This window comes from Mya arenaria, chromosome 2 (genome assembly GCF_026914265.1).
Source record: "Mya arenaria isolate MELC-2E11 chromosome 2, ASM2691426v1".
In the NCBI taxonomy this organism is placed as follows: domain Eukaryota; kingdom Metazoa; phylum Mollusca; class Bivalvia; order Myida; family Myidae; genus Mya; species Mya arenaria.
The window spans coordinates 49,748,597-49,892,775 of NC_069123.1; the positions used below are offsets into that span (position 1 = coordinate 49,748,597).

General features: G+C 37.2%; 3 protein-coding genes, 1 long non-coding RNA gene and 1 pseudogene across 8 annotated transcripts; 3 read left to right on the plus strand and 2 right to left on the minus strand.

Annotated features, from left to right (window-relative positions):
* Nucleotides 1-8,389: 8,389 nt before the first annotated feature.
* LOC128211200 (uncharacterized) lies at nt 8,390-47,821 on the minus strand. Of its 5 annotated transcripts, none has more exons than XM_052915700.1 (5): nt 47,156-47,821; nt 20,511-21,096; nt 19,807-19,965; nt 15,775-15,832; nt 8,390-12,698 (listed from the first exon to the last, which is right to left on the minus strand). In XM_052915700.1, exons 2-5 carry the CDS (start codon nt 21,066-21,068, stop codon nt 10,339-10,341), a joined length of 3,135 nt encoding a protein of 1,044 aa, XP_052771660.1. In that variant the 5' UTR covers nt 21,069-21,096; nt 47,156-47,821; the 3' UTR covers nt 8,390-10,338. The 5 variants fall into 5 exon arrangements, with proteins under 5 accessions (XP_052771660.1, XP_052771697.1, XP_052771666.1 ...); XM_052915737.1 differs by lacking the exon at nt 47,156-47,821 and adding an exon at nt 38,306-38,328; XM_052915706.1 differs by lacking the exon at nt 47,156-47,821 and adding an exon at nt 31,207-31,326.
* LOC128211224 (uncharacterized) lies at nt 24,060-32,713 on the plus strand. Its single transcript, XR_008257240.1, has 3 exons — nt 24,060-24,165; nt 31,236-31,333; nt 31,690-32,713. It is a non-coding gene; the product is annotated as an uncharacterized LOC128211224 (long non-coding RNA).
* A 6,800-nt stretch (nt 47,822-54,621) lies between the features above and the next one.
* Nucleotides 54,622-91,192, minus strand: LOC128215517 (transmembrane protein 209-like; annotated as a pseudogene).
* Nucleotides 91,193-91,255: 63 nt separating this feature from the next.
* Nucleotides 91,256-106,608, plus strand: LOC128215526 (tRNA pseudouridine(38/39) synthase-like). The gene is made up of 10 exons (XM_052922214.1): nt 91,256-91,382; nt 94,724-94,866; nt 95,024-95,102; nt 95,508-95,585; nt 99,071-99,131; nt 100,282-100,533; nt 101,988-102,114; nt 103,773-103,830; nt 106,119-106,125; nt 106,495-106,608. The coding sequence occupies exons 6-10, from the start codon at nt 100,285-100,287 to the stop codon at nt 106,606-106,608; spliced, it is 555 nt and encodes a 184-aa protein (XP_052778174.1). The 5' UTR covers nt 91,256-91,382; nt 94,724-94,866; nt 95,024-95,102; nt 95,508-95,585; nt 99,071-99,131; nt 100,282-100,284.
* A 3,867-nt stretch (nt 106,609-110,475) lies between these two features.
* On the plus strand, nt 110,476-113,217 carry LOC128222561 (uncharacterized). Its single transcript, XM_052931640.1, has 3 exons — nt 110,476-110,594; nt 111,150-111,217; nt 111,856-113,217. The coding sequence occupies exons 1-3, from the start codon at nt 110,480-110,482 to the stop codon at nt 111,997-111,999; spliced, it is 327 nt and encodes a 108-aa protein (XP_052787600.1). The 5' UTR covers nt 110,476-110,479; the 3' UTR covers nt 112,000-113,217.
* The last annotated feature ends 30,962 nt before the right edge of the window (nt 113,218-144,179 follow it).

Here is a 144,179-nt window from a genome sequence, read left to right on the forward strand (position 1 = left end):
ACTCTAGAACATGTACATTGTATATCACTGGTTGGTGATTAAGAAGCAGATTCTATAACTCTAGAACATGTACATTGTATATCACTGGTTGGTGATTAAGAAGCAGATTCTATAACTCTAGAACATGTACAGTGTATATCACTGGTTGGTGGTTAAGAAGCAGATTCTATAACTCTAGAACATGTACAGTGTATATCACTGGTTGGTGGTTAAGAAGCAGATTCTGTAACTCTAGAACATGTACAGTGTATATCACTGGTTGGTGATTAAGAAGCAGATTCTATAACTCTAGAACATGTACAGTGTATATCACTGGTTGGTGATTAAGAAGCAGATTCTATAACTCTAGAACATGTACAGTGTATGTCACTGGTTGATGATTAAGAAACAGATTCTATAACTCTAGAACATGTACAGTGTATATCACTGGTTGATGATTAAGAAGCAGATTCTATAACTCTAGAACATGTACAGTGTGTATCACTGGTTGATGATTAAGAAACAGATTCTATAACTCTAGAACATGTACAGTGTGTATCACTAGTTGATCACTGAAAAAAGAATGTATAATTCTGGAACATGCACATTGAAAGGGGTACATTGGAGTCACCCAGTGGTCGGTCGGTGGGTCGGTGGGTCGGTCCGATGCAAACTTATGGATGGAATTCAATTAAACTTCATATAATGATAGAACATACTGAAAGGAAGTGCAGTGTGCAAGAACCATAGCTCTATTTTAGAGCTCTATTATATTACAGAGTTATTACCCTTAGTTACTTTTTCTTGCGTTTTAACTATTGCAATTGAGTAATTTTACTAAGATTTATGAACGAACACTAAAAGGCAATTGGCGGGTGCTCATTCGAACAGATATCTGTCAATTCAAGCCCAAAATAGCTCAATTTCCAATAGCGTTACTAAAACTTTTCGGCTAGCTAGTTTAAATTTCACCATTTGCAGTCCGGGCATGCCAAAATATAAATAATTAACATTGACTTACAATCGAAACATTAAAGGGACTAGACACCGAATGGTCCCAAAATCGGCAAATACAGTATATCCTCAAAACATGTCTAGAATTATCATTACAAACAATTATGAAGCTTATGATACATCATTTAACGTGATAGAAAGCGTGGGTATATGAACATGTTTTGCCAGATGGGTTTATGACCTTCTTGGAAATAAATGTTCTGTTCTGTTCTATGTATCTGTTCGTTGCTGTCTCTACTAAGTTTACCCGTTTAAAAATTGCGCATGATGGTTTCCCAGTTTATAGTGCGTTAATTGAGCATGTGAAAGTCACGTGATAAGTACAGATACATATATCGACGCTAATAGATTTACTCCATAATGTTATTAATCTGTAGGTACAAATACTTGGTTAACTGTTATGACCTTATGTCATCTTAATAATTTAATATGGACAAAGATTATGGATTAGCTGAATTTAAATATGAATATATCACCACACCAATCTGGGCTTAATGTGTTTGTACCTACATGCAAATTAGCGGAAAACCCTTTCTCACTGAATTCCAGATAACACCTATTTAAAAATTATTGGGATTTGCGTGGTAGACAAACTCAGTAAATTTCGATTTGGAAAAATACGCAATAATGTATAATGTTAAATAATGCGTTTTTATCGATATGATACACCAGTTAGTAATATTGCGTTGTACACAACGATATCAATTTTAGTTTTTGACAATTTTCTTTTTTTTTCTTGCAATGGTATCATCTGGTGTCTAGTCCCTTTAACACACGATGCTTCTGTGTCGATGTGTTACACAGACGCCATCAGTATGTAGGTCATGGACAAAGGTCAAGGCCGCGGATAACATACCTATTGCACAATCTATGCAAACCTGTACATATCTCTACCTCGAATCCGTGACACGTTCAAAGCAAATCGTACATGAATCTCTCGTATGGATATATCAATGGTTTCCCCATCTCACACATCCAGCAGATTTAGGGAAAATGCAAAATTTGTTGCAAAGTGCTTAAAAAACCCCGAGCCAAGTTAATTTCTTGGGTTGCGATCTCACTGGGTTTGTCAAAATTCTGCATGTCGGAGTTCTACTGTTTAATATTCTCTATATGCAACCCCTCTCTCTCTCAAACCTACACCTCGGTACGTGCATTTTATTTAACCAGATTAGTTGATAATGAATTGGTTTGTAGTACCGTCTGTTTGTTGTTAAAATCAGTGGTTATTTTTAAACACTTCTTCCCTAGTAGAACGGGCCTACAAATCGTATTTGGTCTAGCTACGCCCCTGGCCACATCTGATCTTAAACCTACCTACGTATCAATGGTCCACATTGCATTATGCAGCTTTAAAAATTCTTTTAATAAAAGATGTCTCAATGCATTTAACAAAAATATAATTGTAGGGTGTTTCAAATACATTACATATAAACGTCAACTACGCCCCGTCAGGACAGCTCTAACTCTTAATTCAAGTATCACAACAAAACTATGGGCCGAATTCATAACAATCACTCTCACTCACACTCAATGAGTTAATCCTCTGTAATCACATAACGGTTGAGATATTTTCGAGTGAAAGGTCTATCCGTATTCACAGGTGTGAGTGAGACTCAAGTGTTTTGCGTGAGTGGGACATTTGTGAGTGCTCGGCTCGGCCACTTGAACAGCACTCGAGGTTTGGTTGTGAATACGAATTGAATGAAAAGTACGTGACAAGTAGAAAAGTTGAAATATATCAGATTTTGTAACAAATAAGAGACATCCTCGCTCCCAGAACATATTTAAGAGACCGGGATAATCCATTGAAGTACGTATGCTTCAAAAACGTTGCCTTCTATAAAAATCAAAATTACATATATTTGTTTTGTTTCGTAATGAACGCCCAGCAAACTTGATGGTTGCGTTTCATCGATGGCTGCAATAACATGCAGCTAAATGAACGTGAAGTTAGCAGCCTGGCGGCGTGAACTTGGCGGACTAACGGCCTAAATTTGTTCTCTATTTCAAAGTTATTGTTCATTCGTTTAATTGGGAAATATGATAAATCAATGTTTTTATTCGTACATAATTATAGCGGTCTTAAATTGTTTTCCACGTCAAAGCATGTTTATATGAGTTTTCCTCTAAAACAATGCTAAAATAATGTTTTTCTATGCAAAATTCATCACGCTGGAGCGATTTCTTTTTTCAAAAAGTCGATCAAGCATTCCAGCGGCCTACTGTGGCGTGAAGTTAGAGGCCTAGTGGCCTATAATTCCCCAAAACTTAATCCACCAATCCCACAAAAGGGGGAAACGCTGATATTCGCTAAAGGATGTAGATTTATGAATATAACATTTAATTCATCATTGTTTTGGAAAATAACTCCTATTAAATGCTTTGAAATAGGCAACAATTTTAGGCCGCTATGCACATGAGGCAGCTAGGCCGCCATGCCGCTAACTATACGCCGCTAGGCCGCTAGACTTGACGTACACGGTTTTACGCAATGCTCAATGACATGTTCATTTCAGATCGTGGTCAGAGAATTGATATGTATTTTCCAGCCGATACTCAGTTGGATCATCATCATCATCATCATCATCATCACCACCAACCACCACCACCACCCCACCACCACCAACAACAACAAAAACATTATTATTATTATTATTATTATTATTATTATTATTATTATTACTTAAGTTGATTTTCACTCCGAGGTGTAATTTCCCCATAAGAGGTAGATTCATTCGTTAATTTTTCCATGTGATATTTTAAATAAAGTGTTTTCAACTTTCATATTTTTTTTCAATCGTCAAAGACCGCTTTATGTAGAATACAAAAACAAGATTATATACTAAAACATATTTAAATCATGTGATACAATGAAAAGCGGATACATATTTAAAACAACAACCAAGACAAAAACACATGCATTTAAAGTTTTAAACGCATTTTACAACAGTTATTTACAAACTTTTATTTTTATTAACCAAATGTTTTAAAATGTTAAGTTTCAGATTCGTATGTTTACTGTAAACATAACCATAGTCAAACAGGTAATCCACTATGATCATGAAAACATACATGTATGTGTACACTGTATTGGTCACTTGGTGAAGTGGAGTGTTAGCGAGGCGCGTGAATACGAACAGATCACTTGAGTGTCACTCCCCCTATTTCACTCAAGTGATCACTTGAGTGTCCCTTACGGGAATGTGGTTGGAGTGTGAGTGAGAGTGGATGTTCTGAATTCGGCCCTAAGACGTGTTAAACTGCCATTGTATTCAAACAATGCCTTTTAGCCCATTGACACGTCAACTTATAGGATTGAGCGATATTTTCTTCTTCTTCTTCTTCTTCTTCTTCTTCTTCTTCCAATAAAGTGCATCACCAAGTATTAGACAACAGCTACCTCCAGCCAGCCAATCATAGGCCTGCAAAAGTGTTTGATAAATCTCACACACAACTGATTTTCTGTCGGATATTTCAACTGGTAAATCTCGTGCAAATCGTGCACCTACTTATGTTACAAGGACGTTCTTAATACTACAGAAATGTTTGTTTCCTGTGCTTTCCTGACATTTTTCTCATATATACAAATGTATTTTATCGGACTGAGAAACAAGCACTACACTTTCTGTTGTCTAAGTCGGATAGATCACGAGTAGCCGTTTGATACACAGTTACCTGGTATTTGGACTGCAGTTTTGGCCAGTCGAGCTATCTGATTGGGGCGATTCGGTCCCTTGGGTGATCTCTTGGTCTGTTATTTATTTGTATCATAGAGTACACGAACAAATTTTTTTTATAATTCTCAGACCAAGAGATCACCCAAGGGACCGGATCGCCCCAATCAGATAGCTCGACTGGCCAAAACTGCAGTCCAAATACCAGGTAACTGTGCTATACATAGGTATCATTGGACTGTACGACCAGCCATGAACGTTAATAGGTAGCATTGCACTGTACGACCAGCCATGTACGTTAATTGGTCAGCCCTGCATGTATATTGTTCAGGCGGGAAGCGTGACATGGATCTTTCAAAGTGACGGCCATCAAACGAACTTACCTTATGCAGGTATGTTTTGTGTGTTTTACATTCATTAGCCCGGCTGATATTAAAATGAAATGTTTTGTGGGATTTCGCCGAAACGTTTATATTGATTTTGCGTTTTACTTGCAATTGCTGTAAGTAAATAAACCGTTCACATCGTCAGATCATTCTAAAAGGCCATGCGGAGTACCAAGTCATTTACAATTATATATAAGATCTCTAACAGTTGATTTTACTTATTATTTGTAAAGCTTATTTCTTAAGTTCACTAATGTTGGTGGGGGGGGGGGGGGGAGGGTGCCCTTGTCACCTGAAGTGACGCTCTACCCGTGAGCTGCCATGGTACGAAATAAAAACAAAAACAAGAGGAAAATAAAGAAGGAAAATATCATTTATTGAAATAGCACTCTTGCTTTAATATAATTGAGAAAAAAAACACGAGAAATTTAAAAAAATAAATATGATTAAAATTTAATGATTAAAATTATAATAATGATGATTAGAAATAGATGCTGAATATGGTTCTTGTGGTGATGATGCAGTTGTTGTTATTTTAAAGGATATTCCCACGATCACAGCTATCGTATGAGGCCATGGTATAGTCGCTGATATCTCTTTCCCGACTACCTGACGTACTCCAACGCACCTGTATTTCTTCGCATCAACTGCCGTCGACAAAACAACCAAACATTAGTTCCATTTCGCTTACTTCTGTGCAAAAGAACGTATTTTAAGCAAAAATATATATTTTGTATTTTTAGTTTTAACGAATGTTGATGGTTTTGCACTATGAGGATGCACTTTTGTTCGAAAGCCTGTCTGGTTAAAACGATTTTTTTTTTCTTTATAAATAAGTACTTTAAATTAAAAAAAAACAAAAACCAAAAAAACACAACAATAACACATTTTAATCTCGTAAAACAGAAGTTTTAATTATCTAAACAATCCGAATTTAAGAAAAACACGAATATCGGCATTTTCTGTTGGTTTAAAAAAATTTACAGTGAGAGTGTAAAAGGTGCCAGCATTTTCCCAAAGATTTCTTTAACCAAACCCGGGTAGCAGAAAATGTTTATCTCATTTTCGTGTGTACTAATATAAATTATATAATATTGCACATTTGTGCAGACATTTTATGATAACGGTAGGTTGCTTCGTTTGTATTGGGATTTATGATAATATCTAGAATGGAAATAGTAAATGTCTTGACAAGTGGATATTCTGATGAAATATGTAAGTACACGCATAGTTTACATGTTTCAGCGTCTATGGTACCGGAAGTGTCCCTCCATGCAATCGGAAGTGACTGAAGTGATGCTCCGCCAGTGAGCAGCTATGGTATAAATTTAACAACACATAGCTGGATTCAATAGCTTGAATATCATTGATGCAACAAAGATGTAAGATACAATTATATTCGAAGTTCATGAGAAATATTATAATTACGATTGAATACGTGATAAAGATGACGATAACGGTGGTACCTTTGCTGCTGCTGCTGCTGCTGCTGTTACTACTAATATTGTTGTTATTACATAGGATAATGATGGTGGTATATTATGTCATCCAGATGTTAGCAGGGACATAATATTAAACATTAATAAAAGCCTTTTATTTGGCAGAAAACATCCCCAAAGACCCGTCTTCCCAACAGTGCGATTATGGAGTTTGCCAGAAAGGGAGTGATATCTCTTTTATGGCACGATGGGCGTATCGTGGCGACGCCTCACCGATGACGACACCTCACCGATGACGACACCTCACCGATAACGCAATGGGAGATACCTCACCGATGACGCAATGGGCGACTTCTCACCGATGACGACACTTCACCGATGACGCTATCGGCGACACCACACCGATGACGCTATGGGTGATACCTCACTGATGACGCAATGGGCGACTTCTCACCGATGACGACACTTCACCGATGACGCTATCGGCGACACCTCACCGATGACGCTATGGGTGATACCTCACCGATGACGCAATGGGTTATACCTAACCGATGAAGCTTTGGAAATCGGTGAATTGCTATAAGTATACATTTATAGTGTTGATGTTTCTTATTTATAAAACGGTCAAATTTAAAGAATAAAATGATATGACTAAACTGTTTTATATTAAATGATAATAATTGACATGGAACAGTGTATAAGGTTCTTGAAGAACGTTGGCTGACTGTGTCTGCAATTTGTGTGGTTTGACGCCAGGGCAATCGTAACAACTCGGCCATCTCCGGCAAGCTACGAGATAGACCTCGTAAATAGTAGTAAGGTGATAGATGTGCCCGCCTTCTGGTAGTGAAATGGTCTGGTAATAGATGTGTCCGACAGTCACCAAAATATATATTCATATAAATGCTATCAGATGCATTTCGGAGCCTGCTAAAATCTACAACCGTAAAGTGTGTATTTGAAGACAAAAACATTTTAACTGACTTTTGCTTGAATAAGAAATACTTTGCCTTGCATGATTATTTTGATATAACGTACTTCATGAGTGTGTTGTATAATTTTTACGTATCTTACTTCAAGATCAAGTCAACATTTATTATCCAGCCTTAAATTTGATATCTTAGTCATATACTATCAGCTTATCATCATCATCATCATCATCATCATCATCATCATCATCATCATCCCACCACCACCATCACCATCACCAACAACAACAATACCACCATCATCATTATCATCGTTGTAGTCGCCGTCGGCACCACCACCAGTATCATCATCATCAACACAACCACCACCAGCACCACCATCGCCGTCGTCATCATCATCATCATCACTATCACATCATCATCATTATCATCAGCGTCACAACCACCACCACCATCATCACTGACGTCTACATCGTTGTCGTCGTCATTATCATCATCATCATCATCATCATCATCACCACCGACATAGTCGCCGTGGTTGTAGTCTTCATTGTCACCACCACCACCACCACCACCACCATCATCATCATACCAACACATTTTCATCCTCAGGCCTAAAAAAATATATTTGGTTCGGGTTACCCGACCCTACCTACGGAAAAGGCGCCGACCCTACCGTTTTTATAGTCAGTTTGAAAAAAAAAATGAAAACCTAAAAAAAAAAAATCTTTTTTTTTTAATTGCTTTTCAATATGTAGTTTAAAACCTTAAATGCTTATACAGAAGATTTAACTTTAACACCATTCTCCAATGATGAAAATAACATTCTTATATTAAGCCTAATAAAAAAACACAAAAAAACCCTACCTATCCTACCTATTTTTGAAAAGGATGTAACCCTAACCAAACAAATTTTTTTTAGGCCTCATCATATTAAATACAAATCAAACAATAATTTCAACGTTTAACCATATCTTCTTCAATAATTCTCCAATTGTGTGACATGTTAAATAATAGGCCATTGTATATTCTATTATTTAGGTAACTAAATGTGTTTATTGTTTGGGTATTTCCTTTGAAGCATTTGTCGATAATGCACCAGTCAATTATAACTACGCCCCTCCCCCAGGTTCGGAGAATAGCAGGGACTTTGACTTTCGTTCCAGCCAAGCCCGGGTAAAATCCCCGTCTTGCGGGGACGAATTGCTGGTAAGATCCCCGTTTAATGCCCTCGCACCCCAGGGACCCTAGGTAAGGCCAATTCCTCGCTATATTTGGCGCGAAGACAAAACCACCGCACTCACACGGCACTGCAGGGCCACCTGGAAAGTAAAAACACGGCCAATTTCCCCGCCTTTCCCCGGTATACCCCCGGACCTGAGGGCCGTGGTTACAATTGACTGGTGCATAAATGATATCATAGTTTTGTAGATAGCATTATAATAATGTGAAATTTATGTAATAGATCATAAAAATTAAAAAAGTCAACGTGTTTTTGATACATTTCTATAATACAGAATATAAAAAACAGCTGAGCTAGAATGCCATTGTGAATAAAGAAATAAGTTAAATATTCCATATCAATTAATAATCTCTTAGCGTAGTAAGTACTTAACATTTATCAAATGATATCACATTAAACTAGGAAATTAGTTGATTTATTGAGGGATTCTTTAAAAAAAATGTCCATCAAGTTGAACCGACTATTGCACGTGTTGATTACGGACTGTTGTGTTATAATTAAACAAGAGCACCGCGAAACGGAGCATTATACGCCCGAAGAAGATTCGGCTTGAGGTCCTTTTAATGTAGTGATGATTTGTATAAAGTTATTTGAAAATCGCTTTATTAGTTACCAAGTTATGGCCCGGACACAGAATTGCTAACGGACGAGTTACAAAGATGTGGCCTGGACACAGAATTGCTAACGCCCCCCCATGGTGATTCTAGTCTTTGAGTTATGGCCTGGACATGGAATTGCTAACGTCCCCCCATGGTGATTCTAGACTTTGAGGTATGGACCTGGAAATTGCATGTGGCACATCCTTTTAATGTAGTGATGATTTGTATAAAGTTATTTGAAAATCACTTTATTAGTAACTAAGATGTGGCCCGGAAACAAAATTGCTAACGCCCCTCCATGGTGATTCTAGTGTTTGAGGTATGGACCTGGAAATTGCGCGCGACACATCCTTTTAATGTAATGATGCTTTGTATAAAGTTATTTGAAAATGACTTTATTAGTGACCAAGTTGTGGCCCGGACACGGATTTGCTAACGCACCCCCATGGTGATTCTAGTCTTTGAGGTATGGACCTGGAAATTGCGCGCGACACATCCTTTTAATGTAATGATGCTTTGTATAAAGTTATTTGAAAATGACTTTATTAGTGACCAAGTTGTGGCCCGGACACGGATTTGCTAACGCACCCCCATGGTGATTCTAGTCTTTGAGGTATGGACCTGGAAATTGCGCGCGACACATCCTTTTAATGTAGTGATGATTTGTATAAAGTTATTTGAAAATCGCTTTATTAGTTACCAAGTTATGGCCCGGACAAGGAATTGCTAACGGACGGACAGACAGACAGACGGACGGACAGACGATGGAGGCCATAACATAATACGACCCTTCGGGCGTATAAAAAGAAAGTTTTCATCCAAGTTCGATATATTTAACAACACCAGCCCCAACGACATTGCTGTGTACAGTTAAATCTATTTTAGGATGCAAGTAAATACACAACATAAATCAAATTAACTTTGAATACACATCGAAAGTGGTGATAATAATTAGTTCCTGGAAAAAGTGACATACATTTCTATAAATAGAATGACACTTCCCCATTGATTGTTTCACTGTTTTTCATCAAATATGAATTCCCATAATCGATGCTAACATTTAACTTATTGTTTACATTCTGGTGAATCTGAAATTAAGCCATCCACTCGTATCGTCAAAGAAGAGAACCTTGAATGACGGCGAACTGTTTATATGTTCTCGGATGTCTTTCATCTCACTGGCAGGTTTCACCCTGCATGCCACCATGTTGCATGTAATGGTGTGTGGTATGTTCTTCATCGTCTCTATCAGACTCCGCACACTGGCAGGTTTCACCCTGCATGCCACCATGTTGCATGTAATGGTGTGTGGTATGTTCTTCATCGTCTCTATCAGACTCCGCACCGCCCCCGCTGTCATTGTCACAAAATGAAGTGTAATATCGGTGATGGAGGCTGGAGGAAGGAGGTGGAGCTCACCTAGATCTGTATTCTCTATGTGAAGGCGTTGTAACTGAGGGAAACTTAGTAGTGTATCCACAAGTAACTGGACATTCTTAACGCTAGATAACTCAACACGTTGTAGTTTACTCCTCCTTTGATCGTGTTTAAATAATCTAAATATGTACATTTCAACATTCGATGATACTCCATATAAGCGACATGTTGTAATATGTGTTGGATCAACCTGCACACGTGTTGTATTGTCTCCCGCTATACACAGATCTTCCAGCCTGTGACACTGGGACAGGTCATACTGCCCATCACGGCAATCCAGTCTCACTGCTTTGAGGGAGTCGGAGGAGGATGTGATCACCTCCTGCAGCTCTTCCCCATTAATTTGATCATTGTATCCATTGATGTATAGTGACTGAATACGTTCCTTGTTTATCATCATCAGCTTTTTTAACACTACGAAATCCTCGTCACTCTCAACCCTGAAGTATGCGAGATAGAGCGGTATGTCACCATAGTTGTTCGCCCTGGCTTCACGGTGCCCGGAGAGAATCAGGTCCTGAAGTAGTCCAGCCTCTCTATTGTCGAGTAATGGTCGGTATGGTGGTCTAGAACTATTGATCCATGAAGACATTTGTACACCGAGCTCGGGCTTCATTCCACATATGAAAATAAATGTCTGAGAAACATCTCCCAAGATATTTTCCTTATTATCTTGTTCGTACTTGCTTGATAGCTGACTGTAGTCGTTTTCATTTAAACATAAATGAAGAGCCGCTAAAAACTCTTGAAGTGTTTTATGAAAGAATGAAAAGTGAGATGATCTCTTGATCAATGAGTTGGATTTCTTCTCCGTGAGTAAGCCTGACTTCAATGCAAATTCAACCTGTTCCTTGCTTAACAAAGCGTTGACTGTTTTGTTGCTGAAAACAACAGACGAATCTCTGCACTCTGAATACAAAGTTGTGTATCCTAACTTTGCCAGCGCAAGGTAAACCATGGGATTTTGCGTGAAGCATTCATGTTCCTTTAATACGGATGGCAGTTCAATTTTCGGAATGTTATGCCCGCTTTGCATATCACTAAGTCTACATGATAGCATGTTTATCACACCAGCATAAATGTCACACTTTGAATCGGTTAACGATTTGCCCTCGAACCACAGGCACACGAGCTGGGTGATACTGATAGGTGCTGACAATAATCCTTTAAGACCCTTCGCTGACACCATTTCCATGAAAGCCCATGTTGTTCGTTTATCCTCATTTCCCCCATTAAGGATGTTGATGATATTTTCCACGAGTTGCTCTGTGTCTGCAGCTCCTTCTATTTCAAGATATTTGTCGATCTTTGAATCCTGCACTCTAAACTGTGACATTCGCCAGGGACGCGTTGTCGTGAGGAGTGTGGCCTTGTTGGCCGAATTTCGGAAAGGGGTGACTTTTTCCTCAGTGTTGCAGGTACAGTTTACGTTTTCCGGATGGGTCCATTCGTCGAGGCCGTCAGCTATGATTAAACATGTTTCACTTTCCAGCACCGTCTGCAATAGCCGGTAACCATCATCGGCATCCTTCTCGTGGTAGATTTTACGTATAAGTTGATCCTTGATCATTTCTGCTAGATCACACGTTTTACCTGAATCTCGTAGGGTGACATGAAACAAAAATGCAAACTCTTTGAAGAATTCTGGGTCGGCAAAGCTTGTTTTAATACCGACGTTTTCCTCCGCTGGTAAATATTGGTGAGTCCAATCCAGGGCACACATTACGGAGAATGTAGATTTGCCATTGCCCGGTTCTCCAACAAGGAAAACATTTCTGAGCAACTGAATTTCTTTTTTGAAAACATCTGAAAATTTTGCAATTTTTTGACCGCTTTCTTTGTTGTCAATTTTGCCGATTTTTCGATGATCTTTCTCCACAATTGTCGGTGCCACGTAGAATTTCCTGAGTTTGGCGTTCTTTTCTCCGAGAATGGGAGATATCGGCATGTCGGCCAACGTGGTTCGGTAATGGTTTGCCAAACGTAGTCGTAATCCTGAAGTAAATGTAAAGATATATCATTAAAAACATAAAAATAAGAACATATACGTTTGCATTATCACAAAACACTTGGTGAGAAAACAGGAATCAGTTTTGTGACAAGACGCTCGGTACAAAAGATAAAAATAAGCAATATCACAAGACCCTTGATGCAGACGATTAGTAATATCAACAGACGCTTGTAAAGAAGATTAGAAGCAGAATTATCAAAAGTCGTCTGTTGCAAAAAATAAGTAGCAGCCTTTAACAAGAGGCCCGGGACCAAAGATAAGAAGCAGCATTATCACAAGATGCTTGTTACAGAAGATAAGTAGCAGCCTTTACCAAGACATTTGGTCCAGAAGATAAGTAACAGCATTATTACAAGAAGCTTGGTACATAAAGATCAGAGGCAGAATTATTACAAGACGCTTGTTACAGAAGATAAGAAGCAGCATTATCACAAGACGCTTGGTACAGACAATAAAAAGCAGCATTGTCACAAGACGCTCAGTTCAGCAGATAAGAAGTAGCATTATCACAAGGCGCTTAGTACAGAAGATAAGTAGCGGCAATATCACAAGACGCTTGTTGCAGAATATACGTAGCAGCATTATCATAAGACGATTAGAAGCAACATTATAAGTATATATCACAAGTTTCCGGTACGGATAGAAAAGTCCGACCCGGGGGCAAGCGCGTAAACTGGTAACGAGGCTTGCCGAGTCACCGGCCACGCAACGTGCCCGAGGGTCGGATTTTCCTATTCGGACCGGAAAAACATGATTGATATATTTTCTTGCACATCTAAAATTATCAAATTGTGGTAAAGTTGATATAAAAAACGCACTTATGTACATTTTACGAACCAGCGCGTGCGACATCGTTTACTGACGTCATAAACCGCAATTATTTTAGTTTAGTTTTAACATATTTAGTTTACAACGATTGTGAAACAAGTTATTACAACATTATATTAATCACTCTCGTTGGCACGATATTACGCGAGAGTGTGGTCTTGTGTTTTGGGGGAAACCGAAGAACCCGGAGGAAACCCACTTGTCCGGCTTGGTGACCACAAACCAAACTCACATGCGCCCAAGCCGGGAATCGAACCCGGGTCGCTTAGGTGAGAAGCGAGTGCGCTAACCGGACAACCAATTATTTTAAATAAATATTGATGTCAAATAGTTACTCTGAAAAACGCGTTTTTTTATGATTATTTATTTCCAATTTTAATCAAAAGTCTTGCATACTTATATATTTGATTGCGCTTTACTGAAATGGTTAAATATACTTTTCATAAACAAAACAATAAAAGAAATAAAAAATGACACGTGGATGCGCGTGACTCATCTAACATAGGGGGTGTAAGACGGGGTTTTCCAGCACTGCTGACATAACCGGAAACACACGTCCGGTATGCAAAAATATCATAAGACGCTTGGTACAGGTGATAAGAAGCAGAAATATCACAAGACGCTTGGTAAGAAGAAAGGCAGCAATAGTGTAATGACTGTATAAGTTAAAAGTTGTATGAGTTCTTATAAGTATCTATCATGTGTTTCCGCCACGGATAGAAAAATCCGACCCGAGGGCACGCGCGTAAGCCGGTAACGAGGCTTTCCGAGTTACCGGTCACGCAGCGTGCACGAGGGTCGGATTTTTCGATCAGGACCGGAAAAACATGATTGATGTTTTTTCTTGCATACTTGAATTAGTGGAAAAATTGACGTAGAAAACGTACTTTAGTACATTTCAGCAAAAAGCGCGTGCGACGTTGTATACTGACTTTATAAAGCGCAGTCATTTTAAATCACTATCGACGTCAAATAGTTCCTTTAAAAATCGCGCTTTTACGATTATTTCTTTTCAATTTTAATTAAAAGTATTGTATACTTATATTTATGATTCCGCTTTATTGAAATTGCATACTATACTTTTCATAAACCATACAATAAAAGAAATAAAAACACACGTCCGGATGAGAAACCCCCCGACTCGATGGCGCCTGCGTTGCAAGGTAACGAGGCTTGCCGAATTACCGGCTGCGCAGCGTGCCCGAGAGTCGGATTTTTCGATCTGGAACCAAGGAACCTACACATGATAGACATTTTTCTAGCATACCTTGAATTACAATATTTTGTGAAAATATACACGGAAAAGCGCATGTTTGTACATTTTACCAAAAAGGGCGTGCCATGATGTTTACTCACGGCATGACGCGCAGTAAGTTTTATTCACGGCATACGTCAAGAAGTTTCTGAGTATCACGTCTTTTAAGGGTTACTTTTTGTTTTGAAGGTATATTAAAGTTAATATTTATCGCACTCATCTATTGATATCTCATAATTATAGTTACATAAAGTGTATAATAAAAGAAATAGAAAGTATTACGTCACAGCGCGTGACTCATCTGGCATGGCAGGGGAGCCAGATGGAATTTACTTGCATACCGGACGTGTGTTTCCGGTCATGTGACCAGTGGTGGAAAAAAACTGTCTTACACACCCCATGTAAGAGGAGTCACGCGCAACAATGCGCCACTTCTTATTTCTTTTCTTGTATGGAATATGAAAAGTAAATTATGCCATTTCAATAAAGCGCAATTAAATATACAAGTATTCAAGCGCTTTGGTGAAATGCACAAAAGTGCGTTTTCTACGTCAATTTTTCCACAAATTGATAATTTAAGATATGCAAAAAAAATATTAATCATGTGCTTCCGGTCCGGATCGAAAATTCCGACCCTCGGGCACGCTGCGTGTCCGATAACTCGGAAAGCCTCGTTACCGGCTTACGCGCGTGCCCTCGGGTCGGATTTTTCTATCCGTACCGGAAACACATGATACTTAAATTCCAGCACGGCTGACGTCACCGGAAATGCCTATCCGGTGTGCTAGAAATGCAGAGTTTCAACACTATCTTATCTTTCTTAACGAAAGTTAGTGGGCGAAAACCATTTTTCTTTCTTAGAAACAGTGACCTACACCCTACTTCTCATAAGCAACCCCAAGCTAGCTCTTTACATAAACCACCCTACACACAGTTCCATATCCATATACGTCAATTTGATCAAAAGCATCGCTTACCTTCCTTCAATATCTCCCCTTCGTTCTCAGCACTGATCTTGAAATCGTCTGTTTGCAGCTGTCAACAAAACAGATCAAGACATCCAATAATTCAAAGGTTATTTTACAAAATAATATAATAATAATAATATAATATAAACTATAAACTTATATTATAAAGACAAAATGTTAACGGAAAACAGTTTTACTACATCAGAAAGTGTATGTACGTTGTCATAAAGGTGACATGTGTAAATAAAACTATTTTTTATCTCGTGATCACGACTTGTGTCATGGGTCTGTCGGGGGTCGTGACCCATCGGTACGCAACCTTGGTTTGGCCTCGCTTCTAATAAGGTCAAATAGGGACTCCCACCTACACTTAAGTCTGTTGGTCTGATTAGATGCAAGGTCAAATAGGGTCCCCGACCATCACTTAATTCCGGTGATCTCCTAGTAATTAGGTACATGGTCAATTAGGGATTCCCACCTATACTAAAGTCATGTGATCTAATTAGATACATGGTCAAATAGGGACCCCACCTAAACTTAAGTCCGGTGATCTAATTACCATTTACGTGCAAGGTCAAATACGGACCCCACCTACATTAAAGTCTGGTGATCTAATCAGGTGCAAGGTCAAATACGGACCCCCGCCTACACTGAAGTCCGGTGATCTAATCAGGTGCAAAGTCAATTACGGATCCCCACCTACACTAAAGTCCGGTGATCTAATCAGGTGCAAAGTCAATTACGGACCCCCACCTACACTAAAGTCCCGTGATCTAATTAGGTGCAAGGTCAAATACGGACCCGCACCTACACTAAAGTCAGTTAATCTAATTAGGTGCACAGTCAAATAGGGACCCCCATCTTCACTGAAGTCAAGTCCGGTGATCTAATTAGGTGCAAGGTCAAGTAGGGGCCCTCACGTACACGAAAGTCCGGTGATCTAATAAGTTGCAAGGCCATATAGGGACGCCCACTTACACTAAAGTCCGGTGATCTAATTAAGTGCAAGGTAAAATAAGGACCCGCACCTACACTAAAGTCCGGTGATCTAATTAGGTGCAATGTCAAATAGGTACGCCCACTTACACTAAAGTCCGTTGATCTAATTAAGTGCAAGGTAAAATAGGGACCCGCGCCTACTTTCAGTGTTTACCTGTCGCAATGTCCTGTGAAGGAAAAAATGTTTTCACTTTGTCTGTAGGTGGATCAAATAGGGCCCTGACCTACACTAAAGTTTGTTGATCTAATTAAGTGGAAGGTCAAATAGGGACCCGCACCTTCACTAAAGTCCGGTGATATCTAATTAGGTGGATCAAATAGGGCTCCGACCTAAACTAAAGTCTGTTGATCTAATTAAGTGGAAGGTCAAATAGGGACCCCACCTTCACTAAAGTCCAGTGATCTAATTAAGTGGAAGGTCAAATAGGGACCCTCCCCCCCCCCCGCCTACTGTAAAGTCCGTTGATATAATTAAGTGCAAGGTCGAATAGAGGCCCCCACTTACACTAAAGTCCGTTGATCTGATTAGGTGCAAGGTCAAGTAGGGTCTAAAGTTCGGTGACGAGGTCAAACCATACTATTCTAAATTGTTTTCAATAAACGCATACCTGATCCGCACAAAAGGTAGTCCACTCGATATAATTCCCAATCGCTCCTCTTACACAAGAGTACAGAAATATCTTTGCACGAGTTTATCGAATCTGATATAAAACAAGAGCGGTCACAGAGACAGCGCGCTCGACTATTCCGCCGCTTTTCAGTGTAAGGATTGAAAAGTTTTGGCGAAACATGCATGGATCACTGTTATATTAGATTTCAATGCAATACATGATGTGCGGAGATATTAACATAAATGTGGTTACATGCAAAATTTTAACCAGAATTTTAAGCATAATAATAAAGGGCCATTATTTGCAAAACACAAGTATCTAACTTGATTATTCAATTAGGTTAGGTGGTTGTCTACCATTGTATAAAGTCTCAATGCAATACATTAAGTAGTTGCTGAGATATTATCCTATGTGTGCTAACATGCAAGACCTTAACCAGAATTTCTAAGAAGCATAATAAAGGGGCAAAAATTATATAATATGAAAGATAGAGTTATCTTACTTGATTAAATAAGAAGGTTAAATGGTTGGGAGCCTGTGTGTAATGTTTCAATGCAATTCTGAATTCATGATGTGTTTGCTGCAGCATTGACTTAAAAGTGGTTACATGCAAAACCTTTACCAGAATTTCTATGTTGAATAAAAAAGGGGCCATTAATTGAATTTAATGCAAACTAAAGTTATCTTACTTGGTTACTAGTATTTAAGTAGATTGGATGGTTGAGTACCATTTTATAAAGTCTCAATGCAATTCATCCAGTAGTTGCTGAGATATTAACCTGGTTAATGTGTGCTTACATGCAAAACCTTAACCAGTATATTTGAGTATAATAATTAAGGGCAATTATTTGCATTAAATGCAAACTAGAGTTATCTAACTTTGTAAATTAAGTAGGTTGGATGGTTGATTACCATTGTATCAAGTCTCAATGCAATACCTCAAGCAGTTGCTGAGATATTAACCGTCTCAATGCAATACCTGAAGTAGTTGCTGAGATATTAACCTATGTGTGCTTGCACGCAAAACCTTAACCAGAATTTCTAAGTCAAATAATAAAGGCCTATTATTGGCATTAAATGCAAAGTAGAGTTATCAAACTTGGTTAATTAAGTAGGTTGGATGGTTGAGTACCATTGTATAAAGTCTCAATGCAATACCTGAAGTAGTTGCTGAGATATTAACCTATGTGTGCTTGCACGCAAAACCTTAACCAAGGGGTGACGCCGACGCTTGGGTGAGTAGTATAGCTCTCCTTATTCTTCGAATAGTCGAGCTAAAAAGGACACTTGCAATCATACCTTTTTCAGCTGTTTCACGGCCTCGCACCCTCGAGTCGGTATGATAGTTTCGTTATGTCCTCTAGGATATAAGTTCATACCTGTTGAAGCACTTCTACAGTTTTTTTTGAGGGTATGCTAGTTTAATTGTGTCCCATAACATAATAAGTCAATTCCGGGTGCACACATGTGCAGAAGTTGGCAGTCAAGTCGTCTGCGAAGTTTCACCATGCATAATAAAATTATTTTTAATACTCATGCCTGAACTACACAAAAAATAGTACACATGTTATAATTTAAAAGTACTCTTCCAGCAAGTTACTATGTATTTCTACACGTGTCGACCGAATTTAATACAAAAAAGTAAACGTTAACTTATACCCTTTCTCATACCTGTTCTGTGGCGTGTTGTGCCTTACATCGGTATGCTGGTTCAGCTGTGTCATCTATCGCATACAGTCAAACCTGTTTAATCTGTTCCACGGCATGTCGTACCTAGGGCCGGTATGCTAGTTCAGTTTTGTCATCTATCTTGTAAAGTCATACCTGTTTAAACTATTCCACGGAGTGTGGTGCTATGGGCCGGTATGCTAGTTCAGTTGTGGTTTTTATCATGTACAAGCATACCTATTTAATCTGTTTCATGGGATATTGTGCCTTGAGTCGGAATACTAGTTCAGTTGTGTCATCTATCATGGAAAGCCATACCTTTTTATTCTGTTCCACGGCATGTCGTACCTAGGGCCGGTATGCTAGTTCAGTTGTGTCATCTATCATGGAAAGCCATACCTTTTTATTCTGTTCCACGGCATGTCATACCTAGGGCCGGTATGCTAGTTCAGTTGTGTCATCTATCATGGAAAGCCATACCTTTTTATTCTGTTCCACCGCGTGTCGTACCTAGGGCCGGTATGCTAGTTCAGTTGTGTCTTCTATCATGGAAAGCCATACCTTTTTATTCTGTTCCACGGCGTGTCGTACCTAGGGCCAGTATGCTAGTTCAGTTGCGTCATCTATCTTGTAAAGCCATACCTGTTTAATCTGTTCCACGGCTTGTCGTGCCTTGGGTCGGTATGCTAGTTCAATTTTGTCATCTCTCTTGTAAAGTCATACCTGTATAATGTGTTTAGTCTGCTATCATGTAAATTTGTACCTTCTTAAGCTGTTCCACAGCGTGTTGTGCCTCCGGTCTGTTTGCTAGTTCAGTCTTATCCTCCAGCAGGGTGCGTAGCTTCAACACAAAGTCCACTAGTTCTGTGTTCTTGACCCTCTGGTCATGGGAATGGCGTACGCGTCGACCAATATCCCGAACCTTAAATGTAATGTTTGAAATAAGTTTTGACTAACATAGCTTCTAGTTGTGGTGAAGATGGCACAATTGAAATGCATACTATCATGCAATATGTAGTAACTATATATTCACTTTAAGACTTCTTGGTTGTTTGGATTAGAGTAACGAATGTACAAAATAATCAGAGCAACTTCAAGTGAATACTGAAACATTCTACATTTATTATGAACATTCTTAAAAGCTGAACTCTCACAGATTGACCGTTTAGGCCACGTTTTTATGTTTTGTCTGGGAATGAGCCAATGTTTGCGTTAATGTCTGGAAACCAGTGATATAATGATAATACAGTGAGATGTTGTATGAAAAAAAGCGTTAGTAAAAAATTAGTTTCTCGGCAGTTCTTAATAAGTTGTCTTATATGACTAAATTAAATGTATTGATGTGCGAAATCAGCTGAATTTGAGATAAAAATATAATAAACGTCAAAACTGTCAATCTGTGAGAGTGCAGCTTTAAAAAGTCAACGGAATCGTATAATATGATCATAGTGTGATTAATATGTTTACCTCTGTTAATAAATTTTGCTGTGTCGCAACGTTAAACGACAGTTTGTTCTGGAAATCCTCGCAATTCATCATGACGCTGATCACTCCGTTAAAGTCACTGTCTTTGATGGAGGACACGGTCTTGTAGCCATCAGGGGGCAGGAAACACTTGCCTATCTCCCAGGGAATGGTGCTCCATTTGTCGGCGTTCGTATTCTTCCATGATGGTCCCGAAAACCTGTGATGTTTGACTATTTCATCACGGACGCCTTCACAAATCCCATTTGGACAAGGAGCATACAGTTTTTGAGGACAGTTATGAAATCTACAGTTTCTAGTACTGGTGCATATCCCACGAGTTGGGCACTTCAACACGTTTTCTGTGAAACAATGTGCACATGCTGCCCTGGATGGAAGACCCTTGGATGTTCTAACAGTGCTATAGATGTCCTGGTGAACGCATGTCAGAACGTCCTCCAGAAAATCTTGTAATCCGTCCTTGGTGATTTTGAGGGCGAGGGCGGCCTTTATCCAGTTCTGGGCGGCCTTCTTCTTTAAAAATTCTCGATAAGAGGCCATTGTTTTGCCATTAGATCTTATTCAATACCTGGTAAAAGAAACAAGTCACTGAGTATTACTTACATTACAAAAGTCCCCTTCGGATTCTTAAACAAATTGAAATTACTAGCATTAAAATAAGAGCTGCACTCTCACAAATTTACTGTTTGCCAACTAATTTATTATTGTCTTGGAATGAGCCATGTTTTTGCATAAATATCTGCAAACTAGTGGTATAAGACTGCTGACAAAAGATCAGATCGCAGATTTTCATATTTCCATCGAAAATTTATCTTTTATGGCTAAAAGAGTTACTAACGGTTTAAGAAAAACACATTTTTTTTTAACTAAACTATGAAAATCTGCGATCTGATTTTTGTCAGCAGTCGTATATCACTGGTTTCGATTCATTTTGATATAAATTGGGTCGTTCCAAGACAAATTTTTTTTAAAGTTGTCAAAACATTCAATCTGTGAGAGTGCATCTTTAAGAAAATGTTGAAATAGCCACCACATTTTTCACGACGTAAATTATTTATTTTTTTATTGGCCTGCATAATATCCCTATTGCCCTCTATCCGCATATTATATTACATGGACCAAGTTTTAATACTTCATCATACAGGGCAAAGATCCAGTTAAGGGATTGGTGTATTCACTGCTATACCAGCCAAATGTATCATGTGCTATACACAGCAGCTTTTATAATTTTTGGATAACATTTTTGCTGTTATTATAGGACCCTTTTAAAGTGTAGTAAACTGATTCTTTATGTTGCTATGGCAACCAATAAAATAAAATGATGTGCATGATATTCGGACGGACATCCCCTACTGTGGAATCGGTAGGGGGTTAAAATTATTACATATTATACAGCATAAAAGTATTTAAGTAATAACCATTGTAATGGTTCACGGTTATTTATTTTTTTACCAAAATAATCAATTTAATGCGATGCAGTCGCATAACTCTTTATTTTGGTAAATACATACTGACATAACCCTTAAAGCTGCACTCTCACAGATTTACCAATTTTACAACATTTTCTTTTGTCTTGGAAACAGCATTTTTGCGTGAATATCTGCAAACCAATGATATAAGATTGCTGACAAAAAATCGGATCGTAGATTTTTATATTTCCGTTCGAAAACTAATGTTTTATGGTTAAAACCATTACTTATGCTTTAAGAAAAATGCATAAAAAATCATTTTTGAACTTAAATATAAAAATCTATGATCCAATTTTTTGTCAGCAGTCTTATATAACTGGTTTTTATGCATTTTCGCAAATATTGGCTTATTCAAATACAACGAATAAAAAAGTTGACAAAACGTTCAATCTGTGAGAGTGCAGCTTTAAATCAGCTTAGTATTTGACATAATATTTTGTCTACTGGTTCAGCCCCCGACTGCTAATTTACTTAAGTGAATGTACTGCAGATTTTTAAAATACTGTCATCCCATTGGGCAAAAATATAATTTTGACCTCTAATCGCAGGTTCGATTAGTATATACAAATTTATTTTAGCTCGATTGTGACGAAAGTTAAGCTTATAGAATCACTCCCGGGTCCGTTTCCTGGGCAGAAACCAGTACTGTATCCATTTTGAGAGGCCATGAGAAAGTACCCCTGGTGGGGATTGAACCCCTTGGGTGAGAGGCGGGCACCTATACCACTAGACAACTCTCACCCCTATCGTGATAAATCCAATCTATGGAACCCATAGCATCATCACTCTGGTGAACGAGAATGATTAAATTGATGCTGATCCGTGGTCTAGTGGTACCGCACTTGACTATCAATCTATGGGTAGGAGGTTCGACTCCCATGCAGGCCTACAGCCTATAATATATAGTAGTATCAGGTATCAGCAGATAAGGTAAATGAAATTATAAAACTATGCTTCATTCACTTTTTTTTCAGTACTTGTGTAGATGCATTGTTATAATACAGTATTATTCATTGTATTTATAGTTATCCTTCTTACCTGATTTATATGTTTGTTGTATAACATTTACGTAAAGTTTTATTCTACAGTGATTTTTATTTAAATTTTCAAAACCACCTGTGGCTTTACAATTGCGAAAATAAGCACGTTAATTCCCAAAATTGGGAAAATACAATGAACATTAAAATGGTCATTAAAATAAACAGTAACAAAGACACCTATTAAAACTCTTTCAACTCTCTTTAATGACTGTTACTATCATCAAAACATGTAAAAACATGATTTTTGTGCCAAATGATCCCTATCAATGTTGGGAAATTTTTCATAAATAATTACAAAGGATATAATTTATATAATACTATAATGAATAACATTGGTATTGCACTGACTCTGTTAACACCTTACATTGTTTAATCCCTTGTTTTAACTCTTTGAAATAGTCAATTGATTGATTAACAAGTTCTTAAAAATTTCAGAGACAATTTAATGGGCTTCCTCTTAAATTGGATACAAAATCTGCTGTCTATTAAAAAATGTTTTTCACACTCATAGAGAGAATGGAATGAATATATCAATATTTTTATTTTTTTCCAATTTCCAAATAGTCAGACTTGTTTGCAATTGATCATAAAACAAATTAATGAATTTTGTAGGATTTCATCAACATGTTTCCTTCGGCATTCATCAAAAAGTAAATACACCATCATTATAATAAATAAATAAATACAGTTGTCTACTTCAGTTTCACTTCTCAGTTATGTCATTTTCCGATATTGGCAATGAAGGTCAATGTCATGTATGTAAACATGTAGTTTAGGCATGACAAAGAACAGCATTGTCTATTAGTTATTTTATTCCCCTCCTGCACCGAATAATTTACTGTCACTTTTGAATTAGTAATCCTTTTGTTGACAATGACACATGTTTTTATTAACACAATGATTCTAACTCTTAATTTGTTACATGCTCTCTGATTGGATGAAAAAATGGAGTTAAACCAATGAAAATCCACCTTTCATCATGACGCGGAAATTACATCATTGTATGTTTCTGTGAATAGACGCTTGCATGTAGGGGAAATAACTGTTTTGTTTATAATTTCATCGTCTTTTATTCTTATTTTCTTTTGAAGTTTAAGAAACCAGATTGGAAATTTTTATTCAGAAATGGTAAAAAAGGGTTCTTTTTGCCATTGGGAACATGACCGAATACCGGCTATAAATATTGCCGTAAAAACACTGACAATTCATAATTGTATTTTTTATTCATTTCTGAGGGGAATTGATTACCAATTATTGGGGAAATATGACTATTTTTTGGGAATATTGCACGATTTTCGGCGAGAGGAAACAGCCGTTATTCGGCGGTAAATTTCACGAAAAAAAATCACTGGTACATTACAATAGTCCCCTTCGGATTCTTATACAATTTGAAATTACTAGCATAAATAAGAGCTGGACTCTCACAAATTTACTGTTTTGGCAACTTATTCATTATTTTCTTTGAATGAGCCAATTCATTGCGTAAATATCTGCAAACAAGCGATATAAGACTGCTGACAGATCAGATCGCAGACATTCATATTTCCGTTGAAAATTGAGGTTTGATGACTAAAAGAGTTACTAACGGTTTAAAAAAACCCGCATAAAACATCATTTTAACTAAACTATGGAAATCTGCGATCTGATTTTGTCAGCAATCTTTTATCACTGGTTTCCATTCATTTTCGTATAAAATGGCTCGTTCCAAGACAAAAAAAGTTGTCAAAACGTTCAATTTGTGAGAGTGCAGCTTTAAAAAAATGTGAAATAACAGCCACATTTCTCTTAAAAAACAATTGTTGTGAGTAATGAAAAGAAATAAGTTATACCATACCACATGATAACACATAGTTGATTTACGATGTCATGAATTAGGATTTTCTCAGTGATAAGCTCATTTTCAATAAGGACTGAGCCCTATTTAAAAAATAAATATTGAATAAGGAATCAGTAACTTAGGGTGAATACTGAATACTTTTGGACCCAGAAGTGTGTCCTTTGATGATTTCAGAATTCAGCAGGTCGACTGCCCAGGTTGATCTATAATCTGACACCAGCAAAGGGGGGAGGGGAGGGGGAGGAGGTGTGTGTGTGTGGGGGGGGGGGGGGGGCAACAGGCACCCGCCCCCTAAAATCATCCCTTTTTGCAAAATAATTTGTTAAAATTTTCATGGGGGAGTAGACCCTCCCCTCCCCCCTGCCAACACTTTGAACAAAGTAATTTAGGTTCCGACGGAGGGGCGAAAGTCAAAACGTTACGCCCCTTAGTTACTTCCCCTTTAACGTCAAATTATGGAGCCACCCCTGTTGACCTCGGGCCCTTCATACCCTTTTTTACACAATGGCCCTCTTTATTACTTACGTTTTTTTTTCTTTTTTTTTTATAATTTTAAGAATTCTTTTTAATTTAAACATGCAATCCAATTAAGACAGTATAGTTTATTGGTCTTAAAGCTGCACTCTCACAGATTGAATGTTTTGACAACTTTTTAATTTTTGTTTTGGAACGAGCCATTTTTTGCAAGAATCCATGCAAACAAGTGATATTTATAAGACTGCTGACAGAAATTAAATCGCAGATTTTTATAAATAAAATGCAGTTCAAAAATTAAGGTTTAATACAGTTTTCTTAAACTGTTAAAACGGTTTAAGCCATCAAACATTAATTTTCGAACGGAAATATGCAAATGTGCAATCTGATCTTTTGTCAGCAATCTTTTATCACTGGTTTTCAGATATTTACGCAAAAATTTGCTCTTTCCAAGACAACAAATAAAAAAGTTGTAAAACCGATAAATCTTTGATAGTGCAGCTTTAAGACAATTTAGTTATACCAACACATCATATACCATTTTTAAGGGAATTGGCTCCTCTCTTCATGGCACCTTTTAAAAAATGGCTTTTTTCTATGCTGATTAATAAATTTGAAAAAAAAATCAACTAGACTCAATCATGAAATCCATTAAGTTTGATATATACATAACCTTATTATTTTTCGAACATCATATAATAATAGAGGCATTAAGGTGTGTTGTTTATACTTAACCAAAATGATATACATCAACATTTATGATACAAACAATGAGTCAGACGCCTGTGCTGCAATCTAGTTGTGCATTTTTATTTCTTTCTGGCTAGATGAGTAAACTCACTCTTAAATTAAGCTTTTAAGAAGTAAACGAAAAAGGCAAAAAAAAAAAAAAAATTGTTGTCATTTCATGTTCCCATCAATTTTAATTGTTCACCTTGAAAATTCCACAACACGTCTATCCGAAGTTTTCTGGTACGAATCACTGATATCTGTCTTTCCATGTCTTGAATGTCACAATTCAATTTAACAAACATGACAACATAGTAATAGAACGACTGATAGTACTTAGATAAACAAATACCTCGTATCCCTTATGTCAACATGTAGGTACAGTTGTTGATTTTTTCAAGTTAATTCAATGTTGCCGCTTCTTTTAAAATGTCAACAGACACAACACTACAGTACCAGGTAAATAAAAAAACGCCACCCTAATACTCCACACTGGTTACCAAACACTAGCAAATTTTCCCAAACTGCTTTTGCTTTTGCCTCCCTTTAGGGTTTTAATTATTTAACTGTCCAATCAGGTCAATGAATTGTGACTATGTAATTAATACATGATTTCACAGTCGCCATATTCGATTTTAAGACTGAAATTGAAGTGCGAACGTTAGAGCGTTATACCGTTAGCACGTAGACCGGGCGTATCAATGTATACTACAGAACGCCCGGGCGTAGCTATGTATACTCCAGAATGCCCGGACATACCTAAGCATACTCAAGATCGCCCGGGCGTACCAATTCATACCCCAGAGTGCCCGGGCGCACCTATGCATACTCCAGATTGCCCGGGCGTAACTATGCAAACTCCAGTTCGCCCGGGCTAAACTATGCATACTCCAGATAGCGCGTGCGTAACAAGGCATACTTCAGGTCGCCCGGGCGTAACTATGCATACTCCAGATCATACAGCGGTCCCTATGAATACTCCAGATTGCCCGGGCGTAACTATGCATAATTCAGATCACCCGGGCTAAACAATGCATACTCCAGATAGCCCGAGGGTATCAATGCATACTCGAGAGTGCCCGGGCGTAACTAAGCATACTCCAGATGGCACGGCTAAACTATGCATACTCCAGATAGCCCGGACGTAACTATGCTTACTCCTGAGTGCCCGGGCGTACCAATGCATACTCAAGAGTGCCAAGGCGAATCTATAGGCATACTTCAGATCGCCCGGGCTAAACTATGCATACTCCAGATAGCCCGGGCGTAACTAGGCATACTCCAGATCGCCCGGGCGTAACTATGCATACTCCAGATCGCCCAGACGTAACTATGCATACTCGAGAGGGCCCGGGCGTAACTAAGCATACTCCAGAGTGCCCGGGCGTAACTTTGCTTACAACAGAGTGCCCGGGCGTACCTGTGCATACTCCAGATTGCCCAGAGTACCCGGGTGTACCTATGCAAACCCCAGAGTTCCCGGACATACCGATGCAAACTCTAGATCGCTCGGGCGTACCTTTTCATACACCAGAGTGCCCGGGCGCACCTATTCATACACCAGAGTGCCGGGGCGTAACTATGCAAACTCCAGATCGCCCGGGCTAAACTATGCATACTCCATATCGCCCGGGCTAAACTATGCATACCCCAGATAGCCCGGGCGTAACTAGGCATACTCCAGATCGCCCGGGCGTAACTATGCACACTCCAGATCGCCCAGACGTAACTATGCATACTCGAGAGGGCCCGGGCGTAACTATGCATACTCCAGAGTGCCCGGGCGTAACTATGCTTACTACAGAGTGCCCGGACGTACCTGTGCATACTCCAGAGTGCCCAGGCGAACTTAGGCATACTCCAGATTGCCCAGAGTGCCCGGGTGTACCTATGCAAACCCCAGAGTTCCCGGACATACCGATGCAAACTCTAGATCGCTCGGGCGTAACTATGCAAACTCCAGATTGCCCGCCTAAACTATGCATACTCCAGATAGCCCGTGCGTAACTAGGCATACTCCAGATCGGCAAGGCGTAACTATGCAAACTCCAGAGTGCCCGGGCGTACCTATATAGAACCCGTGCATAACTATGCATACTCGAGATTGCCCGAGCGTAACTAAGCATACTCCAGATTGCCGAGGCGTACTTATGCATACTCCAGAGTGCCCAGGCGTACTTATGCACACTCCAGAGAGCCCGGACGTACATATGCATACTCTAGAACACACAGGCGTACCTATGTATATTCCAGAGTGCCCGGACATACCTATGCATACTCCAAAATGCCTTGGCATCATTTGCATAATAACGAACGGTCGTGCGTACCTATGTATACTACAGAACGATCGGGCGTACCTTTGCATACTACAGAACGCCCGGGGGTACCATTGCATACTGCAGAACGCCCTAGCGTACTTATGCATACAACCAATCTCATTAAAATCATATCGTGACGTTCACTTCATTTCATTACGTAACGTCATGAAGCGTGTATTGGGGATCTGATTTTAATGAGACTGGCATACAACACAATGCCCGGGTGTACCTATGCATACTACAGAACGGTCGGGCGTACCTGTGCATATACCAGAGTGCCCGGGCGTACCTATATGCATACTACAGAACGTTCGGGTGTACCAATGTATACACCAGAGTGCCCGGGCGTACCTACGTACCCTTGTATACATAAGAACGCCCATGCGTACAGTTGCATGCATAGTTCAGATCGCCCGGGCGTTCCTATGCATACCTCAGATCACCATTGGCCTTTTCTAGAGTGCCCGGGAGTACCTATGCATACTCCAGAGTGCCAGGGTCTACCTTGGCACACTCCAGAACGCCCGGACGTATCTATGCATACACCAGGATGTCCGGGTGTACCTTTGCATACTCCAGAACGACCGGGCCTACCTATGCATACTATAGAGTACCCGGTGTACTTATGCATACTACAGAACGCCTGGGCGTACTAATGCATACACAAGAACGCCCGGGCGTACCCATGCATACTCCAGATCGCCCAGGCGTACCTATGCATACTCAAGATTGCCGGGGCGTACCTATGCATACTCCAGAGTGCCTTGAAGAATACATGTATTATCTAAATCGCGCGGGCTTACCTATGCATACTCAAGATCCCAGGGACGTACCTATGCATACTTCAGATCGCCCGGGCGTACCTATGCATACTCCAGATCGCAGGGGCGTACCTATGCATATTCCAGATTGCCTGGGCATTTCTATGCATACTCCAGATCGCAGGGGCGTACCTATGCATACTCCAGATCGCCTGGGCGTTCCGCTGCATACTCCAGATCGCCCGGGCGTGCCTATGCATACTCCAGATCGCCTGGGCGTTCCTATGCATACTTTAGATCGCCCGGGCGTGTCTATGCATACTTCAGATCGCCTGGGCGTCCCTCTGCATACTCCAGATCGCCCGAGCGTGCCTATGCATACTCCAGATCGCCTGGGCGTCCCTCTGCATACTCCAGATCGCCCGGGCGTGCCTATGCATAAACCAGATCGCCTGGGCGTTCCTGTGCATACACCAGAACGTCCTGGCATACATGTGCATACTTCAGATCGCCCGGGCATTTCTATGCATACTCCAGATCGCAGGGGCGTACCTATGCATACTCCAGATCGCCTGGGCGTTCCGCTGCATACTCTAGATCGCCCGGGCGTGCCTATGCATACTCCAGATCGCCTGGGCGTTCCTATGCATACTTCAGATCGCCCGGGCGTACCTATGCATATTCCAGATTGCCTGGGCATTTCTATGCATACTCCAGATCGCAGGGGCGTACCTATGCATACTCCAGATCGCCTGGGCGTTCCGCTGCATACTCCAGATCGCCCGGGCGTGCCTATGCATACTCCAGATCGCCTGGGCGTTCCTATGCATACTTCAGATCGCCCGGGCGTGTCTATGCATACTTCAGATCGCCTGGGCGTCCCTTTGCATACTCCAGATCGCCCGAGCGTGCCTATGCATACTCCAGATCGCCTGGGCGTCCCTCTGCATACTCCAGATCGCCCGGGCGTGCCTATGCATACTCCAGATCGCCTGGGCGTTCCTGTGCATACACCAGAACGTCCTGGCATACATGTGCATACTTCAGATCGCCCGGGCATACCTGTGCATACTCCAGATCGCCTGGGCGTTCCTATGCATACTCCAGATCGCAGGGGCGTAACTATTCATACTCCAGAGTGCCTGGGCGTAACTATGCATATTACAGAGTTCCTGGGCGTACTAATGCATGCTACAGAAGGCATGGGTGCACCTATGTATACATCAGAACACCCGGGCGTACCAATGAAATCTCCAGAACGCCCGAGAGTGCGTTTGCATACTTCAGAGCGCCCGGGCGTACCTATGCATACACCAGAACGTCCTGGCATGCATATGCATACTCCATAATGCCCGGGCGTACCTATGCAAACTCCAAAGCACCCAGGCGTACCTATACATACACCAGAACTCCCGGGCATACCTATGCATACCCCAAAATACCCAGGCGTACCTATGCAAACTCCAGAACCCTCGGGCGTACCTAACCATACACTAGAACGCCTTGGCGTACCAAAACACACTCCATAACGCCCGGTTTTACATATATATATTGTATATATATATATATATATATATATATATATATATATATATATATATATATATATATATATGCACGCTCCAGAGTACCCGGGCGTACCTTTCGCGATTTTGCGTTGTCTATGTATCAGCTTATGTGATTGTTTTCTAATTCAGTTAGATGGCGCTCACTCCGCCTATTCTTATTCATTAAGAATTTTCTTCATTTCATCTTACTAATACTTAGAGCTTTGTGCTTAATTAACGACTGTTTCATTTCTTTCTCACGATCACGTAGAATAAACGCAAGACTGCGATTTTTCAATTTCGTGAATCGCGTTAGAAAACTGTCAACATAGTCTAAATTACCTAAAAAATCCTGGGTTAGGTTTTGTAAAAATAATTTTCGTTATCTGAAATTTTCTCAAAAGCAGTAACGTTCGCGTACATGTCTGCAAGAAGACTTCAGTTATTTTGTTTTCGAGTTTATCGCTTTCAGTAAAAGACCACAAAAGAAACTATAAACTTACTTTATTATGCAGTTTTCCGCTTATTTCAGCAATCCACACATTTAAGCACCGTTTGTCTAACGTACCAGCCAGCTATGGTAGCCTCCGCAGATAGATCAAAGACACATATACCCGGGCAAGTTAAATAGTAAGCGGTAGATTGCATGGCTCGTTGAACAACCTCGTTTTGAAAGACGATATAAAGGATGTTTACGCCACCTTATATGCAAACAGCCCACGTTCGTCCTTGACACAAATGCAGATCACGTTTTGTTATAATGTTAGTAACATTGCATACTTAAGTTTCTAAATAAACTCTTATACAGCAAAATTACAAAATCGTTGACATCAACTTATTTCAACAGTTTCCATAAGGTAGACGATATTTTTTGTCCGCTTACATCTCAATCGAAAGAAAATGTTGTTGGTAGGATTATCTGAAGCTGTTTTCTTTCTGTCCTAATGGCGATATATATGTTTATATGTTTTATTGTATCTTTTGAGGAAGCACTTCCGGCGGTGGACAGTCGTAAAACAACACCTTAACTACTAAGAAGTGACATCACGCCGATAGCAATAAGGCTACGTCTACTTGATTTGACTTACAGTGTCACTTGACCTCTTTGTAAGGGGTTCCGATAAGTACGCAGAAGCAGACGATAATAATACAAACGTTATACTTGACAATCAGATTAAAAAAATGCATGGGACATGGTAAAACATAGCAATAAAAGCAAGTATAGCATTAAATAAGTTCGTTATTGTTATTTAGTGTATGCAATGTATGATTCAGGTAGAAATACTTTCTAAACTTTAAAATAATTTATTTCTGATTATCATCGGAAGTTTGTTACAGTATTATAACCATCTCTATTTCAAAACTCCAAATTAGGGAAACAAAACATGTATTAATTTCTTTACGAAAGTCAGCAAAAATCGACGTTTGTTTAGATCCATTGTCAAAACTCAATGAATTTCGCTGTTATTCTTCCTTTCTCCATTAAGATTCACCTGTTTTATACAAGTGTAATGAATATAATTATTGATATTACTACCTTAATGCTTCTCTCAATATATTAGTGTCCGTATTAAATGAAATGCAACACTGTTCTAACAAGCGGCAAAGAAGTTCGAAATGACCTTAGTCATTATAAATGAACAGGTTTTTACTTTGATTTGCGTCATTTACAAAGATGATCTTGTTTTATCTATAATACACGAATATACTTTTTGTGACCTTTAGTTTCATGATGTCAGCTTTTTTATCAAATATAATAACACATGTAACTCGAATCAACTCAGTTGTCTTTTTCACTACTATGTCCAAACAAGCTTAAAAGCAAATGTATATGCTTCGGATTTAAAACTTTACGCACAAGAAGGAGACACATTTAAAAATAAATATAAATCGCAAGATATAGTGAATATTATACAGTAATAATCATTATGATATTTCTTGTTTTATGACTAACGGAAAATATACGTATACTATGTACGGTTACATTAAGACATTTGGAGGGTTGAAATAGTCTACCAAAAGGTCCCTTGTTATCAAACAATTGCAAAACAATTCATAATTTGAGCAGCATGAAAGGAAAGTGTCAGTATGTTGGATTTCTTTAATTGTCTTTATAATCTCCCAGTTATGAGAAACATAATTGGTGTGAAATATATAGAAAACAGCGTTATTACACTACTGTCGATATGTGCAGATTGTCGGAGGTCATGGCGGATAGCAACGGCGACTCGTAAGCCCCGCCTAATCTGGACGCTGATTGATCAGTCGGATATCGAACAGTTAGTTTGACTCACAGGCTGCGCCATGTTAATTTGTTGATACAATGAACTTTGATATTTTATGAAGCTCAGAATGTAAACTTCATGAATATGATGTTTCTGATGTCACAGGTTTTATAATTAGCATAGAAAACAAAAACATATCGTCGTAAATCTGTAGGTATCGGGTTTTTTTATCGACAATATTGCCACAAAATCAGATATATTTTGTGGATAAAATCTCAGTTTAAAAATGACAATGGTCGAATTAGTTTTGTCTATCTATATTTCCCCAGAATCGTCACTATTCTATTAACCATGAGTAATTGTTGACTTTTGAAAATTACCCTGATGCAAAACAATTATGATCATTTGATTTGGGCCGTAAAATGCTTTAGCCACATCTCGAACTTAAACGTATTATTGTAGATCCCAGTGTTTTTGGATTGGACGATGATTCAATAAAAACCGTTAATCATGAGCAAGCAAACTTAAATATCAGAAGAGTATCACGAGACAAAGGCGTCCATCTGATTGGCCGAAATATATAAGATATTTGTAAAAAAAAAATGTTATGCATATTGTATGCAGTGCGCATGCCTAGAACATTACAGATAACCACGCCTCTACCAAAACATCTTGGCAGTTGTAATATAATAAAGCATAGTTTATCAAGTATCGAATGGAGTCAGTCCCTGTCTCAAAACATAACACTTAAATGGAATATATTCTCCCGACAAAAACATAGGTCAATTCACATTTCGGGACACCTCGGTTATAGACTATATAACTTTTGTCTTGAGAAATGCCAAAATATCTTAATACTTTCGAATATTTGTGATGTTGACAGACTTTTTTCTGACGGGGGCAAATTACTACACACAACATGTTAATTTAAGCTGCCAATCTCCAAAATGGCAAAATGTTAAAACGCAATTAGGGTTTCTAATGATTATTGATACAAACAGTCTGAAAGATATAATTAGTTTGGTCGCAATCGTTCATTTACATAAAAATCCCTGAGTTAACATACAATGATAAAATATTAAACTCCCCTTTTACCGAAAGTAAAATAAAATATGATAATGAATTCCAATGATGGTAAAGCATCTAGCTTATCAGACGAAATATGTAATGAATACATTCAACACTTACTCTTACCTTTATATACTAAACTTTTCAACCTGATATTTGATTCTGGAGTAGTATTCGAACATTGGACAACTGGCTACTAGATCCCGCAAGCTACCGCCTATTCACTATATTAAGTTATCTTTAGTTATATAACGCAGTCCTAAACGTGCGACTCACAAAGTTTAGTGTTCAGCACCAAGTCATCGATAACAAAGCTGGATTTACTACTACCGATCATGTATTTGCGTTGAATTATTTGATAACCTTATTCGTTGAGTACAGGATTGTTAAAATTCAGTATAAACAAATCAGCCCTCTACATCTAGGTCGAGCCAACGAGAAATTCGAGCCAAGCGAGTTCGAGCCAACAAGGAATTCGAGCCAACGAGGAATTCGAGCCAACGAAGAATTCGAGCCAACAAGGAATTCGAGCCAACGAGGAATTCGAGCCAACGAGAAATTCGAGCCAAGGGGGTTCGACTATATTGACTTCATAATCAAAGAAACAACAGCGAACGTTCAAATACTTACCGAACACATTCTGATTTTCAAAAATACTTTTTTGAAAGTGAGTGTGCATTATGGAAACTTAAAGTTAATACCGCAAAAACCAAAGTTATTGTTTTGGGATTGTGTCATCAAGGTCGAGCATATGCAGTTGGAGCCTTACTTTAAATTGATCCCCTCAAGAAAAAGCCATATCCCTTTGTAGACTAAGAACTATGAACATACAATTTCCATTGAAATAGGTCGCTTGAATAATACTCATTATGAAGAAAGATATTGTACTTTATGTGACTAAAGAGATTTGGAAGATCGTTTCCACTTCCTCCTCGTATGTAGCTACTTTAATGAACAACACTAAAAGTACATTAATGAATAATTTCGTACGCATCCAGATATAGACTTCGACGAATTTCTAATTGGCCACCATATAAACTATGATGCAATGCGACATATTTAATCAAAAATCAAAATTTTGGTCATTTTTGTATTCTTCACACCAATGTATTAATTTACACAAAGAAAACACGTATTCATATACAAAATCATCCATACGGAACGATAGATACGAAAATAGCCTATGCGCCCGAGTTCCTCGTGCACGGCATGGTAGTTGTAGTATATGGTAAGAATGTATTCTTCGTCGATTGTCTTTTATGAAAAAAGTTAAATATGGCGTGAATGAGCATTGCAGAACGCGCTCAATCCGTTGGAATAATTCGTTATAAAAGTTGAAATATGTGTTATTAATTGTTGTTAAGTGCAAAATATTGACAGAAACATGTTTTTTTAAAATTAATTTGTAGGTGATTCTTATTTACGTAAAAACAGTCGTAAACAATTACAAGGATGGTCAACCATTTAATACCTGTGTCATATCGGACTGTCCCATCATACTATAAAATCCATTGTGTCTTATTAACTTTCATCTTTGAATCAACTTTAAGTTGATTTTATTATTGTTCATGTTGCACGGCTTTTCAATAGGCGACATTTCAGTATTGAAACTCTTTGGGCGAAATTCGTACAAACCGGAAGTGTTGCAGATCTCCGACGACGCCCCAAAAGAAGAGTGGCGACTCCCCAACAGGACATTCAAATTGTCAATGATCACCTTCAGGATCGTTTTATCACGGCAGGGGCAATCCATCACAGACAGTGCGCAATCGCCTGATGGCCGTCGCCTTGCGGTGCCGTCGCCCCCCTGCGGGTACTGATTTTTACCGCAAGGCACAGACAGGCAAGCTTATTGTGGGCCAGGTGACATATGCGATTTACAAGGGCGGAATGGGCCAATGTTTTATTTGTTGATGAGAAACGCATCACACTACGTGGGAATGACAGACGTGCTCGCGCATATCGCCGTCGGGATGAGCGGTACAATGAGAACTGTCTGGTAGTATTGGGGTGGGTCCATTATGCTTTAAGCTGGAGTTTCCATGCACACGAAAACTCCGATTGTACCCATTCATGGAAACATGAGCGTGATGAGGTTTCAAAATGACGTCATTCGGCCGGTTCTTCTACCTCATATCTGTTCCAATGTTGGCACAGTATAACGCACCATGTCACGCGGCTAGAAGCACACAAGTAATAGCGAACAACGTACGAACACTCAAATGGCCTGCAAAAAGTCCGGATTTAAATCCGATCGAGCACGTGTGAGACCTTTTGAAGCGCAAGGTGCGTGCCCAGCCGCTGCAACCAGACCCCAGGGTGCTCACTCGTGTTATTTATCAAATTTGGGCAGCCATTGCGCAACAGTATCTTCACATTATATCAATGCTGACAAGGTGCCTTGCTGTAATTGCTGCAGCAGGTGGACATACAAAGTATCAAAAGAAAATCAAATACGACGTGATTTAATATTGCATTTTTGTTTTAAAGCTGCACTCTCACAGATTTACCGCTTTTAAATTTTGTTTTATTTTTGTCTTGGAATGAGCAAATTTATGCGTAAATATCTGCAAACCAATGATGAAAGGTTTAAGAATCAAAGCACTGAAAGTGCTGATGGACGGTGACATTATTCGGTCTGCTGCAAGTATATAACTAAGTCCTTTCTCTTATAAACACAGAAAATCATCGGAACCTAATCTTGAATATAGAAGCATAATTTGAACACTTGTGAGGACAATTAGACAATACTTCAAACCAAATATCTAAGCTTGATATTTATTTTCCAAACATAATTATTCATCTTAATGCTGTAGCTTTGAAAAGTTGATGAAAAGGTCACCTGGCAATATCATCGTTAATGTTTGTTTGCAGAACTACTTCAAAGTCAAAATTTCATTCCAGTTGCATAACAAATACGCCAAAAGGGCACAATCAAGATAACTGAAGCATAACATTAACAGATGTTTTTTTAAAACAGTATACATGGTCCAAAGTTCAATGTTGTAAACAAAATTAAAAACGTAGGCCTTAGCTGAAGCAACTGTGCACAAGATGATCAATTTGCAAGAAAAACAATTGTCGAAAACTGACATAAACTTGGTATTAATGTGTTTACTAACTGAAGTACCACATAGTTTACAATTTATTTTAGCTAAGCAGTGATTTTGTATTTTTCCATTAAAATATTACTGAGTACGAAGGTATATAGCTTAAATATACCACCCGTTTGGAGTAAGCCTTTGTAGCACAGTGGATACAACACTTGACTGCTATTTTTTACATTTTGGTCCTTTCTCTATAATTATGATTCAAAGCTTAACACATTCTATTAAATAATTGTCCTGAGTTGCGTTACAGGAAAAAAAATGGTGCCAATCTGGTGTACAGTAACCCGAGAACAACAATGATGAATTGTTTTCCAAACATAGCAACATTTTATTGCAGAGGCCACAAAAATAAAAAAGTAAGTGAAAATGTCACATTCATGGTTAGCCAAACACAACATTTATAATTATTCTTAAAGCAGTACATTTTATGAAAGAGGGTCAAAAGGTCACAGTAAAGAAGATCTGAGGACAACATTGATAATTGTGTTGCAAAACTTACTGAACTTTCGTTGCAGTACCTTAGAATAGAAAAGATGGTCAAACGGTAATTATCAAGGTTATCCAAGTACAATATTGATATTTGTTTTAAAAGTTATACACATGGTCTAAATTTCTTTGCTGTTGCTTCAAAACTAGAATGTATGTCAAAAATCATATTCTATGTCATCAAAGCACAACATTGCTTTTTGTTTTGAAAACTGTACTAAAAAACTTTCATTGAAGTAGCTTAAAAATAGGAAAGTATGTCGAAAGGACAACGTTATCAAAGCACAATTTTGATTTTTGATTTCGAATCAATGGTCTTAATTTCATGGCTGAAGCTTCAAATTTTAATGTGTGTCAAAAGGCCACAATCTAGCTCATCAAAAGACAACATTAAATATTGTTTTCAAAACTGTCTAAAATGCTATAGCTCTAAAAAATAATTAGGTCAAAAAGGTCCCAGTCAGGGTGATCCGAGATCGACATATATAAATATATGTTTGTTTTCAAAACAGTACAGATGTCAAGTTTTCATTAATGTAGCTTTAAAAAACATATTCAACAACTTCAGAAAATGTGTAAATAACTTAGCCTTTGTCGATCATACTAACATATTTCCTTGACGAGTTGTATAATACAGTCTATTTATATGATGACGAGTCTTAGTATCTTTTTATCAAAATATTCTTTAAGTAAAGACAGCAAAAACAACTTACCTGTTTTACTTCTCTAGTAAACAAGAGCTGTCACAGAGACTGCGCGCTCGACTATTACGCCGCTGTTCAGTGTAAGGATTAAAAAGTTTTGGCGAAACATGGATCACTGTAAAATTAGATTAGATTTCAATACAATACATTATGTATGTGTTGAGATATTAACATAAATGTGGTTACATGGAAAATTTTAAGTCCAATACTTGAAACTTTAACCAGTATTTCTAAGTTGCATAATAAAGGGGCAAAAATGATAAAAAATAAAAATATATAAGAGTTATCTTTCCTGATTATTTAAGAAGGTTGAATAGTTGGGAGCCTGTGTATAAAGTTTCAATGCAATACATGATGTATTTGAATTTATATGTCAAATAATAAAGCAAAACCTTAACCAGAATTTTTAAGTCGAATAATAAAGGGTCATTATTTGCATTAAATGCAAACTAGAGTTATCTAACTTGGTTAATTAGGAAGGTTGGATGGTTGAGTACCATTGTATAAAATCTTAATGCAATACATCAAGCAGTTGCTGAGATATTAACATATGTGTGCTTACATGCAAAACCTTAACCAGAATTTCAAAGTCAAATAATAAAGGCCCATTTTTTGCATTAAATTCAAATAAGTGTTATCTAACTTCATTAATTTAGTAGGTTAGATTGTTGGGAATACATATCTAAAGTTTCAATGCAACACATGATGTATTTGCTGAGATATTGAGAGGTGCTTACATGCAGAACCTTAACCAAGGTGTGACGCCGACGCTTGGGTGAGTAGTATAGCTCTCCATATTCTTCGAATAGTCGAGCTAAAAACAGGATACATGTACCATTAAAGCGATGCTATTCTCTGCACTACAAGCAAGCATTGCAAAAATTTGTATTAGGAAAAATTTCAAACCAAAGAATCATACGATCATTTTTACACTGTTTGTAAGAAGAATACATATAAAGGTGATATCAAGTACAGCAGAAAGGAATAACAACAAAAAACTAAACTCTTTTTAATTGTGACATCATAATGGTCACCGGTAAGATGAAGTCATAGATTACTATGTGTTCATGATGTCATTTCCTATTTAAACCAATATAGTACCCCATTCAGTACCCAACGTGATTGAAAGTTTTTATCAGGAGATAAGATAAATATCACATTTTCTTCTTAAGAATTGATTGGAAATTTAATTTTACATTTTTTCATCACAATGAATACAAAATGACAAATTGTCATTTGAAATTAAAAACATTCTTGTCTATGAATTTGTTTAAAAACATGTGGAAGGATACTATAAGTTCCATGGTCAGTAGGAAGCCCGCGATATGGGATATTCAATGTAAAGGAAACCATATTGCGGTGGAGTGAAGCTCGAACCTAAATATGGATTCTTGCCCACCAGATTTCCAATACTACTAACCCCGTAATGTAAGTATAACGTTGACAACCTGTTACCCTGTTTACATGTTTTATTTATTCATTGAAATATTCATCAAATCCGAATAAAGACGCCATTTTGGTGTAATTTAAATTTGGAAAATGGAAAAATGTGGTGTCACCGCGTGACCTGTCCTTGACCAACAGCGGTGTTTCATAAATATTGGAGTCGTGATATTTTTTTTTACTAATAGAAATAGACCAATGTTATATTGATATCCCCATGTGTATTTAGGAGAGAAAAAATATGTGATGGCTGTATTTAACTGGATATAAAGTGTACAAGTAAGTAAAAAAAAAAACACGAAAAAAAAATCTTGTTGAATAAACATTATTCAGAATGGGTGGAGTGATTGATGATAATGAGCCCTTCTTAATCATTAAGCTAGTTACTTTAGGTCATTTAATTGACTTAGAAAACAACCTCATTGTCTAATTCATTGTCGACGTAAAATCTTATGCAGGGATTGTGCATCAGGTGAGTGACAGTAGGCTGAGGAAAAACCAAACTTGAAGAATGAAATTGTTAATGATTAAGGATAGCACTTCATGTATGCCTATCTGAAATTTCATTTGCTTAATTGTAGGTTTATTCTATTTTTGTTGTTAAAGCTGCACTCACACAGATTGAAAGTATTGACAACTTCTTTATTTTTTGTCTTCGAACGAGCCATTTTTTGCGAAAATCCATGGAAACCAGTAATATAAGACTGCTGACAAAAAATCAGATCATAGATTCTTATACTTAAGTTCAAAAATTGATGTCTTATGCATTTTTTCTTTAACCGTTAGTATCAGTTTAAGCCATCAAGCATCAATTTTTGAACATAAATATGAAAATCTAAGATCTGATATTGTGTCAGATATCTTATTATTGGTTTGCACATATTTACGCAATAATTTGCTCTTTCCAAAACAAAAATAAAAGAAGCTGTTAAAATAGTCAATCTGTGGGAGTGCAGCTTTAAGGGCTCATTATTTCTTAGTCTAAACAAGTTGATGTTCAAATTAAGAGTCTTCTTATCCATAAACATCTATTAAAAGAAGTTTTTAAAAAAGAGGGTGTTTTGAAAATATCAAAATTGAATTAAGGAAAAGAATTTCATATTTGTCAGGTTTGAACTGACATTTCCAAATGCTTTACCCTTTGGAACAGGCCATGCGGTAACTAAGAAATATGTCAAGTCCAAGATATACGCATTAGCACAAAATTAACCAAGCACAATTTTGATCACAATTCACACACTGTGCAAACATGTCAAAACATGGCCATGTTAAAATTGCAAAATTTCCTTCTGATTGAAAAAAAAATCACAGGCTGTCAGACTAAATTACTGACACTCCTTTACTATAAAAGTTCATGCTGTCTTCAGAAATAAATTGAAATACCGAATAAGGGTAATGTAACATTCTGCCAAAGGGGTAAGTGCATTCAAAGTATGTGGATGTCCTGGATTAAATATGCAAATTAACATACCAGGTCTCTGTTTGGAGGGAGAATATATGTATATAAAAGGGTTATGCATGATTTTCTCTGAAGGGATCTGTTGGTCTTAAAATTTCAGTAATATGGCTTGTTTTTATTGATCTTTTTTAGACATACATGTTTGATGCTTGATAGGCATACCAATGAGAATGATTTGTCCAAAATTGCAACAGAACAATTTCAGGGGCGTAGCCAGCTTTACACACTTACGCACATGCGTAACATCAATTTAAAAAATGAAAAAAAAATTGTCAAACATGGCATCAAAGTCGAGGGTTATGTTTTGACATCAGAATAAAACCTTAAAGGGAAGATCAGCTATAGAAAGCATTGTTTCTCTGTGCTAGATAGCTAACACAGCTGCTAATTTTCCGTGGGGAGCAGCCCCCCCCCCCTTAACCTCCTACGGTTACAGGGATTCCCCATCCCATAGCCTCTCACATTTAGTACTGCCTGGCTATGCCCTTGAATTTAATTAATTGCCAAAAAATGTCAAAATCCTGTCTACATTCTAGTATTTTTATTTTTTCATTGAGTAAGACCCTTTTGGGCTATTTTAACACTGTAAATATCCGTAAAGCTATATACATGTATACAATATTGATATCCCCAGCATGCACAATTAAGTTATGCATTATCTTTTACCATTGTTAATTTTAACATACAAAAAAAATACTGTAATTTACACTTACCTGAAAAATGTGTAGTCAATGATAGAGAATAATGAGTGGCAGATTTCAAATCAAGGCATTTAAGGCTCACCAGGGGCTTAGCACCACCCAGATAATACAGAAAGGCTAGCTCCGTGTCCTAATGCCAGGATCATTTATAATAGTAACTTTATCTTGTTGAAAAGTTTAATACTTGACTAGTCCAAATAAACAGCAACTTCAGAGTCTTTGACAAGTTTTGTTTTGGCGAGTCTTCATGTCCACATCCAACTTTTTCTCCTAGCCAAGAATGACATTTCAAGCACTAAGTTTATTTAGTTCAAATAATTGTACATTGAATGATTTTTTACCATTTTTGATATGGCACGTCACGTAGTGAACACATCTATAATTTTCGACTTAATGTATATTGAGCTTCAAGATGACGCGCATCAGCTGGATAGTTCCAAAATGGCAATGCTATGTTGACAGAAGCTGATCGGAATTTAAGTGTTTAATGAAACACTTGTGTAATTATACACACTTGTGTGATTAAACAATGATATTGGCTCAAGATAATTATGTGAAACGTTCGTGTTTCTATTTTGCAATGCAGTGTTTAATATTGAAGTGTTGTTACAGTTGAAGAAAATATTTTACTATGGTATGAATCAGATCAACATGGCATAAAGGGAACCAAATTATGCACTGGTCAGTCAACCCCCCCCCCCCCCCCCCCGATCTTGGGAATAGCGGGGACTTGGGACTTTCAGTACAGCCAACATCGGCTAAATTCCATGCCATGCGGAGACAAACAGTTGGTAAAATCCCCACCAAAGTCCCTGCACCCCGGGGACTCTAGGTAAGGCCAATTACCCGCTACTGTATATTTAATACAAGACAAAACCACCGCATTCACCCGGCAATGCGGGGCCACCTGAAAAGCATAAACACGGCCCATTTCACCGGCTATTCTCCGTATATCCCCGGACCTGGGGTGGCCGTGGTTATAATTGACTGGTGCATTAATATCACAATTTTAAAGAAAATCTGAAATACCCTACTGTACTGTGATATATATGTTTTATGCAGAAAGATGACAACTGTGACGCAGATGCAAGTTGTTTCGAGTTATTATCATTATTTTTCACATCAATATTTGCAACAATTATTAACATCTACTAATGGCACGAAGCAAAACGACGTCATTGTTTTTTTTGGATTATCACTAAGTTTGTATTTCCGTGTTTTACTGCAACTTACTTTTAGTAGTGGGTGACCTTTCACCAGATGTATTTCAGTCATTAATTGTATTGCGTTAAATTCAGCCAATATGACTACAAGGTGATGATGTTATTCAATTAATTATTTTTAATTCTCCTTTTTAGCACTAACAATCCATTGTAAAACTGGATCGAGTGTGATGCCTTAAATCCCATTTGACATCGGAAATTCCACGGACATGTGTTGGTTCGTCCGCCATCTTGGATAAACCGGTGTGGCATGAAATTCTTAACTTAGTTCTACAATTAACATTTACATCATATGATAAAATTTTCTTCTAATAGCATATCAAAAAGGATATATCATTGCAATCACAAAATGAATGAGTAGACACTCTATATTAATGTGTAAAATGTAATAAATAATGTTCGTAACGGATATTCCCAAATTATTTCGTGTTAAAACACTGTTCATATTTCGGCCTTGATATGTTTCTATTAGGAATAAGATATGTCTACTCCTTTAATATAACAGGTACTTACCTTGCAAGTGCAGCTCCGGCATCATATGATAATCCACTATATGCACACGATTTACAAACAAATTTGAAGTTTTTGGCACTCCAAGACGTGAGGTCTTGCTCGGACAATTCAGAGCATTTAGCATGAACCCAATTAGAACAATGTATGCATTGATCACTACTACAGTCAACAGCACATATAGCACAAGGGAACTCATCCATTATTAATGATTTCAGGGTGAAAAGTTCTATTAATTTGGACTTCTTTAATACTTAGAGCAATATTTTACCTTTTTACTCGCGATTGTTATTTATGAATCTTCAAATGAGGCCGTCAATTTCTGTGAAAATCACCCGCAATGATAAATGTACACGTACTGCGGTCCTTTAATGCGTAATTATTATGGTATTTACTCAACACGTGTCACAGAGCCGAAAAGGGTTTACCCAAATTAACACACTTCCAATTATACCAAACTGTCCCCCCAAAAACGTGCCGCTACTTTGTGGGGTGTCATATACCGGGTGATAATTATGTTGTTTTAAACATCGCCTGATTTGGTGTGGTCTGGTTAATATTGTCCATAAGTAAGCTAATTTACCTGAATATGAGAATTTCGCTGTTTAAAAACTTCTTTTTCAATTTTCATATAAAACAATATTATAATTTGAAAGCCCTAAACTATACTGTTGATCTAAGTTGTTTAAAAGAAAATAATTTTAGCGACATTTTCGACCTATTTCAAAGGCAATGTTTCAAATATATTCCAAATACTTTTAAATGCTGTTTATTGATCTACTTTCAAATGCTGTTTATTGATCTAACATTTCCATAAGAATATAAATGCTATTATTTGAATCCAAATTCATAATTATTTCCATAATACAACAACTAATAAGTTAATTTTACCTGCGTTAAATCGTCTTTCGGTTGGCGAAGGGAGACAACTATTTCACTGACATATTGTCTTTATTCAATTGACCAATAAGTAAATATTTTCATTATCTTTTTCATTTTTATGAGTGTGTTTTAGTTATATGAATATTATGAGATCATCATTAATTGGAATAATTGTTTATTTTGGAAGCTTTTATCTGTCTTTCGGTTGGCGAGTTGGCACGCGGAATTCGATCTCGAACACTGAAATTTCAACTGCCTATTACATCATTATATTTTAATATTTTTCTATAAAAATTTGGTTTGGTTATGTATTTGTATAAAATTAATATAAAAAACAATAAAATAAATGCATTAGAAGGCGTCTTTCGGTAACTTTCATGCGTTTTTCGGTAATTTTATCCGTCTTTCGGTAAATAATCGTATTTCGGTAAGTCCATTAACCGACTATATAATAAATACATGAGTTCACAGTCGCCAAATTTGATTCCCTTCTAAGACGAAAATTGAGTTCACGTGCGAACGTTCTACGGGCGGACATGTCTATGCATACACCAGAGTACTCAGGCGTACCTATGCACACACCAGAACACCCGGACATATCTGTGCATGCTCCAAAACGCCCGGACATACCTATGCACACTCCAGAACGCCCGGACGTACCTATGCATACTCCAAAACGCCCGGACATACCTATGCACACTCCAGAACGCCCAGACATACCTATATGCACACTCTAAAACACCCGGACATACCTGTGCATACTCCAAAACGCAAGGGCGTACCTATGCACTCTCCAGAACGCCAAGGCGTATGTATACTCCAGATCGAGTGCCTTGACGTACCTATTCATACTCAAGAACGCCAGGGCTTACCTATGCACACTCCAGAACGCCCGGATGTAACTATGCATACTCCAAAACGCAAGGGCGTACCTATGCTTTCTCCAGGGTACCCGGACATACCTATGTATACTTCCGAGTGCCCGGGCGTACCTATGCATACCCAAGAAGGCCAGGGCGTACCTATGCATACAACAGAGTGCCCGGGCGTACATCTGCATATCCTGAACGACTGTGCCTACCAGTGCATACTCAAAAGCACCTATGCACACTCCAGAACACCCGAGCGTACCTATGCATACTCCAGAACAACCGGGCGTACCTATGCATACTCCAGAACAACCGGGCGTACCTATGCATACACCAGATGCCTTGGTATACCTATGCATACCCCGGAACAACCGGTCGTACCTATGCATACTCCAGAACAACCGGGCGTACCTATGCACACTCTAGAACAACCGGGCGTACCTATGCATACTCGAGAACAGCCGAACGTACTTATGCATACTCTAGAACAGCCGAACGTACCTATGCACACTCGAGAACATCACAGCGTACCTATGCATATTCCGGAACACCCGAGCGTACCTATGCATACTCCAGAACACCCGGGCGTACTTATGCATACCCCAGGGTACCCGGGCGTACCTATCTATACTACATAGTGCCCGGGCGAACCTAGGCATACTCTAGAACACACGGGCGTACCTATGCATACTCCAGAACACCCGGACGTACCTATACAAGCTCCAGAGTGCCCGGATGTACCTATGCACACGCAAGAACGCCCAGGCGTACATACTCTAGAGTGCCCGGATATACCTATGCATACTCCAGAGTACCGGGGTGTACCTATGCACTGGCCAGAACGCCCGGGCGTAATTATGAATACTCCAGAGTACCTGGGTGTACCTATGCACTGGCCAGAACAACCGGGCGTACTTATGCATACTCCAGAACGCCCGGGCGTACCTATTTATACTCCAGAGTGCCCGAGCGTACCTATCCATACTCAAAAACCCGGGCGTACCTATACATACGATAGAGTGCCCGGGCGTACCTATACATACTTTAGAGTGCCCGGGCGTACCTATACATACTTCAGAGTGCCCGGGCTCTGGAGTATGCTTAGGTACGCCTGGGCGATCTGGAGTATGGATTTGTACGCTCGGGTACTCCAAATCGATCAGATCTTCCAAAACGATAAGGTTATAAGTCAGGAGAATTTAACACCATGATTCTGACTAGAACAGTCCCAAGACCTTAGCCTCATTGATCATATTAAGAATACAACCTACATTTTAAGCCAGTGAAATTGCAGATAGACAATCGTTAAGTACTAAACTTAATCATTAAGAATTTCACCTTTCGAGGGTGTTTAAAAGTCCGACAATCCCTGTGTCATACTTTGCGTTGTCAATGTATCAGCCAATGAGGCCGTATTCTAATTCAGTTAGATGACCTAAAGTAATAACTTAATGAATAAGAACGGGTGGAGTGAGCGTACCTTATGCCCTCTAACTATTACTTAGAGCCTTGTGTTTAATTAACGACTGCTTCGTTACTTTCGCAAGATCACGTTGTATAAAAGCAAGGGTGTGATTTTGCAATTCCATAAAGCGCGTTACCACACTGTCAACATAGTTTAAATTACCTAAACACTTTACAAAACCCTGGCCTAGTTCTCGTCAGAATAATGTAAGGGTTATTTAAAATTTTCTAAACAATAGTACCAATTAAGTTTTGTTTTCGAGTTTTGCATTGTCATTAAAAGAACAAAAAAGAAACTATAAACTTACCTAATTATGCAGTTTCCGCTTATTTCAGCAGTCCACAAATTTAAGCACCGTTTGTCTAACTGCCAGCCAGCTATGGTAGCCTCCGAAGATCAGAGACACCCGGGCATGTTAAATAGTAAGCGGTAGATTGCATGGCTCGTTGAACAACCTCGTTTCCAAAGACGATCTTGTGTGCAAACAGGCGACGTTTGTCCTTGACACAGATGAAGATCACGTTCTGTTATAATGTTTGTAACAATGCAGACACAAATTCTTAAATAAACACTAACACAGCTAAATCACAAATGCGTTGATATCAACAGTTTTCTTAAGGTAATCGATATTCTGTGTCCGCTTACATCTCAATCAAAAGTTAAGTTTTTTGGAAGGCTACGGTGGCATAGAGGTGACATCCGTAGCACTCAATTTACTAACTTGTGGCCACAATTTACTATGTTGTGGTCACAATATAAACAAAGTGTTGCGGATGTCATCTCTGTGTCACCATAGAAATGTACTAAATGCGATTTCTACGTCACTTTGTACAAAAAATAGATATAATTTAAGGTAAGCAAGAAAAAAACGTTTCTGAGTCGGCTGGAAAAATCCGAGCCTCGAATACACTGCGTGGCCGGTACGCGTTTGCGGTCAAAATTTTCCATTTAAAGTGGAAATCAAGTTAAGGTAAGTAAGTAAGTGGCTCATGGGAATTTGAGGCAAGGCAGGAATATAACTTTAAAACATATAAATATATCATGATAATAGTCAGATCGCGTGCAAGCTTAAAAAGGTGTGCAAAATATGATATAAACCAAACAAGGCTTGATTTTATCTTCATTTTGCCATTTTGTTAAGCTGATAGCTGTTAAATTTAGACAAACAAAACTCGGTATTTTGTTTAACTATAACATATCCTTATCTATAAAACAGGATTGTCTGAAAGATTGCTCAATTGAATATGTTTTTCGTTGTTTTGCATTTAAACATCCCATTGTGTCGTCTATTCACATAATGATTTAGCAAAGCAACCACATTATCTATAATTAACATTCCATGAAAGCCGTCACAAAGAGGTATAGTCTTATTGTTTAAGTGCATATTAAGGTCTTCCTGAAGTCTCACATGAACATTTAAAGAATCTAAAATATTAGAAAATGCAATGCATATCTAACTTGAATCTAAACCACTTTTTAACTTATTCAGTAAAGCACATGTGTTAAAACAAAATCTGAACTTTTTAATTATTCTAACATCCATTTTTGTCGAGCGGTGCGGTGACCGAGACAGAGTTGTCAAAATAGCGCGGTTCCGTGTATATGCATGTGCCATGCGTCAGTTCGGTAAGCGAGACATAGTTGTCACAATGCCAGTGCCATGTATATGTGTGTGCGGTGAGCGAGACAAAGTTTCATAATGGCGGTTCCGTGTATATGCGTGTTCCATACGTCAGTGCGGTAAGCGATTCATAGTTGTCACAATGGCGGTTCTGTGTATATGCGTGTGCCGTGCATTTGTGTGATAAGCGAGACATAGTTGTCACAATGTCGGTTCCATGTATATGCGTGTGCCGTGTGTCAGTGCGGTGAGAAAGACATAGTTGTCACAATGTCGGTTTCGTGTATATGCGTGTACCGTGCGGCAGTGGGGTGAGCGAGACATAGTTTACACAATGTCGGTTCCGGGTATATGTGTGTTCCGCGCGTCAGTGCGGGAAGCGAGACATGATCGCCACAATGTCGGTTCCGTGTAAATGTGTATTCCGTGCGTCAGTGCGGTTAGCGAGCATGGCTGACACAATGCCGGTTTCATGTTTATGCGTGTGCCGTGCGTCCTGCCGGTTCCGTGTATATGCGTGTGCCGTGCATCAGTGCAGTGAGAGAGACATAGTTGTCACAATGGCGGTTCCATGTATATGCGTGTGCCGTGTGTCTATGCGGTAAGAGAGACATAGTTGTCACAATGTCGGTTTCGTGTATATGCGTGTGCCGTGTGGCAGTGGGGTGAGCGAGACATAGTTGTCACAATGCCGGTTCCGTGTATATGCGTGTGCCATGCGTCAGTGCGGTGAGCGAGACATAGATGTAACAATGTCGGTACCGGGTAAATGTGTGTTCCGTGCATCAGTGCGGTCCACGATACATAGTTGTCACAATGTCGGTTCCATGTATATGTGTGTTCCGTGCATCAGTGCAGAAAACGAGAAGTAGTTGTCACAATGGCGGTTCCGTATATATGTGTGCCGTGAGCGAGACATAGTTGTCACAATGGCGGCTCCGAGTATATGCGTGTGCGGTGAGCGAGACATAATTGTCAATATAGCGGTTCCGTGTTTATGTGTGTGCTGTGAGCGAGACATAATTGTCACAATGGCGGTTCCATGTATATGTGTCAGCCGTGCGCCAGTGCGGTAAGCGAGACATAGTTGTCAAAATGGCGGTTCCGTGTATAAGCGTGTGCGGTAAGATAGACAATAGTTGTCATTATGGCGGTTCCATGTATATGTGTGCGGTTATCGAGACATTGTTGTCACAATGGCGGTTCCGTGTATATGTGTGTGCGGTAAGCGAGACATAGTTGTCACATTGGCGGTTCCGTGTATATGTGTGTGCGGTAAGCGAGACATAGTTGTCACAATGGCGGTTCCATGTATATGTGTGAGCGGTAAGCGAGACATAGTTGTCACAATGGCGGTTCCGTGTATATGTGTGAGCGGTAAGCGAGACATAGTTGTCACATTGGCGGTTCCATATATATGTGTGTGTGCGGTAAGCGAGACATAGTTGTCATAATGACGGCTCCGTGTATATGTGTGTGCTGTAAGCGAGACATAGTTGTAACAATGGCAGTTCCATGTATATGTGTGTACGGTAAGCGAGACATATTTGTCACAATGGCGGTTCCATGTATATGTGTGTGCGGTAAGCGAGACATAGTTGTCACATTGGCGGTTCCATATATATGTGTGTGCGGTAAACGAGACATAGTTGTCACATTGGCGCTTCCATTTATAAGTGTGTGCTGTTAGCGAGACATAGTTGTCATAATGGCGGCTCCGTACATATGTGTGCCGTGAGCGAGACATAGTTGTCACATTGGCGGCTCCGAGTATATGCGTGTGCGGTGAGCGAGACATAGTTGTCAATAAAGCGGTTCCGTGTTTATGTGTGTGCAGTGAGCGAGACATAGTTGTCACAATGGCGGTTACATGTATATGCGTGTGCCGTGCGTCAGTGCGGCGAGAGAGACATAGTTGTCACAATGCCGGTTCCGTGTATATGGGTGTACCGTGCGTCAGTGCGGTGAGCGAGAGGTAGTTGTCACAATGCCGGTTCCGTGTATATGGGTGTACCGTGCGTCAGTGCGGTGAGCGAGACATATATGTTACAATGCCGGTTCCGTGTATATGTGTGTACCGTGCGTCAGTGCGGTGAGCGAGACATAGTTGTTACAATGGCTGTTCCGTGTATACGCGTGTGCCCTGCGTCAGTGCGGTAGCGAGACATAGTTGTCACAATGCCGGTTCCGTGTATATGAGTATACCGTGCGTCAGTGTTGTGGGAGAGACATAGTTGTCACAATGCCGGTTCCGTGTATATGCGTGTAGCGTGCGTCAGTGCGAGACATAGTTGTCACAATGAAACATAACTTGAACAATTTTAGAGGGGTGCGCGTGCCCATGTGAAAAGCCTCTAGTTCACGACCAGGTTATTAACCAAATGCGATAGCTGGATCTATGACTGACGTATCTTCGCGTATATATGCACTTAAGACCAAAGTCTGCACATGATTTTCAAGTCCAAAATACTAAAATCATTAAAATTGAAGTGGTAGGGGTGTACGCTTCTTAATACCATACAAATGTACTTTAAATTTGTCACGATTTGATCAATATTTTAACTGTTCGAAATAAACGTTAAAAGAGTAAACGATACAAGTCAGATAAAAATAAGTTTGATGCTGGATAATTTTATTTACATGCTGATTCAATTTATGTACAGTTTGGTGACTAGAGGTACCTTTTTCGAATATCGCTTTATGATGCAGCTGAATAGATTCAAGACATTCATGTGTTAACATTACTGTGTAAACGTTCCGAGACAAACATTAAAAAAGTTGTTAAAACGTTCAATCTGTGAGAGTGCAGCTTTATCAACTCTCTTGTGTATATACCCATGACCTGAAACATAGTTACTGTGCATTATGACTTGTATACTTAGAGCACATGCAGCATCTTAAAATACATGACTTTGTGTATTGAGATGCAAACGTACAAACTATTTTATAATTTGTCATCAGTGTTGTTATTGCCAACTAAGATCGTAAATCATTTGTGATAACTTGTTTGTTCGATGACTTATTTATTTCTTTATATAATATTGAAATGTAGTCAGGGTCAGTTTTCAACGTTGAAAAATGACACATGGGTCCGTTTTTACGGAGTCAAAATCAATGTTACATTGGAATCCAAGTCAACAAAATATGACAATGACAAAGATTTAACAAAGAGCATGCGCTTATTAACACCCGATCGCTTACAGATAGTATAACGTTTCTTTCCTGTTTTTCAAGTAACAAAACAATAACTATTCACATTGAAATATGAGTGGAATGTTTCACTGCATAGCCGTATACCGCCGGCTTTGCCAAAGGTAAAAAATAGTTTTAGGTACAATTGCATTGAAGTGCGTACATACACACTTTCGAGAAAACCGTGTTCAAAAAGAAAGGTTTTCGAGGGAAATAACTTCTATCTCATTCTTCTCGTGATGATTTATTCTTACAAGCAATGGCGATACATGAAAATCTCCTAGTTGAGGGCAAACTGCCCTGGTTTTCTTGTTTACAAGTTTCCAAAAATATGGCATGTACAATAATATCATATTGTATTGACGCATTTAGAGAAGCGTGAAAAATCCCCGGCCTAATGTACAATTTCCCTGGTTTTCTGAAAAAAAATCCCCTGGGGAGGTCTTCAAAATACGTTTTAAAAACTAAAAATAGTACAACGAAAGATCGTTTTAATAACAAAAACAAGTGTTCATCACAATTATACCGATACAGTACCGTGAAACGTAACCTCAAAAAGTCATGACAACTCAAAAAACCGTACACATGGGTGATATATATTTTTATAGTATTTTCTGTAGACTTTGAAGTTCCTTGACTTATGTAATATCATGTTAATCAGCAGAAATGTGTGCGTAGTTCAGGTTATTTTAATCGATGTATACAGAACTTTCACTACATAGTACATCTTTTGAGTAAACAATTCTGTCCAAAAATGAAGAAGACATGTACATGTAACATAAATATGCATTGACAAAATCTCAAATATCATATACTACCCATTCAGCCATTTATATGCTACCCATTCAGCCATTTTTCTTAAATAAAATTTCTTTATCATTGAAACAAGCATTTTGTGATTATTTCATAAGATATGCTTATAATCGTTGTTTGACCCTTTAACACCTGAAAGTATGTTATATCTGATCGTAATACAATGTGTGGTTTTCCTTATGGGCTCGTCATTGTATATATATATAGTACCCTTTATGTCTTATCTTATATATCAATAGTATGATTGTTCTGCTTTTGAAGAATTTGAGGAAAATAAAATTTGGTCTAATATTTTCTTTATACTTTACCTGGTTTAAATTTTGATCTATTGTTGAATAATTTGCATGGGCAAATACTTCAGTTTAGTTGATTGCGCTTTTGACAGTTAATGGCCATTTATCAGCCAAAAACATAATTTGAGCTCTCTGAAAACAACGTGTGTGTTGAGTTTTAGATTACTGTTTTTCTACTTGGGTACTTTATTTCGAGATTTCTTATTTTCATCGACAGAAAAGACACATACAATCTTTTCCTGAAAAAATGGTCAAAAACATAGAGTACGATTAGCGAGAGAAAAGTTTGTTGGTAACAATAAATATGGATAGCCTCATATAGAAATTAGCCACTCGTCAATACTGAAAATTATCAAATAATATAAATATTAATAGCCCCATAGAAAGAAGTCCCTCGTCCAGAATGAAAATTATCCAAATTATATAAACATGGATAGCCACATATAGAAATTAGTCCCTAGAACCGAATGAAAATTATCCAAATTATATAAACATGGATAGCCACATATAGAAAATAATCCCTAGAACCGAATGAAAATTGTCGAATTATATAAACATGGATAGCCTCATATAAAAAATAGTCCCTAGAACCGAATGAAATTATTCAATTTTATGAATATGGATAGCCTCATATAAATTAGCCCCTCGTCCAGAATGAATGGTTTAAGCCATAAAACATTAATTTTCGAACGGAAATATGAAAATCTATGATCAACTATTTTGTCAAATCTTATATCATTGGTTTGTAGATATTTACGCAAAAAGTTGCTCTTTCCAAGACCAAAAATAAAAAAGTTGTAAAAATGGTATATCTGTGAGAGTGCAGCTTTAAGAGACAACTTAGTAATGGAAATTGTTCATAATTGTTTGTAATGAATCCCGAAACAATGACCAGTCGAAACGGGAGGGCTGCTAATTTAAAACGCTTGAAACAGTAAGCTCATGATTAAAGAACATTGTTCATTGGGTTACTTGTTTTAATTGTGACCCATGGATATAAATGATTTCAAATTGGGGGTCAAATTTCGGCATAGTGATAAACATTAATTAGAGAAAAAAATACTTCCTAAAGTATCATATTGGCATCAAAAACAATAGGGGTCATCTACTTGTCAATATCAACAAACTACCAAGTTTGAGGACACTATGCTTGACCATTCATCAGTTATTGATTGGACATGTTTTTGTCACAGGCAGAAATGGTTATTTGAAAGTAACAAAGGGCCATAACTCTACTATACATAATTATATAGATTTTGACGCGTTTGACATGCATCATTCCCATTCCTGTATATTACCTTATGGAAAGTGATACCCATCAGTATTAAGATATGGCTCATGGTGGAAATTTTCCTTAAAGAAATAGCCATTATCAAGTTCCAAATGGCCATAAATCTGCTATACATTAGTGGAATGTAAAAGCTCTTAACACATAATTTACCTTATCAAATATACATTCATTCAAAGTTTCAACAATTTTTTACTATCAAGTACTAAGATATGGCTCTGGACAAAAACAAGTGTTATAGGCGAACGAACAGGGGGGAGGAGGGACGGACAGACAACACTGAAAGAATATCCATCTGCTTTTGGTGGGGATAGAAGAACTGATAGAAACTTACATTGTATTGTTAAAATAAATTCCAACTTTCCAATTGTATTTGTACTGTTCACTCTTGTATTAAGTTCTAATACTGTTTCATGTTACATTGTATCATACTATGTTTATAAACATTTAATAAAACTGAGGGTTATGGAAGATACTGGTGTCTCTGTTCATACTTTATGCTATTCTATGCCTGTCCATGTCAGTGGAAAACCTACGATGATTTTAGAAAAGAATAAACACCGGAATTGATCTAGAAATATTTACTGAACATCCAAAACGAACATTCACAAACTTTGACACAATGTTATAATTAAGCACTCATGTTACCAAATCTCTTAAAATAATGGCCTAAGGCTCAAATATTCTAGATCTGGGTGCAACAATATCTCATCAATGCAATAAACCTCCATTTAATGAATTGTTGACTGATTTATGTTTTGTCTCTTTGAAACTCAATCTCAATTTTATGGAAATTCACTATAACTGTAGCAACAATGCAGCATGCAGTTGACAAACTGTGGAAAACTGTACACAAATTTTAAAGCTACATTAGCTTTTGATGAATACAACAAGTATGACATAATGTTGTGGTTACTGAGCAAATATCCAAAATTTCCTGTCAGTTTTATACTTGCACGTGTATTTACCTACAAAGTGAAACACTAATCCTGGAAAGACCTAAGTTGTATTATCATTATATGATTATATAGATTCTGAGACAAAAAAAAGAAGAAATAAGGTCGAAACTGTCAATTTGTGAGAGTGCAGCTTTAAAGGTCACATTAATACCCATGGCTATATATAACAGTGTGTGCACAGTGGTCAGTCAAACAAATAGGTGGCTGTTGTGCTATTTATTTCCCACCTGTTAATCAAGGCATCAGACTAAATTTATATGAATAATAAAATTACTTTTTTTTGCATATTGTTGCTTGCTAGGTACAGATCAAACTGAGTCCAGATTTTTCTTAACTAATGTGAATAAGTATGTATAAAAAGTTCTTTCACAGTATGTATCTTTTAAATATTTATTATTCATTATTGTCTTGAAAATGATTACTTGTTTGCATCACGAGATTTTTAAGAATCCTTTCCCCCCTCTAACAAATATTGGACTGATCCATATCATAAATATGTCAACTACATCTTCACTTCACGCAAACATATGTTTAAAGTTCAAAGACAGAATCTTGAAAACTTAAGTCTAAGTAGTTTGGTTTGCGCACAAACTTTTTGCACTTTTGCACAGACCACCTGCAAGACCGACCGACTTGATGACTGTTTATGGTATCATATCGTTTTGAAACTCCAATCACTTCAGTTTATCGTCATTGCTGCTTTTTTCCTCTGTTATTCTAACGAAAGTGTTTTGTGTTCATTAAAAAGTTTTGTTCTTGTTTTTCAATACTGCTCTATTCTGCTGAATCCCTGCAGGGAGTGGGTCTTGTCCATATCCAGGAAATCATCCATGCGTTCTTTACCTTAAAATACAAAAATGATTTAAAACAAGAAAGGCATCACTTATGTCATAATTTCTTGCAATGATTTACCATAACTGTTCTATCCTATTAAAGAGGCTGTACTCCCTATGATGAAATAGCGAAAAAAAAAGAAAATTGTCAAAAACTGACATAAACTTGGTATCGGTGTGTACAATGCATTGAAACCGGTAACTAAAGTACCACATTGTTTACAATTAATTTGTTTTTACAGTTTTTTCCCATTCCCTACGCGTGATTGGCTAGTCGATGTTATACAAGATACAATAATCTTTATTTAAAGTCGGGTATGTGTTAACAAGAAACATTAGCTCAATGAGCTATTTTCCAACATGAATAACAAACATACATAACATATCAAATAACAGTAACAATGAGCTTGTGACCTGGAAATAAAAGTACGTATGTTAAAATGAACACATATTGGAGCATGCATACAAATACAAATAGGAAAATAGGATTAGAGCATCGTGAACAGTGATAACACCAACAAGTTTTCCTGGCTGTGCAGCCAGTCCACACGCGCACGGTTCCACTAGTTGATATACCACTGTAAAATGGTTAGTTGTTTCAACAGTATAGCTTAAGGGGTAATCATATACATTGAAGAAGCAAAATTGTAAGTAGCAAAATATACAAGGGAATAGCAGCTTTGTACATCGACCTGTAGTTTGTAAAACAAAACAAAAAACAACTTATACTTAATCTAACATGATAGGAAAAATACTTTGCAAGTATTGCTTCAAGGAGGTATGATATGTATCATGCATACATGCCATATCCCCCGGAGGGGGGAAAAATCCCCAGGAATTTCTACCCATCCCCCGGTCTCCCGGAGGGAGATGAAAATCCCCCGGAATTAAAAAAAAGTGTGTTTAAAATTACGCAAATTTATCACAGGGTTTAATTATATATGCCTGTTTACAGTTATAATGCCCTCCTGTCCTGAAGCTTAATTGGATTATCAACTGATGGTGTGTTTTAACAACACCTATTGGGTGACACTTAATAAATCAGCAGGGCACATTTCATGCATTGTTTTGATTGAAACTGACAGAATTCATGAATCATGCTATTTTGATATTACACCTATCACTGTAAGAGAATGTTAATTGAAAAAATTGAAAAAGTAAAGTCTTAACACCTAAACAAAATACTTGCCGAAAGAAAAACACAAGTAGTTTTATGTGTTCGACAGATGTTATATAAATTTGAACAACCACAATTAGATATTAGCCCATGTAATTTAATTAAAAAGTTGTTATTTTAGTCAAAGAAGTCCGCTGAAATCTTTTCTGGTATTTGAATCCCATAATCTTGTCCAGTGGGTGTAAGCCAACCCACTGAAAACAAAACTCCTTTTCCGTTAAGACAAAGGATAAAAGATATTCAGTGCAACAATTTATAGTTCTCAATTTCTTCTATTTTTTAAAGCAAAAAGGTATTAATTACACATTGAACATTTACAAGAGGGACCTGTCCAGGTGCGGATCAGCCTTCTTAATTCCAGGTAGTTTTGGGAGACCCTTATTTCCTTTGGGAGGCTGTTCCATACCTGACTGGCCTCAAAGCGGAAAGAGTTTTTTCCATATTTAGTTGTTCTTACTGATGGAACGCCTACACAGTTTTCGTATCTCAGATTAAAATTACATTTCTTAAAAGTAACAAGGTTTTGAACATATTCTGGTGAGATACCATATAGACATTTGTAAGTTTCAATAGCAATGTATCTTACCCTACTCAAATGTAATGTTGGCAATTGAACTCTATGAAGAACATTTTCGTAAGTTGAGGTTTAATCATTAAAATCAATTTTTTAAGCTCTCTGTGTTGAATCTTTTCCTTTTTCTGTTTAGGTTTTGCTACAAAAATGCCAAACGACAGGACAGTAGTTGAAATTGGATCTGATAAAAGATTTAAAGATAATAAGCTTAGTATTGGTTGTCAAAAACTTGCTTAGTTTTTGAAGAATATTCAATTACTTAGCAGCTTTTTTGCACATTTTAGAAATCTGGGCATCAAAATTTAATAAACTATCTACCTCAACACCTAAAAGTTTCACTTGCTCTTCACAAACAATGGTGTGATAAAGTACATTGAATTGTTTTATTTCTTTAACTGACCTTGAGCCAACTGAAATTGCCTGAAATTTGTCAGGGTTAGCCTGCATTTGATTGGAAGTAAACCAGTCTATCAAAATGTTACTTTCTTCTTTACCATGTGATATTACGAAGTTAGGTATATAGCTTAAATATTCCAACCGTTTAGGGTAAGCCTTCGTAGCACAGTGGATACAACACTGGACTGCAATTTTGGCGACCGGTTCGAACTCAGTCTCCAACTCTATTTTTTTTAACATTTTTTTTTTTTGCAATTATGATATCAAAGAGTAAAACATTTCATTAAATAATTTTCCTGAGATTCGTTACAGAAAAAAATAATTTTGGTGCCAATCTGGTGTACAGTCCCTTTAAGATTATATGTGAAAGGCTCATGATCAAGAATCCTTTTATCTACTTACAGGATGATCATACTTCTTTTTCCAAAATCCCAATGATATTTCATCGATATAAAACAAAATTTAAAAACAATAGTGAAAAAGGCATATCGGGAATAGTGATTGTTACGAATAGTATAGCTGTCATTGCAGAATTTAGAATTGCAAGTCATGTGACATTCATGGGAAAATAAGTGATATAGTGTCCCAAAGAGAATGAAAAAAAAACTTTTGGGGAAAACTGCATGATTTTATGGGGAAAACTGCCTGATTTTTAAGATACACAAAAAGAGGGGGAGGCACTTAATAACAACCCATGCTAAAGAAGCAAAACATCCCTGTTTTCACATCTTTGGGTTGCTAATTGTTGTAAAATCTAACTTTAAAAGTGAACATCCGGAATCTTAAGACAATTAATGGAACCAATGAGCGAATATAGGTCAGTAAATAATTTAGCTTTGCATTCAGAGTTGAAGAATAAAAGATTAAAGAACCATCTTACTGCTATATTTTTTTTACCTGTCACAGAACAGTCAGTTAAATTTGAGTCCTCCACCATGTCGAAGCAGCAACACTTGGTTGGCATTCTGTAAAATAGTGATTGTCCCAATACACATAATAATGGTTCCTTAATTTGTAGCTAGTCTCCAAAGGTGTCGCAGTTGTGATTTCATTGAAAGACTCAGTTTTGCTCAAATCAAGTATGAACTTAAAGCTAGTTCATAGATATCCTGAAGCCCAGATTTATTGCTTACCTGAAGTTCGTAGGGCTACAATTGAAAGCTTTATGTAGACTGCAGGGATTGTCCGAAGGAGCCTTTTGTCTGTGAGGGGAATGGTGGCTAAGGTGACTGGTGGTACCACTCTGCATTTCTTATCCACACACAACACAGTGTATCTGAAAATGACAGAGAATGGCCATGCACTTATGTAAGCTATGCTGGAAATACGCCTCTCTACACAGACGGTTTTAAGTGTACCAAATGACATTTCAACACAGAAATTGTGAGGCCTCCAATACAGCAGTACTGACAACAATGCCGAAACATGCATATCTGTCATGGAGCTGTGCTGGTTCTGTGGCATCAAAACCACTGCAACTAGGCAATTCACTAGAAATATCTTTTCAGGAAAAAGAAACAACTATTACTGGGCAGCCTTTGTCACCCAATGAACAGCTAGAGCATCTAGTTACTTGATAGTAGCCTCATAAAGATCTAAAATTAACAAAAAGTGTATCAGAAAGTTGTCAAATACTGAATAAAGTGTAAGCCGACGGAGACACAATTTAATGCCCAACAGTCATTGAGTTATTGTCTCACACTAATTCACTTTAACAAACTCACACTTAATCAATCAATCAATCAATCAATCAATCAATCCAATCAATCAATCAATCAATCAATCAATCAATCAATCAATCAATCAATCAATCAATCAATCAGTCAATTAATCAATCAATCAATCAATGCACAACCCCCTGGAAAGCTATGACACCCTTTGGAAGAGATGAATCTAGCGGTCCGGTAGACGGTTGCTGACTGAACTTTAATGTCCCAAACAGCAAATGCAATTAGAAAAACATGTTTTCAATCCAATATAGAGTTTCCCATTAAAACAAAGCCTTAAGTATTGAGTACAACTTAACATTCAGCCTGTTGGCTGGGGTAACATATCTAAATCCCCAAATGGATGATCAGTGACCAGGGATGATAACAGAGCCAAGTTGCCAATCCTGAAAATATCTGCGTGGGGTTCAGCTTTCTGTATTTCAGGAATTCTAATACCCTTTTTTGCCTTAGAATAGTGTTCAAGGAGTACACCTTTCGGTTTGGTAGATATAATTATGTTCAACAGGAGACATCCACAATCAGAACAATTATCAGGAATCTTAGCAGTGAAGTTTAACACCTTTGTCTTTGAACAAAGTTAAATTTACTCTTTTTTTTACCTGAAGTCACAGGCATTAGACATGTACCTGACATTTTGGTTCAGTTGTCCACTTCCCATAAAACTCAACTGGCTATGATCAAATGCCTGTGTATGAACAGTCTACACAGTGGGATGTTTGATTTATAATAATGAACAACATATCAATTATCATGCTTGCAAATGTTTATTGTAAAAGTGGTATTTATTCCATTTTTATGTATCATTAGACTATTTATTCCATTTTCTGCACATTTGACGAGAATATAATGTTATTAATTATTATATTTTTTATTCCAAGTAATATCCAAACGGGACTTAAATGCTTTGGCAGCGTAGCCGTTGTGGACATGGTGGACATTGACGTATTCTGGTCTCCAAGCCAGATTTTTTCCCCTCATGGTGTTACATGAGTCCAGAAGCACACAAACTAGATTGTCTCATGGCAGTTCAAGTCTCTCAAACAGGCTTTCAAATTCTATGAAAATTGATTTAGAATCAGTTCTTGTGATTTTTAAGGAGGCCAAATGTCTCAACACTACATGTATTTCTTTCTCTATAACAGAAAAATAGCTGCAACAGTTTTCTCATTGTTTGTGTTTGTTGACTTGTCTTAGTTGAAACAAAACTGATATCCATTAACTCCTCCACATGTTCATCATTGAAATGGCAAGCCACTCCGTAAGTCATCTTGTATGATGCTGTACACCTTTTAAGTTTTAATTCGCTGAGAGCTTTTGTATCTTTGGCAAGTGTCTTAAGTAAGACACACAACTGTGGTGCCAGGGAGCATGTTCAGCCATAAATCTGAGTAGCATGGCCCATGGATTGAATTGTCAGTCATTGACAGGAACAACTGGATGCACTGGCTGAGGTGTCTTTCATCCCTGACTTTTGTAACCATCAACATACCTGGATGGGGAAATACAAATTACAACTATAGAATTTAAATCTCACTTAAACTGGGTCCTCAAGAAGTTTTGTTGAACTGTCTCAAATAGAAAATAAAATGACTGCCTCAACGTAATATATATTACTACTAAAAAATTTTTATTCATGTTTTTTTTTTTTAAATTTGAACCAAACCAATTTTCATTTGAACCTCCCATTATGGTCAACAGCCACTTCTTATTGAGAACAATGCTTCAAACATTATGAGAATAATAATGAAACGGTTTACAGCGGAAACTTCAATCGGCCAAATAACAAGAGGGCCAAATGGCCCTGAATCGCTCACCTGTCATATATTGCACATTCTTCCATTATATACAAATATTGAAAACCTAAGCCTATGAACAGGGGGCGTGGCCAATTTTGACCCCAGGGCTAAAGTTTGAACAATCTTAATAGTGGTCCGATAAACGATGCTTCATACCAAATATCTAAGGCCTTCGCCTTTTGGTTTCGTCGGAGAAGATTTTTTAAGTTTTCATCATATACATATATAAGGAAACCCATGACCGCCCGGGTGGGGCCATTTTTTGACCCCAGGGCCAAAGATTGAACAATATTGGTACAAGTCAACTAGATGATATATCAAGCCAAATATCTAAGCTCTTGTCACTACTTGATTTTACGTGTGTATCTATATATGTATATTTGTTATTAATTTTTGTATGTGGCCCATATTGAAAATTGGTATGTGTACTAAATATGTTATCCAGTTTAAATTAAGACGTTACTTGTCTTTGTGAGTTCGGAGAAGATTTTTTAAGTTTTCACTACAACACATATAGAGAAAACCCATCAGCCACGGGGTGTCGCCAATTTTGACCCCAGGGCCATAATTTGAACAAACTTTGTAGAGGTCCACTAGACGATGAATCATGCCAAATATCTAAGCTCTAAGTAACGTAAGTTCAGAGGAGATTTTTGATTTTTTTTATTATAAACATATAGAGAAAACCCATGACCCCCCAGGGGCGGGGCCAATTTTGACCCCAGGGCCATAATTTGAACAAACTTTGTAGAGGTCCACTAGACGATGAATCATGCCAAATATCTAAGCTCTAAGTAACGTAAGTTCAGAGGAGATTTTTGATTTTTTTTATTATAAACATATAGAGAAAACCCATGACCCCCCAGGGGCGGGGCCAATTTTGACCCCAGGGCCATAATTTGAACAAACTTTGTAGAGGTCCACTAGACGATGAATCATGCCAAATATCTAAGCTCTAGTCCATGTAAGTTAAGAGGAGAAGATTTTTGAAGTTTTAACTCTAAACATATCAAGTATACCCATGACCCCCAGGGGCTATGCCAATTTTGACCCCAAGGCCATAATTTGTTAATCTTTGTAGAGGTCCACTAGACGATGAATCATGCCAAATATCTAAGCTCTAGTCCAAGTAAGTTCAGAGGAGAAGATTTTTTAAGTTTTCACTATAAACATATAGAGAAAACCCATGACCCCCCGGGGCGGGGCCAATTTTGACCCAAGGGCCATAACTTGAACAAACTTTGTAGAGGTCCACTAGACGATGAATCATGCCAAATATCTAAGCTCTAGGCCAAGTAAGTTCAGAGGAGAAGATTTTTTAAGGTTTTCTCTATAAACATATAGAGAAAACCCATGACCCCCCGGGGCGGGGCCAATTTTGACCCCAGGGCCATAATTTGAACAAACTTTGTAGAGGTCCACTAGACGATGAATCATGCCAAATATCTAAGCTCTAGGCCAAGTAAGTTCAGAGGAGAAGATTTTTGAAGTTTTCCCTTTAAACATATAGAGAAAACCCATGACCCCCGGGGCGGGGCCAATTTTGACACCAAGGCCATTATTTGAACAATCTTTGTAAAGGTCCACTAGACGATGAATCATGCCAAATATCTAAGCTCTAGTCCAAGCAAGTTCAGAGGAGAAGATTTTTTAAGTTTTAACTATAAACATATAGAGAATACCCTAACCCCACGGGGCGGGGCCAATTTTGACCCCAAGGCCATAATTTGAACAATCTTTGTAGAGGTCCACTAGACGATGAATCATGCCAAATATCTAAGCTCTAAGCAACGTAAGTTCAGAGGAGATTTTTGATTTTTTTTACTATAAACATATAGAGAAAACCCATGACCCCCCAGGGGCGGGGCCAATTTTGACCCAAGGGCCATAATTTGAACAAATTTGTAGAGGTCCACTAGACGATGAATCATGCCAAATATCTAAGCTCTAGTCCAAGTAAGTTCAGAGGAGAAGATTTTTTAAGTTTTCACTATAAACATATAGAGAAAACTCATGACCCCCCGGGGCGGGGCCAATTTTGACCCAAGGGCCATAATTTGAACAAACTTTGTAGAGGTCCATTAGACGATGAATCATGCCAAATATCTAAGCTCTAGGCCAAGTAAGTTCAGAGGAGAAGATTTTTTAAGGTTTTCTCTATAAACATATAGAGAAAACCCATGACCCCCCGGGGCGGAGCCAATTTTGACCCCAGGGCCATAATTTGAACAAACTTTGTAGAGGTCCACTAGACGATGAATCATGCCAAATATCTAAGCTCTAAGTAACGTAAGTTCAGAGGAGATTTTTGATTTTTTTTATTATAAACATATAGAGAAAACCCATGACCCCCGGGGCGGGGCCAATTTTGACCCCAAGGCCATTATTTGAACAATCTATGTAAAGGTCCACTAGACGATGAATCATGCCAAATATCTAAGCTCTAGTCCAAGTAAGTTCAGAGGAGAAGATTTTTTAAGGTTTTCTCTATAAACATATAGAGAAAACCCATGACCCCCCGGGGCGGGGCCAATTTTGACCCCAGGGCCATAATTTGAACAAACTTTGTAGAGGTCCACTAGACGATGAATCATGCCAAATATCTTAGCTCTAGTCCAAGTAAGTTCAGAGGAGAAGATTTTTGAAGTTTTAACTCTAAACATATAGAGAATACCCATGACCCCCCGGGGCGGGGCCAATTTTGACCCCAGGGCCATAATTTGAACAAACTTTGTAGAGGTCCACTAGACGATGAATCATGGCAAATATCTAAGCTCTAGGCCATGTAAGTTCAGAGGAGAAGATTTTTTAAGTTTTCACTATAAACATATAGAGAAAACCCATGACCCCCCGGGGCGGGGCCAATTTTGACCCAAGGGCCATATTTTGAACAAACTTTGTAGAGGTCCACTAGACGATGAATCATGCCAAAAATCTAAGCTCTAGGCCAAGTAAGTTCAGAGACGAAGATTTTTTAAGGTTTTCACTATAAACATATAGAGAAAACCCATGACCCCCCGGGGCGGGGCCGATTTTGACCCAAGGGCCATAATTTGAACAAACTTTGTAGAGGTCCACTAGACGATGAATCATGCCAAATATCTAAGCTCTAAGCAATGTAAGTTCAGAGTAGATTTTTGATTTTTTTTACTATAAACATGTAGAGAAAACCCATGACCCCCCAGGGGCGGGGCCAATTTTGACCACAGGGCCATAATTTGAACAAACTTTGTAGAGGTCCACTAGACGATGAATCATGCCAAATATCTAAGCTCTAGTCCAAGTATGTTAAGAGGAGAAGATTTTTGAAGTTTTAACTATAAACATATCAAGTATACCCATGACCCCCCGGGGCTGGGCCAATTTTGACCCCAAGGCCATAATTTGTTAATCTTTGTAGAGGTCCACTAGACGATGAATCATGCCAAATATCTAAGCTCTAGTCCAAGTAAGTTCAGAGGAGAAGATTTTTTAAGTATTAACTCTAAACATATAGAGAATACCCATGATCCCCCGGGGCGGGGCCAATTTTGACCCCAGGGCCATAATTTGAACAAACTTTGTAGAGGTCCACTAGACGATGAATCATGCCAAATATCTAAGCTCTAGGCCATGTAAGTTCAGAGGAGAAGATTTTTTAAGTTTTCACTATAAACATATAGAGAAAACCCATGACCCCCCGGGGCGGGGCCAATTTTGACCCAAGGGCCATAATTTGATCAAACTTTGTAGAGGTCCACTAGACGATGAATCATGCCAAAAATCTAAGCTCTAGGCCAAGTAAGTTCAAAGGAGAAGATTTTTTAAGTTTTCACTATAAACATATAGAGAAAACCCATGACCCCCGGGGCGGGGCCAATTTTGACCCCAAGGCCATAATTTGAACAATCTTTGTAAAGGTCCACTAGACGATGAATCATGCCAAATATCTAAGCTCTAGTCCAAGTAAGTTCAGAGGAGAAGATTTTTGAAGTTTTAACTCTAAACATATAGAGAATACCCATGACCCCCGGGGCGGGGCCAATTTTGACCCCAGGGCCATAATTTGAACAATCTTTGTAGAGGTCCACTAGACGATGAATCATGCCAAATATCTAAGCTCTAGGCCATGTAAGTTCAGAGGAGAAGATTTTTTAAGTTTTCACTATAAACATATAGAGAAAACCCATGACCCCCCGGGGCGGAGCCAATTTTGACCCCAGGGCCATAATTTGAACAAACTTTGTAGAGGTCCACTAGACGATGAATCATGCCAAAAATCTAAGCTCTAGGCCAAGTAACAGAGGAGAAGATTTTTTAAGTTTTAACTATAAACATATAGAGAATACCCTAACCCCCCGGGGCGGGGCCAATTTTGACCCCAAGGCCATAATTTGAACAATCTTTGTAGAGGTCCACTAGACGATGAATCATGCCAAATATCTAAGCTCTAAGCAATGTAAGTTCAGAGGAGATTTTTTATTTTTTTTATTATAAACATATAGAGAAAACCCATGACCCCCAGGGGCGGGGCCAATTTTGACCCCAGGGCCATAATTTGAACAAACTTTGTAGAGGTCCACTAGACAATGAATCATGCCAAATATCTAAGCTCTAGTCCAAGTAAGTTAAGAGGAGAAGATTTTTGAAGTTTTAACTATAAACATATCAAGTATACCCATGACCCCCCGGGGCTGGGCCAATTTTGACCCCAAGGCCATAATTTGAACAATCTTTGTAAAGGTCCACTAGACGATGAATTATGCCAAATATCTAAGCTCTAGTCCAAGTAAGTTCAGAGGAGAAGATTTTTGAAATTTTAACTATAAACATATAGAGAATACCCATGACCCCCCGGGGCGGGGCCAATTTTGACCCCAGGGCCATAATTTGAACAGGGCCATAATTTGAACAAACTTTGTAGAGGTCCACTAGACGATGAATCATGCCAAATATCTAAGCTCTAGGCCATGTAAGTTCAGAGGAGAAGATTTTTTAAGTTTTCACTATAAACATATAGAGAAAACCCATGACCCCCCGGGGCGGGGCCAATTTTGACTCAAGGGCCATAATTTGAACAAACTTTGTAGAGGTCCACTAGACGATGAATCATGCCAAAAATCTAAGCTCTAGGCCAAGTAAGTTCAGAGGAGAAGATTTTTGAAGTTTTCACTAAAAACAAATAGAGAAAACCCATGACCTCCCGGGGCGGGGCCAATTTTGACCCCAAGGCCATAATTTGAACAATCTTTGTAAAGGTCCACTAGACGATGAATCATGCCAAATATCTAAGCTTTAGTCCAAGTAAGTTTAGAGGAGAAGATTTTTGAAGTTTTAACTCTAAACATATAGAGAATACCCATGACCCCCCGGGGCGGGGCCAATTTTGACCCCAGGGCCATAATTTGAACAAACTTTGTAGAGGTCCACTAGACGATGAATCATGCCAAATATCTAAGCTCTAGGCCATGTAAGTTAAGAGGAGAAGATTTTTGAAGTTTTCACTATAAACATATAGAGAAAACCCATGACCCCCCGGGGCGGGGCCAATTTTGACCCAAGGGCCATAATTTGAACAAACTTTGTAGAGGTCCACTAGACGATGAATCATGCCAAAAATCTAAGCTCTAGGCCAAGTAAGTTCAGAGACGAAGATTTTTTAAGGTTTTCACTATAAACATATAGAGAAAACCCATGACCCCCCGGGGCGGGGCCAATTTTGACCCCAGGGCCATAATTTGAACAAACTTTGTAGAGGTCCACTAGACGATGAATCATGCCAAATATCTAAGCTCTAGGCCAAGTAAGTTCAGAGGAGAAGATTTTTTAAGTTTTCACTAAAAACATATAGAGAAAACCCATAACACCCCGGGGCGGGGCCAATTTTGACCCCAGGGCCATAATTTGAACAATCTTGGTAGAGGACCATTTGGTGATCCTACCTACCATATATCAACGGCCTTAGCCTTGTGGTTTGGGAGAAGAAGATTTTTAAAGTTTTTCCTTTTGTTTGCCATGGCAACCAGAGTTCTGCATGGAATTGAATTCTTTGAACAACTTTGATAGAAGACCACCCAAGGAACATCCCTATGAAGTTTTATTAATATTGGCCAAGCGGTTAAGGAGGAGATGTCTTTTAAGTAAATTGTTGACGGACGACGCACGCCGCCCGACAGACGTCGGACAAAAGGCGATCATAAAAGCTCACCATGTCACAAAGTGACAGGTGAGCTAAAAATCGATTACTATGACACAATCCGAATCGGGATGTCCGAAATAATGCTATAGCGCAAAATTCATTCTCAGTTTGATCACTTTCTATCAACTTAAAAAGAAACGTTTCGGGAATTTCTCTTCAAAATAAATGGCAAATATGCCCTTAAATCGACGAATCGATGTTTTTAGAGGTTGGTGGTGTCGTTTTTTTCCATTTTCCAATACCCGTTTATTCGTCTTCGTCGTCTGTCATATCAGGATACGACCATCCGGATACTGTCTTCTAGTCCCATCTGTAATTTCCGTAATTATCGGATGCTATCTTAACCAATCATATAGCTCGATTGCCAAGACGTAAATAGGTTCGTTAATTTCCGGCTTTACACTTCCAGAAAACTCACTTTTCGTACCCATATTGTTCGAACTGAGCTCGAATCGCTCCCCCTGTACCTCCCCCCCCCCCCCCCCCCAGAAAAACTCAACGGATTTACATTAATCTCAAAATCGATCCGTGAGGCCTTAAATTAATCCGGAATTTTATCATCCCTGTCAGTGAAACACGAATTGCATTGTGTATCTGAGGGGGGGTCCCAAGGATATCATAACGCAACTTACCATAGCCGCCTAGCGTTTTTGTTCACAAAGCCGTCCCACACAGTTAATTCTTAATTTGCATGTTGTGTACTGAAAAGTTTCAGCTTTCCATGACACTCTTCAATAAATCTATCCATGAATTAAAACAAATTAACAAATAACTACCAGGTATTAAATGGGAATAATGTATTTTTTACCTAAATTATTGATAAATGCAACTTATATTGCAGTCAAACTGGCTAAAATATCAGAAAAATGTGTCCTGTTCCCTAAAGTCAGGTTTTGAAGTTGCAGACAACAGTCCAAAGACCAAGAATTTAAGCATTTAGCCAGGGGCAGGCAAATCTTTGAAAAAAAATGAAATGTCATTTTTTTTAGATTTAAATAAAATTCAAATTACACAAACCTTGATAAAATCCTTTTGGAAACTAGATGCCTATATAGATACCCTCAGGAACTTTTGTGTGAAATTTCATTACTGTACACTGCATATAAACTGAGTTATTTCAAAACCTGGTTGGTTCAAATCCAACTGAAGCAATCTCTAATCAATATTAACCTTAGTTCAACTAACAAATTAAATATTTGAATGTAGGAAGATTTGTTTTTAAAAAATCAGCAATGATGTTTTTCCTTTAATTGTCTCAGTTTCAATACAACAACAAATGAAAAATTTAATAAACAAGTTCATAAGCACTGTTCTATCTGAGAAGTTCCATGGATGTGAATCGCTTACTGTGGCAATGGTTTCCTAATCACCATTGAAGTTATATCCACTGCTCGATCTAAGGCATTATTAATACTACTTCAATATAAGCAATTTGCTCTGCCTTTTTTTTTTATAGATTATAAGTATCTATCACGTGTTTCCGGTATGGGTAGAAAAAACCGACCCAAGGGCACATGCGTAAGCCGGTAACGAGGCTTGCCGAGTAACCGGTCACGCAGCGTGGCCGAGGGTCAAATTTTTCGATCCGGACCGGAAAAACATGATTGATATATTTTTTGGCATACCTAAAATTATGAATTTGTGGAAAAATTGACCTAAAAAATGCACTTTTGTACATTTCACCAAAAAGCATGTGCGACGTTGTGTACTGACGTCATAAAGAGCAGTAATTTTAAATCACCATTGACGTCAAATGGATCCTTTAAAAATCGTGCTTTTAGGATTATTATTTTCATTTTTAATTAAAAGTATTGTATACTTATATTTTTGATTGCGCTTTTTATTGAAATTGCATAATATACTTTTCATAAACCATACAATAAAAGAAATAAGAAGTGGGGCGTTGTTGCGCGTGACTCATCTTACATGATGGGGGTTGTAAGACGATTTTTTCCAGAACAGGTCACATGACCGGAAACACATGTCCGGTAATCAAGAAAATTGTCTATTCCAAAGGTAATCTTTTTTTTACATTAAACTCATGACGATATTTGTCTGTCAGATTATCCACTATTATGCCATTGCATCTTCTTTGCTGAACGAACGATAAATGAATACTCACTATTTAGCAGTATTTTTTTGGTCACGAATAGCAACTTTTTTACCTGTCGGCCCTATTTTGGCAAATAGAGAATTTTTAGAAAATTTGTTCTTACATGTAAATACAGTTCGAATTTATCAAAACAAAAGTAACATTTTGGGTTTATTCAGGGAAGACCATAAAATAGCAATTTTGATTTATAAGTATGTAGGTTGGTTTCAAAAGCTCATTACAGTTTACTTTACCTAGTTGCTAAGTTATCAAATTTTTAAAAAAAATATTACTTTAATGGACTATAATATACTGTAGAGGGGCCTTGTCGTAAAGTAAAGAAAAAAAGGTCCTATGAATAGGGGGACTTTGACTTTCAGTCAAGACAATCCCAGGTAAAATCCCCGCTCTGCACAGACAAACTGCTGGGAAAAGCCCCGCCAAATGCCCCCGCACCCTAGGGACAACCTAGGTTAGGCCCATTCCCCGCTTTTTTAGGCACAAAAACAATACCTACGCATTCACTCAGTACAGCCAGCCCACTTGGAAGGTAAAAACAGGGCCCATTTCCCCTGCTATACCCCAGGTCTTGACAATTGACTGATGCATAAATGTTGAAGAATGATGGGTGGGAAATATTTCATTGTTTCATTAATTATAAAATATGAGAATTTATCACACATGCAAAAAGCCACCGAATGGGTGATGGTATTCCTTCTGTTCTGCAATTCATTCAGAACGCGGAACAAAACATCAATTTGGTGTGGCCGTAGTCAATAATTTAATTGAGTTGCACCAAATGTCTAACCGTACACAAGGACATTTCATATCACACACTTATACTGGAAATTTCCTTTAATTTAAATGAAGGACTAAGAAATGTATACAAAACAAAGACTCACGGCGCACACAGCAAAAGACGTTCACTATGCTATTTTCTGCTTCTACAAGTGTGAAATATTTTGGATTTGCTTGCATTTTAATGATGGAATCCTTGGCCAAAATTCCAACTCGACGGAATTTTGTAGAACGATGCAACGCTGTGTGCGCCGTGAGTCGTTGTTTTGTAAACATTTCTTAGTAATTAGTAATATCTAAGAACTCATACATGTGTTAAAATGTTAATTTTGTTCATTTCATCCATTAAACGAATTGTTTGTAAAATTTATTTTAGTTCTTAAAATAAATATCGGTATTTCAAGAAAGGCTGTTGTTAACGTGAATTTTAAATATGCTGCTGTAAATTCTTCTTATAACAGGCTTATTTTATTAAATAAGTAGTTTGAATTACTCTCTCAACTGTGACGATAATGCATTCAACATTGAACTATTATTCCAAATGATATTTCTTTCATGAAATGAATGTATATCCAATCCATTTGATCGATTTTAAGATGTTAAATTTATGTTCTAGGTTGGCCGTCATGGTGATACGTCCAAATTATCCCTTGTCCCTCTATAAGAGACGGAGTCAACCCTCATATGTTTCACCAAATGTTGACAAAAGATGGATAAATTTAATTGATGCAGTGATAAATACATTTAAATTGAAGACAAGATATACTCCAGCCAACTCCGTTCCATGTACATCCCCGGTAAAAGAAAGTCAACAGTCAAGAAATGATTGAACTACGTGTTAATGTACAATTAATCATTAAACTATTGAATAGAAGAAATAAATGATTACATATTTTGCTGGTTGGATCAATTTTATTTGTATGTGACGTCATTATAAACTACTTATTTCTTTTTCATGATAAAAGCCAAACCCTTTGAGTGAAATGATTCAAAACGTCGCGCTCATAATGTAAAAATTCAACACTTTTAAGTTATGAATGTAGTGGATGCAATAACAATTTATTTGATATATGTTTGAATTTTACATAAGTAAAGTCATGTTGTTGTTGACATCAATATAATCTTATATCATTGTTGTTTGGCATGGCCTTCGTACAACTTTGAAAACATTATACATCGGAAATGTGTACACAAATGACAAATCTATCAAAGTTTTTTAAAACACTGTAATAGTTTTTTTTTCAAAAAGGAAACATATTTAGGGCAGTCTATTTTATCAGAATCTGAAAGTGGGTTACAAAATGACCTGTTGTTGTTAAAAGATTACTGATATAGACAGAACGTTTTTCACATAAGTATTAGTGTAAATGCAAATAAAACAAAGGTTATAATTTTTAAAAAAGGCTGAAACATTAGGCAAAATTTAATTTTGTTTGTATCAAGGGCTTGAGTTTGAAATTGTGAATAAATTTACTTATCTAGGAATAGTAATAAGCACTGGTGGGTCATTTAGCACAACGTTTGACAATTGGTCAGGACAGGCTATGAAGACTTTTTACAAGCTTAATTCAGACCTAATAAAATTTCCTGGTATAGCAACATGCTATTATTTATCTTTGTTTGATAGCATTAAGTTAGAAAGAGATTATTTAAAGTTCTGTGAAAAAATACTGGGTGTTAAAACCCAAACTCAGAACAATTTTGTGTATGGAGAACTTGGTAGAATACCATTACTAATTATAGGAATTGTAAATGTGATTAATTATTTTTTAAAGATTTTACAATGTGATGATATTAAATATGTTAAAGCTGTTTAAAGAAAATCGTATACAGATTTAGAAAGATTGCCAAATTGTTAGTCATGGGCAAAAGTTCTTATAGATTTATTACAATCACTATGATTTTATGATGTATGTTTATTTCAAAGTGTTTGTGTTTTTAATATAAATTTATATGTGAACTGTAACAGAGAGCAAAAGATTTTATGTACATAATTGGTTTGCTGAATTTAATAATTTATCTAGAGCCAAAACATTTGTATTATTCGCAGACTGTAAGTTGCAGCCATTTTTGTGTTGTTAATATATAGTTAAATTTAGGAAAGCAGTGACGAGACCTAGACTCCCGTCAAATTGAGGAAATTTTGAGAAATTGAGGCCGGTAGATGACACAAACCTACTCCTATATCTGTATATGAAAGGAAAAGTCAAGTTTGCCATAAAATAGTAGATGAATTTCATTTCTTGTTTAAATGTACTTTATTTAGTTATTTAAGAAGACAATACATACATAATACTATTTAAATAGACTAAATTTGTTGAATTTTTACAAATACAAATAAGACTATTCAAAGGAAATTAGCATTTGTTTATCCACAAGGCTTTTAAATTGAGAGTCCCTGTTATATTTATAATGATGTTAACGACTCATTTAAGTAACATTTGTAACCACTGTCACCTCCCTATGGTTATATGATATTCTATGTGTACTGTCTATGTTCAATTTGTGTTTCGACAGTACCTTGTCAGTATAAATAAGTGTATGTTTATTAATATATATTGTGGCCTACGATCGATTGATGGAAGTGCATTTAATTCTATATATTATGAATACATTGATGTACATATGTATGTTCATGAGCCTATGGTCTGGCTATATGCATTTGAATAAACTATGAAACTGTCTTTTGATTCCACATCTAATGTCTGGTTGGTGATATATTATTCTATGGCGTCAAAGCCCCCCCCCCCCCAGATGAAAAGTAGATAAAATATTTAGCCATGCTGGACATCCTTATGGTGCTCATGGCTAAAGATAAAAAATACCCGTAATGAACTACTCTTCTATTGTCATCACAAAAGTGCCTCCCTTGTTGAAGACCGTCGTCTGTAGCACAATAGAAACATTGTCATATGGTATTATTTGAAATGTGAAAACTTTGTAAACCTTGTTTTCGCATAACACACTAGGCTCGGGTTGGGATGAACCTTTCTTACACGAAAGGCCATGCAAGATACAAATTATCATCTTACGAGGGAAAGTCATATTCATGGTAGTCAATTTCTTTGTCAGTGCTTTTTATTATTTCCTGATTTCTTCTTGATAAATATATTTTGACCATTTTCGAAGCAAGGGATTTAACTGGAGTGTGGGCAGTTTTATGATTAACCTTAGGAATGGCGATTTTGTTATTAAATGTAATCATTTCTTGGCTTTTGAATTTCTCTCACTTTGGAATGTACATGGGACGGGTTTGGCTGAAGTGTATTTTGCCTTCCATTTTATTGTATTTATTACTTCATCCATTTATCTTTGTAAACTTTTGGTGAAACTACAGAGGGACAATGGGTATTTGGACGTCTCCCTTCAGGCAACATAAATTAAACATTTTCAAATCGATCAAATTGATGTAAATTCATACCATGAGTAAGAGTTTTGGGTTGTATACATTCTCGTCATAATTAAGAGAGCAATACAAAGTATAAAATGGAATAAAATAAGCATGTAATGATACGTTTGTTAAGCATACCGAATAAACATAGTCGGCTTTATTTAGATGAGAAGAATTTCACGTTAAAGGCAGCACATATAACATTCACGTTTACAACAGCAGTTCTTGAAAATTGGATATTTATTGAAAACAAATATAAAAACATTTAACGAATAGTTCGTTTTATGAAAGTAATTGGCAAAACTAACTTTTTAACGCATGTCTGATTTATTAACTATTACTTATAACTAAGACATATGTACAAAACAAAGAATCACGGCGCACACAGCGTTGCATCGTTCTACAAAATTCTGTCGAGTTGAAATTTTGGCCAAGGATTGCATCGATACAAGCAAATCTAAAGTATTTCACACGTGTAGAAGCAGAAAATATCATAGTATTTTATAGGCTAAGAAATATTTTCCTATCTTTTCTCTAAAAAAGGTTATTTATGAATTACGGTCACTTTCTTGCTTGTTAACATCAGTTTTGAACCGTTGTGACACATGTGAGAACCCCGTTGAAGTCATGTGATTCCTCACCCTGAGTAACAATCATTACACATTGTAAATTATTTTTATTGCTGAACGTACTTTATCACATTATTTATGTTAAGCAATATCACTCAATTTTAAAGATAGGCTGGCCAGACGTCTCTATTGTACCTTGAATACTGAACAGGTTTCAGTAACAATCATTACACATTGTAGATTATTCTTAATTGCTGAACGTACTTTATCACATTATTGATGTTAGGCAATTTTTGCTCAGTCTTAAAGATACATGTATTTGTAGGATGGTCAGACACTACTATTTTATCATAAGCACTGGATAGGCATAAGTTTAATTATTTTGCTAGATTCAAAACTCCAAATTTAACAATTTGTGGAAATTGTGAATAAAATACCTCGGGGAAATTTGAAAAACAATCTCCTGTGATCTGAATAAACAAAGGGAAGTAACTCTCAAAACATTAAGAAACTTGTAAGACAAGAGGAACACCTCTGCCTCACAAATTATATGTCAGGCCCTTGTTATTCCCAAACCCTTGTGTGTGCCTAATTTCAGGACAACCTATTCCCTCCACAAAACAGAAAGAGCTAGTACTGGTTTACATCAAGTGAAAGGGCACATACATTTTTAACAAGTCACAATGGCTAATGGTTAAATATGTAAGGCACTAGTACCTTTCATGGGTAGCATAGGCAGCCATTGTAATAACTCATTTTGATCAACATTCCCAACAACCCAAAAACCTTACATTTCAACTAGGCTTGAACAATTGCACCAAGGCCTCCTGAATGAATTCAGATTTTGAACACTGAATGTGTGAAAAGTTTTAAAACATTTCATCTTAAAATGTCAATTATTTTGAGCCACATACATTTTACAACAGACCATCCGAATAACCAACAGCATGATTCCATTATATCTCCTTCAAACTCATAATGACATTACAAGGACAAGCAGTAGCTGAACTGTAACAGTAAATATATATATCATATACACATGGCCATTCACCTCCAAAAAGGTGTATAAATATTGGGAATGATTTAAATATCAAACATGAGTGCAGCGGAGCGGACACCAATGCTGACCTGTTGCTGTTTATTAGTGAAAATGTGGCATAGCTCTACAAATATTAAACAAGAGTGCAGCGGAGCGGACACCAATGATGACCTGTTGCTGTTTATTAGTGAAAATGTGGCATAGCTCTACAAATAACAAAGTCAGAGTTATGTACCTTGCAATACAAGCTATCTTTTGCAGCATGTGTACCAAGTTTCATTTGAATATCAAATATACAAAATTGACTATACAGAAAATTACACCGAATCTATAACAGTACCAAACTTTTTATCTTCGAAAGAAGATGAAAATAATAAAAAATATAATAGGACAAACTAATAAGCTATAGAATACCTTGGGCAGGTTGAACACAGTGTCTCTAATGACCACTTGGAAATGTGGTGGGTTAATGCTGGTCTGGTATAGAAGTAAGTTTTCCTTCTCCAGGTCTGAAATAATGGGCACCATGGCATTTTAACAACATATTTCATTTCAAGATAGAAAAAAAAGTATTTTTATAAAAATTTTCTTAATTACGGTACTAACAAAACTATTTTATTATAGAAAATGAGCAAGTTGAGCAATCAAGCATTTGACTTTATGAGACACACTTAATATATAACTGACATTGGTAAACATTGGTTACCACAAAGGATGGGTATTGATGGGAAAAAAGCACTGTGATATATCGCAATATTTCCATAGTGTACTGTTTGAATAACAAAACGAAGAACTTGTGAGGAATTTATAAAATTGAATGCTAATTTACAGCATTATTACTCTCTTGAAATGATGAAAAGAAAATGTTTGTCCTATAATAATAATAATAATAATAATAATAATAATAATATCTTTATTTAGAGAAGGTATATACACATTATGACATAATTACATGTTCGACCATAACAACATCATATTTACAATGTAACTATATTGGCATTTTTGTGCTTTTCTAACTTTGAAAACATAAAATAATAAAAAAAAAATCAGATACTACTACTATATTAATGATTTAACAAGTGGAAAATGATGAGTTGTTCGACATTTCAAAACACATTGATGAACCTGGTTGTCAAGTGTTATAAAAAGTATCTAAGGCTACATATCCTTACTAGGTTTATCTTGAGTCTTGAGGAAGTGGCCATTGGGATACCTTAGGCCCGGGGAAGCCTAGAATCCAGGTATGTGCAGAACATGTGCATCACAAACTGGAAAAAAATTGTATAAAAGTTAGGTTTTAACTTAAAAGATATTAGTGTTGCAGCCTGTCCTCATGGAGACCAACTTGGGTACCCTTCTGCCTTCAGAATTGAATGCTATAGATAATAAAGTAATTGCTTTATTCTGTTAAAAAGCTTATTTTATGCTAATAAATATATCCACACTTGGTATCTATGGTAGTTGGAGCTTCTGAAACTGTTTACGTAAACACAATTCTAACTGTTTTTGTCAAATTCATAATATTAAGGTTCAACACAGTCCAATACAATATTCCCTTTCCACCCTAAGCACCCTGTCCCTTCATACAGCACACTGCCCTTTTTAAAACCTGGCAAAAAAACGAGCTTTCATCCGAGTTAAAGTTTACACCCAAGTGAAGGTTCTCATCCGAGCAAAACTTCTCACCAAAGTGAAGGTTCAGACCCAAGTGAATGTTCTCATCTGAGTGAAAGCTCTCACTGAGTGATAGTTTTTATCCGAGCGAAAATTCTCACCAAAGTGAAGGTTCTCATCCGAGTGAATGTTCTCACCCAAGGAAAGGTTCTCATCCGAGTGAAAGTTCTGTCCAAAGTGAAGATTTTTCAACCGAGGGAACCAGACCAAGTAAATGTTCTAACCTGAATGGAGTTGAAGTTCTCACCTGAGTATCTGTGGGCAAATGTTCGCTCCATGGTTTCCCATACTGGCCCCCACCACCACCTCGATTCCACAAGAACTCGCTGACACACCCATCACTTCCCAACTCTGAAAATGTACAATGGTATTTATCCTATATGATGTGTTTTATGAATTTATTTTCGCATTATAGCCCACTGAGCTAAACAGAAGAATAGATGGCTACACTTTATCCTATTGATAGATAAGGTATCATCATATTGAGTTTAGGTATATGTATCACGATGGCCAACAGTACATTAGATGTCTAGCTTTAATCCTCTTGATAGATAGGGGACCATCATATTGAGGTTAGGTATATGTATCACGATGGCCAAGAGTAGAAAAGATGCCTACCCTTAATCCTCTTGACCAGGTACTCCTGATTGGACGTACAATCTAGATAGGGGACCATCATATTAAGGTTAGAGTGGTCTTCTCCAAATCTTGTACTGAATTGTACCCTTGGGCATCTTCATACAACTTAATTTAAAAGCAGCTGTGTGGCACGAAGATATATAGTGCAGGTTAACGCCAAAACTTGTTCCTTTTGCTCTTTTTTCACTTGAACAAGGGGCATAACTTAATAAGTATTGAAACAAGAGTGATGTTCTTTGCTATTTATGTGCATATTGTTTGCCAGTGATCCAGCTATGCCTAAATAGGAGGGATGAGAGCCATGCTGCCCTTTAATGGCCCCTACCTCCTTTTTACTTCACCCAACTGTAGACTTTTGTTTGACAGAGCTGCCTTTGATGAATATTATGATGGCAAATTGCTAATATGTGCATATTGTTTCTGGCAACATGTGTATCAAGTTTCATTTGAGAATCTTGAAAGTTAAAAGTTTTGACACTAAAACACTGACAATAACTAGGCTGACAGCGATACCAAGGTTATTTCAGAGTACCTAATAAAATCCACATCTCCACAATGTTGTTCACAGGGATTAAATGAATACAATCAGTTTCTTTTTCTACTTTTAGTCTGGGATGATTCAGTGATTTTCTAGTCTGCAATTTGGAAAATAGCCAATAAAGAAAGTTTTTTTTATTTCTTAAATAAATGCAAACATGGAGGTCAGGAGAAATGAGTTCTACCTTGTAACAGAATGGTCCAAGCCTGCGATTAAGAAGCAACATATATTTATGCCTCTCATAATATGTATTATGTTTATATTTGTACCTTTGGCTAGTGGCCTTAAACTGAGATCAAGTGAGTGTCAATATAAAGAAGAATCATTGCTCTTGTGATACAGACCTTTCTGAGGCGCTCAATCCAGAGGAACAGGTCATCTGTCACTCCCAGAGTCCTCCAGACCTGAAACATGCAACTAGTACATTTCAAGTAGTTGAAACATATCTATATGCAAGGAAATAGGGAGGACAAAGTTGTATAAGCGGATAAAAGGGACAGTCCCATCATAAAATTGACCACACAAGAAATCAAAACCACAACGTAAATATTTGGCCTATCATACGGAACTTCTGCTTTAAGAAACAAAGTTGTTAACCTTCAAATCTTTACTAAACGGAAAGTTTCATTGACACACTAGTGATCCGCAGTAATCTATACAATTTAAAGATAATTATATCAGCTGGGTTTTTTATATTCGATGCAGAAAATGTAACTTCCTCAATTAATTTTTGCTATACGGCCAATTTCAGCCAGTTTTGGTTCATATTTAATAAATTACCCGTTAGTCCAGTTTACCTGTCTGTGGTATATATGTTAAAACTAAATCTGTTTGTGAATACATGGTACTTCTGTTTGTCCAGAATTGTCTTGGAAACAACTCATAAGCTAAAGATAAGTTGGAAGTTTAATCTTAAACAAGAGCTGTCAGAAAGACATCACACTGGACAACTCTGCCGCTTTTAAGTTTAAGGATTGCAAAGTTTTAGTGAAACAGGCGTGGATTACTGTTATATCTACTTAACATGAAAAACCTTAACCAGCATGCCTGAGTCAAATAATAAAAGGGCAGTATATGCATAATATTTCAATGCAATAAATCAAGTAGTTACTGATTCATTGACTTATTTGTGCATACATGCAACCAAAGAGACAATTCAATAATTGAATTTCCTATGTCATGATAATGAGATATTACTGTTTTATACTGTGAATACAATGTTTCTTTTTATTTGATGGACGTTCACATTACGTCTTCAAGTGATTATCTAAAAGCACAGATGTAATGCATTCCAGAGTCATTTGGAATCAAACCATTTATAAATATTACACAAATTTGCCTCTTTTATAGAATATTTAACAGTTAAAGGGAAGTAATCCAATTAAATATTTATGTATCATAAAATTATGATTTTACTCTCAGATGCATTTCCATGACTCAAGTATTAATGCATTTATGATGTATTCTATGTATTTTGGGTTGGTGGCCTTTTATAATAAACTAAACAATTAGCTTGAGATGGACTTGACAGCTCTTTGTTCACAAAAGTTTATAATCCTTCATAAAAGATAGTCCCCACTAAAACCCTGTCTCGAAATTGTATATTACCTCTTCTCCCAAATAATCGCTATCATTCGTCCACGACTTATGGCTCTGTTGGGATTGACTGGCGAGCTGGAACTGGTTATTACGGAACACGTGGCTCAGGTCCAGGCTTGGACGGCCGTAACTCCAGAATGATGAACTGTTCAGCGACATGTCCTGGCAACCTGTGATAAAGCGACCATCTTATCAACCAATGCATCGTTTTTTGATTTTCAGAATCAATTGTTTTTATGGATTTTTAAAGGATTATTTTCTTAAAACAAGGTATATTTAAAGTTGCAAGTTTAAATCTCAATGCAGTGGTTTTAATAATAATTCAGTTATTGACAGCCAAATGGCAATTTTCATTAAAATCAAATAATGCTAACCCTAAATGATATGCAGAATAAATGCATCGCTGCATCGTACATAATACAGGCTTTCAAGTGACCAAAAACTACAAAGCTTTTTTTAAAAGAAAGTAATGACTACTGAACATTTCCATCAGTGTTATGTTGATAAACATTTACATTTTTTTCAAGATTCTAAAGATCTTTGTGTTGAACTTGCACAAATCTTAAAGTAACTGGCTAGCTAGGGGAAGTTGGTGGCATGCCAATATTTTGAAATTGAGTGCTTCATTTCCCGCATTTTAGGCCATTCTAAGAGCATTTTTATAAAACACTTGTATTCTATTATTCAACCAAAAAAGTGGAAAGAGTAGGGCTTTTCCAAGCCAAGAAGGTAAAAGTGAGCCCACTTTAAAGCCTGAATTAATAAGGAAACAGCTAAGCAACAATATAAAGTAAGGCTTCATGACCCGCGGACTTACCGAGAGCTGCCTTGTAGTCTTTCTCATCTTGCTCCTTTAGGTACACTGACAGGGACTGTAAGTCTGTCATCTTGTCAGATGGCGCTGAAAATTTGATGCGGTTGATTAAACAAATAATAATACAAAGAAAATTGACAACGCTAAGAACACCACAAGTCCCCGACAATGCAAAGACCATTGCAAGACCATGACAATGCCAAGAGCATTGCAAGTCCATGACTACGCTTAGAACACCTAGAGTCCATGACAACGCCAAAAACACCACAAGTTCATGACAACGCCAAAAACACAACAAGTCCATGACAACGCCAAGAACATCACAAGTCCATGACAATGCCAAAAACATCACAAGTTCAAGAAAACGCCAAGAGCATCACAAGTCCATGACAACGCCAAGAGCATCACAAGTCCTTGACAACGCCAAGAGCATCACAAGTCCATGACAACGCCAAGAACATCACAAGTCCATGACAACGCCAAGAACACAACAAGTCCATGACAACGCCAAGAACATCACAAGTCCATGACAACGCCAAGAACAGCACAAGTCCATGACAACGCCAAGAACATCACAAGTCCATGACAATGCCAAGAGCACCACAAGTCCATGACAATGCCAAGAGCACCACAAGTCCATGACAATGCCAAGAACACCACAAGTTCAAGACAATGCCAAGAGCATCACAAGTCCATGACAATGCCAAGAGCATCACAAGTTCAAGACAACGCCAAGAGCACCACAAGTCCAAGACAATGCCAAGAGCACCACAAGTCCAAGACAACGCCAAGAGCACCACAAGTCAATGACAATGCCAAGAGCACCAAAAGTCCAAGACAATGCCAAGAGCACCACAAGTCCATGACAATGCCAAGAGCACCACAAGTCCATGACAATGCCAAGAACACCACAAGTCCATGACAATGCCAAGAACACCACAAGTCCATGACAATGCCAAGAGCATCACAAGTTCAAGACAACGCCAAGAGCATCACAAGTCCATGACAATGCTAAGAGCATCACAAGTCCATGACAATGCCAAGAACATCACAAGTCCATGACAATGCCAAGAGCATCACAAGTTCAAGACAACGCCAAGAGCATCACAAGTCCATGACAATGCCAAGAACACCACAAGTTCAAGACAATGCCCAGAGCACCACAAGTCCATGACAACGCCAAGAGCATCACAAGTCCATGACAATGCCAAGAACATCACAAGTCAATGACAATGCCAAGAGCATCACAAGTTCAAGACAACGCCAAGAGCATCACAAGTCCATGACAATGCCAAGAACACCACAAGTTCAAGACAATGCCAAGAACACCACAAGTTCATGACAAAGCCAAGTGCATAACTATCCCTCTTTTTCATTTTAACTGTCACCATCTCTTTGATTTATCAATTCAATTCTTATTTTTGTCAGATAATTGATGATCAACGTCAGAAATAGTCCACAATAACAAAGGTTACCACTCTTAGCATAGGTGACCGCCTCACACCAAAAACGGCACTGTTTAAAAAAAGAAAGAAAGATTTCTAAGACACTACATGTATGAACATTGTAAAAAGCCTGCATGTACCTCAACCCTCACTGTACAACAACCATCATTCATGAGTCAATTACTTGGAAGAAAGGTACGCAGCACATGAGCTAGCTGAGGGGTGTATGTTTATCCTATGATGGCACTGGTCTATCCATCCCCAATAAGGGTTTCAGTCATGGAAGGTTTTGGGGCATAGTACACAAACAGAATGTAACTCTGGTAATTTAACATTTGCTAGTGTATAGAACTGTTACACAGGACCCTTATTTGACAGCTAAGAGGACAACTAGTATTTTAAGTTGCGAGGAGGGTGATTGAACAAGCTTGAGTGCATAAAATTACAAGTGACCATACCTGGACGGACTATAAGCAGTATGAGAGCTAGATGGAGTACTACTGGAGAATACCAGGCTATTCTTGCCATGGAGCAGAGCTGCGAATGGGCGACAGGCTGGAATGGTACATGCTCTTTAGTAATATATAGAAATAATTTCGCACGCACCTCGAAGTTTTATTTTAAATGGTTACGATATCTCAGTAAGTTACTGTAACAAATAGAAGAGACACATTAAGTGTTGTTTATCTACTGTGATATTTCATAAACAGAAATATGGGTGTACGAATAATTGCCCTGTTTAGACATGCTGCAGTAATTAATGCTATACGAAAGCATCCCCAACACCCTAAATGGAACTGGGTGAAAAACATGAGATTAAGAAACTAACCACAACATTTTGAAAACACCATAAAGACTTTACGCAACCTTGAACATTAACCATACCATTGTCCTTGACCCCAAGGAGTCGCTTCTGTATCTGAGTGACTTCCAATTTGTTGTTGAAGACATAGTACGAGAGGCATTTGAACACATCGGAGACAATACTGAATACTAGCATGACAATTAACGACACCTCTGAAATAAACATGGCAGGGCTTAAACCATCAGAAGAATATGGTGGATGTGCCAGTGTTTTATTTGATTCATCTTTAAAACGCTGTTCAGAAATTTATTATAGTTCAGTGCACCTTTTCATTTGAAAAGGATTTTTTTATTGACTGCTACCTTTTTCATCAGAAGGTTTTGTCTGAATGATCTGTATAAATTTTAATCTTTTAGATGCCCGAAAACAGCTTTCTTGCAAAGCAATACTGAATTAAATTACTCATAAAATATGTTATCATCTATCTCTATTATGATTTACACACAAACATCATTTAATACGCACTTGTAAAACATTGAAAACAAAAATACATGCTATTTGTAATAAGCAAATAAAATACCCTCAGCTTCTATACTCAAGTCTAATATGATGACTGTTTTATGGATTTTTAGGTACTAGTGAAAGTTTTTTCGATTTTTTTTTACCATGCCAATGCTAGTCGAAAAGCCACAGAAAATATCCTGTACCCAGTGGTTGGAATAAGCACAATCCCGCAAACCCTTCACTGGTTAACTTTACTGGGTTTGCTCAAACTCTAGATTTTAAACAGCAATACTTATAATCTAAGAATTCAAGCTCGTTCATACAAAAGACTCATTACAATGACTTCTGTACCTATATACCAGAAGACTGTCCTGCCAATCTGCAGTACTGCACTCAGAAAGAAAATGTTCCTGAAGAAGAAAGGTACATACATATGCAAATATGGTTAGAAACTTATATATGATATAAACAAAATGCAGTCAATGTAAAGTTATATAAATTTCAATGATTTCATAAACAAGATCACAGTACGTTATTGCATATTTATCATATATAACATTTTAAAGAAACAAGAGTGCCATGGATCGAAAAACAAAGCTTTGCTGTTGTTGTTTAAGTAGTTTAAGTCAAACAGCATTTCTCAATTATCAATAAAGCTCGAATTATATGCCTTCATGTATATAGTTGTATTCGTATGTCTGTTGCAACATGTGTTCCAAGTTTCATCTGCGTATCTTACATGGTTTTCGGGTTATGGCTAAGTTCAAAGATTTTGCACTTTAACAATGCTCACATTGAAGTGAACAGAGAGGCATTTTAAAAGAAAAAAATAAAGACTGTACATTGAAGATTAATTTTTCATGAAACATCCATTCATTAATAAGAAACAGTTAACAAAGAAGACCAGTATACAAAGTTTGCAGCCCGCCAGCCAGCTTGTTGAAAATACTGCACCACAAACTAGTGTAAGGATACAGGCTTGTTTATCCCTACTACTCTCAACTAATTGTACGTTGCCAGATTTTTCTACGATTTTTTATATGGCAAATCCTTCACGACAACCTGTTTTGTTAGGGAATATAAGAATCCCATATAATATGTCTATTATTTTAGACTACCTTTTTCTTTTAATAAAATGAATGTTTTACAAAAAAGAAAAGGAAGATAAAAAACCAACATGTCAAAATAAAGCAGAAACACTGCTACTCCACAAGCCATGACGTTCCTCTGAGCATGTTGCACATCTTTCTGTGTGAGTCGCTTCTTCCATGACTTATCCACACTAGGGCTGCTAGTCTGGCCTTGCGCCAAGGGGGAGGGACTGCCAGGTTGTCCTATCTGCAAAGAGCGAAATTAAAGTAACCACTTTTGTAATGTTTATTGTTATTTAAACGTCAAGCTACTGGTTGAGAAGCGGTTTCCGGTTTAGATCTTCATAAAGAAAGTACTGCAATTCAACTATTTATTGTCACTAGGCAATCAAAAGTTGAAGTTCTTATCGAGACACATAAGTAACTTTTATCATTAATTAATGTTTAAAATTATTTTTTTCATTTTGTACACACACTTGCACGTGGGGGATCATCACGCGCAGCGCATTGCGCATGCGTGTGAACCTAAATCATGCAAACAGATGGACCAAACCCTCCCAATCCTGAGAACGTCGCCCCAGCAGTCAACCTCCATCGCCAGAAACTAGTAACGACCAACAGAACCAAAAGATAACTATGTAGCCGTCCGACATGAGATGAGGGATCGGCTGGGTGATCTAATTGTGGAGTGGTTCATGCTATATTTTGAAGCTGCGGCATGGCAAGCAGTCCGGGAAGTATTTCCCAACACCGATGTGAAGGGCTGTACACATAGCTTCCACTGGTCTCAGCGGGTATACCAGAAGGTGACACGTCTGGGCTTGGCACCAGCCTGTACTCAGAAGGGAGGAGTATACCACTTTGTCAGGAAGCTGCTCCCTACCTACACGCCGAGCATGTGAGGAAGGCAAAAAAATTATTTTGCGTAGTGACTACCTAATTTTCGGACACCCAAAGGACATTGATTATGACTTTTACAGTTACTATCATACATGCCATATTTCTGAGAGGCTTCCCAGTGGATTTTGGTCTGAATTCCAGGGGATTTTGATATAACACCAGGGGATTTTTACGCGACGAAAATTTGCGCAATATCTGCATTTATAATATAAGAATAAATACAGAAATACACTCAAATACAATAATTTTTGGACTTTCGTGGAATTTCACACTCATAATATTATTGATGCTTTCCATTGTCAACCTTAAGCAATTTTTTTTTTTTTTTTTTTTAATTCCAGGGGATATGAATCCCCCGGCGGGGGACAAGGGGATGGGTAGAAAATCCGGGGGATTTTTCCCCCCGCCGGGGGATATGGCATGTATGTACTAAGTCTCACAGACAAAGATTATTGATCTTTATCCTTAGAATGTATTTGCCTGGCTAGATTACCTAACCGTATACATCACTGTGACAAGTGAATTAGTTACAACCCATCCTAAACCAGTTATTGCCTGTTGAAAAGGAAGTGTGATATATATAACAGAGGATTAAAGAAAAAACAAGGGCAATCAAGGGATTAAGAAAACACAGGCATGACATGTTTGTAAAACGATCCGCCAATAAACTTTAAAACTTGTACCACACTTTTAATATAGACTTTATGAAGCAACAATCGTACAGTAATAATCATTGAAACATCAATAGAACAATAAAAAAACACATGCAATGATACAGGTAACTATTTAATGTGATGAATTAAAGTTCACGTGCAATACTTAAGTTACAATCGAAAACACTACTCAGACACATTAATCCTGCATAACAATATCCATGCTCTCCACGAAATCCTCGTGGGTATAACTGTGAGTTATGTGACATCACACAGTGTGACTGTTTGATCTGAAGCCAATAGAAGGTGTTTATTCATTTCAATGCATGTATAAAATGGTGTTGAATGGGGTTTTAATTAACTTGATGAAGGAGTTGCACTTAAAGGTGTTATAACCATCGATAAGGCCATCATTTTTTTATTATCTGATTTACAAGATTTTTTTCAAAAATGTTGAGTCGAGGGGGCGAAATAAAAATAAAAATAAAAGCTGAAAAAGTGAGCAGTAGTACAAAAAAATAAAAATAAAAGTACCGAGAGGGAGCATAAATTTTATTTTCATTTATATCATTTTAAGCCCAAAATACCTGTTTATAGAGCTATATATCATGTATATGCATGTTTTGTGTCCATAATAACCACAGAAATGTATAATAAAACACTTTTTTACTTCACAACACAAATTTGCTCAATACATGCTTTATTTTCAAGTCTTGTAGATTGAAGCCAGATTAAGATTTGGAATGGATTAACAATTGAATTGTACAAAAATAAATTGAATGAAGAAACATGTTTTGGCTTATTGTAACATGAACTTGTAAAACAAGAATGAAATTTCAGATGAAATACTCGCTAACATCAAGTTAAACAGCAGTCGAACAAATATTGCAAACTATTTGATTTTACTTAGGTTGTAATGCACTTTTACCAATGGTGAATGGTAAACTTTCTCTTATTCATAACAACTCAAAATTAATGTTCTATGTAGCAGTTCAAGGTGACATCGAACATCAGCTATTTCAGATACAGTAAAACCTCCCTTAAAGACCACTTCAATAATAAGACCACCTCAAAATTAAGAACACAATGTTCAAGTCCATTTTCCAAATTTTTCTCTTTCATTTAAGGTCGTTATTTAGGCCACCTCAATAATAAGACCAGTTGTAAATGGTCCCCAGGGTGGTCGCAAAGTGAGGTTATACTGTATATTGTAAGTATTGTAGCAGTATAACTACAGACTTTGTGAAATAACTGAACATAATGACATCAAGTTCTCACAAAGTGGTCTACAATATCAACCAACAGATTGGTCATAAATGTTGACTACACATTCAATACATACACATTAAAGTATTTTACTTCACTTCAGATATGTTAGTGTACAAAGAATGAAACAGAAAACTGTACACTGAGAAAGTTTGACAGCATTTAGGTAAAAAGCTACTGAATAAGAGACAAAAAGTTCTGCATTATCTGAAGTGCATTGTTAAGTACTTGTCATACTAACTGAGTCATAAAAACATTTTAATAGACTGTCTAGATGGTAAACGGTTTTTTAAACCTATTGAAACAAATATTGACGTCCAGATTTCACTACTGTTGGCACAATTCATATACAAGTCCACCTTCCACAGTCTAATCTCTTATTACATGTTATAAAACTCAGACAAGCTAAAATGATGTTAGAAAATTATGTAGTCATAACAAGAGATGTACCAAAGCCTTACTATTGGTATTTTGACTAGAATAAATATTGTAACATATACATTTTGTCAACATATAAACAAGATTCCCCTGGTATACTGAGGATATAACATTAAATGCTATCAGCAAAAATAATATATTCTCATTTTATATATACATGCATGCATATATATATATGCGCTAAAAATATATATATATATATATATATATATATATATATATATATATATATATATATATATATATATATACATGCATGCATATATATATATATATATATATATATATATATATATATATATATATATATATATATATATATATATATATATATTGTGCTAATGGCCACCGGCCTATACACAAACATATACAAAGAATCATGGTCAGTGTTTATTCTAATATACATACATTGTACAACAAAAGCTTTTCACAAAAGAATTTTGTAAAAACAATATTCATATGACACATGACTCATCACAGTTAGTGTGTAAATTCAAATCACAAGTCAAAATCTGTCATGAAGTTTGATAAACATGTAAATAGAAACATGTTTTACATCAAATGGCTCCATCATCTTATTTTATATGGGTTTTTTTAAATTAAAAATGAATCCATTCAAATGTCCGTAAACTCGTCACTTTAAATAATGTTATTCATAGCCCATCGGTATTCAGCATCAGTACCGTATATTCATCTCACTCTCAGCCTAACTCGCATTAATTTGGGGAAATATTAACTCGTAGTCGTTGCATCATTGTTAATCCCGACAATAAATTGCGTTTTGTAAAAAGTTTTACTGGAATATTTCTCTAAATGAAAAGACGTGTATTTTTTAAAATCCACTTACCCGAAATCATTCCGAACCCAGAACGGCGTGTTTAAATCCGTGTCCGCATCATCCCCGGCCGTACGCTCGATATGGACGTCTTTGTCCGCTAAATAAGCATATGCGAACTCCGACAACGATTGGTTATGGTTGATGGCCTGGATTGTCGATGTTTCTGTTTTGTTGAGGATTGTTTTCACTTTAAAATAACAAGCAGCTGACGATGCCGCCATTGCAGACGATATTCAGAGTCACCTCCCTTGATGGTTATACTAAAACAGGGCATCGATGCTCGAAATGCGGATATGTTTTGCGAATTCGTTAAGACTAGTCGAAGAATGCATTTCTTCTTTCTTTTGAAGCATAGTTGACGAAAACTTAACATGTAATTGGCAGACAATCAAGTTAGAATTTTTGCAACAGTATGCACAGGGCCTATGTTTAGCACAGAGCGTCGTGGAATAGATGAGTTCAGGCTCCGGGCTTTAGCACATCCTCACCGCAATCGAATCTCCTCGGCCAACAAGCTGCAATGTTATTTGTGTAACGGAGTCGTACGGAAATTTCCGTGGGTTGTCGACAATGACGTCGCCGTAGCAGCTCGGCGATCACAAAGCTGTAGAGAATGCCGATGGATAGCCGAATGTCAGCTTCCAATCACAAGGGAAACCCGTGATATAGGTTTAATACTCGGAAATGAAGTCTGCGAGTTGTTTTTTAATGATCATGTAAAGCTAATTTAATTTTTCCAAGAAGTTATTTTATTTTATTTGCTCCCAATTTTTCGGGTCGGCGGGCCAAGTAAAAATAAAACAGTTGGTGATCTCTTTTATTTTTATTTCATTTTAGCAAAAACTTGGGTCGGCGGGTTTGTAAATCAGATTATTAAAAAATGATGGCCTAACTACGGATAAATAAATAAGTGGTAAAATGCAGACACGAAGAAAAAAGGCAGGTTTAACATACATGGAGATAAAATGTGAAATTGGTTATTTTCAATGAACTCGGACAGCGAAAAAAAAAATAAAAAATTAAGGTGTCCGAACTCTTAGGTGAATACGGTAAATACAATCAGAAATCCAACTCTTATATTGTCAACTTTTCGTATACATTTCGTAACAAAAGCTTTTCGTACCCAAATCACTTTTTTTCAGGGAAAAATAGGTTAGGGTCGGCGGGAAAAAATAGGGCCGGAAGTGTTACCTGAAACGGACCTATTTTTTGTTTGGCGTAAGGTTAATATAAATTACAACGACCTGAGACATCTTCAATAAGCCAGGTCTTCTACTGATAACTGTCCATATCGCTAATTGGATATAGCCCGGACCGTTGAGGTTGGGACCTTATACTTATAGCTAGAACCTGCCAGGAGCAATTTTTGAGAAAAGCCGCCACTTCTGAGGTCGGGACTCTATAGCTTGTTACTGCCTGGACTGATGATTGTGGAAAGCCGCCACTTCTGAGGTCGGGACTCTATAGCTTGTTACTGCCGGGACCGATGATTGAGAAAAGCCGCCACTTTTGAGGTCGGGACTCTATAGCTTGTTACTGCCGGGACTGATGATTGAGAAAAGCCGGACCACTATGGCCGGGACCTTAGCTGATAACTGCCGGATCATTTATTGACTTCATTGTAGAGATTGAGACAAGACACAACTCGCATATACAGCTTCTTAATTGTATTTGCATATTATAATATAAACAATGTCTCACTCTTGCGCTAGTCTAAAATATTAGACGTGTTATACGGGATTCTTCCAATCCCTAACGTCTAAACGGGAATGGCCGAAATGTTCCGAGCGATTTAAAACTGTGCCCTAAAGCCTTGCAGGTGCCCTTCATGGAACTAATATAAAATAACATTATCTGGTAATATTTCTTGTTTTTTTGATATTTTATAGACGCTATATGCTTTAACCCGGAATCCTGATCGGAACAACTACCCACTTTTGATACTAAACAATTTGTACGTGAAGGATTTGCCATATCAAAAATCTAAAAAAAATCCGTCAACGTACAATTATTTGGACTAACTCTTGCGCACACAGGGGTTTCTCTCGAAAAAAAATATTCTTATATATATTATATAGACAAGGGGTTGAACTCAAATTTTGCAATCCTCCAAAAAATGAAGTTAACAATGACTTACAGTTAAATTAATGTTTTTGTTATAAATAAAATGACTTTAAAACACCGAAATCAATACACACGTTCGCAAAAATCCAATATCTGAAATTACCTCAGTAAATATCACGATGCGTGTAATGTTGTACAATTACATGTATCCAGTTCGATGAAGTATCATAAAGTTGAACACCAACCACTTTGTTCGTTGTAACTGAATGATTTACACCACTATAATTGGCGAAAAACAAATATCGAGTTTATTTTTGTCTTTCCTCGGCCATTTTGATTTCCAACACTCCAGTTGTATCCAGCGATTTCATTGGCTGATGACTGGCTGTTTACGGCGGTGGTTTTTACAATAGCCAATAAATTAATTCGTAACAAAGTTTAACGCACGCGCAGAAAATGTCGAGTTTGACAGATTAACTATGCTGAGGGAATTTTCGGTGTTTTGTGCTCTTCTTCGGAATGCATCGGTAAAAATTGCGCATTTAATATGATTATTTTTTGTTGTTTTAATGAATTATAGCGTTTAATATTCGTCATTTTGTAGAAAAAGGTAGCCTGTGTGTTTCATCTGTCGGTGTACTAAGACTTCCTTTGCTTATTGTAAAATCGAAGTTGATATATCCTCGACTAACCATGATTCGCGGATGTAAGGAATAAATAAAAAATAATAAAGTTAAGCAAAACACTGAAATAATTTAATTACTTTTGTCAGACATGCCATTTATTTACCCATATTTCCACAAGTATTTAAGAACAAACGGTCAAAAGTTCACGTAAATAATGTCAACAAAGTAAATGTATAATTTTTAATACGTATATGTTGAGGATTTAATTACCTTTAAAATTTTGTGGCCATAAAAGTATTTCTATAGTATATGTCCGACACCTGACCTATTTGTTGACATAGGGGTCGGCCATTTTATTTTGTGACGTATGTACAATCAACCGGTGTATTCGGCATGTTTCGGATTACATCGATAGACGGTATACACCGATAGATGAAACATTGAGTATACATTTACCTACGTTGTTTCCGTTTGCAAACCTGTGTCAGGATTGCAAAATTTGAGTTCAACCCCTTGTCTAATAATATATATAAGAATTTGTTTTTCGAGAGAAACCCCTGTGCTTGCGCACAGTGGTCAGAAATTGGCTCATGGTGAGCATTATTTGATAAGCATACAAAGAGCTGAATTTTCGATCTTCTGTACCCTGTGCGTAGGAGTGCAAAGGGGTCACTCCTACCAACTTTCTAGCATAAAATAACTTAGTCTAAAATAAAAGACGTGTTATACGGGATTCTTCCAATCCCTAACGTCTAAACAGGAATGTGCAAAAAAAACCGGGGGTGTTTTAAAAATATTGAAATTGTTTTAAGTGAAGTATTTTATGGTTGAAATTGATCATAAAGAGTTATATTAATATTTTACCATGTAAGTGAAATGTTATTTTGCACTAAACAAGCATTTAATGCATTAAAAGAAGTTGTTTACCTTTCCAATAAAATGGAAGTTGACTGACACTGACAACAATTATGCGAAGGGGAACAACTCAATAAAATCGTAATTACTCGGCCTCCTCCGACAAAGCTTCGAGATAGACCTCGTTATACAATCGTAACAACTCGGCCATGGCCGATATGTTCCGAGCTATTTAAAACTGTGCCCTGAAGCCTTGCAGGTGCCCTTCATGTATATATCGTTATGTTTTGACAGAATGAAATGAAGAAAAGCCGTCAAACTCATAATTATAAGTTGGATATTTATTTTTTGTGTACGGAACTAATATGAAATAACAAATATCTTGTAATATTTCTTGTTTTTATGATATTTTATAGACGCTATATGCTTTAACCTGGACTTGAAGGATTTGCCATATCAAAAATCTAAAACAAATCCGTCAACGTACAATTATTTGGACTAAAAATAACTATGAATACAATGTAAATGCAATTAAACAATGTCAGAAAATCTCGAAATGCCTAAATAAATTTTATCCATTGACTAATATCAGATCTATAGCACTAATAACTGTTTAAATGAAGAATAGTATCAAAACTGTGATCAATTACAGGTTAATTTAAAGTTAAAACATTAGCCTTAAAATTTTGTTTACAATAATCTTTATACTATTATAGTAAATGAGTAATCACCGTGGGAAACATTTTAACGGTCACGTGACTTCCATTGATCAAGTTTGTGTACACGTGTAAGTAGTATATATATCGTAATCTCATAATAGTGCACACTTCCAGTCATAATAATACTACTAGTGGTGCGTGAATAATCAAAGTGAATTTAACGGCAGACTTACCTTTCAATAGGTCGTCTGTTTATCCCTATTCCATTGACTGAATTCGTCACGTGACACTTTCTCCACGGAACCTGGTCAAATAGCCCCCAAGTCAAATAGCCCCCACACTTTTGGTCAAATAGCCCCCACTTGGAAAAAAATGGTCAAAACGCCCCCAATTTGGTCAAAACGCCCCCCATTTTGGTCAAATAGCCCCCACTTCTTTTTTATTTGAAATTATATTGGAAGGTAAGTTGTAATATTTTTAAGATATTTGAATGTAAGTTGTAATATTTTTAAGATATTTCAATGTATATTTGAAGGTAAGTTGTAATATTTTTAAGATATGTGTATATATATCCGTCTGGTCTCAGGACAACGCTTGCAGCGTAACCAGAAGGCAGCGTACGTACAGGTCCATGCAGGGACGTGTGTTCGCTGCGTGGGACCTGTACAGATCTGGCGATCTGACCGACACCGGCCTGCTAAAAAACATTTCCTCTATATACGTCCGGCTGAATGGGCATACATGAAACTCACACAAATATTTCATATGTAGCTTGTTTTGCTAGAAAAAGTTTTCGCATTGACTGAGCACCGTTTAATTTTCGGAAAATTTACTTTCAGTTTCTAAATAAATGTTCAGAGTTATTTTTAACTATTATATCATGATTATTCAGCGTGTTAATCCGTGTACATTGTATCTCTATTTGTAAACCCCGTTTGACATGTTTCCGTGAAATTACAAAATTCCGTATGTATGAAATATAATTTATTTTCGGCGTAGTGGTTCCCGGCAATCGTGTTTATTTAAATATGATGATTAATATACCGAGCTGACTTTCTTTCCGCTCTGTTTAACATTGCCAATAACAAGAACTCTACTTTCGTTTTTGCATAAATGTTGTGCCTGAGTTTGACTTGTAGTACAATTCGTTACATTTTATAACCGTACTGTATCTTTAATTTAAAGATGAATTAAAAGAGTAAGATCTAGCTGTTCCATGGGTAGACAAACCAGATATGAGGTTTTTTTTTGGGAGGCAAGAGAAGAAAAAAATTATGACATTTATAAGATCCGAATATTGATTTGTTTTACATGATGTTTGGCTTTTTTTGTAATTTATTATAGTGCTGTAGGACAAATCTAACCAAAAAGATCTAAACCTGTTATAATGGGGAATTACAAAACTTATTTAAAAAAGAGGCTTAAAATCAAGGTTTAGGCTGATGTAACTGAATACTGTTTGTAACATTGCGACAGGTAAAAATTAGTGTGACAGGTAAACTTTCAGTGTTGACCTGTCGCAATATCCTGTGAAGAAGAAAAAGTTGTCTGCCATAATAAATGCATTGTGATGAAACATTCACAAAGGAAACACTAGAAGATGAATAATATGTAATAATAAATGAATAATATATATTGGTTATTTGGCATCATCTGTATTGCCCTATTAAGTAAAACTTGGAGCTGCTTTTATTATTGCCTGCCATTGACCTATGTACAATGTTGCAGGAGCTGATGTTGAGAATCCGTCAGCTTGAGACTCATGTGAAGGTGCTTCAGAGAGCCAGCAAAGAAGAGAACCCTGTAGCTCCACCTATGCCCCGCATGGCTATGAAGAGGAAAAAGAAGTTTCGTCCCAGTGACTTCCACAAGTACGTATATCATCTTTAATCATAATGACGTTATATACATAAACACTTCCAGTTTGTTTATAGAAAAGTTTGGGTTATTTAGCCATATAACCATGTCATGTATGATTTTTATTTGTAAGAAAAGTTAAGTTATTTATTGTTACGATTTCTTTCACAGGTACACCATGTAGCCCTGACGATCATGTACCTCGGCCATGACTACACAGGATATGATGACACAGAGGAAGTGGAACACAGTAAGTGAACTGTTCCAGGCCCTTATAAAGTGCAAGCTTATTGAGTCCAAGTATGCACATCTTTCAGTTACCCAGACAAAAGTTTGACTTTCTGAAGTTTGATAATGTATCAATATTTTAGTGCTTGTTTTTGAGAGTACTCAATAACAATTGCCTTCAGCTTATACTCAAATGAAATTACCTAATAGTCTAACTAAGAATGTCAAAACAAAAAATTAACAGATTTAGGATATAAACTTTCTGTTCAATCCAAGGGAGAAAACCACATATAAATAAAAACAACTGATACAAAATTTGTTTTTCTTCAGAAAGAATTTGACCAAACGCAACAATATATTAAGTTATTGACAGAGGTTAACAGAGTTTCAAAAGTGGCAATCAAAATACATTTCTTGTACATTCCAGGTTGTCTCTCTTGATGTACGCGGCAACTTGGGGTCGGGGTGAAGGTGAGAGAAGGGATGTCAGCGCATGAAAGACCTGGTAAGGAACTATATATACTGTACAGTACAGTCTGTTTTCCATACATACATACATCAACACAATGCCTCTAGAATTTTAGCCAGGTTATATAAAGGGCAGGGAATTGCAGAAAATAAATAGGGTGCTTAGGGTGTTAAGAACACATTGTATCGGGCTATAAAGAACTTAATTATTATTTGATGTTTACTACTTCTGGTAAAAACATGAATGCAAAATCTTCTGCTGTGTTTTGTTTGTAACGAAGTATATATTCAAAACCATTAATGTTTTAGCTGAATACCAAATTATTGATACAGTTGTTGCACACTATTTTGCCTTTTTAGCCGGATTTTTCATCGAAGAATTACGGGTTATAGAATGGCGAAAACCGGGCGGGCGGGTGTTAACAATTTTGCGTTTAAGTTTTCATTTTATGTAATAAAATCAAGAGTTTTTATCCAATGGTAATCAAACTTCATACAATGGTAGATCATAATGAGAGGAAGTGCAGTGTACAATAACCATAATCTATTTTTGCTTATTTTTTAGTTATTGCCCCTTATTCCTTTTTTGTCCGGAGTATAACTTGAAAAGTACTGGATGGAATTCATTGGAACTTCATACAATGGTAAAACACAGTGAGAGGAAGTGCAGTGTACAATAACCATAACTCTACTCTTGCTTATTACTGAGTTATTGGCCCTTGTTACTTTTTATCCCCCGCCTATGAAATAGGGAGGGGGATATTGAAATGGCATTGTCCGTCCGTCTTTCCTTCCGTCCGTCCTTCCGTCCGTTCGTCCGTCCGTCCGTCTGTCACCTGCGTTTTCTCAGTAACTAGACGGTAGAATTTCATGAAACTTAAAATAAATATGAACCACTATACTGGAATGATGCCCGTCCAAAAAAAAAATTTGATTGGTCAATTGTCCTTGGAGTTATTGCCCTTGATTTTTTTGAAAAATGCACATTCACAGCCATTTCTCAGTCACTAGCTGGCAGAATTTCATGAAACTTAAAATAAATATGAATTACTATACTGGGATGATGCCTGTTCATTTTTTATGGATTGGTCAATTGTACTTGGAGTTATTGCCCTTGATTTTTGAAAAACTCTCATTTACAGCCATTTCTCAGTAACTAGTAGGTAGAAATTCTTGAAACTTGAAATAAATATGAACCAACATACTGCGATGATGCCTGTTTATTTATATTTTGGATTGAGTAATTTCTATATGAGTTATTTGCCCTTGATTTATTAAAATATCCATGTTTGCAACTGGGCAAAACATGTGCCGTTGTGAAGTCAACTGAATGAATATGGTATCAAATCATTTACATTTATTATAACATAAGGTGGCGTCTTATCTTATACTGTACTATTTTGCAATGATTGATGTTTCCGAGTAAGCAGTTTCGGAAAAGACAGTTTTATTTAATCATCCCTCTGATTTATTTCGTTAAATTTTTTTATCATAAAGTAGTCCCGGTCGATATTTTATAATTTGGCTCGGAAAGGGATAAACTAATGTGCTTATCTTATTCTTTCTGAGATTTTTTTTTAACCTTCAAGCACAAACAAGCCATCAAGCACAAACAAGCCATCGTTGGCGGGGGATATCTTTTCACTGAAAATGCTTGTTTTATCCGGAGTATAACTTGAAAGGTATACAAGAACCATAACTCTATTTCAGCTGATAACAGAGTTACTGCCCTTTGTTACTTTTTTCTTGTCCGCAGCATAACTTTAAAACTATGGGATGGGATTTAATAAAACATCATACAGTGATAGATCATAATGAGAGGGAGTGCAGTGTACAGGAACCGCAATTCTATTTCAGCTTATTACATAGTTAGTGCCCTTTGTTACTTTTTCTTGTCCGGAGCATAACTTGAAAACTATTATATGGAATATAATAAAACTTCATACAGTGATAGATCATAATGAGAGGGAGTGCAGTGTACAGGAACCGCAATTCTATTTCAGCTAATTACAGAGTTACTGCCCTTTGTTTTTGTTTTTTTTGTCCTGAGCATAACTTGAAAACTATTGGATGGAATTTAATAAAACTTCATACAGTGATAGCTCATAATGAGAGGAAGTGTAATGTACAGGAACCGCAATTCTTTTTCAGCCAATTACAGAGTTATTGCCCTTTGTTACCTTTTTCTTGTCCGGAGCATAATTTGAAAACTATTGGATGGAATTTAATAAAACTTCATACAGTGATAGATCATAATGAGAGGGAGTCCAGTGTACAGGAATTGCAATTCTATTTCAGCTAATTACAGAGTTACTGCCTTAGGAGAAAGAATTCCACGGCCATAAAAATTCATTAATTTTGTCAAATCTTTATGAAACTTGCTCAGAATATTTGTCTGCTTGTTGTCTTAAACATTTGTGAATATGGGTCACCTCAGATCAAAAACTAGGTCACTAGGTCAAATCTTAGGAAATATTATCCTGATGTCATAATATTTTTTTTTAAAAATCATGAACCTTTTCATGAAACTTTTACATTTTTTTCTCCAGGATATCTTTGTCACATTTAAGTATAATAGATTTTCAAGAAACTTTTACATTTTTTTCTCCAGGATATCATAGTCACATTAAAGTATAATAGAATTTAAGCATAAATTACAGTTTTTTGCTGCAGGATATTGATTTTTTTTTTCAGTTTTCATGACATTTGGTTACTTTACATACATACTCAGTATAAATATGGATCTTTTTGGTTAAAAATACTAGGTCACTAGCTCAAATCCTCGGTTTGCAAAATTGCATCGTCAAATAAAAATCCGGCTTTAATGCGGCGTTGCCGCATTGGCGTCTTGTTTAAGAGAATACGTCACATTTTATAATAGATTTTACAATCGATTATCGACAATACTTGATCATCATTTTATCCTGATCAATAACACTTATGGCTTTAAGTTATGAGTTGGATGAAATCCATGCTCCGTTGGTGGAAACTGTATTGTATTTCTTTATAAACTGTTTGCCAAAACCGTAGAAGTGTGGACTTGTTGCAGACTCTTGAATGTAAGACCTTTGACCTCCAATCTCTGGCTCATCACTGAAAATACTACCTGTATTCTGGTAGGTAAATATGAGGTCATATCATCTGCTTTACTCTGGCGCACTTTAAAAGCAGGGTTGCCCTTACGTGGGTTTCATTCTGCCTGTGCGCTAAGCCCCACTACCTTACAAGACTGATACCCTTACTTGGGTCAAAGACGATGGGGGCGTAAATAAACATCATACATTCCAATCTATAGAAGTTTTGCTATGTATACCAAGTTACACGAAAGTATTGTCACATAGCATTGGTGTCTTTGATGATGTGAAAAACTCTAACATTTTCCCTAAATCTGAAATTGTAACATATATTTAGATAACACATTCAAAACTGGCAAGGTCTGAGCAGTTGACATGTTTGAAGTACATTGATGAATGGGGAAAGAGGATTCCTACGGTATACCGTCAACCAATGGTATCATTTCAGGTTCAGCTGCAGGAGAAGAACGTACAAGTATTTCTTCCCTAAAGTAGACCTAAATATACTGGTAAGAAATAAACCTGGGGCAGTATTCATAAAACATCTCAAGTCATTTCTTAATTTGAGTCAATTTTCTAAAACGTTCATAGTCAAATTAAAAGAATTCAGTGTTCTTTTACATAAAAGTATGTAACTTGAATTAAAGCAATGAAAATAAAATATGTCAGATTGTATTAAGTTAATATATCATGATAAGTTTGATACTTCATTGAAGAAAATGAGGAGTAAGGAATTGACTTCAGATGCTTTATTAAGATCAGCCCTGGACATTATATATAGAATATATGCATATACCGTATAGTTTGTTGTGTCCTGACTGTATTTTTGTCATATTTTAAAATGACTTTGCACATGTGTTCGGAAGGTAAAGACGATGTGTTGAGTGTAAGACCCACATCCCTACCTCAAAGATAAAGCATGTCCGGTTAGCCATTGGTTAGTACACTCCCTTCTGACCTAGGCAATCTGGGTTGGTAAAACAGCATGTGAGTTTGATTTGTGGTTACCATGGTTACCAACCAAGTGGGTTTTTTCCAAGTACTCTGTTTTACTCCTAAACAAGACCACATACTCGCACAACCTTGTGCCAACAAAAGTGATAAATTTTATGTCGTAATAACTTGTAAGCTCTTGTTTAAGGCAAAAATGCTTAAAAGATGTTTTGGGTAGCAAACTCCAAAGGAAACTAAGAAGATGCACTTCTACTCCCAAATAAGATGTACCATACTTAATTCAATTGTTTTAATTTACCAAAAAGTAAGAATATACATGTATACAACACCATGTTTCTTATGAAGGATAGCATGTTTAATTTTAAAGAAAGGTGCAGAAAACACTGTATTTCTACCTTATGAAATGATATTTGATCATTGTAAATCTATAGGACTCACCAGTCATTTAATATTTGTGCATTTTCATCTTTTAAATACACAATTACAATCTTGTTACCAGTAATATATTTTCCACAAATGCATTATATAGTAAGCAGTTCAAGGTTTATTACTCAAAATTTGTTTGTTATATTTGTTTATGTATTGAATTTAAATACGAGTGTGACTTTAAAAACTGTTTGATTTTCATGAAATAGTGATTTGGAGAAAAACATCATATGAAGACTTAAAATTTCCTGATTATATGATTTTTTTAATTCAACACAGCTCATGGAAGAAGCCTGCAAAAAATTGATTGGCGAATATGACTTCCGCAACTTCTGCAAGTTCAATGTTAAAGATGGCATTACAAACTATGTTCGAAAAATCATGGAGGTTGAAGTCAAGACTCTAGATGAGACCGATGACGGATTCACAATGTGCGAACTCACGATCGTCGGGAGGGCGTTCCTGTGGCATCAGATTCGCAGCATCTTTTCTGTGCTGTTCCTTGTTGGCAAAGGGAAAGAATTGGTTGAAGTATGTATTTGGTTTTTGTCTAGTTATCTCCCTTGCATTGTGTTTAGTTAATAGAAAACATCTTAAAATTTGCTAATTGATGCAAGCACACAAAGTAAGGTCAATACAAGTAATTATGTCACCCCCTTTCATGGGAAGACATATTGTTTTTGCCCTGTCCGTCGATCAGTCCGTCAGTCAGTCTGAGCGTCACACTCCGTTTCTGCTTAATAACAATAGAACGCTTAGACCCAAGAATTTGGTATGCTAGTATTTGGTCATGACTAGTATTGATTTTTGTTTCACTAGGTCAAAGGTCAAGGTCATTTTGACCTTGAGTTGAAGAATTGGTTTCCGCTCAAATACTAAAGATCCTTTGGGTCCAGGAACTTCATACTTGGAATGCTAGTTGTTCATGACTAGAAGATGACCCCTATTGATTTTGAGATCAAAAGGTCAAAGGTCAAGGTTACCTTCAGGTAAAAAACAATATGTTGGCAATGACCTTAAGTTAAAAATGGTTTCTGCTCAATAACTATAGAACGCTTTTTCCCAGAAACTAAATAATTGGTATACTAGTTAGTCATGACTAATACATGACTCCTATTGATTTTGAGATCAGTAGGTCAAAGGCCAAGGTTGCCGTGACCTTGAGGTGAAGAAACATTTACCGCTTAGTAACAAAAGAACACTTGCACCCAAGAACTTAATACTTGGTATGCAAGTTGGTCATGTAGATGATCCCTAATGATTTTGTAATCAGTAGGTCAAAGGTCAAGGGCATGATAACCTTGAACTGAAAAATGGTTTCCGATCAATAATTGAATTACGCTTGCACCCAGAAACTTAATACAATGCAAACTTCGTTTACATTTTCCAAGATTAATCAACAACACTTTTTTCTCTTCACTATTCAATACAGGTGAATAAACCAAACTTCACTGTTAGTTCGTCTCGAGTCCAAAATTACTAATTTCACGTCCATCATTTATTTTTTCCCAACTACGACCACACAATAGGGGAGACAAGGACTTTATCAAAAGAGCAATCTCTAGTTTTAATAATTGCAATTTGATACTAGTAATTCTCCTCTAATGTTCATAGTTTATACTTTTCTAAATGAAGGTAACAAGGTAGAAATAATTTAAATTACAAATCAATGGATGCAACAAGTTTGCCATATAGCATTTACCATCGCAAAGTTAAGGTGTATTAAACAGTTTTTGCTTTAAATAATGAAATTCTCACAAAATGTTTTATACTTGTTGCAATTGGGACACTAAAATTTGACTTCAAAATAATTTCGAAAGAGTGATTTCGGATTTTTGATGTAAATTTTGATCAAATAAAGAAAAAAACAAAAATCGAAACCAAAAAGGAAATCTTGGTATTTTTTTTTATAAATGATGTTCAGATTAATGGTGATTAAATGTTATTAGATTTATACAATAGCAATCCATGTACTAATTTTCCAGGTGGTTGATGAACTTCTGAACATTGAGAAAAATCCGCGTAAGCCGCAATATAACATGTCATCTGACGCGCCTTTGTGCTTGTATGACGCTGACTTTGGAGGAGAATATGAGTGGATTTACGAAGCTGGTAAGCTAATATAACACAGATCTTATTTCACCTTATTAGTAACTTATACGGTTTATAGAATGTTTTGCAGGATACAGGATTCTCATTTTGACATTTTTTTTGCATGCCCACATTTAAATGAATTTTTTTTTAAGGTATTGTCATTGTCTGGGTGTCGTTGTTGGCATTCTCAGAGTATAATAACTGTTGACTTGGCAATAACCAAAAATACTGTTCAAGATATCATTCAAAGGAAACTTGGTACACATGTTGCCATAGTCAAAAGGCATGTGAGTTACACTTTAACAAGGCCCATAACTCTGGCTTGAGGAGTACAATCGTTTTTTGACATACTTTAATTGCAGTTTTGTTCTTGTAAAATAACCTCGTAATTCTTAACTGTGATTATGTTATGTGTATGTTTGGTTATTTAGTGTTATTGCTTTTGGCGATATTTATTACCGATAACAACTAAACACTTTTGGATGTATAAATGAACTCAAAGGAGAAAATTTGCGGTAATTAACAAAACGCAAATAACTAGGGGAAGAAACAGCGGGCTGGTTGAATCAATGATTGATTATGACCAAATATAATTAATTGTCACCTATTTCAGACCAAACCAATCAATGTTTGATTTTAATCGATCATCAGACCATCACTATTTATGAGTCAAGCATTCTTAGTACTATATGAAAATTAAAAAGTCTGTGAGTCCCAAAGCAAAGGTGAAAGTACAATAAAGGATTTTAGTCAAAATGCATAAAATCTTATATCTGTATATAAAAGTCGAGCATTTTTTTTTTTGTCAGATGACCTTTACTTGGCACATATTAAAATAATTCATGCAACTAATCTGCTTACAATACTTTCTAGGCTCAGATGTTGAATGTGCAACGTTTTCAGGTAACCCAAACACAAAACGTGAACTATGTCTGTTGCCTATTACCCATACATACATGCTCTGAATTAAAAATGACCACAAAAGCCATGCCAGTAGAGAGCATAGGCCCTTATGGGCCTCTTGTTTTTATTTCCTCAACTTTACATTCATTTTAAATATTGGCTTACTAATATTTTCAATGTATTTACAATATTTACTTGTATTTTCAATGTTCTCAAGTATGTATCAAAATAACAAAATATGACTAAGATATTTTCAATTTACGACTTAAATTGACTTAGATTTCATTGGACGGGTTCCAGGACTGCGAAAACCAAATTAATGGGAACACCTAGTGGCATATTTGTTTCATATTTCAAATCGTTTAAGTTAAGTTGCAGTTGATAAAAGGATGCAAACAAATCAAGCAAGCATTTGCAATGGTCAATTTAAAGAAATGAGATAGCACAATAGCCCTGTTGTTGGTTCTTGAAAACATTTGGGCGATTGTTCAGATTGTTGTGAAAGTAAACAACGTGACTAACGATATTGTTGTTAACTTGTAGACATAAAAAGTTGATGATATCCTCATATGTATTTGAATAAGACAGGTACTGTTAAAGCAGCATTTGTTACAAATACTACAGATCGCAAGTGAATTCATTAATCTTCTAGAGAAGTTAAGACTTAAAAGTTAACACTTCTGTAATTAATACTTGCTTACTTTAACAAATTTCTAAACAATCGGCCCAGTATTTTCAAAACAGTTTTAAGACTTTCCCAATTCATGTTTCAGAATGCCATGAAGACAACCTCACCTCCCTCCAGCAGCTTTGGGCTGAGCATTCCATCAAGTAAGCAAGGAGTTTGACTTGCCTTATTAGAATTTGTTTTTCACTGGCGTTTGTGCTGGTTCTAAAGCAGGTAAAGTGGTGTTTAAATGATTGACAGCGGTCAATTGATTTATTTTTAACTTTATTTATTTTAATCTTTATTTTTTACAACAGTGAAGAAAGTAATATTAAATTAAGCTAAGTCACACAGTCACACTCATGTCATGTTGCGCGAGAGTGTGGTCTTATGTTGAGGGGGAAACCACTAGACCACTCACACCCTTAAAAAGGGCCCCTAGGTTTGGAGAGATGTTTTATGCAATCTTTAGCTTGTTTGTTGTTCAATAGAAATTGTACTGCCATTCACTAATGTTGTCCTGACTGTAGGTCTACAATACCCTATAATCCATAAACCATTCAGAATATTTACATTAAACTTGGTTAGTATTTGACAAAGCCTGTTCTAGGTATGCGCAACATTATTGATACCTAGTTCTGCAATTTATGGATTATGGAAACAGAAAGTGAAATAATAATGATATGAACAGAGAAACCTAATTAATTACCATACATTACCTATTTTTATTTCAACGATATATTGAGATATGCTTATGAAATATTGTTCTAGATCTCGATGCTTTGCAATAATACCCGTCCCCAGCAAGTGCCAATACACATATAAATAGCCCTGGATTAAAAATGGACAAGTCTTGGCATATTTATGTGTTCCTCCTGTTTATGAACCCTATTATAAATATTCAGATATTTGACACTTATCTATGTAGTTAAAGTTGTAGTTTTACTTCTAACAAAAAACAAAATTCAAATAATGAGTTTTAACTTATGAAAGCCTTTTTGATGAGTAAGTTTTCAAACATTCTCAGGTTTATTATAAAACAAAAGGTCTCATCAAGATGGCATGATTCACTTTACATGTACAGTACACTCCACGCGGAACTACCACTTTCCGTTTTCCTCGGCGGATTTCGGTCATCGCGGACACGACATCCAATTGATCATAATCCTCTTTCCTCGGCGTTTTTACTCGTTCACCCACCGAGGCTGATCAGTGGACCGTATAATTACAATCGCCGCGTTACTCGGAGGTAAAAACACCGCGAAACTCGGAGGAAAACCGATAAGAATCTCCCACTATATCTAATTTTGTTTAATTTATTTGATAATTTTTGCTACACCCGTAATTGTTTAAAAAATAATTTATTTCGCGTACCTAATTTTCGGACACACAAAGAACATCAATCGTAACTTTCACACTTACCAAGTTTCACAGACGAAGATTATTGATTTTCATCTTTTATCTAGCTGGCTTGATTACCTAACCGTATAGTACACCACTGTGACAAGTTAATTAGTAAATACCCATCTTAAACGATGTATTGCATGTAGAAAGAGAAAGTGTGAAATATTTATTGGAGGATTAAAAAACAACAAGAGCAATCAAGGGATTAAGAAAACAAAGACATGACATTTTTGTAAAACAAACTTTAAAACTTATACCACACTCATAGACTGTAAGAAGCAATTATGTACAGTTATACTTATTGAATCATCAATAAAAGTCAACACATTCAATGATATAGGTAACTAATTAATGTGCACTTATAGACTGTAAGAAGCAATTATGTACAGTTATACTTATTGAATCATCAATAAAAGTCAACACATTCAATGATATAGGTAACTAATTAATGTGATGAATTAAAGTTGGAAATGCAATACTCCAGTTACATTCGAAAACACCACTCAGACGCATTAATCCTGCATAACAATATACATGCTCTCCATGAGATCCTCGTGGGTAAAACTGTGAGTTATGTGACGTCACACAGAGTGACTGTTTGATCTGAAGCCGATAGAATGTGTTATTCATTTCAATGCATGTATAAAATGGTGTTTAATGGGATTTTAATTAACTTGATAAAGGATTTACACTATATGCGTAATAAATAAGTTTAGAACCATTGATAACTACGGATAATTAATAAGTCAGGTAAAATGCAAATTAGGAAAAAAAGACCGAAAAATATTCACACTTACAAAGTTCTCAACACCTTCATTACTCCAATCTAATTTAAGTTCTCAACACCTTAATATAGTAAGAGAAAGATAACAATAACAAACACAAACGCACGCTATGGTATATCTTTTAATTACATAATGTGAAAAACAACAGTTGTTAGACGATGCTGATGAAAATTGATATGGAAGTTTTCGATAATTGTTTTTAAAAAGAAACTTACTGTACTTTGAAAAATTAATGATCTAATTATTTAATACTGTTTTAACAGAAGCAATGTACCGTAGTAGCTATGCACAATACGCGGAGTTCCGCGATTAGGTCAATAAATCGATACGATCACCGGCGCTACCGGCAATAAAACCCTCCATAGAAAATGATTAACTCGGTGCAACTCGGCGAAATTTAGCGAGGAAAAAGGTTGCGTACTCGGCGGAAATCCGCGATAAATTAAAAACGCCTCCGAGTCACCGAGGAAAGTGGTAGTTCCGCGTGGAGTGTACTGTATTGTAAGTTACAGTTGATGTATCGGACTCTCAAATATTTGTGAGACAATATTCGGGTGATAAATGAACTAGTAAAGGTGCTTCTTATTCTTTTATCTACTGTAAATTGGATTTGAACTAATCTTTCTGTCATTTTTTCAGACTGTGACATTGCCCTGGTGTGATCTGAGTCCCCCTTTACTGATGCAGTCTGAATGGCTCGTAGAAGACAGGAATCCTAAGGTGCTGATGGAGAGACAGGGAGGCTGTAAGTAGTCCGTACAACAGGGTTGATCAAGTTCAGGAGTAATCTGAATATATGATCAATTATGACCTAATACAATTTTCAGGCTCAACCAATCAATTTTTTATTATAATTTTTGATTATAATTGATCACCGGAACATCGCTGAAAATAATCAGTAGTTTGAGACTACAATAAGTATATAGAGGTCACTTTGGCAGTCTGTCAACCTTCTTGTCTGTAGGTAAATATCATTTTAAGACTTAAACTTCTTCCTAATCTACAGTTTTTCATGGAACGACTTCACAATTGGTAGAAACCACACCCATGATGAAAAGTAGTTCCTGACAAAGTGTTATTGACTTTGATTAAGTCAGCTTTATAGTGTAATTGCACTTGCAATCATCATATATCACATACTACCAATTGTAAAACGATTGATGTCTATTAATCACAAACTTGAAGAATATTCATTTGCCCAGACTTGTATTTGTATTCAGATGACCTACCATGGCAGGAGTCCAAATGACTTAAAGGCGCACAATATAGGTTGATGCCAAAAGTATTTATTTTTAGTTTTGACTTGTCTAACTCATTTGACTCAAATGATAAAAAAGCATATAACAGATAAAAAATACTAACCTTAAAAATTGGGTTTGTGGAAATAATAGCGATGTGGCCACAATTTCCAGAGTTAAAAGATTGCAAAAATATTGCTACATTGTATTTCTTTATCTCTACGTAAATGATATGCTGTTGTTTTGGTTTTGATCATTAAATCATGCCCCCTTTTGAAAAAAGTGGGGTATATTGTTTTGCACATGTCGGTCGGTCTGTCTGTCTGTCTGTCTGTCTGTCTGTCTGTCTGTCGGTCGGTCGGAATACCAAATGGTTTCCGATCAATAACTTGAGAACGCTTTGACCGAGGGACCTCATACTTGGTATGTGTATTGGTCATCACCAGCAGATGAACCCTATTGATTTTGAGGTCAGTGGGTCAAAGGTCAAGGTCAGTGTGACCTTTACATGAAAAACGGTTTCCGATCAATAACTTGAGAACGCTTTGACCCAGGAACCTCATACTTGGTATGTGTATTGGTCATCACCAGCAGATGAACCCTATTGATTTTGAGGTCAGTGGGTCAAAGGTCAAGGTCAGTGTGACCTTTACATGAAAAACGGTTTCCGATCAATAACTTGAGAACGCTTTGACCCAGGAACCTCATACTTGGTAGGTGTATTGGTCATGACCAGCAGATGAACCCTATTGATTTTGAGGTCAGTGGGTCAAAGGTCAAGGTCAGTGTGACCTTAACATGAAAAACGGTTTCCGATCAATAACTTGAGAACGCTTTGACCCAGGGACCTCATACTAGGTAGGCTTATTGGTCATGACCAGCAGATGAACCCTATTGATTTTGAGGTCAGTGGGTCAAAGGTCAAGGTCAGTGTGACTGTAAGCTGAAAAAAGGTTTTCTGATTGTCCATATTTTATTTTCTTATATAGTAGACAGTAGAAATTTATATGTCACTAAATGCATGAGTTGAAGTATCAGTTTTCAGTGAATATCTAGTTTAATTATGCCCCCCTTCGAAGCAGAGGGGTTATATAATTGCTTTGCACATGTCGGTCGGTCTGTTGGAAGACCAAAGCTTGTCCGAGTGATAACTCAACAATTCCCGGACCTATGGTCATCAAACTTGACATGAAGATTAGGTATGACCAGTAGATGACCTGCCTCATATGCATCCAATGACAAATCAGCTGTCATTTCAGTCCATGCATATTTCATTCAATTGTCCAAATATTTCTGGCAACTTGGCGCTCAGGGGGCATAATGTTTGACAAACATCTCTTGTTTGAATTTTAAAAGCAGTTCTTGTTCAAATTTTTTATGCCAAGCAATGTTATAAGAATTTGGGCTTGTTCATCCAAAAATCTTATTTCGACGACTGATATGTAGTTAAAAAAGCTTTATAACGAAGATATCTTTAAAGCTGCACTCTCACAGATTGAAGGTTTTGACACCTTTTTATTTTTTTGTCTTGGAACGAGCCAATTTTTGCAAAAATCCATGGATTAGACTGCTGACAAAAAATAGATTGCAGGTTTTATATTTATGCCCCCTTTTGAAAAAAGTGGGGTATATTGTTTTGCACATGTCGGTCGGTCGGTCGGTCGGTCGGTCGGTCGGTCGGTCTGTCTGTCGGTCGGTCGGTCGGAATACCAAATGGTTTCCGATCAATAACTTGAGAACGCTTTGACCGAGGGACCTCATACTTGGTATGTGTATTGGTCATCACCAGCAGATGAACCCTATTGATTTTGAGGTCAGTGGGTCAAAGGTCAAGGTCAGTGTGACCTTTACATGAAAAACGGTTTCCGATCAATAACTTGAGAACGCTTTGACCCAGGAACCTCATACTTGGTAGGTGTATTGGTCATGACCAGCAGATGAACCCTATTGATTTTGAGGTCAGTGGGTCAAAGGTCAAGGTCAGTGTGACCTTAACATGAAAAACGGTTTCCGATCAATAACTTGAGAACGCTTTGACCCAGGGACCTCATACTAGGTAGGCTTATTGGTCATGACCAGCAGATGAACCCTATTGATTTTGAGGTCAGTGGGTCAAAGGTCAAGGTCAGTGTGACCTTTACATGAAAAACGGTTTCCGATCAATAACTTGAGAACGCTTTGACCCAGGAACCTCATACTTGGTAGGTGTATTGGTCATGACCAGCAGATGAACCCTATTGATTTTGAGGTCAAAGGTCAAGGTCAGTGTGACCTTAACATGAAAAATGGTTTCCGATCAATAACTTGAGAACGCTTTGACCCAGGGACCTCATACTAGGTAGGCTTATTGGTCATGACCAGCAGATGAACCCTATTGATTTTGAGGTCAGTGGGTCAAAGGTCAAGGTCAGTGTGACTGTAAGCTGAAAAAAGGTTTTCTGATTGTCCATATTTTATTTTCTTATATAGTAGACAGTAGAAATTTATATGTCACTAAATGCATGAGTTGAAGTATCAGTTTTCAGTGAACATCTAGTTTAATTATGCCCCCCTTCGAAGCAGAGGGGTTATATAATTGCTTTGCACATGTTGGTCGGTCTGTTGGAAGACCAAAGCTTGTCCGAGTGATAACTCAACAATTCCCGGACCTATGGTCATCAAACTTGACATGAAGATTAGGTATGACCAGTAGATGACCTGCCTCATATGCATCCAATGACAAATCAGCTGTCATTTCAGTCCATGCATATTTCATTCAATTGTCCAAATATTTTTAAGTTCAAAAATTGATGTTTTTTGCATTTTTTTTAAACCGTTAGTAACGGTTTAAGCCATGGGAATATGAAAATCTACAATCTGATTTTTTTGTCAGCAATCTTATATCATTGGTTTGCAGATATTTACGCAAAAATTTGCTCTTTTCAAAAAAAAAAAAAAAAAGTTGTAAAATAGGTATGTCTGTGAGAGTGCAGCTTTAACACCATTCCCCAATGATGACAATAAGGTTCTTGCATAAGGCCTAATAACTTTTTTTTTTTAAATAAGCCTACATACCCTCTCTGTCTTTTGACAAGGTCCAACCCTTACCATACAAAAATGTTTTTTGCTCAACCAACCCAAATTCATTTATTACTTTTCAGCTGTAAGAAAAATGCAAGCGCTTCAATGAAAAATGAATATTTGTATAAGCCCAGTTATTAGACATTCCACTAGTGGCATTGGTACTTACTTAGACTCTTGTTGATATATTTCATTAGAAAGAATCGTAATTAAACACAATAGAACCTACAAGCGGATTTTCATCCATCTTTAATTTATAGGATGATGTAATGCTTATATACTTTGGCATTTAGTGTAATTTTTCATTATGCCCCTGATACAGGTTGATGGGTTGCCAGCAGTGTCCGATGTGCGCCACCTGCACAGCCTCGTCAGTGGATTTGGCACCATTATTGACCACCAGGTCCGCTTGGAGAATGGAGCCACTGCCATCAGGTTCAAGTGAGTGGTAATTATCATTTGCGAGAAATGTGAATTGATGAAATGTACTTTAGGAAATGTTGTATTATGGGTCAGGGCTTTACTTGTGAAGCCCAAAGGACTGTTCCAAAAAGGTCAGTGATTCTTTACTTAGTTATATATGGATTTTCTAAGAATATTCAAAGTATTAATGTACCTTCCTGTTTCTATTATCAATGCTTCTAACAGAGGAGAGCTCTAACAGAGCTTCAGGAACCTACATTTGCACTGTATTTTTACTGTACATCAAGCTCAAAGTTATACTGAACTTATTTTTACAAGGACAATCTACAGCACTGGCACGTTGTCATTATAGCTAGTGTCCTGGCAGAATAGTATTTTAGTCCATCAGAGTATTCCAAAGTGCCGTGCTAACTTCTAATATTCATGTATGACAAAATGATAATAAGTTATCTTTAATTGGATCTGCCTTCAGTTAAAGGATAACATAAAATTGATTTCTTAAACCATAATGACTTGCTCAAAGGATAAGGCTCAATTTGATAATATTTTATAACATTTTGTTCCTTTATACAGATTGTGTAGTGCAGAGTCATGTGAGTTTTGTGTGCAGTGTCTTGATGGTTCGGACTGCATTCTTCCAGGTAAGCTCCATTCTCAGAACCGCAATTATCACAACAGTTCACTTAATATTACGATTACATCTCCTCTCTGTTCACAAGCTTGTCTGCAGTTGTCTTGGTTACAGGTATTCAGTCAAGGCATTGGTGTCATTGGGCCAACATAAAACACTTTCACCTTGGTCATAACTCAAAAACCTTCAAAGATACTCTTATAAAACTGTGCACACATTACCAGTGACAATTTTCGCTTGTGTAGCAAGTCCAAAAACTCTTAACTCTTATAATTGTAAAGTTATCATATATGTCCATTGATCTCCCTTGATAGTTTGAAAACAGTTGTGCCAAAAAAAAAACTGTGGCCATAACATGAAAACTAATGAATGTTTTGGAATGAAAATTTGTCTATATGTGAGCATAGACAATAACCACAAGTGTAGCCAAATCCATAATGCTGGCATTAAACATTGTGGAGTTTTGCAACTTGATTGACAAATGGATTGAAGAACATTGGCATCCACTACCCATGCTTTTCTGTAATGTGTATTGAGCCTACAACTTCAACTGACAAATTTCTAAATATAGAAGTATTATATGTTTCATTATAGCGTTCAGATTGAGGGATAATTATTTTATACATGCTTAACAATGTTACATTTCAGATAGCAACTCGCGAATCAGCTGCCGTCACCTCACAGTCTAGGCCGGGAAAATTTCTTGTCAACAGCTCTGTTAAGATGATGAATAATATCCTGGATTCTAATTACACATGTGTAACTAAATGTGAAATTATAGTTAAAAGATGAACAAATACATATAGTTGGTCATACGTATATGCATCACTTGCTCCCCTGCTGTACATACAGCTAAACACCAAAACCAGTTCAATTAGCTATACCATATATGTTGTTTGTACAAGGTGTATTGTTTGTATCATGAATATGATCCTTATACTGTAGCCCAAAGTAGTCCCCATAAGACTTGCGCATGTGTCATTAGCAACCTGATGTGTATTAGGTTTAGACATGTACATGAAGCAGCAATTAGCAATGATCTCAGGGAGCTGATCTCAACAATTACTTCTAGATATGCTACTATTTCATTCATTTTATAATTTATGGATACATGTATACTGTTAATACACATTAGCAACTGTTTATTATACTCATTAGAAATACTGTAGAGCATAAATTGTGATCATAAAACAAAGAAAATATTATTTATAATATGGCCTTCTTTTAAAATGTTGGTATTTAGATTTCCTATATTTTAACACTTGGTGGCTACCATGTACCGAGCACTTTTCATTTCATTAAATCAGGAACATTATAATTTGTAAATAGTTTATGCTCATGAGTTTCTGATGATCTATGCAATGCTTCAAACAGTATGTTATTTAATGAGTAAATAAATAAAACTGTTGTGTTGTCCATAATGATATTAATTTATGCTTCAACACAAATGTTGAAATTGTTACTAGAAGCAATGATAAAATATATAAAGCAATATAACATCATTTTACACCGCATTTTGGTCGAAGTGCTCCATACAGCGGTAAATGCAGTATGTTCAAGATTCAGCATTTCATTATTTTATCAATGGAATCTTCCCATATTTTCAGCTTTAATAGCTAATACAATGTTATAACAACAGAAAGTGATCATATGTTTTAACTACATGAATTTTCCTGACAACCTAATATATGGTCTAACCCTTAAATGAGGGTGAATAAGCTCGAAGCACACACACGCACACATGCACGAAGCACACACACGCACACATGCACGCACGCACACACGTTTAGCTGGGATATAATATATAATTATGTATTTCTCCTATGTCTGTATCTATGCAAGGGTGCAAATGCACCAAATGTGCCAAATTTTATTTTTCTATAGTAGAAGCTTATATCATAATTTTTCATCAATTCCATTTAGCTTCCAGATATTGATAGTGTCATTCTCCATTCTTTTGTTGTACATGTACTATGTAAATAACAAATACTTCATTAAAATGAAAAATAATGTGATTTACTTATATGATAAATCAACACTCTTACAAATAGAGATAATAATTGCCTATTGACCAGTACAAGAATTGTGCAAACACTTGGTAGAATATATGGGATTGTGCAAACACTACAGAGGTAAAATGTCATAATACTGAAATTTAATTTTTAGCCGGATTTTTCATCGAAAAATTACAGGTTATAGAATGGCGAAAAACGGGCGGGCGGGCTTTCAAGAGTTTTTATCCAATGGTTATTAAACTTGGTCAGATTATTTGTCGGCATGTTATCTTGAATATATAGGAATATGGGTCATCTCGGGTCAAAAACTAGGTCACTAGGTCAAATCTTTAGAAGAAATATTTCACAGAAATAATTTAACAATTTTTATCAAATATTGATGAAACATGGTCAGAATGCTTGTCTGCATTATATCTTGCATATTTTTAACCAGTTTTTCACATAGTGAATAGCGGGCGGCCGGGCGGCGTCAAACTCACCTATGAAACTGAATAACATTAGTAAGGGTTGACATATCTTGACCAAACTTGGTCTATAGAAAGAGTTTATGGGTACCTTTCATGGAATTGCGTTTGGGGTCCCTAGGGTCAAGGTCAAGAGTCACTGTTACTCATAATAGAAAAACGGTTGAAACTGAATAACTTTAGTTAGGAATGATATATCTTGATTAAACTTGGTCTATAGGAAGAGTTTATGGAGACCTTTCATGGGATTGCGTTTGGGGTCCCTAGGGTCAAGGTCACTATTACTCATAATAGAAAAACGGTTGAAACTGAATAACTTTAGTTAGGGATGACATATCTTGACTAAACTTGGTCCATAGGAAGAGTTTATGAATACCTTTCATGGGATTGCGTTTGAGGTCCCTTTGGTCACTGTTACTAAAAATTAGAAAAAAGGGTTGAAACTGAATAACTTTAGTAAGGGTTAACATATCTTGACCAAACTTGGTCTATAGAAAGAGTTTATGGGTACCTTTCATGGGATTGTGTTTGGGGTCCCTAGGGTCAAGGTCAAGGTCACTGTTACTAAAAATAGAAAAACGGTTGAAACTGAATAACTTTAGTTAGGGATGACATATCTTGACTAAACTTGGTCTATAGGAAGAGTTTATGGATACCTTTCATGGGATTGCGTTTGGGGTCCCTAGGGTCAAGGTCTAGGTCACTGTTACTAAAAATAGAAAAAGGGTTGAAACTGAATACCTTTAGTCAGAGTCCACACATCTTGACCAAACTAGGTATAAAGCAAGAGTTTATGGATACCTTTCATGGGATTACGTTTCGGGTCCCTAGGGTCAAGGTCAAGGTCACTGTTACTGAAAATAGAAAAATAGTTGAAACTGAATTACTTTAGTCAGGGTCCACATATCTTGACCAAACTTGGTATAAAGGAAGAGTTTATGGATACCTTTCATGGGATTGTGTTTGGGGTCTCTTGATTCAAGGTCAAGGTCACTGTTACTAGAAATAGAAAAATGGTTGAAACTGAATAACTTAATTTAGGGTTGACATATCTTGACCCAACTTTGTGTAAATGAAGAGTTTATGGATACCTTTCAATGGATTGCATTTTGGGTCCCTATGGTCAAGGTCACTGTTACTCAAAATAGAAAAACAGACACAGGCTGAAGTTCTTCTGTCAATCATTAAAAACCTGGTTTCGTCGCATTGTGGCGTTTCTTGTTTAATATGGGTCAACCCGGGTCAAAATCTAGTTCACTAGGTAAAATCTTGGGTAAAAAAAATCCACGTCATAAATTCAACATTTTTTTCATATCTTGATGAAACAATTGGTCATCCCGGGTCAAATTCTAGGTCACTAAGTCAAATCTTAGGAAAATCTTTCCACGTCATAAATTCAACAATTTTTGTCAAATCTTTATGAAACTTGGTCAGAATATTATTCTGCATAATATCTTGAAAGTTCTTTAATATGGGTCATCCCCAGTCAAAATCTAGGCCACAAGGTCAAATCTTAGGAGAAAGAATTCCACGGTCATAAAAATTCATTCATTTTTGTCAAATCTTTATGAAACTAGGTCAGAATATTTGTCTACACGTTGTCTTAAACATTTGTGAACATGGGTCACTAGATCAAATCGTAGGAAACATTTTCCCGATGTCATCAAAAAATGAAATCTTAGATGATAAAGTGTGTCATCTAGGGTCAAAAACAAGGTCTTATTGGAAAAGCTGATGTATTTATAAAATGTTCATTTTTCCTCACACAAATGGAATAGTTTCTGTTGATCAGGTTATTTGTATGAACGATATCTCCGATAAGTATAAATATGGGTCTTTTTGGTTAAAAATACTAGGCCACTAGCTCAAATCCCAGGTTTGCAAAATTGCATCGTCAAATAAAAAATCCGGCTTTAATGCGGCATTGCCGCAATGGCGTCTTGTTCTAAATATGTATAAATAAATTTCAAGTATGTTGGAAAAGAATCTGATACAGATTCATACGACTAATTTTCAAAATCACTATGTAAAGAGTTGAATCAGTATTTGAAAACCCTTAGCCATCTTCAATTTTATGCTCCTCAAAGGTTGACAAATATATTTCTCACTGTCCATCCTCCATATTTAAATGTCTCCGTCTGTTACATTCTTGCCTGAGCAATAACTATGTAAAAGCTTCACTATTTAAAGAATAAGGAAAGCTATACTACCCACCCTAGCATCGACGTCGGCATCAGAACTTGGTTAAGGTTTTACATGTAAGCACCTTGAAGTCATTATCATCAAATACATCATGTATTGTGTTGAAACTTTATATATGTATTCCCAATTATCCAACTGCTTAATAAATGAAGTAAGATAACGCTTGAAAATAATTCAAACTGTGGACCTTTATTAATTGACTTTAAAATTCTGCTTAAGGTTTTGCATGTAAGCACCTTGAAGTCATTATCATCAAAAACATCATGTATTGTATTGAAACTTTATATATGTATTCCCAATTATCCAACTGCTTAATAAATGAAGTAAGATAACGCTTGAAAATAATTCAAACTATGGACCTTTATTAATTGACTTTAAAATTCTGCTTAAGGTTTTGCATGTAAGCACCTTAAAGTCATTATCATCAAATACATCATGTATTGTATTGAAACTTTATATATGTATTCCCAATTACCAAACTGCTTAATAAATGAAGTAAGATAACGCTTGAAAATAATTCAAACTATGGACCTTTATTAATTGACTTTAAAATTCTGGTTAAGGTTTTGCATGTAAGCACCTTGAAGTCATTATCATCAAATACATCATGTATTGTATTGAAACTTTATATATGTATTCCCAATTATCCAACTGCTTAATAAATGAAGTAAGATAACGCTTGAAAATAATTCAAACTATGGACCTTTATTAATTGACTGCAAAATTCTGCTTAAGGTTTTGCATGTAAGCACACATAGATTTATGTCTCAGCAACTACTTGATGTATCGAGACTTTATACAATGGTACGCAACTACCCAACCTACAATGCACTCGAATAACGAAGTCAGATAATTCTATTTTGCGTAAGATGCAAAGTTTGACCTTTTCTTACGGTTTTGCATGTAACCACATTTAAGTCAATATTTCAGCAAATACATCATGTATTGCATTGAAAATTTAAACAAGTTATCCAAACCATCTAACCTTGATTAATTAAGGAAGTAACTGTTACGTGCATATACATTTTTGTAATGCAAATAATTGCCCTTTATCATTTGACACAGACATTCTGGTTAAGGTTTTGCATATACACACGCAGGTTAATGCCCCAGCAACTACTTGATCTATTCCATTGAGACTTTATACAAAGTTACTGAACCATCCAATTTACTTGTATAACTAAACAAGATAACTGTATTTTGCAAAAATGGCCATTTATTATTCGACTTAGAAATTCTGGTTAAGGTTTTGCATGATACAACATTTAAGTTAATATCTCAGGAAATACATTATGTATTGCATTGAGACTTTTCACATAGGCTCCCAACCATCAACCACACGTTTTGGTGGATTAGTTGACTTTTGTTCTGGTGAATATACTGATACTGATTATTCTGCGCTAGTCCATCCCATGATCAGGCCAATATGTATGCAAAAAAACTACAGAACCAAGCTCAGTAGCAAAAAAGTTTAAACATAATCCCGGTTTAATGGCGCTGGGTAAACGCCAAAGACATAGAACATAAAAACAAAAAATCACAAACAAGACACATTGAAGAACAGCACAAAACTCCACAAACAGCACAGTGCATACATACTATATAAAAAATCCAAGTTTAGCTCGGATAAGATATATAATTATATTTTTCTCCTATGTCTGTATTTATGCAAGGATGCGAAGGCACCAAATGTGCCAATTTTCTTTTTCTTTAGTAGAAGCTTAAATCATCAATTCCGTTTAGCTTCCAGATAGTGTTAGTGTCATTTTCCTTTCGTTTGTTTAACTATACAAATAAATACTTCATTAAAATAAAAATCGTGACTTTACCATTAGTCTGATTTATATGATAAGTCAACACTTTTAAAAATAGTGATTGTTTATTGACCAGTACAAGAATTGGGCAAATACTTGGTAGAGTATATGGGATTGTATAAACACTACTAAGTAACATGTCAAAATACAGAACTGGTTGCAATTAAGTTATGATGGCACTGTTTACATATATCAATGTGAAGTTTGTTGTAGAATTAGAATAATACAGTACATTGATTGCTTCCCTATTTTCTAATTGGAACCAGGGGGGTCAAAAGATTGACTTAAGCCAATTACTCTGTAGGTAAAGTATTGTGCATGATCGTTTGTATCACGAATCGTGCTGTTGAACAAGGTAATACGAAATTCTTGTCTCTGGAATTGCTAAGCTTATAAAGCGTTTTGCCAATAAGTACATTTACGTTCATTTAAATAAAGGGCATGGTCCACTTCCATACTCGTCAGTCATCAACAATTGTTGGGTTCCACTTAGAACAACTGAAATTTACTTCTTCTAAATATGTATAAATAATTTCGAGAATGTTGGAAAAGAATCTGATATAAATTCATAAGACTTAAATTTTCAAAATCGCTTTGTGAAGAAGTGAATCAGTATTTTAAAACCTTAACCATCTACAATCTTATGCTCCTCAAAGGTTGGCAAATAGATTTCTCACTGTCCATCCTCCATGTTTCCATGTGTCCATCAAATACATTCTTGACTGAGCAATAACTTTGTGATTAGCTGGACTACTCAAGAGACAAGGAGAGCTTTCATGCATATAATGCAAATAATTGCCCTTTATCATTAGGCATACACATATAAACACACATTGGTTAACTATTCGATGTATTCCATTGAGACTTTATACAAATGCACTAAACCATCCAACTTACTTGAATAACCAAGTTAGATAACTGTATTTTGCAAATAATGGCCCTTTATTATTCGACTTAGAAATTCTGGTTAAGGTTTTGCATTCAATCTAATTTTACAGTGATGACTGCATGTTTTCTAAAACTGCAATCCTTTAACTTGCGACGGAATAGCCAAGCGTGCTGTCTCCGTGACAGGTCCGGTTATTCATGGAATTTCAATTAAATTTCACGGAATTGGTGAACAGTATTGGAAGGTGAACTGCACATATTTTTCCCTTATCTCAAAGGTCATGGTCATGATTGAAGGTCAAGGTTATACAATAGTGAACTCCACATACTTTTACAGCACCATGGGAAGGTGATGAGTTGTACAAACAATCTTGCTCTCATATCAATAGTCAAGTCACTGATGGAGGTTAAACATTATTCATAGATTTCATATAGCAATTATTTGTGTCTTAGCAATAATTTTATAACCAGTAATCGGAATTCAGTCAAACTTCATTAATATTAGAGCATCATGAGAAAGTGTGTCACTAATAAAATATGTCTTAAAGGTTAACGTTACACAATATGAATTTCAGCAGTAATTCACGTCTCAGCTTTTACTTTTTAGCTCAATTGAGCACAAAGTTCTCAAGTTGAGCTATCGTGGTCTGTCTGTCCGGCATCCCGTTCCCATGGTCCAACGGCAACTATTGCTCATAAACATCTATTTTACCACCTGGTCAATTTTAATGAATCTTCAAAGGGATGTTACTTTGGTGTTGCCCTTTCATATTAGTTCAAGGTAATGAATTTCAACGCAGAACTCTGGTTGCCATGGCAACCAAAGGGGAAAACTTCAAAAATTGACAAAAATCATGAGGCCTTGCGCTTAGATATTTGGTTGGTTTTTATTGTCTAGTGGTTGCCTACCAAGTTTGTTCAAAGTATGCCCATGTGATCACTAATTTCTTACATTCTTATATTTGTAAATCTTCTTGTCTGCTACCGTTAGTGGTATGGTGTATATCATCATATACACGGGTGCGAAACAGAAACTTTTATACACAGGTCCTAAAAGAGCTGGAGCCACTGTTTCGCACCCATGCATATAGTGATCCAGTGTATCAAGTTTGTTCAAATTGTGGCATAGGGGCCAAAACTTGCCCCATTTCGGGGGTGGGGGTACACGTTTCCTTATGGTCAATGTTGTTTTTACTAAAGCAGATAAATAATATCTCAATTACTTTAGGCATAACTTATTTTGATAAAACTTGTTGTGTAGGAAACTTTTGTGAAGACAAACATCACGCCGGACAATCATTGGAGCCATAACATTTTGCTATGTGTTGAAAATGCTCCAACGCGTCTTCCGTTATTGTGCCAATGCGTGGAATATGGATGAGCGGTCATTCCAGCAATATTTGCTCTTCTAATATACGGTTTGTGGACACTTGGACTAAAAACAAACTGACAGTCAATTTGTAAGTCGATACATGGTCAATGATTTGACAATGACTGGCCCTTTACACGTATATTTTCCGCCTCTATATATATTCAGGTTTCTAAGTGGTCAACATTCACTTTTGACCAAGAACTTCTAGTGTTGAAATCATGGCGCGGGTCGCTGTGATTTGTCTCTTTTCCATCGGTAAGTTCAGATTTTTTACCCACATTATTAAAATTTTAAATATCTTCCAAGTAAAGTTGATGTATTCAAGAAAAGGTTTATTGTTGAAGTGTATGCCATTTCACGTTTCAGTATTTCTGCAACCATCCCACGGCAAGACAACGGTGTTGCCCTCTGGCGAAACGGCCATCAACCCCCAATCTGTTCCCGACCAGCAGAAACAGACAACAACGTCCGTCGGCGACATCAGCGTTCCTGACAGGCAGATCCAGACAACAACGTCCGTCGGCGACATCAGCGTTCCTGACAGGCAGAGACAGACAACAACGTCCGTCGGCGACATCAGCGTTCCGGATAGGCAGATCCAGACAACAACGTCCGTCGGCGACATCAGCGTTCCGGACAGGCAGAGACAGACAACAACGTCCGTCGGCGACATCAGCGTTCCGGATAGGCAGAGACAGACAACAACGTGGGTTGGCGACATCAGCGTTCCTGACAGGCAGAGACAGACAACAACGTCCGTCGGCGACATCAGCGTTCCAGATAGGCCGGCACAAACAACACCGCCAACAAATGGTGAGTTGTGAGCTCAGGCCCATGGGAAAACAAATATTTCTAAAAGTGATTCTTAAAATTTGTATTAAATATTTGAACATACAGTTCAATTTGATTATTTTGTCCTTTAATGTAGTTTGACTATTAAACCGTAGGTCGTATTTTCTTATGATTAAATTATGGTAATTGTCGACATGTTTTATGTCGACTTGATGAGTATAAAGACGCATTTTATTTATTTTTTTAAACGTGTGTCGATTTGTTCACAAATTTTTACTGGAGATGTCAATTAAATTATGTCGAACAATGGTGTTCAACTTGAAAGAACATTTTTAACCCTATATGTTGACATAAATTAGGTAAACATGTCATGTCCAAACTTGGCAAGTCGACTTAAAGCCAGTTTACACTATAGCATGATCTCTTTACGTTCATGATCAATTCAATAATATATACGTTATATGCGCTTCCATATGTGACGCTCAAAGAATGGATATATAAATGACCGAATTTCGTTATCCTGTTACTTGAACAAGTCCCCTTGGCAGCAGGTATTTTTTAAATGACATCCGTAACTTAGAATGCAATCTACATTTTCAGCTTAATCAATTAAGAATTTCATCTTTCGCGGCAGGTTTGCTTTGCCTTTATGAGTCAGCCAATGATTTTTTTTTGTATTTTAGTGTCAGTTAGATGACCTGAAATCGCTATGCTCACCACGCTCATTCTTAATAATTAAGATTTTACTTCATGTCATATAACCATTACATAATGCGAAACTTGTTAAATTATTCAAACGAGTTAAAGCCATTAGGAGCGATCGTTGTTAGAAGGTAACGTGTACAAACAGGTAAAATGTTCACTTTAAATAGTTCAGAAGTATCCTGAATTTTATTACGCATATGCATTGTCCTTCTTTTGTACATTGTTTATAAATCACAATGGACAAAGTAGGGACAAAATATTATATTAAATATTATTATTCAAGCTGTGTAAACATCGCTTGGATTACCGAACTTCGCTATTCCGCCAACCTACAATTATTTCACCCTAATGATAAAGGTCACGGTCAAGATAAATGTCGAAAGTTTAATAGCACAAATCGTGACTCGATCATTAATTCTTTGATTATACTATTTACTTATAAATCCTGTGAATTGATCGCCTTATATTAACAATTTAAGCTGTAGAGAAGTGTGAAATTTACTGAAATATGAGGCACTTCAACTACTGCTGCGGAAGTCATTCATTTGAAACATATCCAGACAAACAGACAAACAGACAGACAGACAGACAGGCATTCGAGTTTATTTTCGTAAAAGGGTTGCAAACAGTTTCTTGACAAAACGAACGTTGTTAAAGAATATAATATTAGCATGGCCACAATGTAACATCCCATTAGCATAGAAATAAGAATAGTACATATTACGCAAATGAAGAAAACATTTATTCACCGTTGAAATATTTGATGAAAACGCGAAGTTGCACAACATTTCCGAATTAACAAATGTAACTATAACAAAATTAATGTTTTGGCACGCTATGTTCAAGGTGACAGAACAATGATTGATCACCGATAACACATACAGATTTAAAATGCGGCCTTTCTTACTTCCAAACTTCTCGGAAAAATCATATGTTATGTAAAACATATATTGCCATCTAAAAATACCAAGCTGTATAATTATGCGACTGCAAATTGTCGCCTCTATATTTCAGCGATGTATTAACCACATGACATAGATATGATATCTGTTTATACCTTTTCTAACTATTTGACAGCAGGAAAAAGTGTTTTTATCAAGAATATTGAATGTAAGATTATGTTACATATAACATGTTAACTGAAAATAGTTGTAATTCGATGGTCTTTGATTTGTAGTAAATATTTTCATACTTTTCGCATTCGACTTCATTGTTCTTTCGACACTTAGATATACATGTACATGTTGATACCATGCAACTGTATTAGTGGAACTTTTATTATAAACATACAGTGATTTTCTTGGTGCAATTTACTGCCGTCTAAAGGCTGTTTCCCCTTGCGAAAAAATGTCCATTTCCCCCAAAATTTGATTAATGTAGATTACGTTAATGAATAAAAAACCCAATTAATTTCTTGTAATTTAAACAAAATCTTGACAATACTTACTCTTTCACAGCATAATGCATTCATAAAAAGGTTAGAACATGTATATTGACCATTACATTAGCTTTTTTGACCTGATTTTTCCCCCCAATGTCAACTTTTTTCCCGATTTGCAAGGCACAGGCAGTACAAATGATTCCAAAAAGAAATCACGTCATCATTTGTATTGTGACAACATAGTGAGTTATAACGCTACATGTTATGTATGTTAAATGTATAACGCTATGAATTGTAAAAGTATTAAGTTGAACGTAATATGCCGACTTCATTTTTATCGACAAAACACGTTAGTCCACTTACTTTTTAAAAGCAACTTAGAAATGTCTATATGAGGGTCGTCCCAAAATATCGTTTGTACGAAATAACACCGACACTAAAGTTGTGTTTATTTATACATTATTTGCTCGTGTCTGCGACACGTGGACCGGAATAGAATTTGCACCCTTTAGGTTTGTGTGTAGGACAGGTGTCATAGCTCTTAATGAAAATAAGAACAACGGGCATATGAAATGTGAATTTACTAAGACTCATTAGACAATGTAGGATTGTTGTTCAGGATGCGAAATTGTGTTATGGAGGTTGTACTTTTGTCATTTATTTAGTTAGACACTGACTAAGTAATAATTTGTGTTTGTTTTTTTGGTATTCGGTATTAACGGTTTAGTTTAGAAGATCTTAACGAAGACTGAAAGTCTATGTTAATTGTTTTAATGTTCAGCGGGAAATACCGCGGAATTTTGGTTGTCAGAGCACTTCTTTTTGCTAAGTGTGAACATGTCCGGGAAATCATAATACCGCGGAGTTTTAGTTGTTTGAGCACTTCTTTATGCTAAATGAGAACCTGTCCGGGGAATCATAATACCGCGGAGTTTTAGTTCTTTGAGCACTTCTATATGCTACATGTGCACCTGTCCGGGGAATCATAATACCGCGGAGTTTTAGTTGTCAGAGCACTTCTATATGCTACATGTGCACCTGTCCGGGGAATCATAATATCGTGGAGTTTTAGTTCTTTGAGTATTCCTTTATGCTAAATGTGAACCTGTCCGGGGAATCATAATACCGCGGAGTTTTAGTTGTTTGAGCACTTCTTTATGCTAAATGTGAACCTGTCCGGGGAATCATAATACCGCGGAGTTTTAGTTCTTTGAGCACTTCTTTATGCTAAATGTGAACCTGTCCGGGGAATCATAATACCGCGGAGTTTTGGTTGTCTGCGCACTCCTTTTTTTGATAAATGTGAACCTGTCCGGGGAATCATAATACCTCGGAGTTTTAGTTGTCAGAGCACTTCTTTATGCTAAATGTGAACCTGTCCGGGGAATCATAATACCGCGGAGTTTTAGTTGTCAGAGCACTTCTTTTTGCTAAATGTGAACCTGTCCGGGGAATCATAATACCGCGGAGTTTTAGCTCTTTGAGCACTTCTATATGCTACATGTGCACCTGTCCGTGGAATCATAATACCGCGGAGTTTTAGTTGTTTGAGCACTTCTATATGCTACATGTGCACCTGTCCGGGGAATCATAATACCGCGGAGTTTTGGTTGTCTGCGCACTTCTTTTTGCTAAATGTGAACTTGTCCGGGGAATCATAATACCGCGGAGTTTTAGTTCTTTGAGCACTTCTTTATATGCTAAATGTGAACCTGTCCGGGGAATCATAATACCGCGGAGTTTTGGTTCTTTGAGCACTTCTTTATATGCTAAATGTGAACCTGTCCGGGGAATCATAATATCGCGGAGTTTTAGTTCTTGGAGCACTTCTATATGCTAAATCTGAACCTGTCCGGGGAATCATAATACCGCGGAGTTTTGGTTGTCTGCGCACTTTTTTTTTGCTAAATGTGAACCTGTCCGGGGAATCATAATACCGCGGAGTTTTAGTTGTCAGAGCACTTCTTTATGCTAAATGTGAACCTGTCCGGGGAATCATAATACCGCGGAGTTTTAGTTCTTTTAGCACTTCTTTATGCTAAATGTGAACATGTCCGGGGAATCATAATACCTCGGAGTTTTAGTTGTTTGAACACTTCTTTATGCTAAATGTGAACCTGTCCGGGGAATCATAATACCGCGGAGTTTTAGTTCTTTGAGCACTTCTTTATGCTAAATGTGAACATGTCCGGGGAATCATAATACCGCGGAGTTTTGGTTGTCTGGGCACTTCTTTTTGCTAAATGTGAACGTGTCCGGGGAATCATAATACCGCGGAGTTTTGGTTATCTGCGCACTTCTTTTTGCTAAATGTGAACCTGTCCGGGGAATCATAATACCGCGGAGTTTTAGTTGTTTGAGCACTTCTTTATGCTTAATGTGAACCTGTCCGGGGAATCATAATACCGCGGAGTTTTGGTTGTCTGCGCACTTCTTTACGCTAAATGTGAACCTGTCCGGGAAATCATAATACCGCGGAGTTTTGGTTGTCTGCGCACTTCTTTTTGCTAAATGTGAACCTGTCCGGTGAATCTGGAAGCTTGAGCCTTAACAATAAAAAAAACATTTTTATGTTGCGTCTAAACAGGATATTCGGTACATATTTAGCTACTGGACTGATTAAATTATTTATTAATGTAAAATGTGCCGCCCGTAGTTCTAAAGGATTGTCTCATGTTAATATATAAGCGCATTGTATATCATTGACACATACCTTTGACTTTTATTTGATTAAAATAATAAGAGTAAGTGCTTCGGAGTTACAAAGTTTCATGGTATGGAAAACATAGATTTTAGTATGTAGAAGCAACATATACATATCCCTACAAAAGTAAGGGTTCATACTGATGTTCTCGTTCAGTCAAACCTGTAATACATTTGCCTGATATTAATAATGGGGCATCAACACATTCTTTCACTGCAAAAATCACTGAAACCATCGATGTTGAACAATTTCGTCAATACAAGGAGAACGTTAGACACCCAAACTGATGTATTTTAAAAGACTGTGGTTATGTAACGGAACAATCTCATTAAACACAAAATATGACGTCCGTTTCGACCCATGACGCTGTATGCGATCAGATTCACATAACGTAACCTCGTGAATCGATTTCATAAGGACTGCCATGACGTCACTATGACGTAAATAGCTGCCCGAATCCTGTTTACAACTACGTTTTAAGTTGATTGTTAATAAACAATATATATAGACTTAAATATACAAAAATATACAGACTTAAAAATAATATTCTTGCGTAGAATAATACAATACGAGCCAGGTATTTGGACTGATTACATTATGAGTCTATTCATATATTTTTGGCCGTAACATCTCATTTGTTTTAATGCATTATCATGTTAAATAATCGGGGTCATAGTTCTTTTTGGATCACCCCTCAAAACTACTCCTCAAACGTACTGGCCTTATTCATAAAATGAATTGTTAGATCAACCCTCAAAACTACTCTTCAAACGTACTGGCCTTTTTCATCAACTGAATTGTGAGATCCTCCCACGACCCGAAAGAGTGTTTTTGGCTTCTAGTTCCTGTCATAAAGGTGTTTGTACGATTTTAGGCTGTAAAATCTTTAACTTTAAGTTTAACATATCGAAATCAGGTATCGTGAATTATATATATAGGTTTATCAGTTACTGTGAAACAAGCTGATTGTATCAAATATTCATCACTTTACATTACATTTTCTTAGGAAATGACAGGCACATATCGAAGGACATTCCAAAAGAAGTTGGATTGGAATTTTATTGCATGTGAACAGAATTGTAAAAAAGAAAACTTACGCTTGTCGAGCCTAACAACCCTTCGTCGCTTGCAGAGCTTTCATTTTTATTGCAGAATTGAAGTGGTTGGAAAAAATTATTCACACCCCTCTTTAATATCAGATATATGGATAGAGCTATGGCCAAACAAATAGGTGCATATACGTTTTCGATGTCACTGTCAACCATCTATCGGCCAAGATGTGTTTGTGTGTGTGTTTTGCATAAGTCCAGTTTTGTATAAATATTATATTCACGCTGAAAACCGTCGTCATTATGTCTGGGTATACCGTTCAAGAATCCGAAGAAGTATGATCCCTAAATGAAAAAATAGCAAACAAAAAAACTAAGACCTGACAGAAGAAAACTGTTTGCTGGCAACAACACATTAATGGGCGAGTGGATAATTCAGGGTAGGTCGGGAAATCTAAGATTAAACAAGAGCACCGTGGGACAAGCGCCAACGTTAGTTTTTTTGTTGTGTTTTTTTTCCAGTTTAATAAGGGGCATAGCCCAAGAGTTACTCAGGCCAGAGTTATGCCCCTTGCTTTACATGCGGGTAATGTCTCTGACAAACAGTGGACTATAGCCTGTTATAGCCTAAGTGAAAGTTTTTCTACGACGGCGACAACGACGTAATCAGTATATAATAAGATATGATAACAAAATTAAAGTCAGTCTTAAATGATAAGTTGCATTAAGGCGGTCATTATAATGAAAATATAACATATTAATACATGTATAAATGTATCTGCTTTTGTTGGACTGCACTTTTATTATGTTTTGGTTGTAAAACCGGTACTTTACCCTTTCATTGAATTACAAAACATTCAAATCTATAACCCCGCTGCACATATAGGACATTATAAAGTTTACATAATATATTAACCATTTAAGTAGTTTATCACGATTTCGGTTGTTTGCCAATTTTTTTATTATTTTTAGAAAGTACCATTCTTACAAGAGGTCAATTCAAAATTGACCTTTTGGTATTAAGTCTATTGTCCGCTACTTTGGTCGACACTTTGGTTGTGGATAGCGAGCGAAGAGATCTATTCTTATTCGAGCGAGTAAAAGTGTTGAGCACCAAGCATGGCGCGGGTCGCTGTTTTAATCATTCTTATAATTGGTGAGTAACACGAATTACACATATTTTTGTAAAAATTGTTCGTTTTTCTTCTGAAAATACAAATGAAAAATTCTGGGCATCAGCAATAGACCAACCAAACTAAATAACACAGAAGTCGGGCAAACCTCATATTGAAGTTTAGATTTTTGTTATTTGTCTTCTGAGGAGATATTTTATTATTTTGACTAAGAATATTTAGTGCAGTCATAAATTAGTGACAGTTTGTTAGAATACATTTACACGGACTTGTATCAGATTTTAAGGGGCGGAAATTATTTTCCTATTCCGCGTTCTTATTTTTTGTAAAATATACAGCTTTGGAAGTCAGAGATGCTTTTGGTATTATTCATAAAATACAGCCTTACTACTAATACAATAAGGTCAGTAATATCAGAAGAGACTATAGATAGTGATGATGACTGGTGTGTTTTTTCGGACATTCTGTAGGAATCTGGCTTCCACAGGGTTCCAATGCCGCACAAAGGCGTCCTTCACCTGGAGGTTCGTTGACGTGTGATGTTCTGATTTTACTAACAGCCATATTTTGGTTCGTCACAGTCATCACCCTGATTCCCAAGTTTATTTTCTATGTTACAGTCACGGGTTGATCTATGACAGATTTTACATGGTTTGAGATTTACCATGTTCTGCTATCTCAACAGAGATTTTGCAGAGTGTCGCTGTTTGCAGTAAAAACCGATCCCCGCCTTCATTTTCAGATCTGTAGACCGTGTGCTGTTTATAACCACTAATATTGACATGAAATTTCATGTTGTTGTTTGCAAATGCAAAGTGTGTCATTTTGTGTGCTGTTTATTCAATTTAATTTCAACTTTTTTGAATATCATATTTTAGTGATCTTGAGATATTTATTTATTTTTATAAAAATACGCATTTATTATGTCTTGCTAATTGCTCACACCTTTGCTGCACGACTGTTTTGGCGTTGACAATATGCCTACATTGGGATTTGATAATTCTTGCTAATTGCTAAAGCGTCGACTACATGACTATATTTACATTTGACAGTGTGCTTGTTATTGCTACGGCGTAATCTATATGGCTATATTGCCTTTTGACAGTGAACTACTAATTTCTACCGCATCGGCAACATAACTATATTGACATTTGGCAGGTAGCATGACTGTATTGGCATCTGGCAGTATGCTTGTCATAAAGCAGTATGCTTCTAATTACAACGGCGTCGGCAACATGACTGTATTGGCACATGACAGTATGCTTGTCATTACAACGGCGTCGGCAACATGACTGTATTGGCATTTGGCAGTATGCTTGTCACTACAACGGCGTCGGCAACATGACTGTATTGGCATTTGGCAGTATGCTTGTCACTACAACGGCGTCGGCAACATGACTGTACTGACATTTGGCAGTATGCTTGTCATTACAACGGCGTCGGCAACATGACTGTACTGACATTTGGCAGTATGCTTGTCATTACAACGGCGTCGGCAACATTACTGTACCGACATTTGACAGTATGCTTGTCATTTCAACGGCGTCGGCAACATGACTGTATTGACATTTGACAGTGTGCATGTCATTGCTACGGCGTCGGCAACATGACTGTATTGACATTTGACAGTATGTTTGTCATTACAACGGCGTCGGCAGCATGACTGTATTGACACATGACAGTGTGCTGCTTATTGCTATGGTGTCGGCAATATGAATGTATTGACATTTGACAGTGTGCTGCTTATTTCTACGGCGTCGGCAACATGACTGTATTGACACATGACAGTGTGCTGCTTATTGCTATGGCGTCGGCAACATGACTGTATTGACATTTGACAGTGTGCTGCTTATTGTCACGGCGTCGGCAACATGACTGTATTGGCATTTGGTAGTATGCTTGTCATTGCTACGGTATCGGCAACATCACTGAATTGACATTTGACAGTGTGCTTGTCATTACAACGGCGTCGGCATCATGACTGTATTGGTATTTGGCAGTATGCTTGTCATTGCTACGGCGTCGGCAACATGACTGTATTGGCATTTGGCAGTATGCTTGTCATTACAACGGCGTCTGAAACATGACTGTATTGGCATTTGACAGTGTGCTGCTAATTGCTACGGCGTTGGCTACATGACTATATTGACATTTGACAGTGTGCTGCTTATTGCTACGGCACTGGCTACATGATTGTATGGGTATTTGACAGTGTGCTGCTTATTGCTACGGCGCTGGCTACATGATTGTATGGGCATTTGACAGTGTGCTGCTTATTGCTACGGCGTTGGCTTCATGACTTTATTGACATTTGACAGTGTGCTGCTAATTGCTACGGCGTCGGCAACATGACTATATTGACATTTGACAGTGTGCTGCTAATTGCTACGGCGTCGGCAACATGACTATATTGACATTTGACAGTGTGCTGCTAATTGCTACGGTGTCGGCAACATGACTATATTGACATTTGACAGTGTGCTGCTTATTGCTACGGTGTCGGCAACATGACTATATTGACATTTGACAGTGTGCTGCTAATTGCTACGGCGTCGGCAACATGACTATATTGACATTTGACAGTGTGCTGCTAATTGCTACGGCGTCGGGAACATGACTATATTGACATTTGACAGTGTGCTGCTAATTGCTACGGCGTTGGCTTCATGACTATATTGACATTTGACAGTGTGCTGCTAATTGCTACGGCGTCGGCAACATGCCCATATTGACATTTGACAGTGTGCTGCTAATTGCTACGGTGTCGGCTACATGACTATATTGACATTTGACAGTGTGCTGCTAATTGCTACGGCGTCGGCTACATGACTATATTGACATTTGACAGTGTGCTGCTAATTGCTACGGTGTCGGCTACATGACTATATTGACATTTGACAGTGTGCTGCTTATTGCTACGGCGTCGGCTACATGACTATATTGACATTTGACAGTGTGCTGCTAATTGCTAAGGCGTCGGCAACATGACTATATTGACATTTGACAGTGTGCTGCTAATTGCTAAGGCGTCGGCAACATGACTATATTGACAATTGACAGTGTGCTGCTAATAACTACGGCGTCGGCAACATGACTGTATTGACATTTGACAGTGTGCTGCTAATTGCTACGGCGCTAGCTACAGGCTTGTATGGACATTTGACAGTGTGCTGATTATTGCTACGGCGTTAGCTACATGATTGTATGGACATTTGACAGTGTGCTGCTTACTGCTACGGAGTTGGATGGCTATATTGACATTTGATAGTGTGCTGCTTATTTCTACCGCATTGGCTACATGAATATACGATTTAATTTGTATTTTCTGAATGTCTTGTAACAAAGGTTTTAAAGATGTTCTTAAAATATGCAGTGTTAACAAAGCGTATCATTGGCAGGTATTGTGAATATAAACGCGAATCAACCATCGAAAGGCGGAGTAACAGAACCTCCAAAAGACGGGTCAGCGACATGGGGTAATATTGTTATTCATTTGACATTATGATATTGTAGCATGTTTCATCACTTTATTCATAGAACTAATATTACTATTTATTTTAATAAGCACTTAATTTTCAATGCATTGTTGTTTTGTTTGTTTGTTGATATTGTTTTTGTTTTTTTGTTTGTTTTTTGTTTGTTGTTGTTTTTTTGTGTGTTTGTGTTTATTTACATTCGTCTTTGTGTATCTTGACTTGACGACGTGATACGATATAAAGCTTTTCACCGAACATGATACGATATAAAGCTTTTCACCGAACTTAACCTTCTTTTATAAAATATCAGAGTGACATCATAAATCGTAAGTTTGCAATCTCCAATGTTCAGTTTTCCTGTTCTTGCCGCTTTTCAATGAAGATGTACATAACGATCGGCACCACCAACTTCTCTTCGCCTTTTGGTATTGATTTAGCTGTGTGAAGTTAGCTAAACATACGACATTGGACATTGGACATTCAAAATCGAATGTTGTGCTGACACGACATTGGACATTGGACATTCAAAATCGAATGTTGTGCTGGCACGACATTGGACATTGGACATTCAAAAGTGAAAGTCGTGCTAGCACGACATTGGACATTGGACATTCAAAAACGATTGTCGTGCCGGACATTGGACATTGAACATTCATAATCGAATGTTGTGCTGGCACGACATTGGACATTGGACATTCAAAAGTGAAAGTCGTGCTAGCACGACATTGGACATTGGACATTCAAAATCGAATGTTGTGCTGGCACGACATTGGACATTGGACATTCAAAAACGATTGCCGTGCTAGCACGACATTGGACATTGGACATTCAAAATCGAATGTTGTGCTGGCACGACATTGGACATTGGACATTCAAAAGTGAAAGTCGTGCTAGCACGACATTGGACATTGGACATTCAAAACCGAATGTTGTGCTGGCACGACATTGGACATTGGACATTCAAACGTGTAAGTCGTGCTAGCACGACATTGGACATTGGACATTCAAAATCGAATGTTGTGCTGGCACGACATTGGACATTGGACATTCAAAATCGAATGTTGTGCCAGCACGACATTGGACATTGGACATTCAAAAGTGAAAGTCGTGCTGGCACGACATTGGACATTGGACATTCAAAAGTGAAAGTCGTGCTAGCACGACATTGGACATTGGACATTCAAAATCGAATGTTGTGCCAGCACGACATTGGACATTGGACATTGGACATTCAAAAGTGAAAGTCGTGCTAGCACGACATTGGACATTGGACATTCAAAATCGAATGTTGTGCCAGCACGACATTGGACATTGGACATTCAAAATCGAATGTTGTGCTGGCACGACATTGGACATTGGACATTCAAAATCGAATGTTGTGCCAGCACGACATTGGACATTGGACATTCAAAAGTGAAAGTCGTGCTGGCACGACATTGGACATTGGACATTCAAAAGTGAAAGTCGTGCTAGCACGACATTGGACATTGGACATTCAAAATCGAATGTTGTGCCAGCACGACATTGGACATTGGACATTCAAAAGTGAAAGTCGTGCTAGCACGACATTGGACATTGGACATTCAAAATCGAATGTTGTGCTGGCACGACATTGGACATTGGACATTCAAAAGTGAAAGTCGTGCTAGCAGTTAGCACATTTAAATCAATGTATGACATGTTTTATGAATGAATGTTTTTTTTACCGACTTTAAATTAATTTTGATTGCATGCATTATTCGGATTTTTTGTTTGTTTGAGATATTGTCTTGAAATTATTTGAAAAGGGTCAGAGATCACAAAGCAATGAACCATTATAAAATTTATTAACACCAAGAGAGCATTGTCATGACGATTCCATCGCAATATTTGAAACTTAAGCATGATTCAGATATATATGATGTCACATATGCAGAGAAAGATTCAAATGAATATACTTATGAATGGTCGTGGATTATATGTAGACAAACAGTGATAATGCTTTCAAAATGGCATATTTTTAATAAGCTTAATTGTTTACACACCACTGCTACACATCTTGTACCATTTATAAAGGAAGTGAAGATAATTATATCCACAGTATATAATGACATATGGAAAATATAGACATGCATTGATGATTCCTACAAGTATAAATGTAATCGTCCGTACATCTTTTTTATCTGGTTTTACGTAAACACAAAAACAATATTGTCAATGAGTCGATAAAGTAACCTATTCCTGCCTGTCGACTTGCTTTTTTATCGAGTCAATTAGTCGAACATGCTACGTCGTCTTCATTTGGTAAAGTTTATATGAAATAATTGTGTTCGATAAACCTTTTTGATAAGTCGACAGAATTACACAAAGCGTTTTATAATCAATCGCATCGACATTAAAGAATTCAAAATGACGTCTTCATCACATACGACATAAGTTCTTATAGGTTTTACAGAATATACAATTTATACATGTAAAATGTGACACAAGCGCCATTGGAAATGGCATCTTGGGCAGAACTGACAATGGTTGAAAGGGTTGAAAGGAAACAAAGCGCAAATAATTATATAAACCCAACAAATGTGCACTTCAGTATGTGTTTATCTACAGAGCTTTAGAATAATTATATTACATTAATGAATGTGTCTGCATTTACATGGGAATATGTATGTATATCAATCACTCTCAATAACAATGTTGCGGACTTTCAAATACAAGTTTCTTTGTTAAATATGTGTTAGGTACCTCAAATGTATAATATTGTCGGACATGGATGTGACTTAAGGCAACATACACACACAGCTAAACTTGTCAATGTATAAACCATTGGCGATAATGCTACATTTTGATGCATGGGGATCCCATATAATTTTGGTATTATTTTAAAGGGTACTCCTGACAGATAATTAATGAGTAAAAATGACCTATGTCCAACAATCATTATTTGTATACTGGTTGTCGTTTCATTATATTTTTTCTCTTAATATTTACCACTTCCATTGGATGCCTAAATAATATTTGGTCACTATGAATAGACAGATATACATTATTATAAACCATATTTAAAAAAATAAAAGCCAAGTTGAATGTCGTTATTTAACACAATCATTTGAATGGACAAATTAGAATTGCAGCCTTATCACCAGTCCAAGATTTCGGATATATATATTTCTGCCACCTCAGAAAAGTAGATTCAAACATTTGTCCATGCGTGAAATTCTTATCTTCCCAACGGGCAAAGATAAACAAGTACCCGTATGGAACTCTTTTTTATTGCCTTCACTTTGCTGCATCCAGAACTATTTAAAGAACGATTTGACTATTAACATAATCTGAATCACTGCGCGAATATCTATGACAACCAGGAACTTTTGAATGTCCAATGTCCAATGTCGTGCCAGCACAACATTCGATTTTGAATGTCCAATGTCCAATGTCGTGCTAGCACGACTTTCACTTTTGAATGTCCAATGTCCAATGTCGTGCCAGCACGACATTCGAGTTTGAATGTCCAATGTCCAATGTCGTGCCATTCGATTTTGAATGTCCAATGTCCAATGTCGTGCCAGCACAACATTCGATTTTGAATGTCCAATGTCCAATGTCGTGCCAGCACAACATTCGATTTTGAATGTCCAATGTCCAATGTCGTGCCAGCACGACATTCGGTTATGAATGTCCAATGTCCAATGTCGTGCCGGCACGACAATCGTTTTTGAATGTCCAATGTCCAATGTCGTGCTAGCACGACTTTCACTTTTGAATGTCCAATGTCCAATGTCGTGCCTGCACAACATTCGATTTTGAATGTCCAATGTCGTGCCAACACAACATTCGATTTTGAATGTCCAATGTCCAATGTCGTGCTAGCACGACTTTCACTTTTGAATGTCCAATGTCCAATGTTGTGCTGGCACGACATTCGATTTTGAATGTCCAATGTCCAATGTCGTGCTAGCACGACTTTCACTTTTGAATGTCCAATGTCCAATGTCGTGCCAGCACAACATTCGAGTTTGAATGTCCAATGTCCAATGTCGTGCCATTCGATTTTGAATGTCCAATGTCCAATGTCGTGCCAGCACAACATTCGATTTTGAATGTCCAATGTCCAATGTCGTGCCAGCACAACATTCGATTTTGAATGTCCAATGTCCAATGTCGTGCCAGCACGACATTCGGTTATGAATGTCCAATGTCCAATGTCGTGCCGGCACGACAATCGTTTTTGAATGTCCAATGTCCAATGTCGTGCTAGCACGACTTTCACTTTTGAATGTCCAATGTCCAATGTCGTGCCTGCACAACATTCGATTTTGAATGTCCAATGTCGTGCCAACACAACATTCGATTTTGAATGTCCAATGTCCAATGTCGTGCTAGCACGACTTTCACTTTTGAATGTCCAATGTCGAATGTTGTGCTGGCACGACATTCGATTTTGAATGTCCAATGTCCAATGTCGTGCTAGCACGACTTTCACTTTTGAATGTCCAATGTCCAATGTCGTGCCAGCACAACATTCGATTTTGAATGTCCAATGTCCAATGTCGTATGTTTAGCTAACTTCACACAGCTTATTGATTTTATCTAAAATAGGTGAGACGATAAAAAGTTATAAGGGTACATAAAATGGAAATGAAATCGAACTTAAGCTGCTCGGGATGAAACTGAAGAACGAATAAAGAAGCGAAAAGTAACGAAGGGCGGACATTTCAAAATTAAGAATAGTTATTTTAATAACAAGAATGCTCTTCCTGGAATAAATATTAAAAAAGTACATACCTTATTTGTGTTAAATTATGCGCTTTTAATTTGCCGGTTATGTTTTGTAATATGATATAGCTTTTAAGGTTATGTTTGGGCTTTGGGAAGACACCCTTGTCACTAATCCATTGTCTCTCTTCTAGACAAGACGGTTTTCAGCAAGGAGGATCGAGAGAAGCTGGACGGCGCGTTCGACTCGGACGCCACAACTTCATTCAACGGGACTGACATGTTCGACCCAAGAACCGGTAAAATGTCCGACGACCTTAAAACCGCACTCGACGCAGATGAGAGATCCACCGTGGAGGACATTGAAACCACTTGGAGTAATGGTAAGGGTCGACTATGATAAATGGGCCATGTAATACAATGGCATGAATTTTGTGGATCTCAATTTGTATCTTTACGTAATTTAGAAAATAATTAAATCAAACCAGCCACACGGATTTAAATGGAACTCTAACATAAATAACAAAAGCTCATTGGATCAATATCATAACATGTGTCCCCATTCTTGTTCTGTAGGGATAACAGTTTGCCTGGCTTAATGGTGTCTTAGCACGCTTGGTGGGGTCGTAGCCCCATGCAGATTGCCATGCAGCACCATTTGATATATTTGCGTTTGCTATGATATGTGTAACAATATTAGTGTGTATAATAAGTATTGTATTATTATTCATGCAACAAAGTGTCATTGAAATTGCAATTTTTAATATCAAGTTTATTCTGTAGGATTCGCTTTAAAATCCAACCAGCATCTAAATAAATAACTCTAGACATACCTGGTATATAAGGGTTCCTTGACGTATTCCAGTGATAGACATGAATGAGGCGTTCGGGGATGCGCTGCCGGAAGACGTACAATTCTTCGTGCAGAAGTTCCGGCACATGGACACAAGGAAGCTGCAGAAGATCATAAACGCCCCCAACACCGTCACTGAACAAGATCTGGAAGAAGTGTCCCTCGAAATCGTCGGCGCTATGAATGTACGGCTAATATAATGAATCCCATATAATTGCTTCATTTTAAACAGTAAGCACATATTGATAGCTATCAATGTTTAGTACTTCTGCTTCGTCATCATGCCGATTTGTTTTGTTTTGTATTTAAAGTAAACTGTTTATTTTTTTCAGAAAACGTTTATGCGGGAGCAGATGACACAGTTTCCTAACCCTACAAAGGACGCTATTTGTGAGTTCTTGCAGGAGGAACAGGCAGACTTTGACACAACAAAGAAAATCATCGGTGCACTTGACTGCGCGGCAATTCTCGTTAGCAAGGGGGTTCGTCTCTTTCTTCCGATTTAAAATGGGTCATTTTAAACTAAACTAGACTATTTCGTTGTTAGTATAGATATTTTATTTACATTATTTATATTTTAAAACAGAAAAAGAAGACAAACACAGATCACTGTAGTGTTGTCATTGAAATGTGGGAATATAATGTGGCTCTTCAATAACTGTAGAGACGTCCCAGTGCCAGTCTCGCGGAGGCCATTGCAGAGTCGAAGATGGACGAGAAGTCGCCGCGTCAGTGGACTAGCCGTGATTGGACGAACGCGATTCAAAAAGGCTGGTTTGTGGGGCTTCCGGAGCATGTGATCGAACGCTGCCCCTCACGCGTCATCCGGGACAAGTAAGGGCACTTGCTGTTTGTTGTATAGTCTGGAGGTAGAACTTGTTGCCAATCTGGCAAAACATCTTTCAACAAGATACTACGTTAAGTGTTACATCATAATATATATGAGCAGTTCATTACTTTTTGACAAACTATGCTAAGTTTTTAATTTCTCCATAACCACTCGACAGATCTTCAGATAACCTTATTTGACCTATTGCTTATGGGTTTATTATCGTACAATTAACTAATCACGCTGGTTTTCTAGTATGAGACTACTGTCCAAGATGATGATGGACATGGACGACCGGCTGAAAGAAAATGTCATGGCAAAGATGCAGTCTGACTTTGGCGGCTTCGACAGGATGTCGTCCGACGACCTCAAGTCCATGGGCGATATGGTCACCGACATGTCGCTCAAGGAAATGAAGAACCTAAACGGCTCCGCGGTCAGTCTGTGTTAGATATACACCAGAAGACATGCATTCAAGACTGAATTATTCTCATATCTAAAAATGATGTGTATATGTCAGCTATTCAATACGATTTGTTTATTTAGATAAGCACTTAGCCGAATGCAGTTTCAATTTGTAGCTTTATTTGAAAAAAAAAGTTATTTAAGCATTGTTTGTGGAACAGAAGCAGTGTAACTTTTCTCATCAAAACTTGGTTCTGCCCGACAGGTGCGCGAGAGTCTGGATACATTCCGACAGAACATTGCGGGAATGAGTGCCGTCCAGAAGTTACAGGTGCGCCGAGCCATGAAGGATGAGGTCGGCCAGGGCGGGTCATGGTCAACTGGCGACGTCGTCGAGTAAGCAGCATATACTAACTGCTATGATAATGTTACAGTAACTACTCCGACCAGTAAGACTATTTTATGGATGTTATTAACGCTTTCAATGCCTATTGTTACTTGATCAATTACTTGTTGACAATCATTACGAAATGCAAATGCATATGTACAGTATTGGTGTGATAACTGTATGTTCATTTATCTGTTTTGTTGTAAATCTAAAGTTCTGCGGCGTTTATCGGGCGGGATCGCAACCTGATGAAGACGATCGACAAGAACGCCGTGATCGCCAACATATCCGGTATCGGACAGCAGGACATGGACAAGAAAAGTGTACGATTATTCGTCTGCCATTATATTGTCTCGTGTATCTCATTAAGCATATCATAATGCATATATACACTTCTATAATAATAATCGTTTACGACAAGGAAATAGTGCGTTTCAGAAATGCTAATCATTTCCGGTCTGTTAATGGATCATATATGCAAAAATACTTTATACAAATGCCAATGGGAGTGGAGAGAATATTTCATTTGTATCTGTCCTGCAGGCGCGCTCCTTCATGCAGAAAATCCGAGAGGACGCCAACTACGACGAGGCGACGGACTTCGACACTGCTGGATTCCGGGAGCTGGGGAAGATCGCCACAGGGCTGTCGCCACGCTTTATGAAGGACATGGCGAATGTAAACTTTAGTCAGCTGCTTGAGAGCGGCGATCTTGAGAACATGGAGTTCGACAAAGAATCGGTACGGCTGGAGTATGGATGCAAAAGTTAAATTTGGTCACTATGTACCAGCACTACTTGTCGAGTGTGTGTATGCCATTGCATTCAAGACAGTAGTCAATCTGAAACCGCTTAAGACTTTAAAATAATACATTTTAGTTAAAGAAACGAAATGATTCAAAATAAATTAGTCACTAAGACTTTTATTATTTCAGGCTCGAGCTTTGATTGACAAGGTTAAATCTGATGGCAGCAAAGCTTCGGTAAGCAAGACTTTCTATTTACAAGGTTAAATCTGATGGCAGCAAAGCTTCGGTAAGCAAGACTTTCTATTTACAAGGTTGAATCTGATGGCAGCAAAGCTTCAGTAAGCAGGACTTTCTATTTACAAGGTTGAATCTGATGGCAGCAAAGCTTCAGTAAGCAGGACTTTCTATTTACAAGGTTGAATCTGATGGCAGCAAAGCTTCAGTAAGCAGGACTTTCTATTTACAAGGTTGAATCTGATGGCAGCAAAGCTTCGGTAAGCAAGACTTTTTATTTACAAGGTTAAATCTGATGGCAGCAAAGCTTCAGTAAGCAGGACTTTCTATTTACAAGGTTGAATCTGATGGCAGCAAAGCTTCGGTAAGCAAGACTTTCTATTTACAAGGTTAAATCTGATGGCAGCAAAGCTACGGTAAGCAAGACTTTCTATTTACAAGGTTAAATCTGATGGCAGCAAAGCTTCAGTAAGCAAGACTTTCTATTTACAAGGTTGAATCTGATGGCAGCAAAGCTTCAGTAAGCAAGACTTTTTATTTACAAGGTTGAATCTGATGGCAGCAAAGCTTCGGTAAGCAAGACTTTCTATTTACAAGGTTAAATCTGATGGCAGCAAAGCTTCGGTAAGCAAGACTTCCTATTTACAAGGTTGAATCTGATGGCAGCAAAGCTTCAGTAAGCAAGACTTTCTATTTACAAGGTTAAATCTGATGGCAGCAAAGCTTCGGTAAGCAAGACCTTCTATTTACAATGATAAAATGCAGATGAATGACTTAGATTGCAAGTTGATACAAAACGTACGCCGAGCAGAAGGAAGCCTGCGTGCACTCTAATATAAATGTTCTATTTAATAACGCCTGAATATTTTAATATATCGGGAATACATTGGATGTACATGTAATACTGTTTTAATCTTTTTAAAACATTTCGTATTTGCGTTCTCTGACGGGTCCACATTATCCTCCGCAGCTGTCGCAATCCGATCTTGAGAAGCTCGGGAAGAACGTGCAGGGCTTGAAGAAGAAGGACGTGGAGAACATCACCGCTGACGACCTCTCCGCCGCCCTCGAAAGCATGAAGGACACGTTCAATGAGGTCATTGAAACCATGGATACCCCGACAGTAGACACCATGATAAATAAGGTAAGTAGAATTGTTCGACGAAGACTAAATGAAACAATGTTCGAGCATTGAACAAAGTGACAAAATGAAACCAAGGGAAAGGGGCGCACGTCCAAAGGTGCGTCCAGGTTTGCGACTCCTCTCATGTCACATCCTGGAACCGCCCCTGTGCACGATCAATGAAAGACGCAAATTAAGCATGACACATGCAAATTATCGGCATAGTTTAATTGTCTTGATCCGGCGACCGTAATGTTGCAATTTGTATCCGTCGATGGCTACCCAAACTACATCTGTATATTCCGCAGCTGGAGGAGGGTACGGGTGGACTGGCGGCCAACCTGGAAAAGATGGGCACCCTGTTGCGTAAACTTCCGGTCAAGAAGCTAAAGAATCTGACAGACGAGGATTTGGGCGACATGAGCGGCGCGACGGCGAGGGACTTCAATTGCAGCGAAGAAACGGTATGATACGAACTGTTTCTAAATGTTTGCATGCCCGCATTGATACACATAATTATGTTGATTCCAATGCTTTGTCATGTAGTCCAGGTTATGAAATTAATGTTAACAAGTAGCATTTTATTACTGTTGATCGAATAAAGCTTCCGTCATCGGCTAAACATATCACTCAGGTTGACATTATATTGGAAGGAAGGTCAATGATTACTACCCTTAAGTGAACTTGCGTACAATTTTTTTTCCCGTCCAGTGTCCGGAGCTGTACCAGCGGGTGGTCAACAAGATCGGGCAACCCGGCGTCAAGAACCCGAATATGACCCTGGGTGTGTTCAAGAACCTTGGACGCGTCATGTGCGGAATGAGTCTGGACGACCTTAAGAAACTGCCCGCCACCAGCTCCCTCGAGGGAATCACCGCCAACTTTATCGAGCTCGGCTGCCTCTCTGACAAACAGGTACATTTATGTATGATATATCGATGATGATTGTTCTACTTCTCGGAATGATGGCCGTATTTTAAATACTGTGTTTATACATAAACCGAGTTCAACAGCAACTAAACACTAGTTACAAGTACATGTATGTGCTATTGATTTGAGGTTAATGACCTAAGAATGCATGTTATGCGATTGAGCATTATAAGTGTATTTGTTGATTATTTTTACACAACAGGAGCGCATCCTTGCCGAAAAGATAAAGTACAGGATGGGTTTATTCGGTAATGAAGTAAAAACCATCAGCCGAAATGACATTAAGAAGTTTGGAGCTCTGCTAAAACATTTCACGTAGGTGAATTCAATATTTTGTGAATTGTAAGAGCAATATACAATATGCATTTGAGCAATTAAAATACAATCCGGCGTTAGCTGTATGATTAGATTATATTGTACATTACTTATGAGGCTTATGACCTAAGATTGGACACACAGATAGTTAGCGCATTATTAAAGATGCCTTCTTACTCCCAAATGCAATTTACCACAATTAATACAAATGTTTTGAATACCAAAAAGGATGAATAAATGTTGAAAATAATGGTATATCTACCTTTCGAGACTAGAGTAGATCACAGTCAATATGATAGCATTCACCAATCCTTTTATATATTTTTCGTTTTCAGCTATTAAATACACGCATACAATCTTGTTATCAGTATTTAATATTTTCCAAAAATGGATTTATTAGTAGTTAAAGGTGTATCAGTCAAACTTTATGTTTGTTATACATGTGTATGTATTGGTTTTGAATAAGATATAATTGTCAAATCAACAACGTTCTCTATCACGTCACGTGGTACACCCTACCTATTACTCACGCAGGAGTGACGAGTTGAAGAGCTTTGGGTCGAGCCAGTGCGAGGACATCGCCCTGGAGATTGGCACGACGGACCTCGCCAATGTAATGAAGGATGACCTTAAGAAGCTAACCAAGTTCGCACTCGATTGCATGGTATGGCAACTCCGTCCAATAGTAGCGGGGAGTATAGCACTAATAGGAAGTAGTGGATACCTACATCAAAACAAAACATTAAATTTCTAGTAATTCAGAAGTGCACAAGTGCGTGTGCGACGTATAATACAGCCACATGTTTATAACATTTGAATTTAAATTACCAAATAAATAAATATATATATATATATATATATATATATATATATATATATATATATATATATATATATATATATATATATATATATATATATATGTAACCAAACACTTCTGCTCTACAGTTTGTGACGGAGTGTGAACCAAAAATGTGTAACCAAAGTTCGTATTACATATTTTTAATATCCATGTATTTTTCTGAAACACGGGGTTGTAAACATATATTTTTAGAATAAGTCGAACGGTGCTCTGTCATCCGACGACATGACGACCCTTGGTGACCTTTCCTGCGGTCTTGAAAAGGAACGGGTGGATGACATCGACAGTGACGCAATGGAAGACACCGTTTACAATGTCCAGAAAAAGTGCGCACAGATGGACTCGACTGAGCGCAAAGTTTGGGCCGAGAAAGCAATGAAAAAACTCAATGTGTATGTGACATGTTATTTATTTATGTCCTTAATGGACTAGCGTCACATTCAACTAAATGCACATGCTTTTCTTCATAAATAACTGTTTTGTTCTTGTTGAACCATAAATATGCAATTAGAATCGTTTAATGCAAAGTTCTTTCAAAACATATACTCGTATATTTGTATACAGTGAAGCTCTTCAGCATGATAACGACTGTGTTTGTACCCCACAGGACGGAGAGTGATATTGAGAATGTGGACGAGGTCACGCTGGGCCAGTTTGGCTCCCTTCTGGGAGAGTTGTCCGCGTCCATAATCAGCAAAATACCGGATGTACGTACAAAACACACACACACACCGACTCTAAATTAATGCCGCTGTCAGTTAAGAATATGTAATCCCATATTATAACGTGTTATAAAACGTCATCATTATAGTGCTGTTCTACAAGCATTATTGTTAAAACACAGGGTCGTGCACTTAAAAACGGACATTGAAATACTATTGGCACGTAACTTTCCAATATTTGCAGGAAACGATGTCGAGTATAGGCGCAGACCTGGTGGAGCAATTCGCAGAGCGGAACGAGCGTCTAGAGGAGAGAGACGAGGCCGGATATGGCGGCGACGTGACCACCGGAGAGCGAAGGGACCGCGAACAGAAGGAAATTAGGTTCAACGAACAGCTCGTGGACGCCTTCATCAACACGGCGGACATTAGCAGGAGGAGAAGACGTTCAAGTAAGGCAATATTTGTGTTACGTGGTTTATCTGTAGACGCGTAAAAACTACGGGACTGTTCAAGTTATATTAATGACGTAAACACGACATTATTGATCGTTATTGTATTTTTTTAAATAAACCATTATAAATTGCAACTATTGCAAACTGTTCCACAGCGGGTACATTGACATGTGACGACATGCAGCTGCTAGGATCCGGTGTGACGGCCATGACGGCGGCCCAGATCTCGGCTATGGCGGACGACGACTTCCTGGACTGTGCCAGTTTTCTTGGCTCCCAGACCGGCTGGGACGCCGGCCAGCTAGATGCCCTTCTCACCGTCTCTATACGCTCAAATGTAAGCACTTTATTATTTGTCATTTTGCTGCATTATTTGATAATTTATCAGTGGCATCGAATTTCCAAAATCCCAACTGAACACCCAAATATTGATGTTATCCGTTGCTTGCAGACGTACGGTTCCAGTAGCGGCTGGACG

Coding starts and splice junctions, on each gene's coding strand:
- LOC128222561 (XM_052931640.1), top strand. CDS start 110,480: ATGGGTTGCCAGCAGTGTCCGATGTGCGCCACCTGCACAGCCTCGTCA. Junction 110,595..111,149: donor GCCACTGCCATCAGGTTCAA/GTGAGTGGTAAT, acceptor TCCTTTATACAG/ATTGTGTAGTGCAGAGTCAT. Junction 111,218..111,855: donor TTCGGACTGCATTCTTCCAG/GTAAGCTCCATT, acceptor GTTACATTTCAG/ATAGCAACTCGCGAATCAGC.
- LOC128211200 (XM_052915700.1), bottom strand. CDS start 21,068: ATGGCCTCTTATCGAGAATTTTTAAAGAAGAAGGCCGCCCAGAACTGG. Junction 19,966..20,510: donor AGCAAAATTTATTAACAGAG/GTAAACATATTA, acceptor ATTACATTTAAG/GTTCGGGATATTGGTCGACG. Junction 15,833..19,806: donor CTGTGGAACAGCTTAAGAAG/GTACAAATTTAC, acceptor TTTTGTTGACAG/CTGCAAACAGACGATTTCAA.
- LOC128215526 (XM_052922214.1), top strand. CDS start 100,285: ATGGAAGAAGCCTGCAAAAAATTGATTGGCGAATATGACTTCCGCAAC. Junction 100,534..101,987: donor AAGGGAAAGAATTGGTTGAA/GTATGTATTTGG, acceptor CTAATTTTCCAG/GTGGTTGATGAACTTCTGAA. Junction 102,115..103,772: donor TGAGTGGATTTACGAAGCTG/GTAAGCTAATAT, acceptor TTCATGTTTCAG/AATGCCATGAAGACAACCTC.